This window comes from Podarcis pityusensis (genome assembly GCF_964106645.2).
Source record: "Podarcis pityusensis genome assembly, chromosome: 3".
In the NCBI taxonomy this organism is placed as follows: Eukaryota; Metazoa; Chordata; class Lepidosauria; order Squamata; family Lacertidae; genus Podarcis; species Podarcis pityusensis.
Window position 1 is genome coordinate 41,148,937 of NC_138026.1, and position 132,607 is coordinate 41,281,543.

The 132,607-nt window shown below is 40.9% G+C and overlaps 2 protein-coding genes and 3 long non-coding RNA genes across 11 annotated transcripts in view; 1 reads left to right on the plus strand and 4 right to left on the minus strand.

The window, feature by feature from the left end:
• PRSS35 (serine protease 35) overlaps positions 1 to 36,823 on the plus strand; it is a 155,301-nt gene extending 118,478 nt beyond the window's left edge. For 4 of the 6 annotated variants that reach the window (XM_080998733.1, XM_080998729.1, XM_080998730.1 and 1 more), the window contains one exon: positions 33,917 to 36,823. In XM_080998733.1, the coding sequence (XP_080854859.1) occupies positions 33,933 to 35,177 (1,245 nt within the window). In that variant the 5' untranslated portion in view covers positions 33,917 to 33,932 and the 3' untranslated portion in view covers positions 35,178 to 36,823. Of the gene's footprint in view, positions 1 to 5,037; positions 5,791 to 25,375; positions 25,532 to 33,916 lie in introns of those variants that run through there. The other 2 variants (XM_080998732.1, XR_013984030.1) reach the window with 2 other exon arrangements.
• Positions 21,395 to 25,206, minus strand: LOC308473334. Of its 2 annotated transcripts, XR_013984047.1 has the most exons (3): positions 24,767 to 25,185; positions 23,680 to 24,238; positions 21,395 to 22,530 (listed from the first exon to the last, which is right to left on the minus strand). It is a non-coding gene; the product is annotated as an uncharacterized lncRNA (long non-coding RNA). The 2 variants fall into 2 exon arrangements; XR_013984046.1 differs by having other exon boundaries at positions 21,395 to 24,238; positions 24,767 to 25,206.
• Positions 29,045 to 35,648, minus strand: LOC308473336. Its single transcript, XR_013984049.1, has 3 exons — positions 35,570 to 35,648; positions 29,583 to 29,641; positions 29,045 to 29,495 (listed from the first exon to the last, which is right to left on the minus strand). It is a non-coding gene; the product is annotated as an uncharacterized lncRNA (long non-coding RNA).
• A 13,240-nt stretch (positions 36,824 to 50,063) lies between the features above and the next one.
• SNAP91 (synaptosome associated protein 91) lies at positions 50,064 to 114,450 on the minus strand. The gene is made up of 30 exons (XM_080998485.1): positions 114,383 to 114,450; positions 112,773 to 112,932; positions 96,116 to 96,258; positions 95,248 to 95,323; positions 92,770 to 92,872; positions 90,549 to 90,642; positions 89,790 to 89,901; positions 89,080 to 89,186; positions 88,288 to 88,329; positions 82,995 to 83,090; positions 81,827 to 81,909; positions 78,672 to 78,699; positions 75,462 to 75,571; positions 74,819 to 74,922; positions 70,881 to 70,895; positions 70,527 to 70,709; positions 67,088 to 67,195; positions 66,150 to 66,440; positions 65,857 to 65,937; positions 65,634 to 65,705; positions 64,675 to 64,758; positions 63,509 to 63,592; positions 60,653 to 60,796; positions 58,338 to 58,487; positions 57,169 to 57,199; positions 56,070 to 56,181; positions 54,642 to 54,722; positions 53,300 to 53,404; positions 52,028 to 52,130; positions 50,064 to 51,554 (listed from the first exon to the last, which is right to left on the minus strand). Exons 2-29 carry the CDS (start codon positions 112,900 to 112,902, stop codon positions 52,038 to 52,040), a joined length of 2,862 nt encoding a protein of 953 aa, XP_080854611.1. The 5' UTR covers positions 112,903 to 112,932; positions 114,383 to 114,450; the 3' UTR covers positions 50,064 to 51,554; positions 52,028 to 52,037.
• LOC308473193 lies at positions 76,246 to 78,663 on the minus strand. The gene is made up of 2 exons (XR_013983969.1): positions 77,918 to 78,663; positions 76,246 to 77,703 (listed from the first exon to the last, which is right to left on the minus strand). It is a non-coding gene; the product is annotated as an uncharacterized lncRNA (long non-coding RNA).
• Positions 114,451 to 132,607: the final 18,157 nt, after the last annotated feature.

The window sequence follows — 132,607 nt, forward strand, 5'->3', positions numbered from 1 at the left end:
CATACAGTATTTTGCTTGGGTGCAAGTGGATAAAAATCATCCTACCATACACTTAGGTCTTGCTTCTCATATGGTATCATGTACACTGTGATAAATAATCATAGGATTAATGGTTGTTTATGGTCACTCAGAATTATGACCTGCTTTTGTAAACTCCGAAATTAAGTTTTGCTCCCTTTGCGCTCCAAAACAACATCAGTTAACAAAGATAAGAGTATAGAGATCTTCAACTTCTAATGCCAGTCATGCACATGCAGATACATTTCTTATGAAATTTAATATATTTGTTTACTGCACACCCATAATCTGGATAATCCTTTGATACATAATGTGATGTGTAAACTAGCACATGAAAAGAATACTCAGTAATAACATAAGAACGTAATAATAGCCTGGTGGATCAGGCCAGTGGTTAATTAACACATATTTACAACTGCATCTAGATGGAGAGGTCCAGAGCATTCACATCACAAGAGAGTCCTTTGTTGCCTTCCTGAGAGCAGCCAGCCCAGCTCCACAAGCACATCAATCAATATACTGCCCGTACCTCGTGGTGATGGCTTCCTCAGCCCCGCATGGTGTTTAGCCCACTTCCTGCTTCTTCCCAGAAACCCTTGCCAAAGCGCAACTTCCCCTTCCACTTAAATCACCGTTGGCTGTAGCCCTGGCAATGCCTGAATTTCTCACCATTCAGAGAATTGGCAGGAGCATAACAATACAACTGTTCCATTTTTCCTTTACATGCTTCTTGTCAGTAATTTTGCATGCACTGCTGTTTTATGGTTCAAGGCCTCTATTCTACAGTGACATTTGTTCCCAGAATCTTGCACACTCAGAGATAAGGCACCCACCTCCTTCGCTCCAGTGTATGACCACCTGAAATTCTTAGTGTGGAATATGAACCCTGGGTTGCTCCCCGCCCCCGCCCCCAGAGACAATGTACCGTATTTTTCGTCCTATAGGGCGCACCGGCCCATAGGACGCACCACGTTTTTTTTGGGGGGGGGAATGAATAAAAAAAATTTATTTCCCCCCCAGCCGCGGCTGCAGCCCAAAGCCTTGTGCACACCTGCCCGAAGCACGGGGCGCCCTCCGGAGGGCTCCCCGTGCTTCGGGCTGCAGGCTGCCGCCCCAAGCCTCGCGCGCCCGGCGGGACCTCCTGCCGGGCGTGCAAGGCTTGTGGACACCCTCTGGAGGGCTCCCCGTGCTTTGGGCGGCAGGCTGCTGCCCGCAAGCCTTGTGAGCCTGCGGGAACTCCCGCCGGGCTTGCAAGGCTTGCGGATAGCTTCCTGAAGCCTGGAGAGCTAGAGGCATCGGTGCGCACCGACCCCTCTCACTCTCCAGGCTTCAGCGAAAGCCTGCATTCGCCCCATAGGATGCACACACATTTCCCCTTCATTTTTGGAGGGGGAAAAGTGCGTCCTATGGGGCGAAAAATACGGTAAGGCAAAAGGGGATTTCAACTGGATTACTTCATACTGGACCAGAGGATTACTTTCCAAGAAACTCGCACAAACTAAGTAAATAGGCATAGGATCAAGCTGCAGAAGATATAGGAGTTTAAAAACATCTAACTGTGAAAAGGGTTTAAAAGGACAAGCAGAATTCTTTTTAAAGCTAACAAAAATGAGAGGAAACTAGAAGGGAAAATCCCCACCCTGCTTTCCCTTTAAAACCTTTTTCATAGGGTAGCTCACTGAAAAAAGGACAAGGCCTTCTACTTTTTATCCTTGGTCTATGTTTAACCTGCTCCCACCCTATGTATGTGTTTTAACTGACTTATTTATCTGCATCATTTGAGAGGGATGAAACCATTACTAAACTGAATATGTACCTCTAGTTGTTTTGCTTATGAGGACAGCTTAGGAGCCAAAAATTTGCTATGTTCTGTAGTGGCACCCAATAAATATGTATGTACTTTGCATGGTTTCCTTACCAGACAGAAGACCTTCTCAGTAGTGGTGCCCACCCTGTGAAATGCCCTTCCATCAAGGAGATAAGTAACAACCTTTAGAAGACATCTGAAGTCAGCCCTGTACAGTATAGGGAAGTTTTTAATGTTTAATGTTTTATTATGTTTCAGTATGTGCTGGAAGCCACCCAGAGTGGCTGGGGCAAGCCAGTCAGATGGGCGGGGTACAAATAGTAGTAGTAGTAGTAGCAGTAGCACTATTATTATTCACGGCCTAGGACCCTCGTACCTACGGTATGCCCCACAGAGGACCTTAAAGTCCATAAATAGCAACACCCTAGAGGTCCCGGGCCCTAAGGAAGTTAGCTTAGCCTCAACCAGAGCCAGGGCCTTTTCAACACTGGCTCCGGCCTGGTGGAACTGTCTGTCTCATGAGACCAGGGCCCTGCAGGATCTGATCTCTTTCCGCAGGGCCTGTAAGACAGAGTTGTTCCGCCTGGCCTTTGGCTTGGAGTCAATTTGATTCCCTCCCCCTCTTTCTTTTTTCCTTTCTCCTCCCGTGATGAGGCTGCATTTTAATATATTAATGTTGCATTTTAATCTCGTTTTTAAAGTTGTATTTCAATCAATTTGTTTTTATTATTGGTTGTTAGCTGCCCTTGGCTGGGGAGGGCAGGGTATACCGTAAATAAAATTTATTATTATTATTATTATTATTATTATTATTATTATTATTATTACTACTACTACTACCTATGTCATCTGCAATTTGATGCTATCCATATTTTACCCAGAAGGTACAGAACTCAATTGTAAGTGTGCATAGGCTTGCACCTGTAGAGTCTTAGTAATCCCATGGATTGACCACTCTTTAAAAAACGGAATCTGCAGCTTGATTTGGAGACACTAGCTGGTGATAATCCTTTTCTCAACACTGTGAAAAGCTTCACCCATCAGCTGAGCAATTGAACTGAGCAGATTAGCAGTGTTGCAATATCAAGAAACCTATGATCATTCACAACCTTATCCAAACCTAACAACTTGCACTTGGCTGACACTGTTCCTATTTGAAGTATTTCACAAACATGTAATAATTCCATGGTGGAAAGCAATTTGTAATGTACTGAGTTCTGCACCTCAAGAGGCTACACCCAGGATTACAGATAGAAAAAATTTCAAGTGTTTTGTGCAATGGAGAGGCACAGGCTTGCATCATACACTAAGGTTACCAGATGTCCCCATTTCTACTAATCAGTCCCCATACAAAATCAATTGAAGTTGAAAAGTGTCCCCAGATTCATTGAAAAAAATCTGGTAACCTTACCATAAACTGAAGTTATTTTTGACATTTCCCTATTAGTAGTTCCTACAGCAGATATCCAAACTGCTGAGTTTTAAACAGATGTTTGGCTTGAGAGCTGCTGATCAGGAAGTAGCCTTTGTACACAAAAAGAGTCTTTATTCGTGTGTATAGAGTATTGCTAAGTATTTAAAGGAGTTAGGGCACATGTCCATGACACAAATTGTGTATGCTATTTTATACTGTATCTGTAAATAAGATTTTATTGTACTAGCCAAAGGCCATGACAAAGCTGCTATTTCAATTGCACAATCGTCTCTGGTCAAACTAATGTGGAAGGTGGCATGGGTAAGTGTCACTTTACAGAGCTGCTCCAGACAACCTGTTCAGCATTCAGCATTCAGCATTATTCAGCATTCATCCTAATTTGCTTACACAAAGTTTAGCAGTGGTAGACTAGAACTGTGTCCAGCCTGTCAGTATTTTGCAGGGACAGAAGCAAGTGCATACCAGAACTTGAGGTTTGTGCAATTAAAGTCGATTAAAGGGCTTTATCGCCCTAGCACAACAAATCCACTTTTAAATAAAAGTTGACTTTTTGCAGTTGGGAAAATGACAGAGAGATGAATTGGAAAGTGTGGGATCAGCAAATGACTAACACGAAGACATGTAAGCAACCTGCAAGCAAATGAATGCTCACGGTCATATAACTCCTTTCAAACAAATCAAAATGTATGCTCAATAAAGACTGGATCTAATCTAACTTCTGTATAAATCTGACTGTTCAATAAGTACGTCATTCGAAAGAGTGTGGTCTTTATTTTTATTTTTTTATGGGGCAGTTATTGACAATGAAAATCTTGCATTCCTCCCAGTTTGCTTGTGGGTATCCATGTGCAACCCAGTTCACACTTAATGTTTCTTGATGTAGTTGTGGGAACTCATGAGGCCAATGCCAATGACCGCAGAGAAATGGCAAACTGGCCCCCAAATGGTGAAAAAAGCAACCTCATTATACTATGTGCAAAGACTTCATAACATATCAAGAGCACACAGTATCGCTGGAGTTTAAAAATGTACCACAGGGATTACACCACTGCTGTAATCCACCACCACTGCCACCGCTGTTGAGATACACAACCTTTCATTTTAAACTGTATGCAAATAGAACACCCATGCTGAATGATGTAGGCAAGATAATGAGTGAAGTGGTTGAAATAAATTTCATTTCAAGAGAATTTAAATTTCCATGCATAGCTGAATCAAGAAAACACATCAATGCTAGTTGAGATAATTTCCAACTCTTCTAAGGAGGCCCAGGAGAACATATTAATGGGGTTGTAAAGGAAACAAACCAGAAGTTTGCCAAGATACAGGGTGTGGAGACCTCTAGAGCTGTCCTGTATTTGTACACATGGAAGAAAAAGCACACCTCCATGCAAATCTGTGTGGGAACATACCATCAGTGCACAGGCAACCTTTAGTTATTTTAAACATTTATTTCTCAATCAACATATTTAACTGAGGCATATGTGCAGTACAAGCACCTTTCATAAGGTGTAATTATTTGTGTTAAACAAATGCAATGCAAATAATACTCAAACTTTTTTTCCTAGTTGAGCTATAGTGATGTGTATGTGTTTAATCTCCTGCATGATTCTAGACCTGTGTTGGTGGGACTTGTTATGTGAGAAATCCAGTTGCCAAGTGTGTGTGTGTTTTATGGCACATCATGGCTAAAATACTATAATACTAATAACTTCTGTATTGTATTTATTATCTACTATATATTTTGGAAAGTAGTTTGTCTGCTTCTTCCCTATAGGTTTGGCCACCTCTTGAGAGATCATTGCCAAACTCCGCACGAGGGTTCCTGAGATGGATATCACTAAATTTGACAGCTTGTGTCAATTTGGACAGCTCTGAATATACTGTTGCCCAATTTAGCATGACTGTTCGAACCTGCACTAATTTGAATGCCTCTTGAGATATCATCTCTAAACTCTACATGAGAGTTCCCATGGTGAAGGTGGCAGTCTCGGTGCAGGGGGTGGGGGCGGTATGCGTGTGTGTACACACACAGGCCTAAAACTCACAATTTACACTATCCATTTAAAAATCACAATATTTTTAGGTTTCTTTGAATTTCTGGGCAGCGCTGAGCACTTCCTGTTAGTATAATATATATTATAAAATTGCACATAGTTCAGTGTTTCTAAAGCAGTGGCCCTCCAGATGTTGTTGAACTCCCAATGCCCACCAGCCATTTCTAAACCCAGGCTGGAGAATCCATGACCCTCCTTTGCTGGTTGAGGCTTATTGGAGTTGTAGTCCAGCAACCCTGAGGGTCACAAGTTCCCTGCCCCAATATATCGCAACACTATATTCTTCAGAGGGCTATTTCCAGGCTCACGGTATGGTAACTTTGCATTTGTCCTCAGAGAACAAGACAAATGTTACCGAAATATTTATGGTGCTTATATTTTACAGCGGGAGCTGCCAGATCCCAAGGCACATGGACTTTTTGTGCTCTCAAGTTCTTAAGTAATTGCCAACTAAAATAAAAAATAAAATTTTATGCTGGTCTGTCCCTGTGTTGTCAACAGAAATGAGAAGTGCAGGCCCTCATCCACAAGGAAATCCGGAATGAGTTATGCTTCATTGTGGCAGGTAGGCCTGGCATTCCACAGCAACACCACTAGGCTGCAAGCACCACATCTTGTCAACCCTGGAGATGGCAGCACCACCCCCAACCATAAGAATCCCAGTACATTTTCTCTAAACCCGACCAATGATAAAAAATCACAAATGCACTGGTTTCTCCCCACAGTACAAATGGAGTATACATATAAAAAGGAACTAACCAATTCTCTCTTGTTGGTGAGGAGACAAGACACTCACCAGCCATTTGAGCTGTCTGCCTAGAGGCACTAGCACTAGTCAGTCAAACCTCTCTTCCCTCCCAAAAGGTTCACCTAAAGCTCTCACCAGGAGCAGTTATCTTCCAGTTCCACAACAAACCAGCACAGCTTCCCACCTTGGCTTTCTTGGGCTTCCTCCCAGGATCAGCCTCTTTAAGGAAGGACCACCTGGACCCTTCTCTGTGATTTTTTCAGCACCACAGGCGGAGCTTTTTATCCATAATATTTATTTATATCCATAATGGCATTTATGCTGTCTCTGTTGGAATTATTGCTTTTTAATTTAATTTTAACCAGTACAAACCTTTTTTATATATAAAAAAGCATTGTTTGTTTGTAAGCCATTTGTTCAGTGCTAATATCGTATTCTTTCTCTGTCAGGAGACTGTTGTCCTCTAGATCCTAATGCTCTAAGACAGGAGTCAGCAACCTAAGGCCCATGGGCCGGAAGCAGCCCACGGAGGTCTTTGACTGGCCCATTAGCCGCCCCCGAACTGAGCGGCCTGTTCTCGCACTGCGCTAAACCGGCACAGCACAGCGCAGGGACTTGCTTCCACTGCGCTGAAAATCACATCTGCGCAGATGACAAAAGTCGTGTACGTGCGATGTGGCCCACAGAGGGATCTCCACAGGACCGATCCGGCCCAGGCAAGATAAACCTTGCCGACCCCTGCTCTAAGAAGATGATCATAAGGGAGCACTGCTTTGCAGTATCCATTTCTGCTGCTTGTAACTTTCATTGATGGAGATTCTCCAAAAGAAAAGAAAAGTTTTTTTTTATTTATTCATGTACAGTGGTACCTCAGGTTACAGATGCTTCAGGTTACAGACTCTGCTAACCCAGAAATAGTACCTTGGGTTAAGAACTTTACTTCAGGATGAGAACAGAAATCACGCGGTGGTGGCAGCGGGAGGCCCCATTAGCTAAAGTGGTACCTCAGGTTAAGAACAGTTTCAGGTTAAGAACGGACCTCCAGAATGAATTAAGTTCTTAACCCGAGGTACAACTGTATATGTTTTAGAATATGCTAATATTTTAAACTTTTTACTATCTAGCATTGGACCTCTGCTGAAAGCATGTGACCCGCAAAAATAAAAAATTGTTTGGCTTTGGTAAAACTGGCCCACTGACAACCCTCCAGTTTTAAAGAGATGCTAAAGCAGTACAACGGAATGCTACAAAGTATTGTTAAAAACAACAGCAAAGGGTAAAAATGTAAGTTTCACAGACCCACATAGAACAATGTGTGATTTCTTTAACATTAAAGTTTCAATTAGATTTTACTAGGCACAATAAACTAGGCAAGCAATGTGGCCCACTTTACTGAAAAAAATTATCTAAATGTTTCTGCTTTTAAAAACACATTATATGTTCCCAATGCAAGTGTGAGCTGAAACAGCTTTCAGATCTGCCTCACTTGGATAGCTACAGCACAGCAGCAACAATAAGGAACTTTCTTGGAATATATGCAATTGCAGTATAGCATTATTTAAGCTAACTGTATGTGCAGCAGTTTAAGCAGGTTATGAGAACGGAAAGTCCTTTTGGCTGCAACACATTTCAGAGCTTAGAAGCTTTTTCACAAAAGGCACACTATAAAGGTTTTTGGGGCCAACTTGTCTATAGTTTTCACAATTTGTCTACACAAGTTTCATTATAGTCAATGGCAGCCACACATACAACTACACACTCTTACACAGCATTGGCCGGAATTTGACCTTACTGTTTGTGCTTTTTTTGGCTCTTGCTCTCTAAATTGAGTTGCTACACTTGAAGCTAAACACGTGTTTTTCTCCCTCCCGCCAGCCCACTGGAAGGTGCAAGCAAATGGCACATATTTACTCCAGCCTTCTCTTCTGGGCTATGCTAGGCCCGTAATGTTAGGCAAAATAATCCAGAATGGCTCAGCTGTCCAATAAATCCAAGTGGCTTCTTGAAGCAGCAACGTTTTTAGGGGCTTCTATAAAGCTGCTTCATTTTAAAGCATTTCTACACCACTTTACATTTAAAATTTATAATCTCAAAGCAGTTTACAACCCCACTTAAAACAACAAATAAAGCATTACAAAATATAAAAATAAACCATTACCGATGAAGGCTGCATTAAAACAAAAACAAAATTTAAAGCAGCGTAATTAACAGAAAAACAAAATATCCTTTTAATCATAAAACCATTACAAATACAAAAATACAATCAAACTCTAATAAGCAAAATCCCTGGCAACTACATAAAATAAGTGAAACAGAATACACCCTTAGCAACTAAGATACACCCTTAGCAACTAAATAGATGATCCTCACCCAACCATTTATGACAACACAAATGTCTGGTCTATAAAAATGCATTAAGCACAATTTACAAGCAGATCATTCTCCCACCTCTAACTAGGTGGGAGAATATATACACAGCAGCATAACTGCACCTTCCCTGTGTCTCACCCAGGTAGAGCTGTGCTCTCTGCTGGGTCAGTCTCTCACATAGACTGGCATTAAGCAACTTTGAAACGCACAGAACATGGCAACCCAGTCTCTCACTCTGGGCAGCAAAAAAGCAATTGATCCAAGAGATGTACCCAAGACTCTGTTGCAAAGGATGCTGCAACACATGCATGGGCACACAACGTTTGGAAATAATCACACTCCAGTGTGACAGTGCGTGGGATTCTGGGATGCCCCTCTTGGATGGTGTAATGCAGCTGCTTGAGACGCAAAATATATTGGGCCCAAACTGTAGCCCAACCAGAGCTACATCTCACTTCCAAGCAAGTATACTTTGGATTGCAGCCCTACAGAAACATTTTAAGGATTGTACATTGCATGTCTTCATGCTGGTAGCACTAAAACCAGTGTTTGAAAAATACAACACATCATTATGTGTAATGTTTATCCTGCTTTGAGTCTCGCTTGTTTTATTCTAAACAACACATCACAAATTGCTATGACAAAATGCATTTCTAAATTGTGACATAACTTCTGTTTAGAATAAAGAATAGCTTGCACTCATACAAAACTGGGCATAAATTCTGGGCATAGGAATGCTCCTTTGGAACTGAATTTATAGGATCTGATCCAGTTATTACTTAAACATAAATTCTAGATTGAATTCTCAGTGGTAACTTACCAAGACTACATTTGGCTTCAAATCTTCTGGTATGCTTAAATTGTTCCCATTTACCAGGGACATTTATGTTTTCTGGAGCTGGTCCCTGATATATCATGCCTATTTTATCCTTATTTTTGCTTTTGGGGGATGTCTTGTTAAAATGTTTATTGAAAGTTCTTATTCCCCACTGGGCACATCTCCTCCTTCATGTTTTCCCCATTAACAGCACCATCTTATATATATATATATTTACTCAAGTAGCTCAGTAGTCTTACACCTAGGTGTTATTGCAGCCTACATCTCCTGAGTGGGAAATATTTACATCTTGGCTCTCATGCACTTGGTGTAAATATAGGTGGATTGTGCATTAAGTCACTGTGCAGGCCACAGCCAGATGTTTCACACACTGAAACTGCTGGAATACATTTTGAACCATTGACAATACCGTGGGGCAATTTTTATTTTTCATATCTTCAATAAACCTTGGCTAGAACTCATGGTTAGCAGGGAGAGACCTTAAGCATGAGCTCAGGGCTCAGACAATATGCTGAACCAAACTCTGGCTTAGAATAGTGCAGGAGTAAAAAAGATCAGGGAGGAACAAAGTGCCTGAAAGCTGCCCTTTAGAAGCCCATGTGTTCACTAAGTCCTCCTCTCCTCCCCCTATGTGCCCCCTAAATTTTGCTTCCCCCCCAGTCCTCTGGAGTAGTTTTGGGCATGGTGTACAGCATGCATGTTGGCAGGCAGGCAGGAGTTTCATTGCGCAAGTGGAAGTCATTCTGGCTGCACAAAGATTTAGTTGAAAACTACTACCCAAGGATCAGAATGAAACAGTTGCATTGATTTATCATTGCAAAATTCACTGGCAACAGAGGAAGAGGAGGAAGGGGGATTCATGCAAGCCTGATGCTTCCTTTGAGCCTATGAATGCTCACCCATATAGCATGAGAACGAGGGGCAGCATTGCCTGCAAACCAGGCCAACATCTTACCTAAATTCTAGCAGATACATTTATTCTACTACAGGATTCCAAATAGTTTGTTTTCCCTTGGCAATATTTCCAACACAGCAGTTTTCCAGGAAACACCTGCCAAATGGTTTTATTTCCTAATGATACCATTTTATCAACAGAACTTCCAGTTATGAGGTGTAACATTGTGACTATAAAGACCTATATTGTTCCAGCAATTAATACCAGTCAGTGGTCTAATTACATAGAATTATGCCTTTATATTTCAGCTTTTTAGAAACCTGATCCCCTAGATAGTCTGAATGTTTTGATGTACTCTTGTATTCCAACACCATTAAATATTTCACACATAGTTTTCACTTGTAAAGTTAGAGAAGTTCCAGCTCTTATACTTTTTTTTTTTGGCAGACTTGAACAATTTAGTAAAATGTCTAGATTTTATAAAGGAGCTGCTTGGCTGCCTAACAAAGTAGAAATGCAAAACCCTTCAGCACTAGGCTATGTTTTTGCTTCCATTTAAATCAGTTTTCTCACTGACTTTTAAGAGAGCACATAGGATCCATTTCATTTGGGACAGAGCTAAGAAACATGGTGTAATACATAGGAAAACCGTGAAGAATGTGGCACTTCATAAAAGTATGCAAAATACCCAGATGCCTGTTGAATGTAATCTGTGGGGTAAAAACGTGGCATATGTTTGCCATGGGCATCATCTCCATACTGCATCAATTGCTGGTAGCAATGCCTTGTCCTTCCTTCTCAACAATTGCACCATGCTATTTAACTTAGGGATCTGGGATCTGGCTACCTTAAAATAGAAGGAAAAGGCATATATGAAGTAACTGGAAGCAGAGCTGATCTGCTTTCAGAAAGGAAGCTAAATGAACAGAAATATAAGCCATTTTCAGATGTTCTACTGATACATAAAACCAATTCATGGTTAGGGATAAGTGAGCTAAGCTATCTCCTTATCATTATGGAGGGTGTATTTCTGAATTGGGATGCGGCTTTATTGTCTCTGAACATGCATTTGTGGAGAATCCCCATATTATTTAGAATCTCGGAGGAACCTTGGTCTTCATGCTGAATTTACACACAAATAGATTATGTGAAGAGGGCCACGTAGAAGCTAAATGATTATTAGAGCCAGGGTGCATGTTCCGTTGGACTAATCATCATGATGTGTATTTGCATTTCCATGCACATTTAAAAATGCAAATAGCATCTGCAGGACAGGCAGGTGGAGAACTTTAATCCTTTTACCCTCCTGTGGCACAATGGACCAGTGTGTCTGGCTGTTAACCAGAAGGCTGTTGGTTCGAGCCCACCCAGGGACAGCTGTGACCATAATTCCTGCATTGCAGGTGATTGGACTAGAAAACCCTCGGAGTCATTTCCAACTCTAGAAATCTATGATTCTATCACTTGCTGCAGTCCTATCGAAAGCCAGTCCTTTCAATGCAAAGTTTGTTCCAGCATGTATTTGTGCATTGATTAGAGCTGATTAAAGCTTCACACTTTTAAGTCAAGTATTAAAAGCTACTCAAGTTTAAGTGAGAAATGTACACATGATGATGCAAGTGTAACTTGGACTGACTCTGGCTACACAGCTCATGCTATTACCCAGTTCTTCCTCTTAGAGGAGTGGGAATGATGTCAATGACACAGTCCGGTCTCACTCTTGCGCTCCAAATTCTTTTTAACAGCTTTAATAATGAAGTCACAAAATTACTTCTTCAAGAGACTAGAGACACATCACATATGCAAACATGATGTACTTTTATCAGACACTGAGGAAATTATTTCCAGTACAAACATGTAAGTGCAGCAGTTACTATGTATACAGTCATACCCTGGTTGACAAATGCCTTGCGACTCAAACGTTTTGGCTCCCGAACGCTGCAAACCCAGAAGTGAGTGTTCCGGTTTGTGAACGTTCTTTGGAACCCAAATGTCTGACGTGGTTTCTGTGGCTTCCGATTGGCTGCAGGAGCTTCCTGCAGCCAATCGGAAGCCACGTCTTGGTTTCGGAACGTTTTGGAAGTCAAGCGGACTTCTGGAACGGATTCCATTTGACTTCCAAGGTACGACTGTACTAAATACAACAGATGTCCTGAGCAAACCCTTAGTCATGACATCATGATGCTCTTCTTTCCTCTGAACACTATGTAACTCCCCCTGCTGGTGATGCTGAGGAGCTCTAGAGCTTTTACTTACAGCTTAGGCCTGCAATCAAATTTGGAACATTTCCAGTCCATACACCATAGGCCTTGTCCCTTCTGTAGAGTTCTCTTAGCTGCTGACTGTGCTGGCGGAAGAGGTTGTGCCCTGCAGGTGATGCTATATAAAATCAGCTTCGGCACCACACATGCTCTGCAGCCTCCTTACCCCCTGATGTAGACTGACAGGAACCATCTCCCACAACCTATCCCCATCCTGTGGTAATGTCTCATACTAGCCACCTTAAAGGGACAATAACACAAGCTAGCTGAGTTTCTCTGCAAGAAACATGTTAGAGGCAATTGAGAGCATATCCCCTCTCCTCTTTTGATGTTTTGAGGCCAAATATGTGTTTATTGCATATACATTCTTAAGTGAACAAATTAAAAACCCCGGAAAATCAGAGTTCTAAAACCCATGTCTTCATGGAAGGCTCTCCACTTCAGAGGTTTGCCACCCAACTCATTGAGGGTGCTCAGAATGGCAATGGGGATGCAGCTAACACACTGGTCTCTGCAGCCCCCACTCATGTGGAAATCACCAAAGGCCTGCCTCTTAGTACTCTTTTGCACAGCTCAAGGAAGTAAATTAAGCATTGTGGGGTAAGTCTCCAGTGCATCCATTTCACAACAGGTTGATTAGACAAGCAAACAGCAATGATATAATTCTCACCAGGTGCTCATAGCACCTGATGATGTGCTGATGTGTGTGTGTTTTTTAAGTTACCATGAAATGATATCGCTTATTTCTTTATGGGTACCAAACAATTTAACAGCTTCCTTGTAAAAAGAGCAGCTCTCTTTTTTCCTGGCAGGGGTCTTGTGTCCTTAAGAGCCGGCGTGACAGACAAAAATGCCTTTCCCAGCATGAAGATGCAGCCAGGGGAAAAGTTTCATCAGCTGAATTCTTTTCCCTATCAGGCAGCTGTTAAAGGTTCACAGAGCACTGCCAAAAACAAGCTGTAATCCTATGTTTTGCTGTTATCTGAATCACAAAATCAATGGCTCAATCATTTTATATTTTGAATATATTTACATATTGCAGGGCATCAAGGAAAGTGATTTTTCTGAGGATGCTGAAATGAATATGACAGTTTTGTTTAATATAAAAAAGCAGCAAAGGCTACTGCTAATTTATTTCAGAGTAGAAAGCCATTATTTTCATTACATATGTGAAGCTAACATTACTCTGCTTCTCTTTGTTTTTGTAAGTCCAAGGCTATGTACACACTCCAGTGTGTTCCCACCATTGGTTCGGGAAGCAGTGTGTACACATTGGCCACAATCCATAGCTGTCCTGTATCTATCCCGTTGTTTCTCAGAAAATACTGCCTTTACTGTATTTCCCCCCAAAGCAGCTTCAATCCAAATTGAGAAAAAATATGCCGTACTTCAGGCATGGCCAAACTTGGCCCTCCAGATGTTTTGGGACTACAATTCCCACCATCCCTGACAACTGGTCCTGTTAGCTAGGGATGATGGGAGTTGTAGTCCAAAAACAGCTGGAGGGCCAAGTTTGGCCATGCCTGCCCTACTTGATAAACTGATAACGTGTATATAGCCTAAGTCTGATTTTCAAGACAACTGTATCTAACAAAGCTGCGACTTCTTCTCTAGTTGTCTTGAGCCATTGTGTTACATGTACCAGATTGTTAATTTTGGCAGTGAAGGAGAAGTGCATTCTCTATTCAGAATGACCATAATCCTGCCTCTAGTTTAGCTTCTTATGGCCCATTGATTTCAAGTGTAAACCATGTATAAGCAGAACTTTAAGCAATATCAGCAACGGTGCCCAACACTATTTTGTAGCACACAGTTTTCTTTGCCTGAGCTCCCTATACCAATGCCTTTGCTCAAGAACAATGAGCATTTTCCACAAGACAGAGGATTTTTTTAAAAAAAGTAAAACATGAAATGCTTTTTAAAATTTAAGCCACAGTAAAAAGATCTTCTAATAGATGTGAGAAATAGTTTAAGCACTACAATCTTTAGGGGTGCAATAAATGCTAACAAATAAAAGATAGACATTGTAGTCCTAAATATGCTTTCTCAGAAGTAAGTTCCTCTAAATTTAATAGGCCTTACTCTCCAGTAAGTGTGTCTAGGATTGCCAGCAAAATACATTTGAGAATTTGAAAATTAATTCCCAAAGGACTGATAACATTAGAGTGCAAAATCTGCAATTTAAACTTTTAGATTGAACTCCTAAAACACTTACCTGGGAGTAAATCCAATTGAACTCGAGATTTATTTCTGAGTGGACATGCATAGGTTTGTACTATAACTTAATAAATTAAGGCCAGCAGTTAATATAGTAATAACTGTTACTGTTGTGATGCTACAACCAGCTACAAGATGTTCTCTGTCTTAGAAAGGGTGGGGTTCTAAATGGCCTTGCTAGTTCTGTGACCCCCAAAAAGGTCACTGATAAAAGGATTGCACACAAACATTTATTCCTGTGGCCCCAGAATATTAATGCTGGAAAATTTACTTGTGTTTTATGAGACACAAGATATGTCCAATTTTGTATTAAGGAGGTGAAATGTGATGTGATAATTTTCTGAACATACTTTATTTGTTAGCACAGTTATGACTCAACTCTCCTGGCAAAACAACAGAGGAGGAGCTTTCCCCAATTGCCTGGCTCCACAGTCCAGGCTCTAATGCAAAGACTTGTGAGGGTAGCCTTAGACATATCTGAAATTCTTCACAGGGTAAGAACTGAAGTTTCCACAGTACTGTATTAGGAAATTAGCATTTGTACCTGTGGTAGTCTTTATTCAACACAGACAGGAATCTTAATATGAGCACATCTTTTGGCTTTCCAAAATATCAAAATAACTGCAAGTGCTAATGCCCAGACATGAAACATGTAAAAATTCATCAATGAGCAGTCCACTATCAGGGGTGTTTAGGGCAATGTAATGACAGAATATTATGAAATATGGAAAGGATTTGCTGGGATAATTAATAACTAGGATACAAAGAGAGGGAGGAGGAGGAGGTCAAAGAAAGAAGGCAATGACAGTTGAGGATTTGAAAATAATGAATTTGTTTTTAAATGTTTTTAATTGTTTGTGATGTATTTTTCTTTTTTTGTCACTTTTTTTTTGGAATTTGTATTCATATGATTGGAAGGGGTTTGTTTTTTTCCTTTTCTACTTTGTTAACTATTTTTATTTTGTACTTTCTTCTGCCTTTATTTTATTTTGTAACACTTTGAAAATTTCAATAAATATCTTATAAAATATATATATATATCAGGGGTGTTGTAGATTTTCTCTGACCTCTGCACCACAATAGTAGACTGTTGCTCTGACAGACTCCTGAACAAAGTCTCTGTTAGAATAAATCAGTCTCTGCCTTCTCTCCTACCTAACATATGATTGGTTTTGTGAAAAGTTCCAAGTTGATAACATAGTACCAGCCAGCTGTGGCAGTGGGGGCGTGGATATGCAGACATTTGGACTATCTCAGTTGTTGAACTCTTTTATGGTTTTGTATTTTTATATTTGATCTATATTTTTAATCATTATGTATGGTTTTGAAAATCTTTGGGGGGGGGGGGTAGGGCTAAGCAATTTACAAAAAAACAAGAATAAAACCTGACTTATAATGTGACTTATTTGTGTTGGGCAGCTGTCTTGATTTTGCTGCACTTGTAGCTTTAAAACAATTGTTTTCACTCATAGAAGTATGTTTTCCTCAAACCTGTTAAGCCACTCATTTCATGCTGGTCTAATTCCACTGTCTGTCCTTCCTTGTAGCTTTGCTGAAAAACTACAGTATGAAATTGTTCAGAATGTAGAGTTGGGATATTCTTTTCTTTCTGCACGCTGCACGTGGGAGAGAAAGGAATGTGTGTAAACAGCCTTCTCTTAGGCCCTGGAATTCATTTAATCTATGTCTGTGTCTCCTAATTTAGACCCATAAAGGAATTATGAGGGAAATTCTACATAACAAACCCCACAGGAAACATTAACGTTACACGAGGTGGTCTACCAATGTGATTCTTAAACCTCTGTTGCAGTGTTAAGAGACTGCCCTATCTCAGTTTGCTTTGTTCAAAGATAATCATAGTGAACTCAAGGCAACTGTTTCTCATTTGTTAAGTTAGGTTTTAAGTATTAAAACCACTTTTACTGAAGGGATCCCACTGACTTCAATGGCATTGTTCTGGTGTTAGAAGCACCTCATTTGTGCCTCCCCACTCACAGATATACACTCTTAGGGTTTAACTAGAAACATCGGGTCCAGTTATTGCCTGGGCCTAGCTAGAGTCATCCAGTAGGGTCCTACATGAGGCGTGTTCAGGTGTTTGCATGAACATGCAAATGCTGACGTGTGCAGAGCTTGGGACTTGCACAAAAATCTCATTCCCATCATTCTTGAACTCATTGTGCTCTCCACATCCCCAGTCTCTGAACTTCTCCTCATTGCATGGTGAAGGTCTTCAGGGGGCTTCTACTCTGAAGGGAACACTGATACATATATATAGAAGCCCCCTACAAATCTTCACTGTGCAAAAGAGGGAAGGTTGGGGACTGAAGAAAGGAACAATGGCAAGAATGGAGAAGGCAGAGGATCTTCTGGAGCTGACCAGAGTGAGAACTTCCTGAAAGCCTGGCTAAAGGAAATCAAGTCTACAGCAGTAGTATAGGCTTTACCTTATTTCACATTCATAATTTATAATAAAGAACATATTGTTACATTTATTTTATTTTAAAAGCCTGCCTGCCTGGTTTTGTATCACATCTAAAATACCACTGGTACTAGGCTATAGATTAACATTTTAGCAAACAGGATATATATATGATAGCAGCAGTTAGGTTTTGAATTTATGTACAGTTGTGTAAGGTAGGAATCCTTCCACACACAGCGAATCAGCAGAATTAAATAGAAGATGGACGCCTCACATATTAAGTATAGAAAGTGGGATGTCTCACCACACACAATTAACAGCAACAGTAAATATACTTTTCTTCAGTTGGGTTAGAAATAGTACAAAAAAGGGACAAAGCGTAGCTGCTTAAATGACCAATATGTTATATTCCTTCACTTCAAGATCTACTATGAAATGTATGGGTTGCCTCAAAGGAAAACATGTGGAAAGAAGAATGAGCTACACTTTTCCTGCTATTATCAATCAGCCATATGAGAACACAATGAATTCAGTTTGAAACATGTGTACCATAAAAGGTTCTCATGAAAACATATAAGAATACATAAAAGAAAAGAGAATCCAATACAGTATTTCATTTCTTTAACACAGTGCTAAGCACTCAACTATGCTGTTAGGACGGCCAATATTCAACACCCTTCTACTGCAAAAAAATAAAAAGCTCCAGTGTAAGTTGCATTTGTAATATAGAAGCAGTGAAGTGAAGACTTAAATCAGGTTACTAAATATTTTATCATTATATATATATATATATATATATATATATATATATGGCCAGTATTGGATTCCTATATGTTATCAGATATTTGAGGAGGCTCTCAGAAAGGAGGTACAATCATTTATCTTGTCAAATTTATCTTTATTCTCCACTGAGGTAAACATAGTCTTCCCTCATGCAAGTATTACTTGTTTGCATTAATGCACACATGGAATTCTATATTGGGGCAAATGTGTTTAGAATCAAGATGTGTGTGCAGAATTTCAACTGTGTACCAAGTTTGTTTTTAATATCACAACATGCATCCAATCAAACTGATGCTATTAAACCTAGGATCAAATTGGATTCTTGAGATACTAAACACATAATAGTATGGAGAAGCTGGGTTTGCATTAATTACTGAAAATTATGCTTATTTCAAGTGTTTGTGGGATGTATCCAATGGTTATATGAACAGAAGGTCGCCGGATCTCTCTATTTCTCACATGCACAAAATTCAGGTGATTGTCCTCTCCCACTGCCCAACCATAGACTTGTATGACACACCCCAATGCTCAGGAAGCCCCCATCCTCTGGTGTGTGTCTTCAGGGGGTTCAGGAGGGCCATGGAGGCAAGGGAAAGAGGAAGATCAGTTGTATAAGCTTCTTATCACTCACACAGCCACTGAATACAACCCTAAATATGCAAGTTTAATAATCTGGGTGGTAGGAAAAGGTCATGTTAAATTTTGAAGAATTTGAAATCCTTTAAGGAGGCATAATAGCCACAAGTCTTCCATGGGAACAACTTGCAATACCTGATTTTACATCAGTATGTTCCTTGATACTGTTGCTCTGAAAACTATTGATTGCCTAACACTGGAAAGTTTTTTCAGTTAAAACCTGCTTCATCAGAGTTTGGCAATTGACACTAGATGATAGGTTAACCCAAGAATGTAGGCAAGCTGGGGAGAAAAATGCAGATACTGTACAAGCTTGAAGAGGTTTGGTTTCTATTTATTTCTCATGCAAATCTTAGGGACAAGACACTTCTGCCTTCTTCTGATCACTTTCCGTTTGTGTCATAAACACTGTTCCTTTTTTATCTTTATACTTGATACAGTTTCATAATATTTACTTCGTCTGACACCTTTGACTCTATCTGCAATTTGTAATTTTACCATTGTTTGTTTCATTCTTCGTTCTGACAAAAAAGTCAATTAAAAATTAATATAAAAAGAAAAGAAACTTCTGTTCTGACAGGCTCAGTACAAAAAAAAAAAAATCATCCCCCACTGTCACAATTAAGATAATTCCTCAGTGCTGTCATTAAAGATTCATGGAACATGCCAACAACATTGAAATCCATGCCACAAAGCTTTATTCTGATTGTTTAGAAGAGAAGCATTGCATTTAATACAACTTTTATTGCACAGCCAGAGATAAGAGCACCTGGGTGTTCGGTGTTCTAATTCACACTAAGGCATGAAGCTCACTAGGTCACTTCGGGCCAATCACTGTCTTGTAGCCTAATCTCTACCCCACAGAGTTTTAGAGAGGATCAAATGGGGAGAGGGAGAACCACACTGAGCAACTTTGACAAAAGGTGGAATATAAATGTAATACATACATAAATAAATGCAAGCAAAACATACAAAGAAGAGGATTATGAGGTAAAAAGCAAATAAATATGTGTGAGCTTTATATAAACACCAACAATTGGGAAACACTTGCCTGCAAGCGCTCCAATTGGAGAACAGACTTTACCAAAGGTGTCATGGGCTTTGAAGACACTCGAACTCAGGACACAAGAGAGAAATGTGCTAAGATGAAGGCACACTTGGCAAATCCACACTCCTGCCTGGAAACCAATGTCCCCACTGTAGAAGGACGTGGATCCAGAATTGGCCTCCACAGTCACTTACGGACTTATTGTTAAACCGTGTTTATGGAAGGCAGTCTTACTTGGCTACGAGTGATCGCCAAAGAAGAAAGAACAAGAAGATTAGTATTGTTGCATTAACAATACCTTGATTTAAAAAAAAATATATCACAGGCAGCTTCTGCAACTTAATGTAGCTGCAATCCTACATTAAGCTTCTGAAACTTGATGTAGCTGCAATGATCTCAAATGATCTCTCACAACAATCAACCCAAATATGAAGATAAACCTTGGAGAATCACCTGTGAGCCCCCCACATTTGTTGAGGCAAGTGGGGTACAGAGGACGAATACAAGCATTTTAATTTGTAGCACCCCAGCTTTGGAAGATGCTCCCCAAGGTGTGTCTCCTGGCTCTGAATCTGATGTATTTAAGAACCAGGTAAAATATTTTGTCCTTTGGGCTAAAGAGTGATTTGAAAATACTTAAAGACTGCAATCCTAAATACATAGCTTATTATTAGTCTAGATTCAGCTAATGTGGTGCACTAGCAGAAGCCAGTGCAAGGGCTCCAGGTAGCACAGTGGGGCTTCACCTCATGGCAGGGAAAGTGGGGGATTGTTCAATCTGGCAAGTAGAAATGCTTGCTGATGAAACACTCAGAAGAGTGTGACATCGAATTCGTCCCTAAATAATAATGATGATAATAATAATAATAATAATAATAATAATTGTGCTTATTTATTGCCTAATACAAAACATCTCTAGGTGATTTACATACACAATTAATAACAACCTTTAAGTTTATCAATATTACAACACTGCTCCCAAGGAAATATAACTGAGTATATACCAAACATTTAAAGCTCGTGGAAAAAAGGACGGAAATTCTGTTTGCAAGTTGTCTTAGCATGGGAGCCACTAACCAAACAATTATTAAAAAAAAATAGGAGTATGGTAACTAAAAATTCAAGCCAAATGTCCACATGTTAGTTTAAAACCGAGAGCTATTATATGCTGTGGCTTTCGTATCATGGGTTTTTCTAGCATGAACATTAACATGTGTAGGTCCCAAGCAATAAACAAGAAGAATGTTAGGAGAAAGTTAATAGGTTTTTTTGTTTGTTTGTTTTTTGAGTGAATTGTTTGGTTGTGTTTCTTTAGGTGATCTGAAAAGATAACCAGCTTGTGTAAATGCGCTACAAAGCAAATGTCTGTTTATTAGTGTCAGATCAATTTCAGGGGGCATGTTAAAATAGCACGGGGGTTCATTCACTTTCTAGTGAGATAAAATTACTTTCAAAGGAATTAGGTTTGGATGCTGGAAGGATTCCAGTGGCAATTAGGTATTTATAGCAAGCACTACTGTGTGCTGCGTATTCCTGATGAAACCAGAACACAACAGTGTGCCCCTCTATTTGATAGCATAATGTCAGGTTAGCTACTCCTTGAATAAAAGTGCAATCTTACCTATGCTTAATTGGATGTAAGTTCTATGAAGGCAGACTGTTTTTTTTTAATATAAAAATGACAGATGGAATTACTAGGCACTGGTAGAAGCAAAGGGGACCAAGATACTTCCTATTACATCAGTCACACGGCCACAGAACAGGTAACTTTATAAATTAACTTATTAAAAAGATTGTAAAACATTACATGTAATACAATTATCTATACCTATTGTTGTGATTTTTTTCCCTTTGGTGGGGGGGAGGGGCGCAGGTCAGGGAGTCCCTTCTAATTCCTGGATCCAGCAAGGGTTAAAATCTAAAGCAGTTTGTGGACTTTCCTTTATTGGAGGTTTTTAAGCAAAGGTTGGATGGCCATCTCTCATAGATGCTTCAGTTGAGATTCCTGCATTGCAGGGGGTTGAACTAGATGACGCTGGGGGGGGGGGGGTCCCTTCCAACTTTACAATTCTATGGTTCTATGATTCAATTGTTGGAATAGCCAAGCAAGGTTTTTTTGGTGAGTTAATGGCCCCTATGTATTAGTTGTTAAGGTAACAAAGGAAATGGCTTTGTGTTGGAGAGGAAATGGATGGGCTCCGTCCCTCACCTGGCAGGTAGTGAGAAAGATAGTAGCTGGAGTGATGTGTGAGAGCTGAGCTAGAAGGCGGTAGAAGCGTGAGATTGGGAGACAGGCTTGATTTCTGGGAGAAGCAAGACCTTCTGGGGTGTTAATGCTGTGAGCCCTTCTATCATAGGCTCAAGTGTAAATAAGCCATATATAATAAAGGCACCACAGTCTCTGCTGTCCCTCATTCCAAGGAAACTAGACCCTGGGTAAACTCCTGGAACCCTTGGAATCTTGCACTGCTCAGGGAATGGGGTGGTGTGTGATACTATAACTAAATTGCATGGAGAGGTATGTCGCTGCTCTTCAATAAAGGTGAGACCACTACATACTATCTTCCCATTTACACAGCCAGTTTTATAATGGAAGCTTATGTAAGTCTTATGGCACTCAAAAACAAGCAAGATATATGAGCTTGACTTGGAAGAATGACTCACTATGAACTCTTGTATCATCAGTGAAGAGATGTTAACCAAAAAATGTCAGTAACCCACAACAGAAATAACAAAACATAGCAGATACTTCCAAAACACAACCACTTAGTTTTAACATGTTTTCCTTTCTCTTCCTATTTAGTTTGGAAACTCTTCATTGTGATGGTTTTGTTGTTTGACACTTCTTGTGTTTTATCACATTATATAAAAGACATCGAGGAAATTCTGTCGCTTCGTATTACTGAACTTCAAGTGTATAGAATACCAAATATAATACAGCAAGTAAAAGAGCCTAATTGTCTCTTCTACTGTGCTGGACTCAGCTAACATCTAGCTGTGAGGATAAAGAAAAGCGGAGAACATTTACTGAAGCTGCTGCCTTTACATCATTTGTCTACAGCACGGATGGGGAACCTGTCGCCCTCCAGATGTCATTGAACTACAGTTCCCTTCATCTCTGACCATAGGCTGTGCTGGCTGGAGCTGATGGGTGCTGAAGTCCAAGAACACCCGGAAAGCTACAGTTCCCCATCCCTGGTCTATAGCTTAGCCATCTCTATGTGACTCATTTTTTGTGTCTTTTTAGGTGTATGAGTGACAAAAGAGATACTATTGCAAATGATTTTTTTTTTTTTGCCTATCTACCATATTTTCCCCCTGAATGTCACTTGGAGAGGATTCTGCTTGGCTCACTTAGATGAGTCTGATATCAAGCTAAAACTGATAATACCAATACCAATACTAATAATACTAATACTAATAATAAAAAAATCCTGTAGTAAAACACTGTATTAATACTGAATGTGAAATGCAAGCAAAGCTAAGATAAAGCATAGTGTGGGTATTGAGAATATATTTAGCAGAAGCTAGAGATCAGTCTTGGAATACACAAAGTAAAAACAAGAGGATGGAACTTGCTAATCAAAGGATATGATTTTTAATGAGGCTTAAGCCATGGCTTCTATCCCATTGGATAGCCAATACATGGTGATATGATTCCATTTTCACAATATATTCAAAAAGTGCATTTATGCTTCTTGTGCTGCTTGTGACCTGCATGAATACTGTTAATTTGGGATATAACACAAGAAAGAAATCGATGGTGGTTTGGGCATAATTTTTAGCAATGCAAGCCATTTATTTTTAAGGCTGTGAATATGTGTTCAAACCACTTCAACCATACTCCTAAAATGGCTTAACATAGTTTCATCCCAATTCAATATTCCAGCTTGTCATTAGGGACTTATTTAGCAGATGTGACAAGGCCCTTTGTGGGCTGTGGTTACTGAGGGGAAAACACAGTTCTGTCCTGTAAATGTTACAAGGCTGAGCTTGGCTCTGACATTAAAAACTGTTTACAAGGACCTCGTTCCAAATGAAACCCTGTTGACAGGGGTGTCACTTAGGGAGATGAGGGAGGCCCCCAGTCAGGGCTGGCTCAAGACATTTTGACACCTCAGGCAAATCACAAAATGGCAAAAACCTGCTAGGGAATTAGAGTTTGAGTAAAGATCTATACCAGGAACAAGCTGGGAATCAAGAGCTACATAGGGAACAAAGTGGGGAATCAAATCAACCTTGAAGTGCAAATCGAAGGAGGAGAAAGGGGTCTGCTCTGAATCACACCAGGAGAGTGCAGAGCCCAGGAGACCCCAGAGAGCAGCCCATGCCTTTTCTTCCCTAGGGGTGGGAGGAGACCAGCAGTGTCACCTATAGAGGCAACACTGAAGAGGTTGCTAAGGAGGAGGCAGATCTGGCCTCCAAGGAGCGTGTCACAACCATCACTGCAACTGTGGCAGTAAGCAGCAATGGCCAATGCATTGCTTAGAGGCTGGATCTTCTGCTCCTGTGGATCCTGTCGTCTGAGACGGTTGCCACACCTTGCCTAGTATGTAGGCCAGCCCTGCTCCCTAATACCTTTTGAACAAACTCATTCACATTCCGTGTGCAGAATCTGACCATGCTGGCAATGGACTTGGCAACAGTTCACACTCCATTTTTCACGTAGGGTTGTCCACTCACTTCTTGTCTGCCTTCAGTGCCTTGTGAAGAGCAAAGGTGTGCTTTCAATATATTTCCCTTCATCAAGAAAGGTTAGGACACACATATAAGGATAGGAAACCACTTTTCCCTTTCAGCTTTCAACAGTTCCATTCTATGCAAAACTTCTTTTTAGCAGGTCCCACTGAGTTCTGTTAGGCTTATTCTCAGGTAAGATTGCAGTCTAGATGATTTGCTGATCTTTAAGGTATCCCAGCACCGAGTTCAACCAGAGTCCATCTATCTATTCAGCCACGAAGCTCACTGGGTGACCTTGAGGAATTTCCTGGACATATCTGGAATACTGCATTAGGAAGCAGTGTCTGGGCGAAAATTCCTATAAAATGTTCAGGACAATCCAGATGTATGGCAACCTATGTTGGCAATGTCATTTTTGGCGACTTTAAAATAGCTCAAAAACTTCATTTTGGGGGGCCAAAACCAAAAAAACCTCAACAACTTTGCGGGGGGGGGGACCCTAGTTCAACAACTTTGAAATATAGCAACCAACCTTCCACCCCCTAACCTACCTCAGAGGTTTGTTGTGAGGATAAAATGGAGAGGCGGAGTGGGAGCCACGCACACCACCTTCAGCTCCTTGGAGGAAAGGAGAGATATAATTACAGTAATAAAAATGCCATTTGTTGTTTACGGGCAACAATAATGAAAGTTACTTTTAATATAAGGAAATTATATGACTGATATTTGGATGGTATACTTTTCTTTTCTTTTTTTGAGGCGGGGGGGGGGAGTTGGCAACCACCACCGATCTTGCCCCGCGCGAAACGGCGCCCCCTGTTCCTCGTGACCCTCGAGCAACATCCCCTCCGCCAAGCGGGCCGGGCGCGGCAAGCGCGGGCCACGCCTGTCCTCTTCTGGCCCGCTTCGAGCTGGTATGGGAGGAATGTGCCCCTTTCAGCCTGTTGGTCCCTCAGCAACTGCTGCCCCTTCACGGCTGGCGGTCGCGGCCCGTCCTCCCGCCTCTTTCTCCCGCGCCTCCTCCCTCACGGCCGCCTTTCTTCCCCCTCCTTTGGCGCGTCCCTTCCCCGCCCACCCGGCAGGGAAAGACCCTGGCGGCTCTCTCTCCGCCGCCTGCAGTCAGGAGCCTCGTCCAAAGCTGAGAGGCTGCTGCTGCTGCTGCTGCTGCTGCCTCTTGGGGGCTGAAAGTCCTTTCCAGCTTCCTGGGCGTCTTTGCTTTCTGCTTTGGGCTTCCAGAAGAGGGTCGCTCCAGGTTTGGCTCGCGAAGAGCACCGTCGTGGCAAGAGGTTTGGCGAGCGGGGCAGCAGTCGCGTGAGGTATGGCGATGGCCCGGGCTTCGTTTCAAGGGCGTGTTGCTCTTTGCAGAACCTGAAAGGCGAGGTTAGCGGTTCCTCCTGTGTGGAATCCCCAAAGCGACACCTGGCAGGGAGGGAAGCCTCGCTGAGCCGAAAGGGATTTCTCTTAGGATTAAACGCGTTGGCACTGGCACACCTTCTGGGGTTGCGTTTGTGTGGATGGTCTCTCTGTGTTGATACTAACGATGAATGAGTTCTTGGTTTTGTTGGAGCCAATGGTGAAATGGATATACTACACTTGATCTTAGCTAAAAGGTCGGGAAGCAATATTTAATAAAAGGGGTGGGGTGGGGGAATCCAGATCTTCGGGGAATACCATGAAATTGCACATCAGCAAATGATGCTGCAGCCCCATCCATGCACACTTTCTTCGGTGTGTCATCGAATTCTAGTCAATATGCCTAGGAGCAAACTGTTCATTTAAAAGCTCCCTCCACCCTCCAGCAAATTAATAGGGACGTTTCAAAGACTCATCAGAGTTGCGCTTCATGGCAGTGCTAGCTTGCCCAAATGAGTGGCCGCTCTGAGCTAGACATCAATCCTTTATGTTCAGCGGATGCTGCTGGACAGCATTCTAGGAACGGAGAGCATCGCTCTGTGACTCCTAAGAGGGCGATGGTGAGGAGAGCGAGCAGGAATTTAAAAGTTTGCACTTAGACTGCAGCAGGGGGAAGCCTGGGAGCTGTATATATTGCCTGTGCTCCTAAGTAGGGTTTATGCATATGTAAAGAGAGAGACACTAATTTTTATCAATAGCTACATTTTGCGCAGTTGACAGTCAAAAAGCCTTGATTTAAGCGTCTACTGTGCAACTTTGTCCTTGCAATTTTGCTGCTCTGGAATAGCCAGCTTTTAAATGCAGAACCAGCCGCAGAACTAGCCATGTCTTTCCTTTTTGGAAAACTGACACTAATTTTATCCAGATTGCTGCTTCTAGCACTGACAAGCTGTGTGTTGGAATCACAAAAGTCTCTTGACTAAGGTTACTTATTTGATTTTCAGCCTTGGAAGCCTTGTTTAAATAAATGAAATGAGCTCAGGAGAAAGAGATGGAGAAGCTGAAAGAGGGGGAGAAACCCCTAAAGAGCGGTTACACTTAAATAAAAATGACAAAGGGATTTTGATTAGTCTGTAATAGAGAGTAAATGTGAGGCTGTGTATCCCCTTAGAGCCTTTGGCTGGAATGAGTTGTGGTTTCTGCAAGTTCAAAGAACACTAAGCAGAATGAATTATATGAATTGTTAAAGCCAATTTCCATCTATTTATGTCTTCTTGCAAGGTCATTTTTATAAGCTTCGTGCTTAGGTACCGATACTTGGTTATACAGTATGGTGTTCCAAAAGTTGAAGAAGTCCTCAAAATGGGTCCAGTTGTGCCATGTTTTATATATGTCTCCTATATTTTATTCTATGTAATAGAGCTGATAATAAAGATCTACAAATGAGTAGATAATGTACAAATGAGCATTTGGATCGTAAATAATTCAACAACTACCCAGCTGTATGTTACTTCCCGTGGATGCAGGTGGAAGAATTTAGAAGAGAAAGTTACTTCGTAACCTATGAAGGATGCTCCTTAGAGACTTCATCACAGGTCTTCTTACATTGCAAAGTGTAAGGAGATTAGCGCTGACAGCGCTAACCTTAAGAACGTAATGAAGCCGTCACCAGAAACAGAGAAATAACAGTTTCTTTGCCAACAGCAACTCTTTCTCTTCTTGCAGTGGTTTCAGACTTTTTCAGGGATCTGCTAATGGAAATTCATCTTCCTTTGGGACTCACCTGTCAAGTGCATAACTGAGAGTTTGGTTGCAATTTCCATGCCTGCCCCTTCAGCCTCTGTAGCATATGCTTACACTGGACACTGATGACCCATGCACAAAGTTCCTGTGGCTTTTGAGCCACTGTTTTGGAAACTCACCACTCTTATTATACTTGGAACATAAGTTGTTGAGGAGGGAGGGAAGTAACTGAATTTTCTTGAAGGCTTTTAAGATCCAAGAATTCCCTGCAAATAACCTTGTAAACTATAAAAAGTACACCTTCTGGTACAGACTTCAGTGTTTAATGCTTCCTCTCTAAAACATGCCATGAATTTAGCAGTACTATATGCATAAGCCTGTCAAAAGAGTGGTTGTCTGGTGACAGGTACCATTCTACTGATTCCTTAAAATAACTGTGTGTGCTAAAATGTGTCTTCGTGCATAGGTTACGTATATGTAACCGAGTAGAATTCTGGTGCTTTCAACCCAAAATTTCTTGCCACCTATTTGGTGTGCTTTTGAGGTTGTTTTGCAGTGTAGGCATCAAAGATAATTTGCAGAAAGAATAATTTAGCCTCGCTTGCACATAATGCTAAGCCAAACCAAGAGCAAGCAAGTGCGTACCCAGAAGTTTGCAGCCACTTTGCTCCTCTTCTGGCCTTGTTGCTACCATGCTATACAGAGCTGAGTTGTGTTTGGACAAGCATTATATGTGAACCTGGTTTGTCTCCTTCAACTGCAAGTGGTAATCCAAGAACAAACCTTGATTATAGTCCATACTATCACAGGCCCAAGTTTACACATAACCAAGCCAAACCTTGGCTTAGGTCTGGGTGGCTAGTGCAGTGACCACAGGACTAGAGGAGAAGTGTAGAAACTGTGATTTTCACCAGCATACTTGTTTGGTCTTGCTGAGTCATAGGTCGGCTTCGAATTATGAATACTCTGGACCATTGTAGTCTCAGTACTTTTATGAGAGTGGGCTGTAATATGGAATGTAAATTTTGGTTCATTTAAGGAATTAACTAGGAGGCTGGCTTCTAAGGAAGGATTGGAACACAGTAACTTGGAAACTCAAGTATTAGGTAGGTAAAGGGACCCCTGACCATTAGGTCCAGTCGTGGCCAACTCTGGGGTTGCGGCGCTCATCTCGCTTTATTGGCCGAGGGAGCCGGCATACAGCTTCCGAATCATGTGGCCAGTATGACTAAGCCACTTCTGGCAAACCAGAGCAGTGCATGGAAACACTGTTTACCTTCCCGCCAGAGCGGTACCTATTTATCTACTTGCACTCTGACGAGCTTCCGAACTGCTAGGTTGGCAGGAGCAGGGATTGAGCAACGGGAGCTCACCCTGTCGCGGGGATTCTAACCGCCGACCTTCCGATCGGAAGTCCTAGGCTCTTGTGGTTTAACCCACAGCACCACCCACGTCCCTTCAAGTATTAGGTACCCTAATATAAAAAGAGAATCAGGTATAGTTAGGCTACTGGAGTGGCTATAAAGAACACGACACATTTACGCCATCTTCCAAGGGCAAACCTAGGTAAAGTATTTTGTGTATTGAGCTCTTTTTTGACAAGCAAATTTATATAATATAATAGAGAAATTCCCCAAAGATCTTGGAATAGGGTAGCACCATAGCCAATTACAGTAGGCAGTATATAAATATAAATATTTATTTTTTTAAGATGAAGGGATTTGCACACCCAACCTAAGGGGGGTAGCTGCCATCCTATAACAATATTACAGTATGTTTCTGAAAAAATAAGATGGTACTTTCATTGGGAAAAAAATAGTCTGAAGTCTGCTAAGCATTTTTCAAAAAGATAAAATAAGAAGTGTAGCCCGCTAAAAGAAAGCAACACAGCAAGCTATGTGGAACAAGAAGCTGCCCTGGAGGAGAATACCATATTCCAGTAATAGTATACTTAAATGAAGTACAGTAGGAGTCTAAAAAATAAAAGCTTCAGCCTTCTAGGGAATTCATAAAGTCTATTATTGGATATGTCTAGATTTTTCTGCCCTCTGGTGGCAGCACCACAAGCATACTTGCATGTTTAAAAATATGAAAGGAAAGTTAAAAGGAAGAAAAGCAGTATTTATTTACTTTAGTTCTTAGTCAACTCAGCCTTCAGGAGGGGTCAAAACCAATAAGAATAGGCTGAAAAACAAATATAAGAGACACTGTCAAATTTATAATCTAGTTAAAAATCTTAAATTAAACACTAGCAGCCTGCTCTCAGTTTACCTCTAATGTATTCCCAATCTGCCTTAAGTAGAAGTCTTGTAATGTTTCCAGATGATGAACTGCAAAGGCGACTTTTTAATAATAAACTACTAAATATTTACTAGCATGGAAAACTTTTGATAGCATATCTCTGTCCATTCATGTGGGGCTGATCCAGATGCTTCACTATCAAAATCAAAACGCCCACAATTGGGCAGGAATACATGTGTGGTCCCTTTTAAGTAGCTGTGCATTCCTCCACTGCCAAAAGAGAGGAAAGGCATGACCAAAAAAAGAGCAGGTGCAGATTTGCATAACATATGCTCATGCAAATTGATATGTACAGATTGAAATTTATTTAGAAATAATGCCTGAAAACTAAGTGGAAATATGGGGGAAGACAGTGGGGAAGGCTATGTCCAGATGAGCTCAGTCTGTTGTCGAGGTACCAACTGTTGATGGCCAGCTTCAAGGCCAACAGCCTCTCTTCTTATGGTTCTTTATTTTTAAACCAGGCTTGGGCTGGGCAGCCCTTCATATGATGCCATGAAAAAGAGGACTATCCTCCTGGCAGCCTTCCAAACAGAGGACTGTGTTCGGTGGAATGGGGCGTATAATCACTCTACCTGCAAACCAGAGTCAAGTGAGTGGCAAGGTGAGCTCTGGCCCCATTGCCATGGCAGCACAAAGTCTAGGAGGTTCAGCAAGAAGCTAAAGAACTCTCCAAAAGATTGTGCTTGTTTGATATGGCAAGTCTGGGTGTGAGCCAAAGAAAGACACTGCTCAGGGCTTTGCTTCTGGGAGACAAGGCTGAGCAGGATGATGATGATGAGGAAGATCTGGGTGCTTTTTCCTTCCATTCTTGGGGCCAAAGGAAGAAGAACCCAGGAGGGCCAAAGAGGGAGGCAGAAGCTACAGCTAGAGCAGCTGAGGAACTCTAAGAGTCTCCATTAAATCACATGTACCAAACAGCCAGAAGCTAATTGCAAGTTACCTTTCTGAGTTTGCTGTAAGCAGGGAATATATATTTAACAGACCGCAACGCAATACAAGAAGCTGGTGTGGTCTTGGTGGCAGTGTCAGGGCTGGTTTCAAAGAGTTGCAACACTCAGCCTGTTTTACTATAAAAACCTTCTAAGGGAAAATAAACCATTAACAACCCCAATCAAATAGGATCACCCTCATTAGGAAGAACTTTACTTTTTTTACCTTTAAGTTCCTGCTGCTGCTTCTGGAGTGCAGTTTGTGTGAAGATTAGAGCCTGTGCAGAACAGTGGTTGGAGCATTGACTAGGGACTGGTATATCAGGGTTCAAATCCCCGCTCCTTTCCATGTCATTTCCTGCAGATAATGTGCTTAAGGCAAGGATATAGGCAGGGGTGCTGACTTGGGGCCCAAGTTATGGGTGCCCAATGGCACCTGTGACAACGGCAGTGCTTCTGAGGCCTCGCGGGGTCTCAGAGGTCACATCTGAAGCCTTGCAAGACCTCCAACGCAAGTGGAAGGGCCTCCAACGTGGTCTGGGAAGTCGCTTCAGTGCTCTGATGCAACTTCCAGTAGAAACTGGAAGTTGTGTCGGAGCCCTGTATTGTGAGTGCCCTGGCACCCAGAGCCCCCCTAGACCTGGTGCCTGTGGATAGAGGGATAGAGGCATTTTTCTTTGCCCACAACTTCCTCCTTGCTGACATTGTTGGAAGTGGAGTCTTCAGTAGGGCATGGAGAGAAGGCAGGAAGGGATCTGCTGTTTGTTAAAATGGTCTCCTGCCCTGCCTAATATTTAAACACCACCCACCGGACTGGGAGGAGGGAAGCTGAGTTGCTTCACAATTGACTGCTGTGTCCTTGCTACAAGAGATCTACCTGCAGAAGCCTGTCTTGCCATGTGGATTACCATCAAATAAAGACATGTGTGCACCCCAATTCACATAGCAAGATCCTTAGGCTTGCTGCACTAACAGATATGTTTTGAAGAAGGGATTTTGCCAACTGCTGTAGCTACACAAACCATTTCTGGATTGTATTGCTATTCCAGGAAAATAGTCCAGGTAACTTAAAACCCATAGAATTAAACTATCATCAAACCCACATTTCAATAAAAGCTACTATCTTCCTTATTCTTTCTTTTAGAACTTGGGCCACATCTTTTTCACCTTTTCTTTAGCCTTTAATTCTGAAAAAAATTATTATTTTTAAAAAACCTTTAATGTAGACTTCAGCCCTTTTTGAACTCTGGTATATGTAATAACAACAAAAGAGAGCTCTTTATCCTGATCTGCACTTTAATTAGAATATTGAACCATAGAGTCTAACCAGATGCATGTCCTTAAATGCCTAACTCTTAAAGTATAATTAGAGGTACTGCCATTTCCACACATGTCTGAGGCTTCCATAGTGGTGAATGTATAAAGTGGGAGAGGAAAGCAAGTTCCATTCTCCAAATGGCAGAAGTCACTGCATTTGTTAATAGTGTAATGCATCAAATTCAACCTGTAAAAAGCCATGTTTGTTCCATTTACACAGTTCACTGGCATTCAGCAGGCGTGGGCATAATGTGTAGATTTGCTCCAAGTTATTAAGAATGCTACTTGACTTCAGGATACCTTCGGTTTTCTCCTTCGTTAACTTACTTGGAATGCCTGGGTCAGGCTTGCAAATAATTATTCACCTGATCGCTAGTGATAAGAATGGTACTTAGATGCCCAGTCAGGGAAGTTGTTTTTTAAAAAAACATGCTTTGATTTTTCTTTTACGTCACAAATTACTAGTGCTCCAAGCTCAAATGAAACAGTGAAGATATAAATACCCCATTTAAGTTGACAACTCTAGGCACTACCAATAGTAAATATTAGTATATCCTCTAGGCCCAGTTATCCTTTCATGCCACCAGTTTATGTACTAACCACTGTACTATAGCATACTTTATTACAAAACAACCCATCTTTCATTTATATCTTGAGATGTTCTTAGTCCACCTATGGGAAACACTATTCAGCTCTCTGTAGGCCCACAAAGTGCCAGGGAACCCTGTCCACTTTCCCCTACTGCCCAGATGACTAGCCATTACTGTTCCCATCCTGGTAGGCAATGTGGCAACAACTATTTTAGCTATGTTGGAATTGCTGGGGAATGCACATTAAAGCTTGTGTTCTCCAGCACTGCCAATGCAGCTGGGGAGGGGACAGATTAAAGTGTGGGTGGGTGGGACAGAAGGTTGAAAGAAGATGCTGGTGTCCCATCCCCCCCCCCCCCATTAAGTCCTTCCCCACCGACTGTCAAGCAGCTCCACTTGCCTGTCAAAGTGCTGCATATGGCCCTCAGAGGGGGCAAAAAGGTTGTCCACCTCTGTTCTAGTCCATGAAAATGCCTTGGTATTCATCTATTCATTAAAAATATATATCCTGCCCTTCACCATAAAACAGTTGTGGGATGGGTTACAGCAGATAAAATTAAAAGCAATATTGGCCGGTGCTGCTCAGTTAAAGGCCTAGTGGAAAAGAAATGCTTTTGACCTCACACCTGAAAGTAATTAATGTTGGTGTGATGTAAAAAGGAAGGAAGGAAGGGTCTCCATGAGTGTGTGTCTATAAAGGGAGGAGACAATAGGATTCCACAAGATTCCTAAGCAAAGCAGCCTAGCATAGAAAAAGGAAAGGAAATAAAATGAGGGAAGTTAGGCAAGGAAGGCATGGCATCAAGGAGTCATTGCTTGAAAATCATGCCAGATGGAAGTGAAGGTTATTAACAGGGGTATTTATTCCTGTGAGAAGCAATTCCCATCCCCTTGCCATACAGATCAAGCATGTCATTGATCCCTAGAAGTTAAGATAACTGTGACAGATCTTCCAAGTAATATCTCATCTAGTTTGGCCTTTAGGTAGATAGAAATGCAGTGTGGAGCTGCATAGATGTCCCTAATCTGTCATTTTCAGGCAACATGCAAAGGGTTGTTTTTTGTGTGTGTGGGAGCAGGGCTGGAATTTAAGCTGTGTAGGAACTTAACGATTTATCATAGTTTCAAAGTCAAGTGGTTAAAAGCAGAGTGAACAGAAAGAAAAATATTTTCATGAATCTTCCTGGCTTTTCATAGCCAAATTAATGACAATATTGTTAAATGTTTCTATAATCAAATACAGGACACAATTGCAGAGATCTATAAATAGAGAAAGATAATGATTGTGGTCTGAGTACCTTGTCCTACATATTCAGTTTATTGTCTTTCTAAGAGTGCTGTTGCTATTTTTAAATATATTAACCATGCTTCAAAAATAGTATAATACTTATGTCATCCTTTAAATGGAAACATCTCTGACGCTACAACATTTAAACAAACACTTCTTGTGTTTTGTTTTTAACAGAAAACCAAGAGACATAATGGACCGTGCTCTTCTGTTACTGCTGTTTTCCACTCCTGTCTGGAGCCTCATGAATGGAATAGATGCAGAACAAGATTTCAGCTGGCAGTTAAGAAAAGTACCACAGATAGTGAAAGAAAAAACTTTCCTCCTCGACGCTCCTAAATTTGAAGCAAATGCCAAATTGGAGCTGAGTGGAGTGTGTGGGATTGAATGCCAAAGGACTCTCCCGGTGCCACGCCTGTCAGACTTGAAGGAGCTCCTCTCCTACGAGACTGTCTTTGAGAACGGCACACGGACCCTGACTGAGGTGAATGTCTTGGGAGCGGATCTTGACCCAGTGGCAAACACCACCGCCAAGGTGCGCTCCAGGAGAAAGAGGCAGGTCTACGGCACTGACAGCAGGTTCAGCATTTCCGACACGCGCTTCCTGACCAACTTCCCTTTCAACACCGCTGTAAAGATCTCCACGGGCTGCAGCGGCATCCTAATTTCACCAAAGCATGTCCTCACTGCTGCTCACTGTGTGCACGATGGCACCGATTACATCAAAGGCAGCAAGAAGCTGAGGGTGGGGTTGCTGAGGCTGAAATCCAAAGGGGATGGCAAGAGACGCAGGGGAGCCAAGAGGAGCAAGAGGGAAGTGTCAGAGGTCGAGGACCACCACACTGATGCCAAACAGCTGGAACAAGGTCCCAGCAAGAGAGCTGGCAGGAAACAAAAGGCATCTGGGTTGAATGAGAGGAAATCTGAGCGTAAGCCTTCCTTCCAGTGGACCAGAGTTAAAAGCACACAGATCCCCAAAGGCTGGCTGAGGGGCATAACTGGAGATGTTGCAGTGGATTACGACTACGCAGTCCTGGAGCTCAAGCGTCCTCACAAGAAGAAATACATGGAGCTGGGCATTAGCCCAGCTAGCAAAACAATGCCTGGAAGCATGATCCACTTTTCCGGATACGACGCTGACCGATCTGGCCAACTGGTCTATCGGTTTTGCAGCGTATCTGAGGAATCCAGCGATCTCTTCTACCAGTATTGTGATGCCGAGTCTGGCTCTACTGGATCGGGGATCTACCTTCGCCTTAAAGAGCCCAACAAGAAGAAGTGGAAGCGCAAAATTATTGCCATTTATTCTGGTCACCAGTGGGTGGATGTCAATGGGGAAGAGCAGGATTACAATGTGGCCGTTCGAATTACTCCTGCCAAATATGCCCAGATTTGCCTCTGGATACATGGGAACAATGACAATTGTGCACAGGGCTAATGGCAGCCGATGCAAGATCAGCTCTAGTATCTGACAGTGCTATGAAGTGAAGAACCTGCAAAAATAAATGCTGAACGTACAATGACCTGCATCTGACTTTATTTGAACTTGAAACCAGCATTTTTCTGATATGCTGAAAACATTTACACAGCATTTAGCAGAATTTCTTTTCGACTGAGTTGTTTAAATTGACCGTAGATATGACGTGCACTTAAAGCCCCATATTGTATTACTGTATTTATTGTTTTTAAATTGTGGTAAATTTGAGTCATTCATATTATGGAACAGAAACTAATGGCTCTTTCCGTTTGCTTGCATTTTTAAGGAGAAGCGTCTTCTCTTTTAACTGGTACTATTAAACTATGTGATTGTTTTGTTTTCAACTTATTTACTTGTCTCAGGGTTCTGCTCCAGTATGTTTTCTATTCTTCCTGTTACACAGGTTGCATGTCCATTATTGTACAGTATCTGCAGGAGAATCCAATTGTGAAACACTGGGATAAGACAAGAAACAAAGCTCTCCCATAACCCTTATTACTGTAGACAATACCTCTTCACATTGAAATGCCTCTGTCAAGTTGGCCTAGTTTAGATCATATGCAAAACCCACAAACTCCTTTTCCTTGAATTCTAAAATAGCAAATTGGAACTTAATGAATGTAGCATGTCTTCTGTTTGTGGGGGGAAAGGAACCATATGAGTACAATTTAATGCCTGTAAATTCAGTTTTAGATGATATGCAAAAGTGAGATTGTTAGATGTGTATTTGTTTTAACCTGTCACTATTTTGAACAAATCAGTGCCTTAAAAATATAATCATCAGCATCAAGTGATGTTACTTTTGACAAGAGGCAACAATGACAACTACTAATTCAAGTTTTGAAAACAATGGTTAAAAAGAGCTAAACACACCAAAGATGAATAAGGTTGTCTTAAAAAATGGGATTATAGGCCCAAGAGGCCATATGCACTTGATAGTGAGGGCAGCCCCCATTCACCTTACTAGAGAGTAGGGCAGCTCCCTTTTCTTCAATACAAAACTCTGGCCCATTCATTGAAGTGAATGGGGAAGCCTTTACAACAAGGCCAAAACACATAGTTGAGATGACTATTGAATTGGGACTATCCAACAGACTATCTTTTCCTCAGATGGGTTTGTGGGTTGGGTAGTTGTGTTAATTCTCAGCATCAAGAATTACCAAAAGCAGATAATTGTTTGCTGAGTCATGTTTCACCCTTTTGGAAAATGTAGGTTAAATTCTTATGTAAATACATTAGGTGACTTATTATATAGCAATAAACCAACTGGGTTCATGTTCATTTCTGAACCTCGACTTTTACTAGGAAAGTATTTAACATGAGCTTAAGTATTGCAAATTTACACATTTCAGTAGCTTTAAAAAAATTATATCAGCTGAGCTTCCTGCTTCAAATGTACTAGTGTATGTGAAAGTTCTTTGTGACAAAGCTGGTTGTCAGGATGCTGTTTAATATGTAACATTAAGATGCATACTCCAGGCCCATATAAGCTTGGTTTTTATTAGCATTACAGTAATTCAGTTTTTAACTTGTATTGATCAATTTTTTCCCCCACCAGTGTGGAAGAACAAAGATTTTTTAAAAAAATAAATGACTATTAAAATATATATTGATGGCCAAAATTTTTACAAATCATCTCTATATTGTGTGAATGAGATATTATTAAAACACCATTTGTGTATATAATTATTTGGGGATATTAAATTTGGCATTGACTTGCAAATCCACTTTTTTTAATCATTTCTATTATTGAAATGTGCATTTGAAAGCATCCCAAACAAAATTAAAATCTGTTATCAAAGTTCACAGCGTTTATATGGAAACATTATCATTTTAAATTAATTTCCCCTGCAGTATTAGCCACTCATTCTTAAAGCAGCAGAGCACACAAAGTGGAAGTTTTAGCCTGGCCACCTGGTAAGAAATGGAGTTCCTGACAGTTCTATTATATTCTAGAAACAACCATTAAAATATTTTTTTTGGGGGGTGGATTCATGAGGGTAGCAGGGAGGAATTTACCCCACATTTTATATGTTTTTTAAAAAGCCCCGATTTCTTTTCTTGCAACACACACAAGCTATCCACATTAGTTGGGTTCACATAATGAAAACAGGAGGTCGATGAAAACCGCAGAGCAGGGCAAATTGTTGGTAAGATACAAATAAACCTTTAGGCCCTGGGACAGATGGATGGGACCCTCCTAGACACGACAATTCTTTTGGACTGAGATTGTGTGGTGCATATTGTTGACTGGTCAGAGAATGGGAGATTGACAGAAAAGTATCCAAGACTCTCTAGAAGGATGTGTGCGAAAGGAAACAGTGCAGCCCTGACATTTGGGGCAGTGTGGGGGTTAAAAAATTGCTAGCCATTTCACTTTGTAGTTTCCCTAATGGACCAGTCACCACTGAGCCAGGGATATGAAACACCTGAGCTCCCGGAGAGTTGTTGCTAGTTAGATAATAATGAGCTAAAGTGGATAGTTTGATCTAATGGAAGCTATCTTTCTTTCCCAGGAAAAAACCACACTGAAAGTCCACATAACATTTCTGATTAGCAACTCAATGCCTTCAATAATTAGTTCTGTGCCAAAAGCAAATTGCTGCTGAGGTTATTAGGAATTGATGCATTACTGACTATGGAGCCATGTTTTCGTCCTGGGCCTGTCTACCCTATATTCAGACATCTATTTGAAAGTACAAATCGGTCTCCCACTTTTATCACTGCTTAATTTAAAGACTTATTTCCTGCATAATCTTCTGCAAAAGACAAACTTTCCATTTTAAATATTCAACAATAATAACTTGCTGCAGCACAGCCAACTGTGTATATCAGGATTAAAGGCCAAGTGACGCAAGCTTTCAACATGCAGACAGGCTGAAATCACCGATGCTGCGTGATAATATGTGGCGACGGGGAAGTATTATCTACATCCTGCACTAAGATAAAGTTTTATTTCCCATACAAGTTTCCTACAAATGCTGGATTTAGTTCTGATAAAGTGCAGAAGGGAAAATGTGAGCTTCCAACTAGGTCAACAAAATTCTGCCAACTCGTTTCACCATCATGGATTACTCAAGAGCGGCCCTTCAGATCCCTTTGTCTGGCCCTCAGTACTCTCTCTAGGCCAGGGGTCAGCAAACTTTTTCAGCAGGGAACTGCTCCACTCTCCCTCAGCCTTTGTGGGGGGCCGGAGGGGAGGGAAATGAACAAATTCTTTTGCCCCACAAATAACCCAGAGATGCATTTTAAATAAAAGGACACATTCTACTCATGTAGAAACACACTGATTCCCAGACCGTCTGCGGGCCGGATTTAGAAGGCAATTGGGCCAGATCCAGCCCCTAGGCCTTAGGTTGCCTACCCATGCTCTATGCCATACTCCCTCACCTGCCCTGCTTGAGTGTTTTTCCCTGAGTGGGAGATCTCTGATAGCGTATCTTGCTTGCTTAAAGGATGGAGATCTGCGGTGGTGGTGCATAAATTAGCCTATTACACCAATGTAAAATTCACACACAGGTCCCACTGTCTGCCCTCCCATTATGCCCAAATAACTCATCAATGAAAAGAAGCCTTTCCCTTTTCTGATCTTTCTTATTTGTCAATAGTTAAAAATACTGTATACAGGTTTACACAGTGTTACTGAAGGCAACTGCATTAGTTTACCGTAGATGAGACTGATGCTTAGGGCTTGAAATATATTCTGTTTTGTGTAGTGGTGGAATGGGATATGGACACAGACCGCACAGTCTGAAGCTGCCATTCTCTTACTGGTAGATATGCATTTATCCATAGACAAATTTCATTATTATGGTCTAGAGCCTTAACCAGAACATTAAGACTGTGTTAATTCCCTTGAATTAACTGGCAAGGAATTATATTAATCCAAACATGTAAATATAAAAATGCATGTTTAAATACTGTAGATTCAAATAAGAATCTATTTTGACAGGATTTTGTGTCCATTTTAGGCATATTTTTATTGTACATTTTTAATTTTGCACTGAAAGTTTGGGGTGTGTGTGTGTATAGGAAATATTTTTGATCCAATTATGCAATGACGGGAGGAAGTTCAGATGCTGGATTTCTGCCTGTCATGTAGCTGTTAAATACACAGTGAAAAGAATGGCAGCCCTCTGACACTAACTGACCTTTACCTCGCCTGATCCCTTAGAGCTTGCTGCTTTTAGCAGCAGAAAACTAGAGATTTAATGGAACTATAAGGGCATTGATTAAGCATTTTGTATGGGGAAGTAGCAGTACACAGAGAGTCTACTCTGACCTCATAAATGCTTAAAAGGGGTGGCTTTAAACTGGCTAGTTTATTTTTTCTAGATTTACATAAATCTTGTGAAAACTTCTGTACAGAACACGCTTGCCAAAGGCAGCTCTAGATTACTCACCAAAGCCTACTCCACATCTGGATCTGGTTTCTGAGGAGAGGAGTGATTAAAAAAAGAAAGAAACTTTGGCATAAATAATAAAAGAAACTAAACAGGTTCCAGAACAGGCATTAAATGGCTACCCTTCATTTCTATATACCAATAAAATGCCTCAGACTTCAAACCTTTATACTGCTAGGCCCATTGCGCTGTTACTAAACTGTTACTAAAAACATACAGCAGAAAGGAAGAGAACCTCCAATACGACAATAGTTGCAATTCAGAACACACCATTTATTATGTTGGAACCGTCTTTTGTGGGCATAAGCAGCTCCTTCATAAATTGGAAGGAGAACTCACGAGAAACCATTTGTTTCTACAAACAGAGGCTTGGTTCTCAATGGGAAGCCACATTGTCAGGCCTGCCTCCTGTGCAGTTGGTGCAACAGAGACAGGTAAGGTAGGGTAGTCTGTATCAACAAGAGGTCTCCGAAGCCCTGTTTGGGTATCCTAAATGCCTCGTGCAAAGGTGAAGAGTGAAGACAAGCATGCTAGCTCTACCTTCCTTCTCCCCTTATTGCTGTTCCCTTCACCCTCCACAGATTGGAGGTACAACTTCTGCAGTGGGGAGCTTTTTGTAATTGTGTAGGTTCCTTGTGCAATTTAGACCCCTTGAGTGTCCACGTTCTGAAGCCTAAACAAGTGCAGCAGACTCCCTACTTCAGAACGTATCCCTCCTAGTCATGGAGGGTCATTACGGTGGTGGAGGAAGGCAAGCTAGCACACTTGACTTCTCAAACAGGAATTAACCTCTGCAAAGATCAGACAGGAAGTCACTTCCCAGATGGACGCAGTGACTAGGCCACTTCCCAATTGTTTATTGCTTCTCTTGCTGCAACCTTCAGGTAGGGACATGTCCTGGAGCTATCTTACCCCCAGTGCCAAGCAACTTTGCTTCACTTCCAGCTATGCCTTCTGTATGTGAAGCATGGCAAAGATATGGACTGGCTCGGAACAGCTTACAGATCCCACAAGTCTCTTAAATTTTAACATATTTCTTTCACCCGTTGTGCAATACTGAGATTTAGTCGGCTACCCTGCCCTGAAGGTCTCATACGAAAGAATCTCAGGGTTGTATGTGCAGAGGTGAAATGACTGCACGCCACTGAGGGAACCGTCACATGCCCCCTAAATCCACCTCTGATTGTATGGTTATGGTGACTGTTCCCTAGTTTCATTCTCTGGTTAGTCCAGTCAAATAAATCCCAGTCTTGTTAAAGCATCATTTTTTTGCACAAAAGGGAAGAAAGGATGGAACTTGCAAGCCCACAAGGCTCTCCCTGTCACCAAACCATGGATCGGTAATCTCGGAAAGCATTACATCTGTACCAAGTCAGTGAAAGCAACTCAGATGGCAGCAGATTGAAGTACTCATCCCAAAGTGGAAAAGCCAGCCTTTAATTTTAACATACAAGGTGGAGACAACATTGTAGGCACGTGACAAGTGGCTAAGTCTAAGTGGGCCCTGCGTCTGCCCCTCTAACCACATCAGTTATAGGCTGCTTTGGACTGAAAATGACATGGCTTTCTAACAGCTGGGTGCAGCCATGTACTTTGCTTGTGTCAAGACCACAGTGAACAGCTCTTCTTAGCAGCTGCAAGCTGGCAAGGCGACATCTGCAGAACCCGGGGCCAAATTCATTTTGGAGTCTGCTTTTTGGGCTATATTTGGAGGCTAACTTTTCTGCTAGAGTCTGGAACTATCCATGGACATCCTGAGAGACAATGTAATTTCAAAAAGAATATGTTAAGTGATACAACTGAAGAACACAGGCATAATTCAGAAAGCAAGGATCTGTTGATAGTTTTATAGCAGCGTGATCCTTTTCCTATGATCTGAACCCTATATAGATTCAGAAAGTACTTTCAAGGAATATGCCTCAGTAATTAAGCTTTGTTCATAAACAATGTTATTTACCACCCCCTATTTATTTCTTAAAAGTAGATAGTATGGTTGGTACTCACCTAAAGGGTAAATTTCTGCTGCAGTCGTCGGATATCAAAGTTTCATAACCCACAGCCTCCCAGAATACCAGGGAGATGATAAGACTACACAGTGCCAGGGAAGATGTTCAGAAGCAATTATGTCAACTTCCCATCTCATCTCAATGTCCTACAGTGAGACCAGGCTTAGACAGCATCACTGCTTTCTCTGCTGGAAAATCCCCAGAGCAGGGCCAGTCCAAGACATTTTGACACCTGAAGCAAACCACAAAATGGTGCCTCCATCCCCACCAGGGGAGAAGAGGTGAGTGAAATTTTACATCAGGAACAAGGTGAGGAATAAAGATTGGATCTGCTACCCCTGAGGATCCTGTAGCCTGAGGCTGTTGCTTCACCTTGCCTCATGGGTAGACCAGCCCTGCCCCAGAGCATTAAATAATCCATTAGTCGCCAGATGCACACCATTCAAATGGGCGTGTTATCTTTGTCAAGCAAATTGCCACCACCAATCCAAATTTCACAATGGTGATCTGACTATGACAACAGAAAGCACTACACATGTCCACACCTTCAGACCACACTTAATATCACTTAGGGACAAGGATTACATCAAGAATGTCCGACACACTGAACATGGCATTCCTAATATTTTCAAACTTCAGAATAGTGACCAATATTGCTTGGTTTCATTTGGGAGTAATTATAAATGTAAGCATGTCTCAAAGCCCTCTGAACAGTGCTCCATCAAACACACTTTCAGATACAGTGGTACCTCGCAAGACGAATGCCTCGCAAGACAAAAAACTCGCTAGACGAAAGGGTTTTTTGTTTTTTGAGCTGCTTCGCAAGACGATTTTCCCTATGGGCTTGCTTCGCAAGATGGAAACGTCTTGCAAGTTTGTTTCCTTTTTCTTAACACCGTTAATACAGTTGCGACTTGACTTCAAGGAGCAACTCATAGAACGCGGTGTGGTAGCCTTTTTTGAGGTTTTTAAAGACTTTGGTGATTTTTGAAGCTTTTCCAAAACTTTCCCGACACCGTGCTTCGCAAGACGAAAAAAATCGCAAGACGACAAAACTCACGGAACGAATTAATTTCGTCTTGCGAGGCACCACTGTACCTACATGATTTTAATCAATACAGCTTGCCATGTTCATTTTAACAGGAGTTAGGGCTGGTTTTTATTTTACCTTCAAAGCATGATTGAGTCATTACATCGTCTTTCTATTGTAAACTACCCTGTAGCACACTTTTGACATACATACATACAGAAATATCCACATGGCAACTTCTCACATTGTTTAGTTTATTTTGTTAGAACTTGCATATGACATGGCTTCTACCTACATTGCTGGCCTATGTATTTTGAATCCTCTGGTTTTTACCCTTGTTTGTATAGTTCAGGAGAAGTTAAAGTGGTGCCCTCCAGATGAGGCTGGACTACAACTCCCTTTACCCCTGACCATTGACCTTACTGGCAGTGGCTGATGGGACTTGTAGTCCAACAATGTCTGGAGGGCACAACATTGGTTCTCATTCTACAGAAGAGGAAAAAATAGGTTGTTTTCCTAGAACCTCTCCTACTTGCTCTGGGAGCAAATGGTGTGATTATTTTATTAGGTGCTGTTAGCTACGCAAATAACATTATAACAGCAGCAACAATGTGCCACCACTAAAACACAGAATATGTTAAAAACAACAGTCAAAGGGAAAAGAGGGAAGGAAACTATTTATTCCCATCCAGACAACACGTTCAAACATTGCACAAACATAAGTTTGTGCAATGTTAAGTGTGGTAAAACAAAGAAAAGCAGATTTATGCATATGTAAATTCTTGTTTTGACACCAAATTTCACTGGCAATATAAAGAAACTGAGCTACTCCTCCCTGCCTACCAAATTGTCTTTGAATGTGAACGGTACACGAGACAGAGAGGACTATATTTGATGTCCCCACAGTGAAGCAAACACGCCCCTTCCCAAAAAAAGAATTGACAATTATAAGCTTGTAAGTAATATGTTGGCGAATTTCATGTGTTCTTTAACAGCTTTTAAAAATACCTCAAAACAAACCTAATCCATCTTTTAGCTGTTGGCAAAGTAAAAAAAAAAACTTTTTTAAAAATTGAAAACCATACTAAAATTACAGGGTAGGATAAAAGTAAACCATAATATTAACTTATGAGCAAAAGGCACATGAGGTCCAAAAGATCCTGAGATATATACAAACAGCTAAGTTATATGGACTCTTGCCACAACACTTAAACCAACTGTTTGGTGAAAAATCCAATCTGCTATAAAGGCTGCGTCTTAGATGCCCGAATAATGAAATAGCACAGTAAATCTGGTTTTTGCGTGTCAGGTTCACAAAATCCTGCCTTTTACTTCAGGCCAAAAACCTTGGGTGAAATGGTGCTGGTTTCAGATTCAGATCATATCCACACCACACATTTAAAGTACATGACTTCCCCCAAAGAATCATGGGAACGGTAGTTTGCTAAGCATGCTGCTGTTGTAGCTCTGTGAGCTGTAAACTGCAGTTCCCAGAATTCTTGGGGAGGGAAGTCATGTGAATTAACTGCACTTTAAACATGTGGTGTGGATGTGACCTCAGAGTTATAACACAATAAAATAAGTTCTTGCTGGGATTGTATGCATATGGCCCACCTAAGATAAATTGTGGTAGCACTTGAGGAATAGGAGAAAGGATGATGAGGGACCAAACGTATTCCTTCAAGCAATTTATAAACCAGCCTTCAGTAACAGGAATACCAATCTCTCCACCTAAGCAGCTGTTCAGAGCTACTGTTGTTCAGAGCTACTGCTCAGGGCCACCCTTATCAGTGCTCCCAAGAAGGCAGGAACAGCGAGCTCTGGTTTCCCTGCTTCCTCTTTATGATGAAGCCAATTTCAGGTAATATGTGCGGAAGAGAGGGTGAAAAGAAAAGCCCCATTGAGCAAATGGAAGTCCTTAAGTGACTTTGAAATTACTGAGCATGGCTCAATTTCATTGGGTCTACTTAGCTGATGATCACCTATTAATTGATTATTAGGATGGTGATTTAAATCTGTTTGGCATCTAACACAGGGTAGTCTCTAGGCAACTTACAATCAGCTTCAAATCCTTTTGAAATACCAGCAATTACCCCAGTGAAGAGGAAAGTAAGTTGTTAGTGTTGGCATCAGGCAGGCTTTACTTGGGAGAGCATTTCACAGGGTGGAGCACAACTGAAAATGGCCCTCTTCTTTTTGATGCATATATAGAAATATACTTCTGCACACAACCCCTAGCTGGATCAAGACAATGAAATGTGGCTCATGGATCATCTAGATCATCCAACCTGGTGCCCTTCAGATATTTTTGGACCACAATTTCCGTTATCCCTGACAATTGGCCATACTGCCTTGGGCTGATGGAAGATGAAATCCCAAACATCTGGAGGGCACCAGATGGGGGAAGGCTGAGCTAGGTCTTCGTAGGGTAAGGAGAAAGATGGTACAGTGGTGCCCCGCAAGACGAATGCCTCGCAAGACGGAAAACCCGCTAGACGAAAGGGTTTTCTGTTTTTGAGTTGCTTCGCAGGACAAATTTCCCTATGGGCTTGCTTCGCAAGACGAAAATGTCTTGCGAGTCTTGAGATTTTTTTTCGCTCCCCCCCCTTTTTCTAAGCCGCTAATAGCCTTTTAGCAGCTAATCCGCTAAGCCGATAAGCCTTTAATAGCCGCTAAACCGCTAATAGCGCTAATCCGCTAATAGGGTTGCTTCGCAAGACGAAAAAACCGCTAGACGAAGACACTCGCGGAACAGATTAATTTCGTCTTGCGAGGCACCACTGTAATACCTCCCTATCGCTTTGCTAGACTTAATGCTCTTGCTTGTCAAAGTTCTTGGGATTTCTCTTGCAGAATACCACAAAGTAACATCTTGATTCCAATTTTAGTTTTACGTATCTTTGCAAGATAACCAGATTTCCACCAGTCATCCAAGCATGGGCAGAACTGAGGTTTGAGTTTAGCACACAACAACTAAAACAAAGTCTGCAAACATATAGTCATACCTTGGGTTGAAGTAGCTTCAGGTTAAGCATTTTCGGGTTGCGCTCTGCAGCGACCCAGAAGTAATAGAGCGCATTACTTCCACACTCAAAATGATGTCATGCACATGCGCGGATGCGGCGCATCGCGACCCGCACAGACGCGGGTTGCGTTCGCTTCAGGATGCGAATGGGGCTCCGGAACAGAACCCGTTCGCATTCAGAGGTACCACTGCATTCACATTTACATGTAGGGTTGAGTTATTAGGCTCTGTCTATATGCAACTTCGGTTTCAAGGCAAGTTCCAGACTGCCACCTGCTGGCTCCAGAATTTCTTGTAACTCTAGTATTGTGAAGAAAATCATTGGTAAAACAGAAGCACGGACAGAGTCACAACATACAGATTGCCTCGAGGCTGTCACTGCTTTGTGGCAGGGATTCAAACGCATGCTGGAAATTTAGGTTTGTGCAGTTAAAGTGGGAGGAACGCACTGTTGCCCTGGAGAGAGACAAATCCACTTTCAAACAAAATACCACAGCCTTTTGAAATCAAGAAAGTGACAAGATGAATTACTTACATTAATATGTGCTGGGTGAATAAATAATGAACAAGAAGATATGTAAACACCCCACAAGCAAATCAAAATGTATGCTTAGTATAACTACTCCATAAACACATCAGAATGAATACAGTGGTACCTCGGGTTACAAACACATCGGGTTATAGACTCCGCTAACCTGGAAGTAGTACCCTGGGTCAAGAAATTTACCTCAGGATGAGAACAGAAATCGTGCTCTGGCGGCGTGGCGGCAGCAGGAGGCCCCATTAGCTAATGTAGTACCTCAGGTTAAGAACGGTTTCAGGTTAAGAACGGACTTCCAGAATGAATTAAGTTCGTAACCCGAGGTATTGCTGTACTCAAGAAAAACCAGACTTAGGGCTCATCCACACTAGAGTTTAATGTGGATTTGAAGTTGCTTGTGTCTCTCTTTTTTTCCATGATGTCCACATAACATCCTCCTCACTGAAGTGTTGTCCCACACTTTCTCCCTGTTCAGTTCAGGTTTCCTTACTTGGAGCAATACGCACACATTTTAAAATTATTATTTACTGTTCTTTTAGTTCTGTTCTGTGGTATTATAGTTTATGGTAGGGGCAAAACTAGGTCCAGGGGGAAGCGGAGATTCTGGCTGAACACGGGAAGGTTCTTTCACTGAGAACTGGTGATGGGGTGCTCTCTTGGAGAGTGGTGGAAGGATTTGGGCAGAGGTCTGGGATTCTTTGGCTGTAGTCATGCATGGAAGGACTGGACTGGATGGCACTTGGGGACCCTTCCAATCCTGAAATTCTATGATTCTGTGAAAATCTAATAGATGAAAACTTTGAATTTCAGAAAAAAACATGTTTTGGGGTAGCTTTTTTAAAAAAGGTCATGCATACCGGTGAACATGTTTGTGGGTGGAGGAAATACTAATTTAGGGGAGGTGACAACGCACCATACCACACCACAGAAATATATCCCCTCAAATACCAGCCACTAATGTGAATAGGAAACCATCAAAAAAGATTTGGAAGGCATAAATGGAAAGTGCTTATGTACACAAAGACACACAAACACACACATGGAAAGAGCAGCCTAAGGCCCTCGTGTTGACACACCCCTTTTCCTAACCATTAGCTTTGTGCAAGCAAATCAGGATTAATATTGAACCAGGAACCTGGAGATTCACACCTTAACTGTGTTAGGTATTTTTATTATCCATATACCCAGCAGAGGGCAGCCTTAGATCCAAAAGCCTGTCCTGAGCTCACTGCTTCTCAAACATTTTGAAACAGGACCACTTGTCCACTTAAACGAAACCCCCTTTCAAGTCCTCTGCAGCAGAAAACGCAAGAACAGATCAGCCAGCAAGTTTATATTTTATGTTTCATTTTTAATGTCAATATACGCATAAGCACCCAATTTAAACAGAGTACCATACAGGGAAGGAAAAGACAAGAGGGAGCAAGCCAGTCTTTTAAAGCGGCATCACAACCGCAATGGTTTTCTGTTGACTGGGTGAAAAGCCCAGGAAAAGGGGGGGAGCCCCTCATTACATGACTGAACCAGGAGCACATTGGGAGCCAGACTTTTAGAAACACCACTCCAGCTGCATCTTGAAAACCTATCTCAAGATTAAAGTAGAAGTATGTTAAGAAGGTCCGCTCTCAAAACTTTGCAGTAATTCCCAATAATGCAACCTAAACATGTCCAGACTTGACCAAGGGGATTAAATGTCCAAGAACTCCACAATATCCTTCACCCAACACGTACACAAATAACTTTTCCCTTTGATTTTTACATAGCCCAGCAGTGCAGAATTATTTAGAAAAATTGTGATTAAGGTGTCAATCATAGGTGTCTGTACTTAGAAACCAAGGCTCACCAAAATTAAGGGGATTTGTTCCTGAACAGACCTGTTTAATTTTGAGCATTAAACTAAGTCTTCAAGGCCCAAAATTGTCCCCAAATCACCAGCTTAAAAATACAATTTTCAGACTCACCCAGGGGATAGCCGAACCCACCTCTTCTCCAATAACTCCTCTTACGGTACAGCCTGGACTCTGGGATTCTTAAGCACAGGCCTAGGAATCTCCTTGCTCACTGACTCTCCCATTTCTGTCTATGGCTTGGCTTTATGCAGCAGAAATATCTGCAACACTATGGTGACCAATAGTTACTACAGTCACACAACCTCTCACTTGAATGTGTGAAATAATCTATACCCTATAGAAAATTTCCCACTTGAAAATGAGTTGCTGCCTTAGCTACTTACCTAGAAATTAAATTCTGCCTGAGATGCGCATTACTGGATCATTCGACTGAACAAAATGGCGGCTTCTGATGCTACATTCTCCTCTGCACCAGAGGACTGGAAAGCAGCCGATTTTCAAAAAGGGATCTAGGCAATTACAGGCCTGTTTTGATGAAAAGCATTGTTTAAGGAAAGCTTTGGTGAAAAGTGCTAAGATAAAACGATCAAGCAGCAGCAACATGTTTTTCTGCAAAGTCCCGATCCGTCTCAATAACCTTTAAGAGTGCCAACAAGCATATGGATAAGATCAAACTGGTGGACACTCTTTACCTGGACTTTAAAGTGCTCCACTAAAGATTCCTGAGCGAATTTAAAAGCCACAGGATAAATATAGAAGTCCTCTTATGGATTGCTAACTAGTTAAATAACAGGAATCAGGGAGTAGGAATAAATGCACACTTCTCAAAACAGAAGATAGAATTGGGGTTCAGGATCTGTATTGGGACTACATCTTTTGATGTGTTCATACTTTAAGAGATTAGCAGTGATGCACATGGAGCTAACCCCCACCCCGATTTTATACACAGAGAAGAGGAGGGGGGGGGGAGGTCTGAGCTAGCAGTGAGACTAATCAGGAAAGGTATCTTGGGATTGTGGTGGAGAGTGCAATGGAAGTGTTGACTCAATATGCAGCTGCTATTGGCAAGACATCAAAAACAATCGATCTCATAATGCCTCTATAATATATTGTATGACTGAACAATAGCTATGTATATAGAATTCTGGTCACTATGGGTATGTTCACATTACCACTTACTTCATATCCAGTGCTAGTTTTTGAAGCTACATTCACAGGTCATTCACCACGATCCATATTGATCCTATTGTTTGACAAATAGTACCTCGGGTTAAGAATTTTGCTTCAGGATGAGAACAGAAATCGTGCTCTGGCGGCACGGCGGCAGCAGGAGGCTCCATTACCTAAAGTGGTGCTTCAGGTTAAGAACGGACCTCCGGAATGAATTAAGTACTTAACCCAAGGTACCACTGTATTCTCTGGTACTATTATAGACCAAGGTGCAGGGGTTTTTTTGGGGTGATGGTGGGGGCTTATGGGGCTTTTTTGTGCCAGAACCTTGCGATCCACCAGCTAGAGTGGATTTGGGTCAGACCCAGCCCCTCAAATCCATAGCTGCTCCTTCTCACTCTAAAAACACACCCCATGCATCCATAGATCACACTCTCTCTCACTCATTGCTCATATACCTCCCTTTTTCTTACCTTCTTCTGGTAAGATCCATAGATCACACACACTCTCTCACTCATTGTTCATATACCTCCCTTTTCCTCACTTTCTTACCTTCTTCTGGTTCACTTTCCTGGGAGTAAGCCTCATTGAATACAGCAAGACTGACTTCTGAGCAAAAAGGCATATGGTTGTACTGCCAGTCACAATTGCTTTAGTAGGCTGGAAAATTCTCTAGCAGCTGTCAGATTTAAAATGCCAGCAGACTCAAAGAGCAAGACCTCTCCTGCTCTGAACAAGCATGTCAAACTGTAGTCAGCAGCTATTGTGTCCCTACAAGAAGCACCAAATGGTGAAGTCAGAGGAACAATCAAAGGACACAACTTTTGTGTTTTAATTTACTTTGATCAAGGTGTTTTATTGCATCTCAGAGGGTACACATGCACTGGGTTTTTCTCAAATCAAAATACAAAGAAAACCCACTTTGAAATTCTCTCTCTCTAACTCTCTGCCATTACAGTGTATGTTATCCCCACAATAAGTTCAGATACAACCACTTTTTAAAAATGGTACCATATATTGATTAAATAGTTAATTTGAAAGACTTAGGTGAACATCTTTCCAACCTAATATGCTTTTACAAAGAGCTGCCAAGCCACTTGTAACACTGATCAACAGTGACCTTATTAAGGAGTCAAAAATCTTAAGCCAAGCCATCAGCACAAACAGTATGAGAGAACAAACTAAAACGTTTAAAGGAACACAATTTTTTCTCTGTTTACAGTAAAGGGTGCAGTTTTCCAGTTTAGTGCAACCTCTAATCACAGACAGTACGGAAGATACACAGCGGTGTATGGGAATGGAAAAAACACCACTAGTCCAAGGCTTATACATAGAAGCACCAAACTAACTGATGTACATAAAAGCTAAATAAAAAATAAAATAAAAATTATTCATGATTTGCCAACAGATACACTGAGCGACCTAATTAACCTGACAATCCTTAAAATGTCTGCCCAGCTAGGATTTTTTCCCCCTCTTAGCAACATGGCAAGGAACTTGCCCTTTACTTATTTTCAGTGCATTTAAAATAAGAGCTGATAAATAAGCTGGTTTTAAAATGGGAAACAAAAATCCCTTAAATATTTTAAAATAAATTTGATAAGGTATGTTCAATATTTTTTTTTTGAAAAAAATTCTTTGCAAAGGAACTTGAAAGAAGATGTATTAAATGGGAGCTCTCTTTTATATTACTTTTTAAAATTATCTTTAACATGTACAGTGCCACAAAAATAAAACATATTCCACAACAAATTCAGAATCCTGCATTTGGGGGGGAAACGTTTTCCACACAAAAAGAGTTTGTAGGATTGAGAGTGTTTTTTCTTACTACCTTGGTATCATTACACTATTATTTTGTATAACAGATATACAAGAGAAACTGGACTTCAAAAGGGAAAAAATTTAGAAGGTTTGCCAAAGTTATTTACACGGAGACCTCCAGAAACACAGACACATCGCTCCAAATGGCTCACCACACAACAGCTGCATAATCTGCCCCTATTGGATAGGTTCAGAAAAGCACTAAGAAGGCATCAGAAACATACATCCATTGTTTAAAGTTGTAAAACACATAAATAATAACCCAAGTACACAAACTGAGAAAGAGAGAGAGAGAGAAGAGGGATAACAACTAAGATAGTACACATTCCTAATGTTCACTTTCACAGCTGTGCTACACGTTTTGGAAGTAGGAGAGAAATCTGTAAGCACTGGGTTTGGTAGTGGTGGCTCACTTGGACAACTCCGAGCAACAAAATTCTTGTTTGTAGATTCCAAGCTTGCATCTTCAGTTATCCTGACAGAAAACTACAGCTGTGGAGGTTGAGGGGAAGGGAGGGAGAGAGAGCAAAAGAGAAAAACTAAGCAACAAGCATCTGAATTAGTTTCATGATCTGGCATTACCAAGATACAAACATAATTTTTATTTGTATGCCACCTTTCCATAGTTCAAACCATGCTGAAGGTGGCTTACAACATGAAAAAATACATTTACAACATAACAAAAGTAGTCATAAACAATAAATAAAACATCAAAAAATACACAGCCAAACAGAATAATTTCCACATAAATCATTGTAAGATCTAAAATAAACAATAACTTGGGATGGAAGTAGAGAGACATGGGGGCACCCAAATGTTGGCATTGCACAAGGAACCAGTAATATTTGGAAGCCCACTGCTAAAACCTTCCAAACTTAAGAAAAATTAGTTATTTGACTTCAGTCACCTAAGCAAATGCCAGAAAAGCAAGTTCAAGTAAGTAAATAGGTCCAGCAATGCTATACCTTAAACAGTTCATAAGAAATCCTTGATGTTAAGATCCGCTAATGGGTCCTTTGATGGTGGTTTTTTGGGACTCTGAGTGGCAGGTGTAGGACTTGGAGAGAGCTTAACGGGTTTCCCATCAGTCAAGAAGAGCATGAAACAAACACACAAACAAAAAAGAGAGAGAAGAGAAGAGAAGAGAAGAGAAGAGAAGAGAAGAGAAGAGAAGAGAAGAGTATAAGGACAACGGTAAGATAAATATTAAGATTCACATACGAACAAAATTAAGATGCAATAGATTGAAGATGAAAACCATTCCAATGTTACACCTGTCCCACAGATGTAACTTACTTTAGACACATTTTAAGTTAAGCATATCTAGGGATGGAACACACTGTAGCGGGTATACTTCTGCACTTAAGTTGTGCTTCCTGCAGTCAGTACTGGCAGGTAAGTTTGAAGACAAATGAGGAGATAGTGGTTTATATCGAACAGAAGAAGTTTTCAGTAGTTTACATTTAATCCAGCCATTGGAACAGAGATCCTGCTTTAGTGCTCCCTTGTAATAGAAGTATAATCTAGGAGGGTGGCAGGGCCTTTTCCAACATGACACCTGCTTCATGGAGCTCCCTGACCCAGAACGCTGTTTTGTTTAGAAAGGAACTTTATCTTCTCCAGTTTGATGATGTTGAGTACAAACTAATGCATTTTACTATTTATATATTTTTTACTTGATGATTTATCTACCTAACTTGTATTGAGGATAGCAACTACAATCACAAAAGAAAATGGATGCGATAAACCCATTTTCTTCTGCTAAAGGAAAGTGGCATGCAAGCATTTTGTATTACTGCAGAAATGCAACTGCTCTGCATGGAAGCCAAAATATATTGTAATACAGTCGTACCGTGGGGAGTCTTGGGAGTCGAATGTTCCGGCTCCCGAACGATCAAAACTCGGAAATGAGTGTTCCAGTTTTTGAACTTTTTTTGGAAGCCAAATGTCCGACAAGGCTTCCCATTGACTGCAGGAGCTTCCTGCAGCCAATCAAGAAGCCGAGCTTTGGTTTCCGAATGTTTTAGAAGTTGAACGGACTTCCGGAACGGATTCCATTCGACTTCCAAGGTACGACTGTAATAATTTAAATGTTTAAAATACTCAAAGGAGTTTAAAAGGTAAATTGCTGAAAATACAGGAGAGGGTCACAGGTCAAAAGAGGAGACATAAAAGCTAAGCTGCTCAAAAAATAATAATAAAAAAAGACCTTCAAGAGAGAAATTGTTAGCCCTTACTTGTGCACCAGCTGCTCCAGCTGCTCCAAATGGCGGCCTCATCATAGGCTGTCCGTACATAACTGGCTGCTGTGGCATCATTGGGACACCTGATCCAGGAGGTTGCTGGGAAGTATTAAGAGAACAATGAATGATGCATGCAGTACAAACAAGGCAAGCTTGAGTCTTAGCTGACTGACAACATCTTGGCAAGACAGGTACTGCTAGCCTCCATCCTTTCAGGTATGCACAGTCCAATGAGTGTGCCAGATTTCCACTATACAAAAATCAAATCTCAACAACAACAATGCACACTTCAGGTAGGTTGTATGCCCTATTGCCAGTAGTTGTCAACTTTTTCAGACCTGGGACTCACCTTTAACCCAAGCATGCATTGTGGGACTTATTTTCTTCTTCTTCTTCTTCTTCTTCTTCTTCTTCTTCTTCTTCTTCTTCTACTACTACTACTATCTATCTGTATGGTGGTAGTGCTGCCACCTTAGATCAGGCTGTAATCCATTACTGAGTCCTAACCAACCAGATGAAGACCAACACCCTTTGTAATCTGTTAGCAAACCCCAGCAAACTCCTTATGCAGTGCACTGTGTATTGTGCAGTGACAAGCATAGAAATTGGTGTTCGGTGCATCGATTGGCATCAGATGTATCCTTTTTTAAAGGGAACGTGTTCCTGCTCTTCAAGGTTCAAATGATAAACTTCAGTGTGTGACAAATGTCTGATGAAAACTAAGAAGGCAGGACCAAGGAAATGTTATTATATTATATTAAGATTAAGGATGGGATTAAAAAGGAGGAAAAGGAATTGCTGGACAAACAAATTAAATCGGAATACAAAAGAGGGAGGTATGAGGAGGTCTGGGAAATAAGTAAATGTAAAAGTTGTGATGAAAAGACGGAATTGTTTTTAACTGTTTTTTCTTTTTTCTTTTTGTATCTTGTATGGTGTTTTTTTTTCTTTTTTTTCTAAATTTCTTTTTTATTAAGATGTTTTTTCATGTGAAATTCCAATAAATATCATTTAAAAAAAAAAAAAAGATTCCTGGGGCAGAGCTTCAGAGTTCTGCATAGTTTTCTTGCTCCTTCCAGAAGCATGCAAAATATCCAAGTTAAGCAAGGTTACAAAAACGGTAATGTGGGCTGACTTCTGTTTTTCCTTCTGCTGAATGCTGACTTTTTTTTTTTTAAAAAAGGGCAAAATATACAAGCCTTGGCCATAAGCAACTTAAAAAGGAAGCAAAGGTTAAGTGGCAGGTGGTGGCAATCCTTCCTGTCATTGTGTTTTTTTTTTTTTTTTTATGAAAATGACTGATCAAATGCAACCTCTATTATTAAATGTCACTCACCATCCCAAATCCTGGTGCAGGCTGTGCAGGGGGGGCACCTGATGTAGGAGGGGCAGCACCTGCTGGAGCTCCAGATCCTGTCTAGAAACCAGAATAACAAACACCAGACACTGATTACAGATTATACAGATATGAACGCATGCACACACTCACTTCCAACATTAAGTCACTGTTCAACACTCGTTACAGAAGCCCATCCTGCCATTTCCACATCCTGCCAAAGTTAAATCAACACAGGACAGATTAATTGTATTACAAGCTGTCATCCAGCAATTATCTTCCTCTTCTTTGTTAATTCGCCTTTCACGTAAGTCTCAAGGATTTACAGTTATACAATTAAAAAAAACCTAACATACAGTCATCAATTTAGTTTGTCGAATGTCACAAAGTTCTGGGTTTATTCAGAGCTACCTTTGAAAATATTCAACTTCTCTACGTTATTCACTTGTTTCTCAAGCAGACAGGCTCATAGCCAGATCCGAACACAGTGACTTTGGCCCCAGTTCCCACCTTGTGTGCAACCCCTTTCCACTAAACTGCCACAATCTAGAACTCTGAAACATGCTGGGTCTTGAACTGGCCATACTGTCGCCTTGTGATGACAAGAGGTGCAAAATGTGGCACTAGGATACTGTAGCTAGGCATTTTGATCACACCATGCTTATCTTGTTTTTACTGCACTGGCTGCCAGTTCATTTCCTGGCTCAATTCAAGGTGCTTTATAGCCTTAAATGACTTGGGGGCAGGGGACCACAACAAACGGTTTCTCCCATATGTTCTTCCCCAGATCATCACTGGACACTCTGTTTCAGATCATGCAGCCCTGTGAGTCTAGTCAGGCAGTGGGCAGCAACCAGAGGCAGAGCTTTCTATTGAGTGGTGCCTACCCCACAGAATAAATTGAGATTTGCCAGGCCCTGTCTCTTTACTGTTTTAGAATATTGGCTGAATATTTTCTTGTTTAATTTGAAAGCTTTTATATTTCAGACTGCTGTCCCAAGGTGGTGGATTGTTTCACAACAACCAACAACACTATTAACAACAGTGATTTCAACAAATATTCTAGCTTCCCATGGTTTGTTAGCACTCTGGATTATTCTCTGAAGTAAGGTTGGGTATAGTGAACAAAAGCATTTATACTAAAGGTACAGGAGGCATAAATTGAAAACATGCTTTCATTCAAACACTAAGGAAGTGTTATGCTCCCGGAACAAATGATAAGATAACTACATAATTTAAACAATAGTAGGATGGGATATACATTTCCTAAACTTTCTAACGTTAGTGTAAACAGACTTCAGACAATCCAGCCCGTAATAATGGTTTTCTAGGGTGACAAAGCTCTTGCTTGTGGCAGAGTCTATTGAAACGGCTGATCAATTCATATGCATTTCACTAAAAATAAGAAGTATCAACAACACTACATACCATTGGGCCACTTGGAGGAACGCCAGTTGACCATGTTGCAGGTGCTACTTTGGGTTGCCAATTGGCTCCTCCTGTCAACTTCCTCTCTCCTGCGTTCCACTGAAGATCTCCCCTAAAACAGACAATGATTTTGAATGCTAATCAATCAACCAACCAACCCGCTAAGGGACAGAACTGGAAATAGTGCAATATTTTGGGCTGGAACAAAAGTAATGTTTAGATTTGCACTACTACTGGCTTTTAGATTACAAAATGAAATACAGGTATACCTCATTTTATTGTGCTTCACTTTGCATTTTATTGCAGATATTGCTCCTTAAAAGGAGACGGGTGCAGCTGTAGGCAGCCTGCCACTTCCAGTGGAAGGAAGCCTCCTGCTACCGCTGCCACTTTCTGGCCATGGGAGTGCAGCTGGCATAGTGCTGGAGTCAGGTTTCCCTCCCTCCCCCCCTGCAGCCTTGGGGGCCTGGCTTAATAGACCACAGTGTAATGCAAGCATAACTTTTACCTGCACTGGGAAACAATTTTGTGTGTGTGTGACTCGCTTTATTACAATATTAGCTTTATTGTGGTGGTCTGGAACCAAACCCGCAACACCTCTGAGGTATGCCCGTACAATGTTCCTTAATCTTCAGTATGCAATGGAAAATACAGCAATTCATAAAGCTTTCACTTATGAAACTGTGGAGAGAAGTTCTAGCAGTCCATTCTGTCATAAGAGACCAGGTTTTTACTGACAGGACCATTCTATTTTTGTCATCTTTCCAAAGAATGGATTTAAAAGAATACATAACCAAGAGGAGTGTGAGGGGAGTGCACCGCCCCCAGCAGCACAATCCCAGTAGGGTGCCATTGTGGCTGCCCCCCCCCCGGGCGCCCTGCCCCTGCGGCCGGCGCGCCCCACCCCCAGGACATGCGCCAGCCCTGCTCTCCGCTCCCCAGTGCCAGAGCATGAAGCTCCTCCACTGTTTATAGGGAAGGAGAAGCAGAAGTTTCATTAAAAATGCTACTAATAAATAGAAGCACCACAAATGCAAAGTCAGTCAGTAAAAAGTACAGTATATTCATGTCTGGAATTTTGATTTTACTAGCTACTTACTTCTTTGATGTTGTACCAGAAATTCCAAGATCTGCAAAGATGGAAAGGTAATTTGAAAACAGTTTTGCCCAACTTGCATATAAAGATATCAACATCTATTTCAACAGTTCTTACAATGACCAAAATATGCCTGATCATTTGATACATAGGAACATGGTATAAGACAGCTTTATGAGTTGGAGAATTGGTTCAGTTGCCATCTAGCAGCAGTTCTGAGGAACCAGTGACTCTCTAGATCGAGGTTTGGACCACAATTTCCATCATCCCTGACCACTGGTCCTCCTAGCTTGTAGTACAAATATAGGTGGAGATGCACGTTTGAGAAACTCTCCTCTAGATGGTGTTGGACTCCCAACATTTCCAGTTATCATGACTAGTGGTCAGGAATGATTGGAAAGGGGATTCAACATTTGGAAGGCCACAGGTTCTCCATTCTTGACAATGAAACCACTGACTAATGAATGCAATTTTGAGCTCATTGAATCATTAAGGGTCAACAGACTTAAGCAGCATTTATTCAGCTATAAAAAAGTGACTGAAATGAAAATAACGCACAATATATCAAAAAGGTTTCTCACACTATTCAAGGACAGATGCAACACTGAGATGCAATTTCATAATCCTATCTGTTCTGGGCATCTTCATGCAAACACATGGCCTTTATTACTGTCATCTGAGTGTTAATCTCTGAAGCATAAGGTAAAGCCAGAAATCAATGCTTATTTTAGGTAGCATTTACTGGCCATCCATGTAACCACAAATTTAATTTTCTACTTCTCACTTTAAACGCTACTCTTAGGAATGTGAGTAATTTTATTTGAACTATTATTCTTCCATTTACTATCTAATTTTTTAAAAAATGTCTTCAAGTGATTTGCTTAACTTGTAGAATTGAGCCAACTCAGCAATATAAAAAGTGTTGTATATGCTTCAGTGTCACAAGTTCAGGACAAGAACAGGAATTTCCTGTCACACAGAAAAGGAAAACCTCATCACTTTGTCTTCCTATAGGGGAAGAAACACATCCTTCTGCAATAACTATTGAAGAGATACACAACAGAGGCACACTGAGTGTAAATCATGTCCAAATGATTAGTACGATACACCATGGGTCACCAAAAAAAACAAAGCGAAACCCACTTCCAAGCACTGAAGTTTCCCAAACTTACTCCCTACTAAGTTTGCGAGAGAGGAATCAAGATCACTTCCAATGCCTTTGGTTGCAGCTGAAGTAGAAGAGGCGGCTATTCCTGAAGCAGAGAGCGGTTGACCAGATGGCACCATAGTTGGCATAAGGAGGTCACCTAAGCCATCAAACACTGTAGATTAAAAAAGAGCAGTAGTTTAGGGCACCAATCTTTTGTAAAGCATGGCCTGGGTTAACATGGGTCGAGGCAACTGACATCCAAAATGGTCAAACCATGAACTTCGTAACACATACAATCACTACAGATCTTAGTACCACCATCACATAGATTTAATGTTAATGTAATGCCAATGGAAGGCATGCATGCAAGCTATCTGGCTAACACACTGAATCTTACTCTAACCCTGTATATAATTTATTCTAATGAATAATCTGAAGAGATCCAAATAATGACTAGTATTTTACCTTGGAAACCTCTTAAGATGTAGAATACCCTGCATTTCAACACTGCTTAGCTTCCAATACCATTACCATGAATTCAGATGGAAAGAGAAATGAAGTTATGGGTTGTTGTTTTTTTTAAAAAAAATCAAGACAAGACCACATATTATTATACTACAAGAATCTTCTATGGGGTCTTTGTTACATTCTGAAATGTCAAACAGGGCGTCTGTCTGGACACTGTTTCCCCCCAGGATAGTCCTTGGGAGAGGTTAGGAGTAGGTCTCAGGCTTGCACACTCCATCCCTTCATTTTTCCCTGTGGTGGGAAGAACAACTGAACTAGACAGTAGGCCTCTATTTGTGTATGAATTCAAGGTATCACAGTCCACTTGCCAATCAGCTTTCTAAGACCAGAAAAGAAAGCATGGAGTTAGGTTAACTACTGAAATGAATTGTGATTGCTGCAGAATTGCAGATGTGGAAGGAATTGCCATCAGATAGTCTTTTCATAAACTACATTCAATAACTATGATATCCCTAAGTTTAATTCTCTGTAGCCAACTTTTTAATCTTTCTCCCTTCAAAAACATCTAAACTACCCCACATTTAGTTTTTACATATGGCGAAGAGAAAATTAGGGACACCATATGGCAATGGTTTTATTGCTTCTGGCAGGCAAACATGGGAAGTTTCAGAATATCTCCTTGAAATTTCTCTATAGCAAGTATTTTTGACCTCCAATTTCTATCTCAGCATACTTTATGGCAAACATCTGGCCAATTCTCCTTGGGATTGTCTAGGTAGTTCTTGTAACAGTACACATTAAGTGTGTCAGGAAGAATGGATAGTTGTGGGTGCAAAGAAAATTGGAAAACATAAAACCTGCTCAACATTAAACAAGGGTAAGAAAGCCAGAGAAGATAACTTGTAGTAAGAATTCCTGGGACAGAAGTATCAATAAGCCTATTGTGACGTCCATTGGAAAACTAACTGCACAGTAAGTTTTCCAAACCACAAAAGTATTTCATTTCTGACATCTACAAGCTAGGATAGTGGGTTATATTTTTTCCTTTAAAAGTTTTGCTTTAGAAGGTATCAGAAAGAATATAATATTGCCATGGATTGGCCTAACTTTTCCAGCTCAAATATCACATTTGGAAAAATATACCACAACCCAGAGGATCTCATCCCATCATACCTAATTAGGTAGCAATTTCTAAGCCAGACCAACATTACATGGTGAGTACACCTATTCACATCAGATGTGCATGCCAATGTTAGTAAGCCGACTTGCACTATGCTCCGACAAGCGATCAAATAAAGCAAAGCAATACTAAAATATTTTGTTTTTATTTATTCTGTCGCAGAACTCACCCAAATTGCAAATTTGTAGCAAGGCCCCAGCATGAAAGTATAGAATGAAAGAGATACAAACAGAAAACGACAGAGCAGTGATGAAAGGTTAAGCTTTATGTCAAGGGAAGAACACCCTGGAAGTCCATTATATCTAACATTTTTGTGCCATGCACGCTTGGAAAAGGCTCAGCAAAAATAGCAAGACCACACATCCATATACTGAATAAACAGTACAAAGTGTCTGCAGTTTCAGGAGTTTCCTTTAAACAAACATGCACATGCAAAGAGAGGACTTTGGTTTGATCTGTGTTTAAACCCTACGAAAGACAACTGTGTGACAGGAACTTTGCTTCAATTTACACTGCGCTAAATGTTTACCCATTTCAAAGGAGCACAAGGCAGGAAATTTTTAAGCCTCCAAAGAAATCCTTCTGAATGCCCTTTTGCACATCAGGTAGAGTTGTAACAGCATCTCATCTCATAAATGAAATAAGCATTTTGTTCTGGAAATTCACAAAAACAAAACACCCCAACTCACCTGAGGGATCAAAGGAAGTGCCGCCAGGAGAAGGTGAGGGTGATGCTCCAAAAGCAGCTTCAAAATTGGGCTGTAGTATATTAGCCTGAGCTGGAGTAACAGGGGAAGGTGAAGGAGAAGGAGCAATAAAAGAACCCCCAAAACCTGCGGAAAAATGAAAGAGGGAGAAATGAGAAAGTAATCAGATAACTACTAAAAGCTGGCCAGCACACACAGATCTGAATACTCTTAAGGCGCAAAGCAAATTTTTGGATACATGGTACTATTTCTTGCTTTACATAGCAGAACAACTGGGGACTGTTGCACATCCATCCTCTCAGAACACTTTATGGTAGGACTTAATACTAAAAAACCCCCTCTTGTCCTGATCAAACTATTAGGGATCAAAGTGGCTTGCTGTATCATTTCCTTCCCTTCAGTACTTAATTGCTGCAAGATCAATTTAGAGCTGAGATAAGGTTTGATGTAAGAGCTTGCACACTTACTGCCAACAACTCAAAAGTTACTTTTGACCATTTGCTGTGATTCTACATTAGAGGGAAAAAGAAACTCTAATAATTATATAATCACTTGCGAAATATATAGACCAGCTTTATTCATTGTTTGGAGCCTGCAAGTGTCCCAAGCTAGGAATAATACAGTGAAGGACATATGATCTCATCAGACACATTATGGTACACATGGCTATCCTGCTCTTTTGACATATTTGTGTACTGTACTATCAAGGTACATTTTCTGAATCAGAGAGCACTCCAATATTTTGCTACTCCTTTTACTGCCCTTCTAGTGCATTAGTTCTGAGAAATTTGTAAACATCGTCATCTGCGTAGCAGCCATGAGTTAGTTAGCAATTATCTAAGCTGGAGTATTTGCGCACACATTTCAATTATAAACCCCATTTTCACTCATTGCATTAACTTGAGCAAAATAAACAATTGGCAGTAGGCAAGAGAAGAGGGCTGAAGCAGTAATGTGCTTCCTTTGGGCTGCAAGGCAAAATAATACAGCTAAGAAGGCTTAAGTCAGTCTTATTACTAAGGGTCTGATAAAGCCATAAAAGCCTTCAAGAACTAGAAGCCAAAGCAGGGGTGGAAAACCACCTTCAACCCAAGGGCTGCATTATCCTCTGGGCAGCCTTCCAGGGGAGACCTGCTAGTGGTGGACAGAGCAATGGATGCAAATTTTAGCTTTGTACAGTAGGCTAGTTTCTATACACATTAAACACACCCCTCTCTATCCTTCAACCGGGGAAGCAAGAGGTGCTATCAGAGTTCAAGGGCACTATCTGGCTGTGCAAAAGCCCTCAAGGAGAATGTCTATCGGGTCCATTGAGGGGTGTAACTTAAGGAGAATTCTGAGGGGCAGCTAGAGAGGCCTGAAGGGACACATTCAGACCCAGGGCCTGGATTTCTCTACACTTCCAACTTTTTATATCTGCCGCTGCATGAATCAAGAACTAAATGTTTGGCGCCTCCGCTTTCATGCTTTAAAAGCTCTGCCTTTACTTATGTTATTGCTGAAGCCTAATCAAAGTCACAAAAAAGCAAGCACAATTGCATCTATGGTGTAAACGTGCTACTTACTAATGGCGTTGCTACTAATAATGAGTAACAGAGAGCATTGCTACTGAGCAGCCCGTGAAATGGATGCATTGTGGGAAAGGACTTTCTACAATACGTTTTAGAGGTCCAGGTGGAACTGCCTCCACAAGAAAAGGATGCCTCTATACTATAAACATGAAAGGTTGGCTTTGATGAAATATTGTTCTTGTCAGGAAGGCACCCTTGGAATAGCATTTCTTGTGTTCTCTTTAGAGGTGTGCAAATGCAGACAATTCTGTTCTGGACATGCATCTTAGGCAAATAACTATGTCCCCTAATTTTGTGTGCCTCAAATCAGCCAAACCTCTCTCAGGTCAGGGCTTTTTGTTGTTGTTTAATGTTCTTTGTTTCATTCAAATACATTTTATCCCGTTTTTACTTCAAGGAATTTGGGGCAACATCAAATATCCTGTAAGCACATGTACCACGTTTGATCTGAACAACTGGGTGACACAGACTGTGATGCGTGAGTGGAGGTGGTGCCATGATCAGAGAGTGGGAATTTTAACCAAAAGATCTCCCTGGTCTTAGTCTAATGCTAACTATGGCACCATGCGGACTCTTAGGATATTAATCTCTAGTTCGTTTAATTAAACGTTTCATAGAATAAATTTAGGCTAACGAAAAGTGTCAAAATGATGTCTCTGCAAATACTTTGCTTTCCACTGCCATCAGTAGAACAGAAAAATATCTTCTTCATCCTGACTGGCTAAACAGAACTAGCAGCAACACAATTCTATTGGCTTAGAACAGTGGTGAGAAATCTCTGGCCTGTAGATTGAAAGTGGCTTACTAGGCCTCCATATCAGGTTTCTCACATCACATTACTTCTTACTTCCCTGTGAAATTCTACTGAGTTACAGCTAAGCTTTTAGCACTGAAAAAAATGACTTCCTCTTTTCTCTGCGTTCCAAGAAAGGCAAGCTAAGATGTTTCTACGTGTGTGTGTGTGTGAGAGAGAGAGAGAGAGAGAGAGAACATGACAGACAGAGGTGGTGTGTGTTTTGACTCCACCCACTTGAGCAGGTGGTCCTCAACCACTTCCCTTACCCTGAAGGAATTTAGCACTGCAGAGGCCTAATGTTCCCCACCCCTGGCTCAGAGTCATGTTTTCTAATGCACCAAATGGAGTGAAGCTTGCTGCTTCTGTAAGCGATCACCCAATATCTGTGCTCAAGTAAAGAAATATTTAAAAATATGTTTAAAAAAACTACCACCATGATGTTAAGAATGGCACATAATTGTTTTTCATTACCAGCCAATAGGTCGGCGGAAGCAGAGGAGCTAGAAGCAGCTTGGGTTGCAGGCTGGGGTTCAGGAGCACTACTTCCAAAAGCATCTATAGGTATTTCCATGAGACAGCAATAAAAGGCAAGAGGGTTTAAACAATGAGTAGGTTAATGTACAAGTTTGGGGCAAAGCACACAACCCTGGACTACCAAAACAAGACAAGTGCCATTTTTCATGGCTGTAGAAAAACCACCACCAAGGATATTAGTAAGTTTTGATCACAGCTCTTCCAGAAGAAAGCAAAAGAAAGCTATCCTATACCACCCTACTGAATTACCAGTTTGCATTCGCTGATCTGAAGCAAATCACTTAGGTACAGTCTAGCTGAAGGAAGGAGAAACCTGTGGCATTCCAGATGTTGCTGGACTCCAGCTCCCATCAGCCCCAGCCAACATTGCTAGTAGTCAGGGATGATGGGAGTCTGGTCCAGTAACAGCTGGAGGGCCATAGGTTCACCATTTCTGTCTAAATGGAAGCTCAGCTTTCTGCAAAAAAAAACTCTCCCTCCCTGCCATCATTGGCAAAGTGATGGAAAGCTTGATTGTACAGAAAATAAACACATGTATGCAAATATTTTAGAGGGAAATATTTTCCAGGCATTGAATGGAAAAAGCATAATTAAGGTACAGTCAAATTCAGATTCTCAAATTTGTAAAATATGATAAGCTTCCACAATTTTGCCCTTTTGTATCAAATTCCACAGAAGTGGATCAACTGACATATCTCTCCCATTTGAAAACACATCAACAAAAGTTTCTCAGCTCCATTCCTTACTAGTTACTTAAAGATATTAGGCAGCTGGAAATAGAAACCACACAAGCCAGATAAAAGCATCACTGCAAAGCACTCTATACACACTGTAGGTGAAGAATGTAATAATTCAAGTTATTTAAGCAAGAAAGCAATTCCATGCATGAAATGTTGCTGAAATCAGGAGAGATGATGGAATAAATAAAAAGGGCTAATGGTTTATTTTATAGCAAACAGTTTAAATGCATATTCAGTAACAACATAAAAACTGTAACAAACAAAACTGTTAAGGAACTTTAATTTCTAGTGAAGAAAAATGAAATGGAACTGAACTGAAATGAAATGTGAAGTTCTCTAATGGTGAGAAGGAACAATACCCACCACCAAACAGGTCAATCACACCTGAAGACTCCACTTTAGCTGGGGAGGCAGTGGGCAGGGACGATGGTGCTGCAAATGCGTCCACTGCAGTAAGCATGATATATTTAGTATAAGCAAATCAGGAGTGATGAGATCCAACTACCTTGGATCCATGAAAACACAGTAAATAAACATTGACCTCTGAGATATCAGCACACGTGTTCCCTTTACATTTCTCATGCAGTATCCAAAATTTAGTTCTTTCCACTCTAGTACTTTAAATAAACATTTTGCAAGCAGTGCAACTATTTTAACACCACACACACATACACAGTTCCTTGACCATTTCTATTTATCTTCTATACATACAAACTTTATCATACATTATTTTTCCTTGATACCCATAAGGATTTTAAATATATTTTATCACTCCGCTGACATCTTGTGATAATGTCTCATCTATGAAATCAACTCACTGACCCAAAAAGTACTTTTTATCATAGGGAGAATTTTGCATATACAAGTCCTTCCCCCAAAATTCCCTGTATCTACCAAGTCATGCTACCACTACTACTTATCCTAATCATTGTTGTGACACATCTGCAGTATGATCTTAAGCATGCCCACTAAATCAGGAGTTCTATTGAGTTCCAGGTCTCTATGGAGTCTGCTTAGCACTGCCACTTCTTTGTTCTCCAGACTTCCTTGCAACCTTTATTGTCCTTGCCACACATAGCAGGTGGTAAGATTCAAACCCAGTGGGACTTCCTGGAAATAATTTTCCAAGTACTCTGGGAAATGTTGTTGCACAAGTTGCTTCAAACTTTGACAAAAATGCATACAGAGGAGAGATCAGCTTTGTATCGATGAAGAAAGTAACCACTGACTCTTCAGCAGCTCAAACTGAGTTGTATTGAAACAAATTTGGGAAGGGAAGGGTTGTGGTAAGTCACGTGAGAGAAAGCAACAAGCACACTCACCAGATAAGAGATCACCAGTTAGAGAACTCTCAGGCACAGGAGAAGCTCCAGTTGGTGGAGAAGAAAAAGCATCTTGCAGAAGACAAAGAAAAACCAAGTAGAAAACAAATGAAGATTGGAAACAGAGAGAGATGCTTCACACAAAATACTGGTCAAAATAGAAAAGCAATTAAGAGAAGGAGGAGTTTGGGTTTTTAAGGGAAAGGATAGTACTATTCTTTACCTGTACCAAACAGGTCTATGCTAGGAGTAGCGTCTGGCTTAGGTGCTGCAGAGGCATCAGCGGGTGCAGACTCAAACAAATCTAAGATCAAGAACACACATGTCTTTAACTCATTTCTGGGAGACAAGACTTGGCAGTTTTTGAACCTCCAACATGGATTTTTTTTTTGTTTCTTTCCAATTGTCACAAACAGTATACGTGCAAAAGATTGTTTGCATATGCTGTACATCCAGGATCAATTCCCCCAGAAACATTCTTTTTTAATTAACAAAAAAGAGTTAAAAACAAATTACCACCAAAGATATCTAGAGCAGGAGTAGGAGCGGAGGAGGAAGTGGTGGTGGTGGTAGTGGTAGTAGCAGACGTGGTAGCAGTAGTGGTAGTGGCAGTGGCCGTAGTAGTAGCAGTAGTAGCAGGGGTTGGAGGGGCCACGGCAGCAGCTGGAGTAGGAGTAGTTGCGGGAACTGAAGCGGCTGCACTAGTTGTAGGGGTAACTACAGGAACGCTGGTCTCGGTGGGCTTCATAGCAAAGAGGTCCAGCTCTGGAGCAGCCTCTGCACTGCCTTCAGATGGGGCAAAGGGGTCTTGTAAAAGGAAAGGGCACAATATATACATGGGATCAGTAGGGAGGGAGATGGGGAGAAACCACACAGAGTGTGGATTAAAACCACACACACACAGAGAGAAAAATATATAATATATTATGCATACACACAAAACACAAAAGATCATTAGCTAAGCCTCCACCATCTTTACCATGGAGTAAATAAACACAGCTTTCCCCACCCCACCCCTAAAAAATAAGGTTGTTTTTTTTAAGCTTCTAAAGTTATAGTAACTCTGTTATAACGTTATGGTAGCGACCACAGGAAGAAACCCACTGACTGACCTTTAACGTTCGGCATTGTTAGGATGTTTCAGTTAAAAAGGGGGTGGGGGGAACTTCACTGGAAAAGAAAAAAATTAACCACATTTTCTCTACACATGCTCTGGGGTCTACAGATTTGGGGGGGGGGGGCTGCTTGATAGATTAGAACTACCTCCCAAGCTGTTGGAGAAAAGATTAAAGGAAGTCATAGGGTGGTGGGGGAGAGAGAGAGAGAAAGAGAGAAAGAGAGAGAGAGAGAGAGAGAGAGAGAGAGAGAGAGAGAGAGAACATACTGCCATGTAGTTTATTTCAACAGTACGACAAACACGACAATGACGGACTAGCTAATGAGATGGAACCCACCATTTCCTGAGCATGCATCAAGAGCTGCTGCTACAGGGGTTGGGGTAGCTGGTGCTGCTGCCCCTTCAGCTGCTGCAGGGGCTTCACCAGGAGAAGCTGCAAAGGCATCTTGAATGCAGTTTTAGGAACAGAAATTAAAGAAGGATTAAAAGAAGAAGAAAATATAGCAAAAAAAAAAAAAAAAAAGAACCAGGTTAAAAATGGCATAGAAAAGATTCCCTTATACAAACTGGAAAGGCAAGGGTGTTGGCGGGGAGGGCCCCACCTGAGTTTTTTGGGTTGTTTTTTGTTGCAGGTAGTTTTGTTTGCTCAATCAACTTGTAGTAGGTGAGGATACAGAGACAGCCTGAGGGTCACAGGCAAGATATGCAGGATAGCGAATCGCGACCATATATTCATTGTATAAGGGTTCTGAATAGCATGCTCATGTAACAACCAAAATAAGGTTTTTTTAAAATAATGGACCAAAATAATGGACTGTATACAATTAGGATAAAAAATTGTAATTAAGACATTAACGTTGTCCTATTCTGTCAAGCTCTCTCATACGTATCTGAACAATAATTCTAAATCTGGGGCATTTCTTAAGATTTAGGAACCAAACTGTGCCAGGAGGCTTCAACTATTTGTACAATAAACTGCAACAATTCCTGATTTTATGGCAATAGGAATGCAATAGTGATGTTCACTTGCTCTAAATAGCTCTTGCAATGTGACTTGAATTACACTGATATTCCAACGTATACAGCCTACGCCCTAAGGAGATGAATTACTAGAAAAATAATAATCATAATCTTACACCGAGCATATAGCATCTTCTTAGAATTATAGAATTACAGTTTTTGGTTATACTGTCCTAAGCAGTTTGACACCCTTTTCTTACATACTATCATCCATACACCATGGGTATCTAATAATGCCTTTGTGCAATAATGGAAATTACTCTAAAAATTTCTACAGTCATAATCCAGCAGTAGTGTGGGATTTTCTAACCTAGACTGTTTTCCATTATCAGGATTAATCTAATACAGTCGTACCTTGGAAGTCGAATGGAATCCGTTCCGGAAGCCAGTTTGACTTCCAAAACGTTTGAAAACTAAATCACGGTTTCTGATTGGCTGCAGGAAGCTTCTGCAGCCAACTGGAAACAACGCCAGACATTCAGGTTCCAAAAGAATGTTTGCAAACTGGAATAATCACTTCCGGGTTTGCGGCGTTCGGGAGCCAAAATCTCCAAGTTCCAGGGCGTTCGGGATTCAAGATACGTCTGTATGGGGAACTTAGTAGCTGTATGCAGGCAGGTACACTAATGCATTCTATAAGTCACAGGAGTGGGTGTGCCAATTGGCTCTGCCCACATGCTGACTAGCCCAAGTCCCTGGCACCTGCACATAAATGTGTCTGCAAGAAAGGAGACTCCATGCACATAACTGTATGTGTGAAGGCTTCTGTCTATATGATCTGGATCATTTGATGATTGCAACAAAGCAACTGACAGCGGTACCATTTCCTCCCCAACTGCCAATTCCACAGTGGCAGAAAGAGAGGAGATGTGCCATCTGGATAGCCTTTGTAAGCAACGCCACTGCTGCCGCTATGCAGAATGCAGAGGACAAGTCCCATTTCAAATTGTTTTCAATTTAATTTAAAGTCTTGATGCAAACCAAGCATCAAAGACTTCCATTGCCCATCTGGTTTTGGATTTGATACTTCCTAAGTATAATGGTGAAGAAGAAGGCAGCTGCTTCCCACCTTCCCCTTCATGGTACTATCACCCACTGTAGACTGCTCTATGGCAATACAAGAATCCCGCCTAATCCATCATCTGTGAATGGATGGGTAGGCAAAGTGACTAGGGTAGAAGAGGAGGAACTGAAGAAACCATGGCTGTGGGGACATTAAAGAGAGGAGGGTTATGAATTGCAAAGTAGCATTCCTAAATCTGAATACTGTACCATGCAACCCCTAAAAAGGAAGGAAATGTTTTAAGTTACAATTTGTCCAAACACAAAAGCTTTACATGCAGTTAACTTAGGCATGGCATTTTCATGTTAAAAATATACATCTCCACACACACAAAAAGTTACTGATGCCAGCTATTCTAAAAAGCTCACGTTGACATGCATCTGAACTGCAACAGAACCAAGCTAAAGCTGATTTCACACTACTGAAGAGCAAAAGAAGAAGAGAAGAGCAACAGGAAATGGAATCTGCCAAGTTCTCATTGCCCTGAAGTTGTGTAGTCTCCATTTAACACATTACAGCAAACTGTATGGCAGTTGTCCAATAATTAACCGAGAACATTTCAATTTTCAAAAGTTCTGATTTGACAAAGTAATTAAGAAGCTTTATATTAAAGCCACATCAAAATATTGATGAAAATGGCACACAATTTCCTAGCTGCTGTATGGATCATGTTTTGCTCACCTGAGCAACCTCCTAATCAGCCATTTGTTCTTTTTGCACAATGCTTTGTGTGTGTTTGTGTGTGTGTACTTCTTCTGAAAAGCTTGCTTTAAAAAAACAAAAAACCTTCGACTGTTCACCTCTACATAGTTCTATCTTTATTTATCGTTCCATCCTTATCCTTATTGTGATATCGATATATCACAATATTTGGCTGGTGATATATCTCAATGTTGAAAACCAGATATCGCCTAGCCCTACTCTGAAATATAGATTAGCAGAATAGCAAAACAAGGTAAGAGAATGGCTGAGCCTCACTCCATCAGCCTTTGGGATGTTGCACGAGAGGAATAAACCAATGATACCTCTTCCTGCTGTGCAAGCATTTTAGCATGAAACTTATCCTGTGTCAAGAATAGGATACAATCCGTAGGATTTACAGTACTAGTAGCAGCAGCAGCTGCTGCTGTGTCAACAGTGGGTCTGTGGTAGAGTCCCAAACATGGAAAGCTTGTGCAATCTCCACAATAAGCTTAATAGTAACTAGTTTCAGTGTTATCACTTCCCCTTCTCTCCCCAAGCATTATTCACAGCAGCTACATGCTGCCTACCAATGGAGCTTTCCTCCCATAGCAGTAGCAGCTTCAGAGGTGGGGTGATTTTTGTCAGGACCACAGCATGGAGAAAAGGGTTGAATCCCACTCCTCTGTGGCCTGGTCTTCCTACCTCCCATGGCTATTTGCAGAGAGAGCAATATAAGCAACTTAATATTGTGTGTTTGTCATCCCTTGGCCCACTTCAAGTTTCCACTGTGATCACTCCCAAAAGGAACCTTGCCTTTGGAAAACTTAACATGCAAATTGGGCTATCCTGAAGCTTCCAAGTATAAGTATTACATTTTGTCAGTTCTGCAGCGAGTCTATGAAAATCAGTGGGTTTCAACAATGTTTTCTCATCCTCTTTTTTTTTTTTAGAGAGAGAGAGAGGGAGAGAGGGAGGGAGAGGGAGGAAAAACCTCAGTGACGAAACTAACCTCCAAAGAGATCCACTTCAGCAGAAGTAGGAGCAGCGGCAGCTGTAGATGTAGCAGAAGCAGGTGCTATTTCAGTAGTAGTAGTAGCAGCAGCAGCAGCTGCAGCAGCTGGAGTGGGTTCTGTTGCAAACGGATCTGAAATCTGCGGCTCAGAACTAACACCGGAAAGCCCAGCCAGACCGTCTACAAGTCCATATATGAAGATCAAACGGAAATAGTGAGCAGAAGAGAGAGAAAGAGAGAAGGGGAAAACAAACTAACACTACATTGCAAAAAAGAGTGAAATGGCAGGACTAGGCTAATTGTGTATTAACAATTTGGAGGAACTGGGGTTAGAAATCATGCATTACTCACCCTCTCCCAAGAGGTCTGCAGGATTGTCCATTAGAAGATAGCAATGTAAAGAAATAAGAGTTAATAATAACTGCCAGGGCCAACATGCATGCTATCCAGAAGTCATTCTCTGCCAGCGTGGGGCTATTTCAAATCAACAGGACGCTGCTCTAACTCCAGACATGCCACAGGTACCTTGCATATGGTTTTATAGGATGCAGTCTGCTTTCTTTTTTCCAAAGCTCCTAAAAACAAAGACTTAAGTGGCCGAGACTTCTCTGAAACCATTTCTACCACAGCTTCATCCAACCACATTTCATCTTTAAAAATAATCTGGACTCATCTGATGCATCATCCCCCATGTACCATTTCATTTTTCAACACCCTTGGGAAGATGAATACCACTTCACCCAACTACAGTACATTCGAAGAGTCCATCATGAAAAGACACAAAAGTGTTACTATCCAACAGGCAGCGAAGGTTGATGGGTGCAAGTACTGATCAAGCCAAGTGCAACATATATAAAAAAATTATTGAAAGAGTACAGTTCAGGCCTGTCCCGTCCCTGCTCTGCCCCTCCCCCCAAAGAAAGCATCTCTTCCTGACTTGCAAACCCAGGCTTTTAAGTCATCATCTTTTAGATACCAGAGTTAGCTTTGAAAGACTCAAATTGGAAATGACCCTTCCCGTCTAAATGGACAAAAGCAGACAGCTAGGTTTATTGTTCTTGGCTATAGCTCATGGTTAATGAGCAAAGAGTTAAAGAACAAGCCCTGGATTTTTAGAACTTGCTCAGTCAAACTCTGACTCAGTAAGCCATGTCATAGAAATGACGCAAATGTAAGAAAAAGTAGGCAATACAGATGTTTCCTCGTGCCACTAACTATTCCGCAGTCTGAGTAAGCAGTGATGCACTAGGAAATGTGGTACTCTCTGGTTTTTTGTTGGATTCCAGCTCCTATCAACCCCAGCCAGCAAACAGAAGAAAACATGCTGCTGACCAAACATGTCTCTTCTCTCTGCATCAGAGGCACAGAGAAGAAAGCTTAACAAGAGGTCACAACAATAGGTGCTCCACTGTAAGACAGACTGCAGTCTAGGTGTGTATTATCTGCCATGTGCATCACTGAAACTCTGCTTTCCAATTCCACACAAGAAAAAACAACCTTGAACCCTTGGTGACCACAATGTATATCTGCTGGGCTGCACTGGGCATACCAAGCCATAAAGTGTGCAGCCTTGACTTTGGGTGTAGATTAAACTGGGGAGAAGTTGTTTCACTTTAAATTTTCCTCTTAGGCAGCATGCCTACTGCCTCTCTTTCTTCAACAACTCCCCCAGGGCCCCTATAAGAGGCTCTCTCAACCTTTTGGAGCAGATTTTGGGGGCACAGGGGAGATGAAGAGGTGAACAGTGCAAGGCAATGCTCCACCGTGAAGTGGACCTTCCCTTACACAAGTGGATGGACGCGATAATCTGCTAGCCAGTTTATCACCATGACAAGAATGCCAGCTTTTAATTTATAGGTATCACTAGAAACCACTTTCACGTTTCAGACCTAAAATTCCAGTTAGAAGCAACGACGACAACAAAAAAGAGCTTTGTAGCACCTTAAAAGACTGATTTGTTATGCTACCAGCTTTCATGGACTGAAGTCCACTTCATCAGCTAAATGAGATTGATTAGATTTCTGCTCTATACTGATAAATGGTGCCTTCCATCTGGACAACAACTTCCAGAGAGAGACCAGGTTTAGTCTGAAGCAGACCCTAATCTACAAAAGCTTATGCTATAATTAATTGTTAAGCATTTTAAAAAGCTGCTACAAGACTCTTGGTAGTTTTTGCTGCAAGTAGACGAACATGGCTGCTGTTCTGGAAGTCGTTAAGAAGCAGCATGAGCATAGCTCAAATAAACACAATTTATATTTCATTCACACAGTTGAACAAGACACTCCCTGCCCAGCAATAAATTGGCTGTATTATAAATCTACACTCCTTTAAGGTGATACCTAAGTTCTGCATCTCCTGCCTGTTTTGGGTGCTCATATAGCCCAAGGTTTAATATTCTCAGTAGGTGTAAGAAGGTTTTCTGAGTTCTGGCAGCCTCCACTGTGGTTCCAGAGTACTGCATATTTAATGACAATTTAAGGCATTCGGGGTTTAAATGTCACATTCCTTCTACAGAAGGAGAGAATTAAAGCTCAACATAGCTAGGGATATAGTGCTCTTGTTATAGGGCAAGTCACACGTAAAATGAGAACACATTTCGGGATCCGCGTTTTATTACACTAATGGCTATGCAGAGATCAGCAGAAATAGAGACCCACCTTGGATTCAACCACACTCATTCGCTGTACATTTGCCAAAATGAAAGCTTTCAAAACATGGTTTTCTTTGTGAAACAGGATTCACTATGGAATAATGAAAACTTTGAACAGATAGGCTGAATCCAGACCTCCTAGTCTGAGCTTTCTCAAAGTTCCTTGTTAAAATGAAAACAAAATCAAGTGGTTTTTTTGGGGGGTTTTTTTTTTTTTTTGGCAGATTTTCAATATCCCATAGACCTTACCATGCAAATGCTGCTGCTATAGTGTTCTTTAAAAAGAAAAGAAAAAAGCTACAGAAAACAGTAGTGAATGCTTCTCTCAAATGGTGACACTATCCATATACATTTCCAAAGGACCTATTGGTTCTAAAAAATGGTTCGAGATACAGTGAGAACATCTAGCACTATTTCAGGATTTCTTTTATAAGCAATGATCCATGTAGAAGGATGACCGCATGCCCTTACCAGGGGTATCATGTGCAGGTGCAGACCTAATGGATTCAATGCCAAGTGATGTCATAAGACACCCACTGGGATGAGAAACCTCTTCCTACACCTGTTACCCAGTGGTGGCAAAAGTCTTTTACCTATCAATACCCCGCCCAATTGGCCACTACTAATATTTCTATGTGCCACGTGATCCACCTGGGACAGGTCAAACACAGAAGCTTTGGGAGCTACATCCCTCTCCCCCAACACTCTGACATGCAATATCAAACTAGAAACCTGAAGTAGTAGCAAGTGGCTGGTGTTCATCCAAGGGGTTGGAAAATTAATGTGGCCTTCTGCCCACTCTTAAAATAGTAAGGTTTGGTTTGTTAAACGCCACCACACACAACATATAGCCCTTGTGCTGGCTAGTTCCAAGAAGGATTCTTGTCACTTATTAAGGGAGGAGGGGAGTGAGTCAAGGCCCTTCTCCAGATACTCCAAAATCTTTCCTAGTAATCAGTGGCTCAGCATTTCCCCCCCAGAATAACAGTTCTGACAGGTTTCCAGTGCTGCACACCATGAAAGCAGAACTGATCCATGTCATGCTAGACCATGGTTTAACATGGTATCCAGGAGCTGCAACAAGTCTTAGGCTTGTGTGCTCTCCCATCCTGCGTATGCAAGACAATGACATTGGCAACATTTACTTCCTTTAAAGCTGGCTTGTTGTTGCCCGAAAATCCAATATTATGGTTTACACCAGCCTTCCCCAAGCTAGTGCCCTCCAGATGTTGTTGGACTACAAATCCCATCACTCCTGGCCTATGACCACACTGATTGGGGGAACCAGGTTAGGAAACGTTGCTTTACACTATGGTCATTTTAAGAAAACCAGTTTCACAACCAATGCTCTGAAGCAATTGACCAGAAAATAATGAGTTAGTGGTGCATTGTGATCCCAGGTTCCCATGCTATGACAATCCAACACTGAAGGAAACTGAAGGAAATGCTTCTCCTTCTAGCTGTGTGAGAAGAAGTGGGGCGGGGTGTGTGTGCAATGCTCCTTACAGCTTATGCACAGTTTTGTAAACCATGGTTTAGTGTGATGTAGGAACACAGCCAGAGTGCAGTCAATGCTCAGGGCTCAAGGATTATTCTAAAAGGAGTTTTCAGAGGTCTGTGATCAGAAAGTTTTTACCTCCCCATGAAGTTGCTCCAGCAGGAGCTGCTGAAGCTGCTTGCGCAGTAGTAGATGTAACGTCTGGCAGAAGGTCTAGAAGATCACTGGAGGGTTTGGAAGCACTGTTGCAGAAATAAGACAGAAAAGAATTTTAGGATGAAAGCTGTATGTGTAGTTTTGAAATGGTGTACTAGTCTTGTGAAGACTTCGCTATCCCTCTGTCCTGATCAGTGCCTTGTGGAACTAGAAGCAAGACATTGGAAGATAGCACTGCATGTGTGTGTGTGTGTGTGTGTGTGTGTGTGTGTGTGTGTCAGACGCATGCATTAAGAGTTGTGCACACTCATACTTTGGGTACTATGAAATAGCTTGCCCACAATGAGCTTAAGATGGTCTTTCCAACAGTGTGAAAGAAATAGAGAACTTATAAAATACAGGCAATGACCAATCTATGTGCATCCAATTGGCTCATGACCATGCATGCGCACATCTCTGCAACCCGGAGGTTGGTGGAAGAGGGGCCAGAACAGGAAAGAGCACTGCACTGACATGTTGGTCGTTGCCTGTATATATCGAAAAAGACAACTTTACCCATATCATCACTCTTTTAAAAATAAAAATAAATAAATGAGTATGTATTTTTATTTGTTGCTTAACTAACCTGACTGGAGCTGCTGTAGATGATGTTGCAAAGAGATCAACTGGAGGAGATGTATCAATACTTTTTGCCGGGGTGGAATTGGGAGACGTAACAGTTGTGGCTGGAGAAGACTGGACAAGAAAAACTCATAAGTACACAACATGCACTTAATATTTCAGCAGCTGCTATCTTAAAAGCATCTTTAGTATTTTAATGTAAAAAAATAGGTCAACAGTGTAGTCCTGTGCATGTCTGCTCAGAAGTAAACCCAATGAAGTTCAATGGGGCTTACTACTAGGTAAGCGTGAATAGGCTTGCAGCTTAACGTGATTAAATCCCCTCCCAATAAAGAGGTCCATCTCAAACTTTCACTTCCTCTATCATTAGCCCATAAAGAGGAATCATAAGCATGTGTTAAAAAGACAAGTGCCAAATTCAGTAGATACAGAAGTTACTTTATTAACAGCGAGTTAAAAGGCCTTTGAATTTTAGGTCTTTAGTTCACAGTGGCTCAATATTATCTGGGGATCAGTGGCTAAGCAAGATCTCAGATTTCACTGCCATGACAGAAGCTGGAAGCCTGCCAACATCCATCTAGGAATGGATCAGCGTATCTTCAAGGCAACGGTGTTCCTCTGCTGCTGAAGGCCACGGGTAAAATCTTTCCCCCCACCCCCTTCCATGTACTCAAGTGTTGTTGTTTTTTCTAAGAGACTTTGTATATCTTCAGTCTAGGAGGAACTTAAGATATGGCCCCCAGACACTAGGCACCCTATTTGATGGCTTAGATTTTTTTAAAAAAACAAAAAAAACCAACAACAATAGCTTCAACAGAGGCAGAGGAAACTAAACTCCCACTTCAATCCTTGCAGGAAAACGCCATTATTTTCCAGGTTCACATTTAGAATGTGACAACTGCATTCATCTGATATGAAACTGTGCCCTTATCAAATAGTTCTGCAGACAAAACTGTTATAAGTATAAAAAACAACTTGACAATTCTGAGACTTGGAATAGTTTGTTCTTTGTGTTCAGGTGTATGGTTTCAGAGAATAGGGCTTTTGACACCAGAATTTAGAAAGAAACATAAAGGCAGGATTTGCATGATGTATGAAATAGAACCTAATCTATAACTGTTCCAGTTGCAACATTTCTAGGTAAGATAAATGACTGTGCTGTAAATTGGTAATAAAACCTACTCAGAAGGGAGAGGCAGGTCTAGACTTAATCTTGAGATCCAACCTGAACCTGGTGCAAGATTGTCATAGCCTTCTGGAACAGGGATCTCAGCTATTCACAGTAAACCATAATTAATACTTTACTGTGCACAAACCAATCACACCCTTTCCACTCCTTTCCACTAGTGCTGAGTAGAAATAAATCATGATACAACTTAACAGCAGAGGTTGTAGTTTGTTTTGCTCAGATATGTCACAATAAGTAAACGAAGAACAAACGGTGGACACAAACTGTTTTCTGGGGAGCAAAATAGACACAATCCATGGATAAAATGCAAAAGCAAAAGCAAAGGAACACAATGTTTCTTCCCGGTGCTAGCAAAGCAGAACTAAGTGGGCACAATTAGTTAGCTTATGAATGATAAAATTATTAAGTATAGTTTACTGCAATGTCCTCATTGCACCCAATCTGTGGTTTAAATGGGAAGCTGTCCTAGAAATCCAACATATTCACATTTACATTTTAGAAGAGGAAACTTTCTATAAATGAATGGATTAGTAAAAAGGGAGTGTCAGGGGAGTTGAATCTCAGCAGTATTCTTGCAATTTTTTAAACGCCATGATATGAAAAGGCCCAACAAACGCAAATAAGTTCAAGAGGACGTCAGTGCAGAGCAACAAGCAAAACCAAGGAAGTTATCAAAGGCAAGAAACCTTCCCTTAAATAATGATCATCTGTCCAAAAGAGAACACAAAGAGTACGAAGTCTAAAACAAACATACAGAGAAAGCATATCTTGCCAGAAGTATTAAGACAAAATAATAAAAATGGCTTTAAACAGAAGGAGGTAAGTAACCAGGGATGTAGATGACAATGGTATGAAAGTTCTACTAGAAAAGGATAGGGAGATTGAAGAGAAGCTGAATGAATTGTTTGCACTGGTCTTCAGTGTACCAGTTGTTGGGGGGTTTATAGCTATTCCTGAACTGTTTCTCTCAGGTGCGGATTCTCAAAAACAGAGTGAAACAGGTGACAAGAGGATGAAGTTTTAGGGCTAACTGACAAATTTAAAAATACAGTGGTACCTCGGGTTACATACGCTTCAGGTTACAGACTCTGCTAACCCAGAAATAGTGCTTCAGGTTAATAACTTTGCTTCAGGATGAGAACAGAAATCGTGCAGCAGCAGGAGGCCCCATTAGCTAAAGTGGTGCTTCAGGTTAAGAACGGTTTCGGGTTAAGTACGGACCTCCGGAACAAATTAAGTACTTAACCCAAGGTACCACTGTAACATGTTACCAGGTCTGGCAAACAATGGAAGGTTCTTTAAAGACTCAGATGCGAAGCTGCTGAACTGCCCAACAACAACAAAAATGTACAAACTGTCACTAAAATGAGCTTTCTAATACCAGAGGATGCTATAATAGCCATTCTAATTCCAGTTTTAAATAAGGGATGAGGAACATAAAAAGGTACAGGGTCATTAACTGGGTAGATTGGTAGCAAGAATTATTAGCATGCCTTACAAAAGGGGTAGCCAACCCGATTTCCTTCAGATGTCACTGGGCCCACTCAGTTCTTATCATCCCTGGACATTGCCCATGCTGGCTGGGGCTGATAAGAGCCCAACAACATTTATTTATAAAAATATTTATACACTGCTATATTGTTGTGTTTGATTTTATTGTTTTAGTTCTCTAGAAGCCACCTCAAGTATATATATTTGAGACAGAAAGGTAGAATATAAATTATAGTAAATAAATACAAAACACCAATTTTGCAAATACCTATAAAAGCACCTGATTTTCCTTTACCACATGATCCAAATAAATGTGTAAATAGAGTCACTACTTAAGTTTGTGGGAAAGAGAGAAGATGCAGCTATAGACGTCTGGGTTTGATTACTCATTCATGTAAAATCCTCCTGCACACAGAATTAGCACATCAATCAAGATACAGTTGGGCTTCTAACAAATCTTTTACATTTACATTTCTTAAACACTTGTGTTAAGAGAGTAACTCTATCTAGCTATTATAACATTAAAATGTTTACCTTGCCCAAGGGTGAAGGAGCGCCAGAGCTAGAAGAATTAATGTAAGAAAATTTTTGAATGCAATACACTAGGAATATCTTTAGCAGACTTGAAGGCTGGAGTATAATGCCACAGTCTATAGCAAAGAACAATAATACCTTCTACTCTAAAAGCTTAGGAATTAAATGAAAATTCAGGTCTGTAAAACTTTAGTTGAAGATTGGTTAATACTCTCCCTGAATATCAAATGCAGTCAATGAAATGTACAAAGAGATGCCATGACTCAGTGGTTAAGCACATTTCCTCTGCATATAGAAAGTCCCAGTTTCCTTCAGTTAAAGAATCACATCTGCATACTTTTAAAGCACACAGCTTTCTCCCAAAGAATCTTGGGAACTGTAGTTTAACCCTCACAGTGTTAAATTCCCAGCAATCCATAACAAACTACAGTGCCCAGAGTCCTTTGAGGGGGTGGAAATGTGTTTTGAATGTGCTTTAAACATACAGCATGTATGGAGCCTCAGATAGCAGCGACAAAACCTCTACCTGACCCTTTATGGGGCCACTAGGTGTCAAAGGAAACAATTATGGGCAACATGGGCTATTGATCTGCCTCTGTAAATAAGGCGGCAGCTTCTTATGTTTCACTACTACTTAGGAAATACAGTGGTACCTCGGGTTACATACGCTTCAGGTTACAGACTCCGCTAACCCAGAAATAATGCTTCAGGTTAAGAACTTTGCATCAGGATAGGAACAGAAATCGTGATCCGGCAGCGTGGCGGCAGCAGGAGGCCCCATTAGCTAAAGTGGTGCTTCAGGTTAAGAACGGACCCCCGGAACGAATTAAGTACTTAACCCGAGGTAGCACTGTATATATTTTAAAAAACCTTTTTAGTATAACTGAGGTTGCTTGTTTGCATATTACTCTATGCAGCTACATTGCTAAAGCAGACACAAAAATGTAATAGGAGTTGTTTTGATCATTAACGTGGGATATGTCAGACACCTTCATGGGATTTCCTGCAAAATTTCTATCGATTGTTCACCTGAGCAAATTCTCCAAATTAATCTAAGCAGCATTTATCAGAAACTCATTAAAAACCAGAACCATCAGCCCAGTGAAGACTTTAGCTGAATGGTATAAAAGGTAAAGGTACCCCCTGACCGTTAGGTCCAGTTCTGGGTCAGGTGGCCAGCATGACTAAGCTGCTTCTGGCAAACCAGAGCAGCACACGTAAACACCGTTTACCTTCCCGTCAGAGTGGTACCTATTTATCTACTTGCACTTTGACGTGCTTTCGAACTGCTAGGTGGGCAGGAGCTGGGACTGAGCAACGGGAGCTCACCCTGTCACAGGGATTCGAACCACCGACCTTCTGATCGGCAAGTCCTAGGCTCTGTGGTTTAGACCACAGTGCCATCCGCGTCCCAGCTGAATGGTATATGCCTAGTTAAATCAAATTTGCATTAGCTAAATTCAATGTAATTGACATTGATATTTTGAATCAAAAGGTAACTTAAAATTTAACAAAAGTTACCCACTCTGTTAAAAAAGAAATACAGTATTTCATACTTTTTCATTTCCAGTAAGAACACATAAGAATCAACATTTTGTAAAATAATGTGTATTCCTAATTCAGTCTGCCCATCTCATTTTATAAAATGTGTGTTCCTAATTCAGTCTGCCCTTCTCAACTAAAACTGAACCCACACCAGTCTACAAGACTTTGAATTGAAATACATAATTTACTATCCTTTTAGTTCAGAAATGCATTTTTAATTATGAAAATCAAAGTGTTTCTTTCCGTTTCAAAGTGTAATTCATAGGCATTTCATTTTTGAACACAGTTCTAGGTCTGTATCACAGAATTAAAGTTAAGCAAGGCCTATAGCTTCACTAAGAGATGCTAGAAGAGATACATGCTGTATAATATATACATGCATAACATTAGTGTGTATATTTACTTACCCCTCACTAAGTTGCAAAACAGCCATGTACATAAACAAAACAAAAGGGAGGCACATGTAAAGAAACATTTGTTAATTACAGCTTAATTAACAGCTTGATAAACAAATAGCCTAGATATGTGTTTGGTCAAGACACTAGGAAACTGTTACTGAACATGCATGGTATACATACAGCTGAGAAATATTAATATGCTTAGTAATTGTTATTTATTTATTACATTTATATCCCATCTTTCCTCTAAGAAGCTCAAGGTGGCAGACATGGCTCTCGCCCTCCCCCTTCCCCATTTTATCCTAACAAGTCTTGTGAGGCACAGCAAGCTTCACAGTTGAGCAGGGACTTGAAGCTTGGTATCCATGATCCTCGTCCAACACATGTAATGCCTGTGGCAAACATGCATCCTGACCCTAAGCATGTACATTCAGAAGCCCTACTGAATTCAACTGGACTTACTCCAAAATTTGCGTAGGGTTGTAATCTAAATCAAGTAACTATAATCTTTAACTGGATTGCATTATGCTTGCATGATGAAATTCAGAACGTCCTGCTTCACAAGAAACACTGTGCAATACGACAGATCAGGAGTACATACTGGAGACCCGTGTTTTCAATTTAGGACATGGATAGCATACTTTTTGGGTGGCTGCTAAGAGGAAGGTGCCAAAAAACGGAGAATAATTTCCATTACATTTGTGTAGCTTACAATTTATGCTGGGAACCGCCCTGGGATCTATGGATGAAGGGTGGTATACAAATTTAATACATAATAATAATTCTTTAGACAAAAGGGTATTTGTGTGTATCTATATATCTTCCTATATAAATTAAAAGGTAAGGTAGTCACATGAATTGCAGAGTGAGAACAGAACAACAGGCCATCCGGGACGAGTGAGTAGTGTGGATAGCCCAGGTGAGTTACAGTGGAAGAGACAAAACAAGCCAGGGCTGCTCATCAGCAACTGCCCTGCTCTGCTGCCACAGTTTTATGTTGGAGCTATCCTAACATCCTATAACCCCAAATCTAAATAAAGCAAGCATGGGCAGGTCTTATGCTCTGTTTGCTAGGCTGGGGTGCTCTCTTATGAGGAAGAACTAGGTGCTGGTTTTGGTGCAGTCTGAATATAAGAAGGGTATTTAGGTACAGATAACCAAGCTGATAGGATGAGAGTTGCAGTGTAACAACTTCACATACAGCTCTATCACCTTTCTGCATACCTGTTTCCAGGTTTCTTTCCTTCCAAACTGTTTAGATGTTGTTCAAGAGTCTCCATAAGACTACTGGGAGCCTAAGATAGATAAGGAAAACATGTTACTCATTTAAAACTAAAGAGTAAGAGCAGCAGCTTGGGAAGTCCAACATGAACTCCATCTCTTCTCGGAACTAGTCATAACCAGTTACATGCATTTACATGCCATCATCTTAATTCCAAAACACAGCTTTGAGAAAGGAACACCACTTCCATGCTGCTATTGAAACTATTATTCTTTGGTTAGAGTACATTGAATATTGTTTTTATTATTAGTCAGAAAACGAAAGTATGAGTCATCGTGCATTAGAAATTAACAACAGCACAGGCATTCACAGGTCAAAGTTGCCAATAAATCTAAAATAGATACTTGCATGCATAACTAGAGTTTCTGCATTCAACCTAATTAGCTTAACCAAATTTTCCCCAGTCCTCCACACAAGTAGAACTGTAACATAGGTCAGAACTACATATTACAAAATGGACAGAAAGTGCAGCTGCTCCCTGTCTTTAATCTCTTGTTTCTGTAACATTAATATAATGCATGAAATGCTGTCATCATGCCACAGCTCTCCCAACATTGACCAGTGATATGAGAGAGGGATTCACAGTGCAATAACACACATTAGGCTGTATTATCAAGAGATGGCAGGCATTTTGTCTCTGCTATAAATACTGTGTTTATGCTGCAGGTCCAAATATTTCCCAGAAGTAGTACATGATTATTTTTTCCAGACCAGAAACCAGGCTGCTGCTGCTTCTTCTTCTTTTTTTTTTTTTTAAAAGGCTGGGAATATAGTATTTTACATTCTAAAGTGAAGTTTAAAAAATGAGATAAAAGTTTGACACAAGTATTAGTTCTGCAGTTACAGAATAATGCAATTTGATCGATTGATTGATTTCCCCCCTTTGATCCCTTCAATATTATTTTTTAAGAGAGAGTTCCCAACATGCGCTTGCTGTTGTTACAATGAGAAAGGAAAGGTAAGTACAGTAAGAATGACTAACAGTGTCCTTAGCTCCTCCAGGATAAAAATAGTGCCTAGATAAGCAGATTTCCACAAAGTCACTGATGAAAGAAGAAAACTTCAGAGGTACAGAAGTGGATGCAAGCCATATTTTATCAAGATTACCGGTTCATCAATTGTATAGTCTTTAAATGGGGACTTTTCATTATCACCACTGTTTTTCAGATCACATAGAACTCTGGTCAGCAACACCTAAGGGTTTTTTTTACATACATAAAATAGATTTACACAGAAATTAAGCAGGTTACCCGGAACAATGTGCAAAAACTTGCTGTTTGGACTATATTAGCAATGCATAGAGCCCTAAATCCTTTGAGATTAACAGTCTTAACCCTAAACAGAGGCTTCTACAATATAACAGATGGACTGTTTCACAGGGCAGTGCTTTAGTTTATAAGCAGTTGCCCAAACCTCAAAATTCAACTTCAAATGTTGCTAAAAGAGAAAGCATTAGATATATATGTTAACAAATTTAGCATCTTACTTGCTTCTAATCTGTAATACCACATTTACTTGAATGTAATACGCACTTTTTTTGGCCAAATTACGTTGTGAAAATTAGGGTGCACATTATACCATATTTTTCCAAGTATAAGGAAAAGGCTAGGTTTTTTTCCTAAAAAATAATGTCAAAAATTAGGGGGCGTCTTATACTCTGGACCATCTCCCCCCATTTTCTTAAATCCAAGTCCCTAAAAATAGGGGGTGTCTTATGCATGGGGCGTCTTATAGACAGAAAAATACAGTATTTGATGGTGCATTAGATTCGATTGCAAGCCTGAAAAACACTGCTGGCACAGCAAATACTTTTTTGGTTTCAAGGTTTTGAAAACTGAAGTGTGCATTAGATTCACATAAATACGGTGTGTGAAGCAGTGCTATTGGTTCTGGCTTTCCTGGGTTGTAGATTTTTTTTTTTTTTTTTAAGGAACAAAGGGCAAGAGTGAGGATGATACAGCTGGCTTAGGAACACTAACAGCCCAGGCTAATTCTAGAAAAACAACAACCATGTAACTCTCTTCTGCTGTTAGCAAAGGACATATCCATAAGATTCTTATTATAATATGTGAAATTAATGGGGTTTACACTAAAGGTGCAGATCTCATCTCTTAGTGCACTAATGACAGCCTTCTCTAAAATGGTTTTTAGAATATAAACTCCACTTAGAATGCATTGTAGTAATAACACTCCATGTCCGGCATAGTACTAATGATACCAAGTACTTATCTCAAAGTACTTGATAGCAAGAACAAATCCTCCTCTTAGCGATAGAGTTAATTAGTATTTCTAGCCACCACCATAAACTGCGAATGTAGTTAATGGAGCAAGGAACATCTTTAGGATGTTGAGTACACAGCCACGAAATGTGTTCCACATCTCACTAAATACAACGAATTAATATGCAGTCACCCAGAAGGCGGCATGATTTAAATCGAGTCTCCTGATTCATCTATTTTCCAAACAAGCCTGCAAATTGACTGGTTGCTATAAACAATTAAAGTATGTCAATTTGCAATTGCACTAGGCCTTTATACTACCTAGGAACATATTCCAAAACTTTATAATCTCCCTGACAATGCAGTATGGGCAAGCAGCTAAGAAAGAAGGGTGAAACCAGATTTTATGAATAGGCATAATGTTAATTGCCTTTGGAGTTCCCAATTATGGATGTTTTTTGTTTATTGAAACCAAGGAAAAGTAACCATGGCCAACAACCTTGTTTAAACATGGTTTGTTTGGTCACATCATTGCACAAACTCACCAAGCTACAGAAGTACAAGGCAAGACCAGCTAGAAAACAAAACAAGTTCTGGAGGAACAAACTGTTGCTTGTTTGCTTATCTGTGATATGACAACTCATGGTTGACTGAATAAACTATGGCTAAAGCAAGCCTTGGCTTATAATTATCTGAAAAACAGCAAATGTTTTCAGACAGAAGTGATTTTAAGAGACTGTCATTATAGCCTTTGTATTATGTAGTGTCACCCTTTTAAAGGGGCCCCTTAAAACTTTTATATGGTTTTTCAATTTAAAAATATTAATATACATAAAGAAACAAGGTCATTTTAAGTGGTGAAAATAAAGTTTCAAGAACTGGATCAATAAAATCAGTTGACTGTCAAAAGACTAAGCAAGGTGTCAACACAATCCTCTATACGGAAGACATTTCAGAGACTGGGCAGATGTTCTCTTGCATTCCAACATACTGAACTTCACACACTGGGTGAGGGGAATAATGAACAGGACCTCAGCTTCTGAACAGAATGCCAGAGTAGGTTCAGAGCACCAAAGAATGTGGCCTGTAAGGTTTCTGGAGCCAGACCATTTCAGCTTCAAAAGGTTAAGACCAGCTTTTGAATTTGAGCCCAGAGACAAACTGGTAGCTTGTGCAGCTCAATCACTGATGGTGATGACTAAAAAATAATAATAGATTCTTATCCACTGTTTTTCATGTTGGAAATCCCATCCACTCTCTTTAATTTGGCTCTGTTTCAATTTTACTCTCATCGGCTTCTCCACTTGCACTCCTCTGCCATAGCCCAGCACTACTCAAGGAGAGATAATGTCAAGACAAGAAAATGCAAGCTGGGTGGCCATACTTCGTAAAAATGCTGCCTAAAATGACAAACAAAACATCACTGCCTTGCTAACTTTTCACCCCAAATGTACAGCAGGAATCTGAGCAAAACCATTGAAGATTAACCCTTTGAATACTTGTGAGAACCATGTAACTTACCGATAATGTAACTATCAATAATAACTCACAAAGAGCAGCTGAATACAATTTCCCTATATCCAGGCTCAGTTAGCTACTGACTAGAACTGAAAGTTGTGCTGTCCCTATCTTGACTAGCATAGAGGCACCAACTTATACTAACCCCCACAATAATTCTCATTGGACTTTCACATATGACTAGCCCATTTGCATATTTTCTGTTTTATGAAAGCACACATCACCTGGGCATGTGTAGGGAGAAAACACCACAGAGGAAAAATTAAATCAGGGAAGTAGGTTCAGGGGTTAGTCCTCATCTGCAGGTGCAGTATTGTAAACAACAACAACAACATCAATCTATAAATTAAACAATGCTAAGCAAGAGACCTTTGGTATGAAGGAAGACAGTCTCAAGGTACTCCTTCTTCTGAGCTATATTTAAAGTTCCCCCCACCCCCAGATATTAAAATAGCTTTTCTGTGAAAAAACACAAGCTTCAGCAGAAGAAAAAGCATATATATTTTTTACTCTTTTTATCTCTTACTCTGCCATATCATACACCTGTTTCAATGAGGCTGGGGATTAGCCAGCATATTGCTTTTCTTCAGAGGACACACACTGGTGTGTGCAGTAAAATATTTGAATTGATCATGCTCCAAAGCTCTCTTATTAGTAAATCCTCAAAAAGTAAACAAGAATGGAAAACCAACAGCATTCCGGCACCCCTAACTGAACTGTCATGAGTTTTCATAAGGCAATCTTCCAAAGGGCTGCAAAAGCCTACAGAAACACAGGAATGCTTATTGAACAACAAAAGAGAGTCCACCACCTTCCGAAGGAGTCCGTTCCACTGTCAAACAGCTCTTACTGTCAGAAAGTTCTTCCTTATGTAGTTGGAATCTCATTTCTTGTAACTTGAAGCCATTGGTTTGGATCCTAGCCTCCGGAGAAGGAGAAAACAAGCTAGCTCCATCTTCCACATCCTGTCACACTACACTTTATTTGAAGATGACTATCATATCTCCTCTCAGTCTCCTCTTATCCAGGCTAAACATATCCAATTCCCTCAACTGCTCCTCCTAAGGCTTGCTTTCCAGACCCTTGATCATCTTGGTTGCCCTCCTCAACACACATTCCAGCTTGTCCATACCCTTCCTAAATCGTGGTGCCCAGAACTGGACACAGTACTCCAGGTGTGGTCTGACAAATACTAGAATACCGTGGTTCCATTGATCAGGACATTATCCTTCTATTAAGGATAGCAGCCTAGAATAGCATTAGCTTTTTTCGCTGCTGCATCACACTGTTGACTCATGTTAAACCTGTGGCCTACAAGACCCCTAGATCCTTTTCTCACATGTACTACTGGCAAGCTGGTTCTTCCTGCCTAAATGTAGAGCCTTACATTTGTCCCTTTTGAAATTCATTTTGCTAGTTTGGACCAGCTTTCCAATCTGTTATGGTCATATTGAATCCCAGTTCTGCCTTCTGTGGCATTAGCTACCCCTCCCAGTTTGGTGTCATCCAAGTTGTTTATAAAGATATTGAACAACAACAGATCCAGGACAGAACCCTGAAGCACCCCACTTGTCACTTTTTTCCAGGATGATGAGGAACCATTCGTGAGCACTCTTTGGGTTCGATGAGTCAACCAGCTATGAATCTAGCCCACATTTTACCAGCTTCTCCACAAGAATGTCATGGAGGACTTTGTCAAAAGCCTTACTGAAATTAAGACATACTACGTCCATGGCATTCCCTTGATACACCAAGCTTGTAACGATCAAAAAATGAAATGAGATTCATCTGGCATGACTTATTTTTGAGAAATCCATGCTGGGTCTTTGTAATCACAGCACCCTGTTCTAACAGACCGACTGTTTAATTATCTGGGAGGTCAACTAACAGAGGTCATGCTGCTGTGCAGTTGAAGGTAAAGCAATCTCATTTATATGCAAGAGTCTTAATGATTAATCTCAAGGATAGGGATGCCACAATAATGTTTTTAAGTGTTCGATCCCTTGATTACATTTCTGTGTAACGACTTAGCAGCATACTTCCTAGGCCTTTAAAATGTGGTCCACATGTATTCTTACATAAATGTTTACAGCAATTCTGTAAGGGAAGCCAATGTTACTCCACATTACAGATGGGAGCTGAGAGATAGGCTTTCCTGTGGTCATCCAGGGAACAGAGATTTAACTCGAATTCTTGACCAGTACACTAGCTCTCTGGCTTCTGGTAATTTATCACCTTATCTTTAGTCGTATTATGGCAGCCCTAAACTTGTCTCTTGACTAGAGACAAAAGGTAACCCAGTGAAAATGATGTCATGGACTAGGTCAAAGCATGGATTCAGTACTTAAGAATTTCCTCTCCCAGATGCATTACTCACACTCTCAGCTTCTGGGATCAATCTGCACCTCTGGAAGGGAGAAGAAATATGCAGTCTTTTCATTGCTTATCTCTTAATTAAATGTAGCCTTAAAAATGAAGTCCTCTTCTGGGAACAAAAAGCGGATTGACATCTGTCAAAATAGTTGCTGTTTTCAGGAGGCATATGCTGATGTTTAAAATATGAGTAACGCCATTAGGTTGCATGCTAAATGAACAGAAGTCATTTTTGCTATTGTTAAACCAACCACCAAGCTAAATATAATTTAGGAACTTACTTGTGTAAGATCAGGAATGTCTCCTTTATCGATTCCAATTTGCTGTGGATAATGAAAAAATAGTAATTCAGAAATGTTCTTTTGTTTATGCTTAACAAGTCCAGAAATACTAAATAGCTCAATTTGACTACTGCATCTGAACTGTGATTTTAACTCACTTTGAAGCTCCATTTGTAATATCCACATCCAGGTGCTTTAAAATTAATGCATATTTGTAGAAATATTCAATACATTTATTGCCCTAAAGAACTGCAACTCTGGATGGAGAACTTCTCTCAAACACAGATGGATGCAGCAAAACGTTTGTGCACAGAGCTGGTCCCAGGCTGTGTCCTTCTGACCCGCTACACGCATAAAAATGAATGCCTGAAATTGAAGAACTCATATCTATTTAAAGATGGGTTTTCCCTAACTTGGAATATAAAAATTGCTGTTCTGTCAGAAAGATAATGATGCAGCAGCTATTCCCACCAGCAGGCTGCTGGTCTACTACTATCATCTTAACTGGTATAACATGAATATACTGTAGAAGGCCAAAGCAGAGACTAATGTTATTTTATTTGCATTTTGGTGACATCCTGAACAGCTAACACTTTCCACAAAATTCAATAAATGTCAAAGAAATTTTACACAATGTAGTTTATTTATGGACATGGCGTTTGATCTAAACACATACAAAGAGAGTATCTGAACGACAACTCAGTTTGCTATCAAGTAGATAATTGTGGGGGAAATCACATGCCTAGATAGCAACCATAACAACCAACATGCCACAGTGGAAGATTCACTTACCTCTGCAACTTTGAGGAATTCTGATACTCTTGTCATTCTAGTCAGAAACCGCTTGTAAATCTCAAGAGCATCTTTGCACTGTCCCTTCTTCATTTCAAAGAATTTCTCTGGAATAAATGACATATTCATTTTTAATCCACAAAACTTTTACATTATTCATACCAAGTCTTCATCTGCAGATTATTGCACAAGCAGAAAAGCACTTCTGCATATGCTCAGCAGCCCTGCTCAATTCCTTGGCTTTCCCTGTCCTGCTGCAGACTTTCCATGCCCAATCTCTCACTGTTCCTGAACTCCATGCGGCGCTGGCTGCAGAAGGCTGCACTATGAGACCAGCAGCCATGACTAACTGCTGCTTTGGATCCAAGTTTGCTGAAGCTATGAGAGGGGCAATGAGAGAAACACTTGGGGTTTCCAAGTGAAAATATGTGTTGATAAACCATATTTCTTAAAGACACTAGCCTCTGCTGTGCCTTGATCTTCCCAAAGGAAACAATGCTGGGTATGTGCCTGGAACCCCTGGAATCTTGCAACGCTTTTGGAATTTGGGGTGGCATGGAACAATATAGAAAAGAACACAGCTGAATGTGAGAGAATCATGCGCTTGGAAAATAAGATGGCTTCTTCCTCTCTTAAAAAGATTAAGCTGCAGAACTACTATTCTCCTGGAGCAATGTAACGTTAAAAACATGCTACATCAAGTTACTTACCTAATAAGTTAATAACTCCATCATTGTAACAAGCGAAAAGCTTGATGAGATCTTTGAACAGAAGCATAAATGCAGCATTTATAACACCATTTGTCAGCTCATTTGGATGAACCTACATAAAAATTAGAACCCATGGTTGTTAATTGTGATTTGAAATGTTGGAGCTATGTCATATCTTAGAACAAAGTTAAATACTATTGAATATGTACATTGTTCAGGCGCACGCAGGACTGAAGTCTGTTTCATGCATATAAACAGAATATACAAATTATGTCTGAAAATCCAGACAAATCTGAAGCAAATTTAAAGTACCAAGGTTCATCTCATTTCAAGGGAACAACAGGAGCTGGAGAAAAACTTCATTTCTGGCTCTCAGAAATATCCAAATTCTATCTCTCTCAACTGTTGGAAAATACAATGATGCAAAAGGGAAAATGCACCGACAAACAATCCTCAGCATGATCTTGCACAACTGTGAACAATGAACACTTTGTGTGTATGTACGTGTATGTGCTGCTAGCGATTGGAAGACCAAGTTTTGTTATGGACCTTCAGTTAAATGCAAAAATGTTATTCAGTACGGTTCAATTCACAATTTTCTGCCACATTCTTTCTGCACCTTGGAGAAGCTTGCCAAAAGAAATAAGAATTTAGTACAAGTTCATAAGGTTTGAAGTTATATTATGTTTCTACAGTGACCTAAAGTGGGAAGTGTTTTCCTTTTATCATAAAAGAATTTAGAAAACTGTAAATACATACATCAAATTCAAGAAGTGCATCTATTTGTCCTTGTAATATTGGCATACTCTTCAGTAATTTTTCTGGAACCATTGTCCTCATTACACCCTCCGCCCTGGAAGAAAAAAAAATCAAGCTACAACCCAAAAAATCTCATAGGCGTTATTTGGTAACTAATAACAAAATTAAAGCTTTACAGCAGGGTTTCCAAAACTTGGGTCTCCAGCTGTTTTTGGACTACAACTCCCATCATCCCTAGCTAGCAGGACCAGTGGTCAGGGATGAAGGGAATGTAGTCAAAAAAACAGCTGGAGATCCAAGCTTGGGGTTTCCCTGCTTTAGAGTGAAGACTGAGATTCAAATTAAAGTGGATAGTATTTCATTCTAGGAAAAGGTTTAATTAGGAGGCACCTTATTATAGAATGACAGAAACATGTAGTGCTGAAAAAAGATGGCAGGGTAGGAAAAATGATCCTGATTTTGGTCATCAAACCCTGCTTCTATAGACAAATAGTAGCTCCAATATTTCTCTGATAGTACTTGCTTTTCCACAAAGCACACTCCAATGTCTCAACTACTTACCTGAAGTACTGAAGATTCATTAAGGTCAAACCTTTACATCACTGATTAAATCAAGCATGTACTGTGTTTTACACTGTAATTTCACTCTGTGGAGAATAATGCACTATTTTTAAATATTCTATTAATCCACAGATAATGGGAAAAGATGCAGTACAGCGGAACATCCAACCATGTACAGATGTTCTTGTTTCAGATTAAAGACACCCATGGTGTTGTTGTTTTTTTAAAAAAATTGCTTATATTTTCTCTCTATTGCATTAAACATTTATTTGAAGATACATTCTTTATGTGCCATAAAAGGATTCTGCACTTCCAGATATAATGGGGAAGGGAAAAGCAAAGTGCCTGTAGGGTTCACACGAATTATGTGAGCCCTGTAAGGTTGCCCCATAATGAATTCTGGAATATTTTAAGCCATATAGTATTGGTCCCTTTTCTACTTTCAACAGGCATCACATTCTGATTAACTCCTTGAATTATCTTTGGGGACTCAGGCTAGAGCAAGGGGATCATTACAGGATAATAAGGATAATACAGGATAATAATAAAAACACACTGCCTGGTAGCTTTGCAACAACCAATACAAACTTGGACTAAGGGCCATACGTAACATGTATGGCTGCTGCTGAAAGGAGCAAACTCACATTTCTACCTCCTCTCTACAGTATTAATATACCAGCAGGACACATAATGAGACTAGAGATGAGACAAGGTCACTAAAGGCATAGAAGCAGGGAAACATTTCCCAGTGTAGACAATTTGGGCCATATTCAGTGATGTGCCTCCATTGGTGCAACAGACTTCTATGCATGCAACAGAGCTTCCTCTTCCTCTCCTATTCCCTACAGCCTCATGCATGCCTTCAAAATTAGCTTTCGACGACACCCTAGAGCAGATTTCGAGAGCAGCAAAGGAAACAAATGCTCCATTGTGCTAGCAGAGCTACATGTATAGAGCACTAGATACAAACCTTCATTTTTAGCCCAGTTTATTCTACAAGGTTAAAATACAGAATGTTCCATATAAAGGAAGCCCCAACTATACTAGGACAACCACAAAATTTCTTCTCATGTTCAATTGCATTTGGAAATCAAATAAACCCACAACAGTATTCATTTATGCAATTTATGCAGCAGCTTTCCCATTTTCAAATACTTTTACCAGTAATATGTGTATGGTTTATAAATAGATACGAAACAGATTGTGATCCAGCAGAGGCATCCACTTATGTTAAGATAATGGGAAGTGATCTTCTTACATTCCTCCTTTCCCCTTGACTTATTCTGGAGATTCCTCCAACCCTCCAGGAAATATTTTCTGGGGGCTGAAGTGGGAAGGAGGAACAAGAGAAAATCAGTTCCTCTTTTCTTAAGCCAGTGGATATCCCTGCAATATATAAAGCAACCACTGTAGAACAGAAGCACTAGATTTCACCTGCTGATCAGAAGTAGAAATAGTCTCTCCCCCTCCGCCCCAGATCCTACAGCAGGTTTGCAAAAACTAAAAAAACCTACTTGCATACCAGAACACTCACTATATACATTCTAGTGCTATAATTTCATTATTAAATCACTTTCGGCAATAGTAGCAGTTAAAGCAACATATATTGCAACCAACAATACTTGTAGGAACCATCAGTATTTATATTAGATAAGCTTACCCTTTCTTCACTCTTGCAAAATCAAATGCCATTTGCCGGTAGGAAAATGCTTTTTCATTCAAGTATCTACTGTAGCGCCTGATAAACGTGGACATGTCATATCCTAGCAAGGAAGAAAATATGTCATGATTTTTTAAAAATCCTTTTAATCTTTTACTAATGGATTGAGAGAGGTTGCAAATGCTATATCTTTAACTCAATGATTTATTTTATTAAACGATGACACCCTGATGGATTTCAGTGACATTCTGCAAAATAATTCATCTCAAACCTACGTAAGAGAATCCCTACATGTACCTGCCTAGCTATATATGTAGGTGCCAAGAGTTATATGACAAGCAAAGTACAGTAAGCCTGCAATTTACACACATTTAACTTCTGCACATTCAGCTTTACTTGTGTGGCAAAAAATATATTAAAAAATTAAGAAGGGGGCAGAGTTCTGGGAACAATGATTTTGGCAATCCCACCTGCCATTGAACTCAATGGGCTTTGACTATCAACGATTTTTGCTTTAGGCATGATCCCTGGAACGTAACCCCCATGCAAGTTGTGGGCTTACTGTAATCTACACTGATATATGTGTTTTGTTCTTCTGGGTGACTGGAAATAACTGAAAAATGGTGTTCAAACTGACCTTTGGATAAATATAATCTGATATATTGATAAGCCATGGTGGCCAACAGCATACCTTGCTTATTCATTAATTTTACTGCTCCACTCATCTTGCCATCTTCCAATACCATGTTACCCTGTTCTGCTATCATTTTGAAGCTACAGGTAGTTTTGATAAACAGATTGTAATGCGCTTTAAAATAAGCTCTTCATAACAAATATTCACAGGCACCCTGGTCTAGAAAACAGTTAAGATGCAAATACATTGAGCCTATTGGATCCCAAATGCAACCAAATCAAATAACAGAATTTAAGAGGCTGTGCTGGAAAAATCCGAAGTAAAAAATGTTCTATCCAGATCTACTTTGCAGTTTGATAGTATAAAGAAATATCTTTCTGCTTTAATGTGTTCTACAAACTGATCTAGAAAAGGGGCAAACTAAACATGCTGAGGCATTTGGAGACTAAGCTCCAAGCAAGGCTGAACATATATTGGGGCCAAAATACCTCTTTAAACTTTATACTTCAATCTGAATCCCCGCTGCTACATGGAAAGCTGGTACCTCCTTAACATCTAGACATTTCAGGAATGTTTCAGCCTTGAATCTCATTAATATTCTCCATCTATATTTCACATATAAAAGATGGGCATGCCCAGTGTCTAATTAGTCTTGTTTGACAGCTCCCAGAATTGTTATTCTTAGGACTTAAGGATTTACTGAAGAATCATTCCAGTAAAAATCATGACTGCCCTTTTGTATCAAGCACCCTAGGCTCCCCAAAAATGCTAAAACAAAACCTCTACCACTCTCATGTGATCGCTGCCATTATCATATAGCACATCTGAAAGCTTCCGTTATGTGCAAGCAGAAGTCATTAGTGGAAAGCAGATTTGCCTGCTATTTATCCTTTATATGCTGTAGCACCATCAGTGTACATGCTGCCTTACAGATGCGGCATAGACATGTCCCTGTCCTCACAAACTGCAACAGACATGGGGAGACACAACAAAAAGATATGGACAGACAAAGAAAAGGATGCAGGCAAATCAAATTGCACAACTTGGCTGCATTTGTACCCTATCCCCCAAAAGTATTAAAATTCATATACTACCACAAGCCTAAATAAAAGGATTAAGAGAAAAGCAATAGTTTAAGTTTCATGTTTACCCAGAATTCCACTGTAAAGCCATCAAGACAATAACTTGCCAAATTTGAGCTTTGGGTGTGAAAAGCTGTAAGTCTCAGTTCTTCTTGTGGTAGAGAAGCCGGGGGGGGGGGGATGAAGGGGGTGGAGAGATGTTGCTTTGATAATGTAACCTTCCTATTCTGGATGAGAACTTCATCCTGGACGGAGGACAGATAGCAACCACCAGTGGCTACTCCTTCTGCTGTTCTGAGATTTTAATTTTTGCCTACATACAGTACAACTGTGTGCTCTTAGGAATGGATTTTTGGCTTAAGATGATGCAAGGAATCAGAAAGAAGTTATTATAAAGCAGCGGATAATATTAGGAGCTTAGTGCTTAAGTGTATGGTTCCAGGCTTTCAAGTACGCAATCCCCATACAAGGTTTCTTGTGACACCTTTGGGGAAAGAACAGAGCACTGAAATTACACGAGTTTAAATAAGTCCTTCCATTGTAACATGTTCTCTTCATTTTCTTTCCTTTTTTATTCTTGCCTTATCCCTCCTCCAAATAGCACACGTTTCCTTTTCCTTTCTGCTATATTAAAAACAGTTCCTATAAAGAAAACAAGGCACTTGTCCTCTGCCAATATATTTCACAGGGGGGGAAGGGACGCATTTCTGCCTAAATGATTGCACATATACCAGGCAAACATTATCAGCAAAGGGTTCTTACCATGTGATCCACTTTTGTCCAAAAAATTGCTGAGATTGAATAGTGTGTTTCTAGATGCCAAATACTGAATAAACCTCTAGGAGGAAGGGAGGAAAGGATAATATTAGTTGTATACGTCCTTCAACATTATCCTCTCACTATTTCATGACAAACCCACAAGCATGTTTCCTTCTAGGTGAAAACCCATGATAATCATATTATAATAAATGCCATGCCTTACACATCTCTTGCCAATTTGAATAATTCTGCCTGGAGTGGATACAGATGGCCCAGTGCACAAAACTAAAGTCTGCACTGCTTTCTTCCACACTAAAAAGACTTAATCAGACCATCCAGGGTTTTTGTGTGTGCTTAACAATGCAGATATAAGAACATATTCTAAAATGTCACTACTCATATAAATAAGATTCCAATATGCATATGGTCAATTGTGCAATTTAACCCTAAACACAGCAAGGCATCACATTTTTCACATGGCCAGAACAGTGCAAAGATTTTGGCTGGTGTTATGGAAACCCCTGAACCTAGAACTAAAATGGGTCTTTCTGGGCAAAATTGGTACAGGCATGAGTATTGCCCTTTTCTTTATAAGTATCTGTCTCAGCATTTATTCCTATAATATTTTTACTGTAGTGAATTTTGGAATAAAGCTTTTAATCCCAGCAACTGAGTCAAGAATCCAAGATCCAAGTGGGAGCCAGGATGTTACCAGAAACCCTGCTTCTCTGGCACTATGCAGGGCTCCTTTGGAAGGACAGGGAAGCCCCTTTAAGTGGGAGTTCATGCAACTATTTGTTTTGGCCTCCTTGGAAGTCCTCTCCCAAAAGCTTGAGTGAAGGATAGCTTTAAGAAAATTTTGTGCACTTACCTCATTGCCATGAACCATTAGATGATGCGTTGCAACTAAGGCTTTGAACACAACCACCCAACTACTGTTTGTTGCTCTCTCAAAGAGTGTATCAGCCATTTGAGGAATATTGACATTTGTCTCATTTGTGGCTTGGATAAGATCTATTTTGGGAAAGGGAGAATGATAACTGTAAATACAGAAACTTTCAGTTTTGTTATTGTTAAAGACCATGCCATTGCAGTTTAGCGATGTAACAGTCACTCAATTTCACTACTATACTTGGACTTTATTTAGAGCAACCTCCTAAATAACTGTTTGCCTTTCACACATGATTGTCACAAGGGGATGTGCAAACATACCATAAAACAGCTAAAAATATTTTCTAAAACAGTAGATGGGTTTAAAAACAAATACAAAATAAAATGTAAGGCAAAGCCCTTTTAATCCAGCTAGGAAAGCTTGTCAAAACAAAAATATATTTATTACCCAAGATCAATCACTACAGAAACAATTAAGATAGGAAACCAACTTTCCTCTGGACTGCCTACTTCTACTAGCCAGAGACTATAAATGGGAGTGGTTCTTTACAAGCATGATCTGTGCCTGAAAGAGGAATAACCCTGTCCACAATTCAAATCATGTTGAAGTATAATAACTGAAGCTTAAAAGACGTAAATTGCCTTCTAGGCACTTCAAAAGGCTCCCTCCTTTTCCTTCTATTTGCTGTGGATCTTTCCTTTTATTTGCCATTTCAGGGTTCTGAAATCTGTGTTTGCCAGAGATGTGTTCCTTAACCATTCCCCCTAGTATCCCTTCCACCAGTCACTTCCACTCACTTGTCCAGCAAGTCTCTCCTCATTCCTAATTTGTGAGAAGGACAAGATCCAATATCCCTTCCTTTGCCATTGCCTCCATTGACCTGCTTTTGAAAGATGAGTCTCAGCTGACTTACCTGTGGTATGAAGTCAGTGGACATAAAGCACAATTATTTACAGTTATCCCCCCCCTTCACTTACAACTAACTTCCCTCCTTGCACTACATTACTATGAAGGTGAATAAGATGGGAATTCATCCCAGAATTAAGCATTTATATTTCTAGCTCCGCAAGTTTGGGAAAGAAGAGGGAAAAAGTGACATGATTTTGAAGCTAGACTAAAATTAAAATGAAGTCAAAATCCTTCCATTTGCTACATTTCAGGCAGCTTTACCCATGCACTGGGCACTGTATCATTTGCCAAATTTAGCATCCAATGCATAAATAGTTTCACTATTATTAGCCAAATAAACCAATGGGCACAAAGCCAGTCTATCTATCACGGTCCGATTGCTATTTGCTGCAGCTATACCTGCAGAATATACCCCAGAAAACACAACAATTGTATTATCATGATCATTTATTAGTCACTTTTCTTTACAAAACATAACCTAAGGCGATCCAGACCAACTCCTCCCACATACTGATCTAGAAATGCCAAACAGAAATGCCAAGGGAAAGGATTACCCCCATGACAGTCTCTCCAAGTTATTAAGGGCAGTGAAATTTGTTCTGCTAATGTTGCAACAGTCCCTATCCCTACCTTGACCAAAGGGATTCATGTTTTGACTCAGGAAACTTAACAGCGTAATAGCCAAGAGGCACTGGCAGATGCACAGGAACTGCAGCTCAGATAGAGATACACCATGGTTCTGTCCTCACAACACATTGCTTGTCTAGCTTTTCATTGACAGATCCCAAAACAGGATTCAGTCATTAATTAAACTTCCAGAGAAGGTTGCTGAGCTACTTTTGAGCAATCTTGCATTCAAAAGGTCTCCATGCCCAGTTTGAGAAATGCTGCAGCAATTATTTATTTAAGTCTCAACTTCTGGGACTAACATGACATCTTTTTTTTCAGCTACAGAAGTAGGCATAGATATGTAAGCAAGAGAATGGAGAGGGGGCAGGCTGAAAGGATGTTGGTGAAAGGAATTCAGCTCCATATTTGAACAAGGCACATGAATGTAAATTGTCACTGTACTCTTCATTTATACTTCTTCCCTAGCAGAGCAAACGAGAAGCAGCATGGGAATTTTCAAGCCTCTAGCAGCAGCCAGCACATCAAATGCTGAAGCATAGCTTTGTGTCACCTCAGCTGACCTCGACAAAGTGCCACTCACTAGTCTGTTTCTTTCTTATGCTTTTTCTGTATTTTGCTTTGTGGTGGTAAGCTTAAGTGTACTTCTCCATTTCTACCAGTGCTCAGAGATTAGGGGTCACAGTCCTTGTTGCTGTTGTTGTTTCTAGTCTAACCTACTTTGCATCCCTCTGGCTTAGTGACGGAAGTTTCTTCTCGGGCACACCTACTCCCAAAAAAGCTTAACTTGTTTTCAGCCTCCCAGAGACAGACATACACAAATTAAGACACAAATTAGAATTTCTTTAATTTGGCACTAGTCCAAAACAGAAATACTCAAAGCAGCTTACAACAACCCAATGAAAACAAAACAATAATATTGCTCAAGGAATACAAACAAGTTCACAACTGTGACCCTTCAAATGTAAGGGTGCAAAGGTGTAGCAATATACCGTAATGGAAGCATTACAGACATCCCTCTAATTCAGAGAGGATTGGCTAGTACCTTCTTTATGGTCATTCTGGGACCTTTTCCTTCTCCCATGCCAAAGGGGGGGGGATAAATGATCTTACCGTTTTGAACCACTATTTGTGCTAGTTATTTTTTAATCACCTTGGTTTAGTCATCTCTCTAATTTTTAAGCTGGCAGTTTATTTTCTGATATTTCTGTTTTATTATTTATTTTAATTGTATTTTATCATTTCATTTGTGTGTGATGCCCAAAGCAAATGTTATTTGGCAACCCTTATATAAATATAGTAAATTTTAAAATTAAGTAGATGAGCCAACAGGGGTGTGATTGTTCACTAGGCTACTTGTAAAAGAAAAGGAAGTTGCCACACAGCAGATTTAAATGATATGGAAGTATACTGATATCCTAATCGCAAGAACTAGGTGAGTAACATGTTATTGTGAAATAGGAATTAAAACAAACAACTAAATATGCACCTTCATTACCATAATTTTATTCTAGTGACATTTGCTAACATCTGGAGCTAAAGGAAGGTGCCTCACATCTTTTCCCCCATACCAATACAGTGGTACCTCGGGTTACAAACACCTCGGGTTAAAAACACTTCGGGTTACAGACTCTGCTAACCCGAAAGTAGTACCTCGGGTTACAAACTTTGCCCCAGGATGAGAACAGAAATTGCGCGCTGGCGGCACAGCAGCAGCAGGAGGCCCCATTAGCTAAAGTGGTACCTCAGGTTAAGAACAGTTTCAGGTTAAGAATGGACCTCTGGAACGAATTAAGTTCATAACCAGAGGTCTCTTAATTACACAGTCTCAAATGGCAATTTTAGGTCTTTAAAAAAGGACATTCTGTTTCACTGCATTTTCTTGGCTAACAGTGATGAAATATTGTTCTGCTCTAAATCTGCTCTAAATGTGATCTCGTTACCATCATTACCAAGGGTCTGCTGCATAATTAGTAGGGAACATTTAGGAAAGTAAGGGCTCTAATTGTTGCACTCATAGCTTAAAAACAGCTCCTGCAGTCATTAGAGGCACGCTGTCTTATTAAGTCAGCCACAGGAGCTGTCCACTGTATTAAGTTCTGAATTTAAAGAACAACTAGCTCACCAGCTATCCGAAGACAATACTCACACACGGCTTATGTCAACAAATGTCTGGTCCATTCTCACAATCTAATTCTATGTGAACGTCTTTAAAGCCAGAAGAAAACAGCAGAACTTCAGCTGCTATAGGAGTAGCTATGAAAGAACAGCAATAGTAAATGTGTGGCAGGCATACATGTACGGAAGGATGTGAGAAGAGGGACCACAAAGGTCAGACCCCTAATTGCAGGAACATAAATGCTGTTTGCTATTCACAAACACCAGAATGCTACTTTAAACACTTGTATTGAACACCTCACAGAATTTAAGATAAAACACAATTTAAGTGAATATTCTTGTAAAAGAAAATTATAATTGCCTTTTGAAGGAATAATATTCTGGTTTTCCTGCCTAATTTGCTTTAGGTATTCATGCTGCTTAAATATTCATTTAAACATTGTAAATTTACACAGGTAAATTTATGGAAATAGTGTCATACATTTACTCTAATATATTTTTGACAAACAGTGCTTCTATTTTTAGCGTTGGCATTTGTTTCCATTCTATTTTTGTTTAGGCTAGTTAGCAGCACATTGCCTATGTAGATCTAAGTAGGTAAACTATCAGACCTAGAATGAAATGTTATTTTCACCTGAAAATTTGTGCATCCTTTAATAAGCACTGTAAAACACTTGAAGCAAAAACCAGGCAGGGGCTACACTGATGAGTTATGCTTGAAGAAATGCAAAATGCAAAATGCCTCAAGGTCCAAAACAGTTAAGTCACCTGCAGCTAGTTACTGATTGGCTGTCAGGTCTCTGAACAGAGTCATGTCTTGCTAATATTTCACTTATAGTTTTCAAAGTAATAACTGTGCCCCATTTTCTACAAGTCCACAAGGTCTATGTAAAATACTCTTCTGCCAGTAGCAGAAGAGTCTACCTTTTTCAGAGTGAGAATTGGTGTGCTGGTTAAACTAATGCACCATGAGCCACATAGGTTTCAGTTTAAGTATCACTGAGTTATGAAAAGCAGTTTATACATTACGCAGAATCAAGTGGCAAAACTTCTTTATGACTGTCCCAACTTCAGACTGCAAGTTGGGAGGGACAGAAGAGATTCTCTACTACCTGCTAACGCCATGGAAAAAACTCCCTCTTGCAGAAATGGGACGTTAAAGGGATTCAGCACAGCTTTCTTGCTGGAATACTAATTATCTGACATGCAGAGAGATAAATATGCTAACATGCAACCTCAGCCCTACTAAAAAAGTACAATTCAGGAAAAGCTTAAACACTTGGTTCTGCTCCTTATACAAACTGACTCTTATTAGCTGACCTTTGTCACAGAAAATCTCTTCTGTCTGTAATATGTAGATGACAATACCAGCCTATCTTGCGGGTTAATGTAAAAAGAGATTGAGAACTTATGCAAAGTACTTCTGGTACTTTCTGTTTTTACTTCACATTTACAAAAGTAGCAGCATTATTTGGTTGGAGCAGTCATTTGACAAAAGCAAGAACTAAATTTGGACTAAATTTGATGGGACAGGGTTTCTTCTTTTCAATATGTAAAGTAGCTAGACCAGGAAGCCTACACAGCAGATTAGCTATTATGACAATTATTTAACATATTATGACACCAGCAACTACCTGGCAGCCCATTTATTCTCTCTAAAATTATACTGGCAGTATTCCAACATTTTATACTGTAAGTAACAGCAAAGGCCTTACAATGATCAAGACCTCTACTCCCCGGGCAGCCTAGTTTCTGCAGACCCCTTGTGGCCATCCCCGGCAGGAAAGATTTGTAAGAGATGGTGAAAAGGTGACATACACAATATACATCTTTAATGATTTGTATGAAGCACCTTTTTCAAAGAGCATCAGGACTGTGATGCTTGCAAACAAGATCTAAAGTCAGAGAGCTCATAAGGACTCATTCAAGGAGCAGCAGTCTACCATCAGGTCCCCATGCTGCCCACTTATCATTCTGTCTTGTCCCTAGGTCCTGCCACTGAATCCAGAAGATGGTGGTAGTGGTGGGACATGGTTTGAACTTCAAGAATGCAAAAGTAGTACAACACGTTGCACTGCACCGGTTGTTCTCTCAGCCTTGCCTCACTTTGAGCCCGACTTAACAGTTCAGATACATATCCGAACCACACTAGTAGTTGTCAAGAGTTCAGCTATATGCAAGAACAGAGCACAGCATGCACTGCTCTCATTGCCAATGCATGGGCTAGACTCACTAACAAGCTCATCTTTTCTGAACCTCCTTTTGATAACCTGTTTTTAACTGGCCTTTTAATAACTGTGAATGTTGCTGCCTTTGTCAGTTTTGATTGTTTTGAGATAGGATTTGTTTTTGTTTTTATAATAGTGTGAGGCACCTTGGTGAGCTATGCTTGCCCAAACTAATGTTCCAGATAAAATAATGAGGCAAGTGGCTAACTGCAAAATCTGACTAGTTGGTGTTGCTAATGATGCTGCTACTAATGATGCTACTCCACCCATTCTAGGTCTCCATGAAATAAAAATTAATCCACTTGATGATTGAATTACATATTATAAACACCCTAGAAGAGTTCAGAAATACAAGTTGTTGCTATCTATAGACAACCAAAGAACAGGAGAAGAGAAGTATTAAGCACTAGAAGCATACAGTTCCCCCTGCTTGTTGGAGGAAATTGGAAGATTACACTACTGCAGTGTAAGCACTATTTAAGACAATCTAGGCTTTTGTATGCCTGGACACAGAACAATGACTTTGGAATCAAAGTTTACTTAATCCCAAGGTCAACCAAATTAAAGTCTTATCAACAGATATGTCCTTCCAAATCTTCAGAGTCTAAGCCATTTAGGGCTCCAAAGGCCACAACTAACACCATGCATTGCAGGAGTTCAGCAATGAAGGCTTCAAACCATATGTACCAACTCACATGTAAACACTTTCCCAATGTAGAACTTATTACCACAGTGTACTCTTAACATTGCCAGGTTACATGATCACTGCCTGATCTAAGACAAGATCCTTAGAGACCAACTAAGTTTGTTATTGGTATGAGCTTTTGTGTGCATGCACACTTCTTCAGTTACACTGAAACAGAAGTCACCAGACCCTTATATATAGTGAGAGGGTGGGGAGGGGTATTACTCAGAAGGGTGGTGGGACTGGACAAACAGGCCAAACCCTATGCCAAAGGATAAATGGACATAAATCTGACATCAGGAATCACAAGACCAAACCAGTAGGAGAACACTTCAGTCTTCCAGGACATTCTATACAAGATGTCAAAGTAGCTGTCATATTACAAAAGAATTTCAGAAATAGACTGGAAAGAGAAGCTGCTCAACTGCAACTTATTACCAAACTTAAAACCATGGAGAGAACTGGTCTGAATAGAGACATTGGATTCTTATCTCATTATACTTGATTTAGCCATCTCACCCCTTGCTTTTTCTTGCAAGACCAATAGCAGTCTTTAACAGTCATCAACAGGTTTAGCACACCTAAGCCAACCACCCATTCCCACCACCCTTCTGAGTAATACTCCTCCCCACCCTCTCACTATATTTAAAGGTATGGTGACTTCTGTTTCAGTGTATCTGAAGAAGTGTGCATGCACACAAAAGCTCATACCAATAACAAACCTAGTTGGTGTCTAAGGTGCTACTGGAAGGAATTTTTTTATTTTGTTTCTTAAAGAATGCACTTGAGTTCTTCATACAAAACAGACAAGGGCCTTCTCTTAGTCTTGAAAAATTTTCAAGAAAACAGATGTTTAAAGACTGTACCAAGTTGAGATGTCACCCATTTCTGCCCCTACTTTCCTAAAATTGGGGAAATGCAACTGGACCCAGCTGCTCCATGCATGCTTCCACATTTGTACACAGAAAGAAAGAACTTTCAAGTATTATTAGCAGGTATACACTCACAGTTATCCATTAAAATATAACCATTGAGATTATGGCCTCTAAAGCAACTCTTCAAATTCTAAAAATGACAACTTGATTACTGGCATTTTAGTTGTTGTTTTGTTTTGTTTTTAAAAAAAGGCTTCCCAGAAATTTTCTACTTAGGTTTTCTTCCTAGATGTCATACCTCATTTATGAGGGAGAGCCAAGTTTCCATTACAGCCTAAAGTGTCATGACTGAAACATGCCTTGAACCCCAAACAGAAGGTACTTATATTGTCAAATTATCGCTTTCAGTGGCACTCTCTCTCAATAATGCATGCAAAGAAGCTGCCCCTTCCATGCTAAACCAACATGAGAGCTACAAAAAGGCAGTATTGGTTGGTGCATGCTATTATTTAGTGCCTAATGCTTACATCAGCCAGGCTCCCTCGTCAGTAACCACTTGTTTAGCAAAGCTTCTCCTAAACCTCCTTATGCTGACCTTTCCTGCCAACTGCATTATTTCATGTATCAATCCTATGCCCTGCTTTTGGCTGGCAACCTGGAGACTCCCTCTTCAGTTAGGATGGCTTCTCACACTACATTAAATACACTTGGCACCAAGTGTACTTATTACTTTTAAGCCAATTTTTGGTCCCTTCTAGAAACCCATCATCTATGCACTGCAGCCACCCGCAGTGGAACCAATGTGAAAGGTAGTCTTGTGGGACAAAAATGTGAAACACTCATAATTAAGGATGGAAGGAACAGAGAACTACCAAAGGAGATCAAGTGTTTTACAGGTGCCTCTGGATGAACACTGTGCTCCTGCATGCCACACAACACACAGGACCCCTTGCTTTTCAGGATCCTTATCTACGGAGGGCTAGTTGCCCGGTTTCAGAGAATGGCAGGTTCTACCATTCTACAATTGCCATGTTTTATAGGAATGAATATTAACCATTTATTCATGTGCAAGGAAGTTAATCACTGACCTAGCTCCTGCTGGCAATGCCCATTCCATCTATTGAAGCGGTAGATAATATGGGCATCTCTCTCTCCCCAATTTGCACACCAGAACTGTATCCTAGATTGCAGCTTGTTTACTTTCTTTCCAACTGAATTAAATTGCTGCATGTATCTCGGTTTAAGAGCCTTGTGTACGCATTTCATCCTTGCACTACCCCTTCCCAGCGTGCCACAGTTAACCAATGTTTCCTGTTATGTATGAATTGGGAAAATATGCTTCTCAAGACTGAAACAAGTCAGTATCTTAAACATCAACTTTAGATGATTTGATATCCTGAATTATTCTGGTTTTCCAATTCAGACCCAACAGGAAATTAAGGCCATGCATCTCACTGTTTAGTAAGCTGAGACATACTCCAAAACAGGCCAACAAGTGCTTTCTAGAACTGCACAGCCCAAGCCTTGAGTCTACTTCTTGGTCACTCTTTCCTGTGACAAAGAATGAACCCAAGAACTGGGTTTCATTTATGGGACAAATGATACCTCCTCAAATAATGGTTTGTACCTCTCGCCTCTAAAATTCTGACCTATATCAAATTAAACCTCTAAGGACCATCAATTAAATTACCTTTTGCAAATTTACTCAATTTGTATAATTTATGGAGAGTTGCAAAATTCAGATTGGCTGCAAACATAATTTAAAGCTTGTTCCCAGGACTACCAGAAAGTTCTTCATAGATGGTGAATTTCAGCTACAATCCTAAGCACACTACCTAGGAAACAAGTCCTATGGAGAATAGTGGAACTTACTTCAGGGTAAACATGCTTAGGATTGCAATTAGCTTCACAATCCGCTTAGAACATTAAAGTCCAGACCCGAGTCTAGAAAGCTTGTTTCTGTGCACATGTGGAGCTTTTTCTCACTATAATCTTTTAAAAGCATCTCTCATACTGCTTCTAAAGATTTTATGAATTAGAAGTTTGAGAGTGTGAGAAGCTGCATGCACACACATATATGTTTTTCATTTGTATCTGGATGCAGACCAATGAATACATTGTAGAATTTGGGGGGCACTCCCAGACCATGTCATTTCTGAAATTACATGCACTACTGAAATCATGTTGACTAAACTGCTCCTTAATGTTTAAAATGCTCCTCAAACTGCAGTTAACATCCAACTTCCTCCTCCTCCTCCTCTTTCCTACTTGCAGACAGCATACAGAGAAAGAATGCAGGTGATCATTCTCAAAGTGCTATCTGAATCACTGATATTATCTACTCATACTGCTTCAGTGGCCATCTCAATAATTTAGCCCTGACCAAATATCTTACTAAGCAATTTGAATTCAGCATCTTAAAAAACAAAAACAAACCAACAAAAAAAACTCCACACATTATTATTGATCACTCTGCCACCACCATTTGTAAATCCAGGGGCAACAAGCTTATGACTTCTTCTGAAGATAAGCAATCATTATCATGAAGATGACATGGTAAGCAACAAACAAGAAAACTGCTAAATCCTTCCTGCTGCACTCCTCTCCAAGCAACAGCAGGAGCAACAAACCACAAACCTTGACTTACCATGATATCTGAACCAGTGCCCAAGGTTTGTTTCTCCCAAACAAGTCACAACCAGGAAGCCAGTAAGAAACCTTCACTCCAGATTGTGGTTTATTTGGAGAAAAACAAATCATGAGCACCAGTTTAGTCATCACAGCAAGCCAAGGCTCATAGTTTGTTGATTCCACTTGCAATAGGGAAAGAGAACAGTGGGAATTATTCAAAATAGAAATTCAACAGGGGTACATACTGTGGCTCTGTTTCCACACCAGGGTAAAAATGTGCGTCGCGTCTTGGATCCACACTGCTAAAGAGTTTTCTATTTTGAGATATCTTAATGATGATCTGAACATATCATCCTTCAGACATCTAGGTTCTATTACTACTTACACATAGGCACCCCACTGCCTCTTGCCTTCCACTGTTCTTCACTGTTATGATGCCCGCTTGGGCACCTTCTCAACTCAGTGCCCAGTGCCAGCAAACTGGCCACGCTCCCCTAAATCCATCTCTATCTGCCTTAGAGGGTAGTTTGGAAACTTCAGCTGGTGCAGATTCAGCACCCAGATTGTTTACCAATGCAAGATGATCTGAACATATCACACCCATTCCAGCATAACCACAGTGGCTTCTAATTATTTTGTGCTCTCGATTAAAGGCACTGGCTTTGACCTATAAAGCCTTATGTGGCTCAGGCCCCCAATATTTTCCCCACACGAACCAGCATGGACGCTGCATTCATCATGTGCTCCCTCTGAGGGAGCTGTGGACAGTTTTGACAGGCCTTCTCAGTGGCAGATCCCCACTTATGGAATGCTCTCCCTAGGGAGGCATGCCAGGCATCATCATTACCTATCTTTAGGCGCCAGGCAAAAACATTCCTTTTCCAGCAGGCCTTTTAATTACCTGTGGTCTCCTTAAGTGGGGGTGTCCTCATCCTCCCTTTTTGTATAAATATGAGTACATTTTTAGCTTTTGCTCTGATTTTGCTTTATGTTGCTCTTAAACTATCTGCTATATTTTTGTAAGTTGCCTTCAGTTACTTTTGGTTAAGAGCGGTGGACTCATAATCTGGTGAACCGGGTTCGTGTCTCCGCTCCTCCACATGCAGCTGCTGGGTGACCTTGGGCTAGTCACACTTCTTTGAAATCTCTCAGCCTCACTCACCTCACAGAGTGTTTGTTGTGGGGGAGGAAAGGAAAGAAGAATGTTAGCCGCTTTGAGACTCCTTAGGGTAGTGATAAAGCGGGATATCAAATCCAAACTCTTCTTTTTGAAAAAAATAAAAGGGGGGTCTACCTAGTTGAATTAATCATGCTCATCCCCACAGTAAACCATTCATAAAATGCTAGCCTAACAGCCTATTTGCTTTGCTCTCATTTCTTTCCTCTACAAGGGAAGTGCTTATCTCTGGAGAGTTACTGTGGAAGTCCCAGTAGTGTGCCTTCTGCCACATGTACATTCATTCTATTATTTACTTGCCTTCTCCAGCACAACAGCCAGCAACCATTAAAATTCAACTTCTGAAGGACTGTTTTCTGAGAAACATGTTCCAAACCATGGAATGCAAAAACAAAAACTAGGGCACACATAAAAAAGTTGTAGAGGGTCACAAATTACTATATGCACATTTAGGACCATGCTTGTGTTTACTTAAAAAGGGGAGGGGAGGAATGCAAGTCTCAGATTTCCCATCACCACTCTAAGTTTAAACATGTCTGTCCCTTTCCCCAGTGGCATTGGTGCTTTTCTGAACTATCACATTCAGCCACTTTTAATAGCCCTAAGTCATATAGCATCTTTCCCCATATTTCTAATGTGGAAAGATGCTATATGATTTAGGACTATTAAAAAGACAGGTACCTTTAAAAAAAGAAAAAAACTTCCCCTAGGTTGCAAAGCAGGTCTCTTGAGATGCTTCACTATCCATACTATAGCAGGACAGATGTTGCTCAAGCATCTAGAAATGGAAGACACCACATTCCACTTATCAGAGAATCTGGGTTTACTTTCCCTTTGAAGTCAGGGCATTGACAATACCCTGAACCTCCCAACTCTGTCCCATATTCTGCTGCTCGTAAAGGCAGAACCAGGTAAGCCTCTTCAAGGTACGCATTTTAAGTCACATTTGCTCCTAGAGGCATCATACTTTTTCCTTCCCCACCTTTTTAATTAATACCACATTATTACACTTTGTAGCCAAGGCCATTATACATCAAACAACCTGGTATATCAAGAAAAAAAGGAAACAAGGGAAAGAGAAAAGCAAATAAAAATGGCCTTTGAAGGCAAAAATGAGCAGGATAGCAAAAGAAAAAAGAAAAAAAAGAGGAGGGGACAGTGACTAGATTACAAGGAAAAATAAGATCATTTTACATTTTTGGAATCACAATGTAGACACATCATTCTCTTGTGAGGCATTCTGGGGTCTCAAGAGGCATCGACTGTGGCCCCATAAGCTCAGCAATGTGGTGGCTAGCCAAGATTTCTTAGCCCCTGTCCTATTTCACTATACTGTACTGTTCCCTGCTCCTTGCCACTGTTCACACCTGAACCCCCAATGGTGCTGCCACCTTACTGTTATTAGAAAAGCAGAGGCTACCTTTGTAGTTTCTCCCAATTTTGACTCCTGTGCCTTAAAGAGCAGTGTGCAAGCTCCAAGATCCCTAACACCAATATTATTCTCCAAATGCCTCTCCCCAGTCTTTCTCCTTTTTGCTATTACAAAACAGAGGAGTTTGTTCAAGAGCATACATAAATTTCCCCATAACTTGATTACAATTCCGCCTTGTGCTTCTTACTTACAAAGTTAATCTCATTTCTCCAGAAGTATATTGCTCCCCACCCCAAAAACCGCATGGCCAACATCTACAGCAGTAACTGATTACATGAATCTTCAGTACATACATCTTAATTTATTTAATGCAGATGAAGTGGGAATATGTATCCCTGGGCCAACAGCATTGCCACTCACCCATCTCAGTATTTCTAAGGCTACAAATCTAGGCATAATTATTCACATTTTTCACTGAATTCAGTAAAATTTCTTTCCAATTAAAAATCACAGCGAACATGTGTGGATGGTTGGGTGGGAGAAGCTTATTATCTTCACATATTAGGCCAAGAAGATTAGGGATGGAAACTTAACTTCACATGTCACCATGTTTGCATGTTTATATGTTAAAAAGGTCACGACAATAAGGCTAGATGGAGTTGCTTAAAAGATTACATTATCCTGCCTTTTGGATTCCTAATATAATGTAGTTACCGTGAAATGTGGTCTGATAGTCAGACAATAGCCAGGAAAGGTTAAGTCCCAATGCATCAATCACTGCCTATAAGGTTGTCAGCTGGCAATTTCAATTACCTCTGTCTCTAAACAGATCTGCAGGTGCAAAAAAAGAGGATGTGGTCACTATTTCTACTATGCCCCTGCTTTTTAGGTCCAATATTTGAAGTTTTTAAACAATGTCAGGCTAATCATTAAACTATGCAGCTTTTCTATACAAAGTGATTACATCAAGGGAGCTAAACAAAACCCAGTTGGATGCCAAAGAGTAACAGTGCAATCCTATTCTGCTAAGTGAGGATAGGATTGCTACTGCATATTCCGCTGCACCCAGAGAAGGTGATGCTATTCCAGTGTAGTGAATTTACACCAGCATGACCCTATGCTGCACAGAGAAAGTCTGGCTGGAGTCAGGGGCATGGTGAGAAGTGTTGTACTATTCTAGGAAAATGCATAATTTAGTCTCACTTCTAGAGATTTCATAATGCTATCAGCTCCACAAGAAAACACACTTCAAGTCAATGGAGACCCAGAAATAGGCATGCAAACCCCTATTTCCCTCACCCATCCCATATTAGAGAACAGAATGTGGCACAGGGAACAGCTGTAGCTCAGGAGCCAAGCGCATGCCTTACATGCAGGAGATGCCAGGTTTAAACCCTGCCATCTCCAGGTAAGTCTATCTCAAAACTTGGAGAGTCACTGGCAGCCAGAGTGGACAGTATGGATTTAGAGCCCAAATGTGGGTCTCTAGCTGTTTTTGGACTACAATTCCCATCATCCCTGACCACTGGTCCTTCTAGCTAGGGATGATGGGAGCTGTAGTCCAAAAAACTGCTGTAGACCCAAGTTTGGGAAACACTGCTCTAAATGCATACTGTCCACTCTGGCTGCCAGTGACTGCAAGTTTGGGAAACGCCGATTTAGAGAAACCAATGGTCCTGACTTGGCATAAGGCATCTTCCTATGTATCAGAAGTTCACTCCACAATAACTTAGAGCAGGGCTTTCAATGTGGCTGCCCCCTGTTCTGTCAAACAGCATTCCTGTCAATATGCAACAGACACCCACTATCTGCACTTTCCAGAAAAAAGTCATTTTTTGTTCTGACAAGCTTTCCCAGCTGGATGAAGGGGTCTCTGCTTTGTATTGTTTTTAATTTCATCTTCTGCCAGTTTCTATGCTGTTTTAGCCATTCTTATCATATTTTCTACATAGCCTTGTGACATTTGTGGAAGACAGATAATCATAATAACAAAATTATTATTATTATTATAATTAATAAATAATAATAATAATAATAATAATAATAATAATAATATAATAATAATAATAATAATAATAATAATAATAATAATATACTTATATGAGCCCTAGCAAATGAATACCAATCACATAACAAGCATGGCACAAGTTTTATGTTGTTCTGCCCAAAGAATCAAAATACACACAGGTCCCACTATCCAAACACTTGCTATTGAAACATTCACATGTTATTGAAACATTCACATGAGGAATTAGTACCCAAACCTCATTATACACACCACAGATTCAGATATCCAAACAGCCAGACTTATGTGTAGTACTGTAAACAAATAAGCAGCCTTATGTTTTGCTGGTTTGCAGCAGGTGTTTCACCAGAAACCATGGTGGGAAGTGGGAGAAATCAGACAAATCTTTTTTCAGAGGGTTGTCCTGGGTTTCCCAGTTTTGTTTTTGTTTTTTGTTTTGTTTGTCATTTTGGGGTCAGAATTCCATGGTCGGAATGCATGATAAAATTCCCCCATAGGAATCAATGGAAATCATCTTCTCATTAAAAGAACGCTCACCTAACAAACGATTCTTGGAGAATTCATTGTGTTCAGATAGTGAGACCTGCTTGGATACAAATGTACATCTGGAAGACTTTGTGTACAGTGCTCTCTTTCTATCACAGCTCATTACTTAAAGGAAGGGCCTGCACAGACAGCTATGCAAAATCAACAATAAAGAAGGAAGTGAAGAGTCATAACACTTATCCATCTCAGCAACAGAATATTTTGCCCTGAGAAGCTTGTGCTCTACAGATCCTACCTCCTTCAGCCCTATAGAGTGTGGCAAGTGTGAATGGAAGGGGACACATTTAACCATGACATTGTCCCTCTTAAAAGAGTTATCTGCAGTCTGCCACCAGCTGCCAAGGCATCTGAACTCCTGACCCTGTACTAGAACTTGCGGCTGCAGGTGTGTGTGCTTGCTTGTCCTCCTAACCCAGCCTTCATTAACCTGGTGCCCCCCAAATGTCTTGGACCACAGCTCCCATCAGTCCCAGCCAGCAGTTACAGAATGCACCTGTGCAATGTGCACAAGAAGATGTAACAGGGCCCTGTGATGTCATCATGGTATCCCTTCCATTCACATTTATTGTTGGTGCCTTCTCTGTGCGGGTTCTATGGCAGTACTGATGAGCAACTTCATTACGGATGATGGGAGGAGTTCCTAGAGATGTTGTGTGCAGGTTGATGTCTGTGGACCTTCTCATTTCTACTGGTGTTGTTTAGGTTTCTATTTTGCTGTGTTGAGTACAGAAGATCAGAACTACTCTGTCCTTTGCTGCTCGCAGTATTTAGGATTACAAACTGTAATATGAGGGCCATAAAGTAGGATTAGATGGCCCAACCATGGTCTAGCCATTTTGACTACCACTCCCTGCAATATAGAATGAAGGCCAAATGAATGCAAAATGAAGATCTAACACAATTAAGGATGGCTGCACAAAATAACACAACTAAGAGCACTACAGCGATTTCATTTGGGATGAGTGGTGCATGTGACATACTTTAAAATTTTCATCTTTCCTACCCTTCATTAACGATACACAATGGAACTATTACAATGAACAAGAATCATTCAGTTTTGCCAAGATCAAACCAACCTCTCTGTAGAGATAATCTCCACATTACAGCAACTCAAGTCAACATCCACCCTCATCTAAACTCATTCGCCCAAAGCATGGCCAGAATACTTTTGCAGTTTCCAAATAGTCACAGGCCTTCCATTCTCTCTCTGATACATGCACCTGTCCTAAAACCTGAAGGTCAAAATGAAGCAAAATAAGGGGACTAAGTCATTTCTGAGGTGTTATATTGCTACAATAAAAAGTTCATTTTTTAAGCACTTCATTTAATTCTTATGGCAGAAGAAACTGATTACCCAGAGGGCAATGGACCCCAGGAGCACAGAACCACACAAGATTCCCTAGCCCTCCACACATGAACCACTTATATAAAAAGATGCTTACAGTCCAGGTGTTTTTTCTTGGGCCCCATTACTTCATGTGTGGTTGCTTTGCAGACGGCTCTAGCTACAGCTGATCCTGTAACGCTGTACTGAGCAGCTGCGATGCGATCTGTCAGCGTCTGACCCGACATCTTCGGCTAATTCTAGGACTGCTACCACTTCTACAAGGGGAGGGGGGAAGAAAAACAACTGAGGGGAGGATAATCTTTTTAAAAAGGATATATATATATATATATATATATATGCACAATTATTTAACTAGCAAAAGCTGATTTCTAAATCCTGGCTCATTCCAGGTTCCCTCCTTTCTCCCACGCCACCTCCTCTGTTGTGTAAGTGTTTGCATTGCAACTATATCCGAGAGATTCTGGGGGCATTGTAGACGAAACAGAAATATGCCCACATAATAATGCTGTATATGAATTCCGAGGGTTAGTGTGTGTGTGTGGGGGGGTGTTCTTTCCCTTGCCTGCCTCCCTTGAGTATGATGGCGGTTCCTGCAAACCACTATGTATCTCATCTCTCTTGTTTATGGGGGGTGGGGAATAAATGAAGCTTTCTCCCTCCCCTCTCCGCAACCTCTCAGAAGATCCCCCAGCCCTGGCCTTCCTGACAGAGCCCCAAGAGGGCCCAGGGACTGAATTATCGAGCCAGTCTCCAACACGGCCCTGTCACCACCGCTCCCTCCTGCTGCTGGCGGGGCTTCTTACTGCAGCAACGGGATTCTCTCGCCTTCCTCCCTGCGTTTCTACCTCTCTCTCTCTCTCTCTCTCTTTGGTGGGAGATTATCATATCATTGCGCCATGTTATGCCCTCTCGGTGCCTTTCCCCCAGCCAGCTCTGTCTTGAAGACAACCGCAGGCCGCCGGTTCCCAACCTCAAACCACCCCACCCTGGCGATCTCTCACACCCCGCAGCCCCCCGCTTCCCCTCCTCTTCCCCCTACCCTCTCCAAGCCGCTTGTCTCCTTCTCCTCGCCCTCTGCAATGCAACCCTCCCCTTTTTCGGGGGGGGGGGGAGGAACGACAGCAGAGGCGGCGGCGGCGTTTGGCTAGTAGTCTTGCATATCTGCATCTCTCCCTCCCTCCCTCCCGTCCCCCCACCTCGCCTCGGGGATTACCAAGCAGCGCCTAGCCAGGCCTGCTCTCCCCGTCCCCTCCCCGGAGAATGTGGAAGTGCCCGAGGCGGCGGCGGCAGCAGCAGCAGCAGCAGCAAACCTGTCAGTGCGTCCGCGTCCTTCTGGCGACTGCCGCGCCTCTGCTCTGCCCCTCGCGGTGCTGCTGGCGCTGCCTCCTGCTCGCGAGGAGGCCACGGTCTCTCCTCCTCCGCTTGTCCCCCCCCCTCCACCCAACACGCTAACCTCTCTCGCCCCCGCCCGCTCGCAGCTGCGCCGAGCCCCCCTCCGTCCGCACCGGGGGCCCCCTTTGCTCCAGAGCGCGGGAAAGGCGCGCCCTGGGCGCACACGCCGCGCCCTCAGGTGCAGGGAGAGCAGGGATGCGCTAAGGCCGGAGCGGGTGCCGGGGGAGCTCTCCACGCCCGCCGCCGCCGCCGCCACCGCCGCTATTTCTAGCCTAATCCCCGGTTGCCTAATCCCCGGTTGCGGCCACAAACCTTCCCTGTGGTGCCACTGCTAGGATGCATGTATGCGTGCAATACGCAACCCCCGACGCGCGCCCCCCCCCCCTCTCTCTCCCTCTCTCTCGTGTGTGTGTGTGTGTGTGTGTGTGTCTGTGTGTGTGTCTGCGCGCGCGCACACACCTCGCTCCCTCCTTGCCTTTTCTTGCCGGCTCTTCTTGCTCGTTCCTCACGGGGCCTCGCAGGTTTGTGGCTTCTTCGGAGTCAGGTGACTCGGAGCAGACGAAGCGGACAGCCCTCTAGGGGGCCGTAAGAACCGGATAAGGCCTCCCCCCCCCAACACCCCCCGCGCTCTTAAAAGGGACACCCCTCGCGGGCCGCGCGGTGGGAATCTCCCCGCCTTGGAAAAAACCGCGCGCCCAGTCGTGGGAAGGGCAGCTGCTGACTGTTGAGAAACCGGGGTGGCGGCGCCCCTCTTCCTTCCCCACCACCAGCCCAATAGTTTTACTATATACTGTACGTACATCGGTGTTATTCAGCATACCTGTATTTTTGTTTGGGGGTACCTTTCACTTCAAATATGTGAAAATATAGCAAGATCTCTCCCCTTTGGACTGTATTATTTCTAATTAAGTTAGCATATTATCAAACCATTTTGTAAAGAGCCAAAGGAACACAAGTGAACAGCAAAGAACCTGCACAAGCAACGCTGACACCAAACGCTACATATAGTAAGTAAAATAGAAACATGCCACCCAACCCCAACCCCACCCATCTTCCCCCCTCCACCTCTTTCCCCCTTTTCTTCCTAATGTCTCAACAAATGAAACTGATTTGTAAAAAAAGTTACATGGAGGAAATACAAGAGAGACATTGCACACACTTTTGTAAATCAAGAAAATCTTTAATAAAATAAAAATAAAGAGCTAATATCTGATTTGCCTGACTCTACCAGGCTCCTTCACATTTCATCTTCTTTGTTGCCATTACAGATAAACATTATTAGCTGTGTAACCAGATGGATGAACAATTAACATAAAGCTGCAGTCCTAAGTGTGCTGCTTGCTATAGGACTCATTGAGCTCCATGGGAATCGCTTCAGACTGGGTAAAGGTGCTTAGAATGGCGCTGCAGGTATGTTCATAAATAGTTCTCATATGAAACAGCTTCAAATTATAACTTCCAGTGCAACTATAAATGCTTTCTAGCCACTTAAGTTGTACTTCAAATTGTATTATAATAATGACAGAGTTCCTCATTATTTTCAAATGTCTTTGCTTTTGTAATCACCTGCAATTGTAGTTAAACTCAGAAAATTGCTGTATTTTAAGAACTCAGAAACTGAAATTGCACTATCATGATGCTACATTTCATCTTTCCCCGTAATGACAAATTGAGCAGCAATAAGAGCTCGTAAGTCATGAGTGAAGCGGTGCTGCGGAAGGGAGGCATGTTGGAAAGATGTGGATGCATCTCATTAGTCATGTTATTAAATAGACCTGAGTCAGTCTGGTACCAGTTGCAGTGGTTTATTTTTGCTTACTTTATCCTGGATAGGCCCCCTAATGTTGTCTGAAAATCCCAAAACAATTTTGCTCTTGAATAGTCACTTTGAATTTAATCCAGAGATGGTATCCTTCAGCTCTAGAGTTCTTGGTTTCAGGATGTACAGCTTGCTTATAAGATAACAGTAAATGTTGAATTATTTTACAGTTGCAGTGGCCTCTTAATTTTACAAACTAGCAAAATACCAGTCCTTATAATGAGCAGGAGCTGAGGTGTGAGGTGAAGTCATATTGCAAGGAGAAATCCTATTCCGCTGAGAAGTGCAAAGCTAGAACATGAGGCTGTTCTTCTAGTGCTGGGATGGAAAAGGCAGGTTTTCCCACCACCAGCAGCTGATTAGGTCTGGTTTATTAAATTTCTACATTACTCCACACTATAAAAAGTCTTGAAGCCATTTGCACCTAGGAGTAAGAACACAATTAATAGAAATACATATGAATTGTTCTGGGGCAGGAAGTAGGCTGTGTGCGAAACTCTTCTAACTCCTGGATCCAGCAAGTGTTAAGGCAGGCTAGCTTCCTGTGTTGAGGTGATAGCTTTGGTGATGGGCCATTAAAGGCAGGGAAAGGGAAGGGGGCTTTGTGAGAGATGGGCAAATGGTGGTGTTCCTTCTTCAACTCATATATGGTTAGAAGGACAAAGCCTGAGTTAGGAGTTGGAAGTTGCAGTAATGTGGGCCAGAAGAGAAATGGCAAGCTGGAGAGAGTGTCAGAACAATGTTTGATTTCTGTTTGACTCCAAAGCTGTGGCTATGGGAGAAACAAGACCATATATAAATAAACCATATATCATAAAGCCACCACAGTCTCTATTGTGGCTCATTTCCAAAATGAAGCACAAAGTGCCTGGAACCCCTGGAATCTCACACCACTTAGAGCAGGCATGGCCAAACTTGCTCCTCCAGCTGTTTTGGGACTACAACTTCCATCATCCCTAGCTAATAGGACCAGTGGCCACGGATGATGGGAATTGTAGTCCCAAAACAGCTGGAGGGCCAAGTTTGGCCATGCCTGACTTAGAGAGTGAGGTAGCATGTAACAGTATATTAAAAATACAGTAAGAAACAGAACATCCTACCAGTTAAGTCCTTGAGTGCCACACTTGGAACCGTACACCATTGATTTGTAAAAAGGCATTGATCTCTTTCCTAATGATTTAGCATGCATTTTGTAATTTGCAATATGTATGCATTTATATGTCTTTATTATGTATATTTCTAACATGTCCTTCAGTGATCTGTGATGCCATTAGGGCAGCTAACAGATCTAAATTGCCGAGAGCATTGCAATATACAAATTATAACATCAAATAACATTTTAAAATAATCATAACAATACTGTAGGAAATATATAGTGTTTGGGAAAGGACTGTTATTATGATGGCTATTTTATTATTAGGCTGTTTGTCAGTATGCTTTTATTATGTTTTTATCATTGATGTTTTGTGATTTGTTTTTAATGTTGTACACTGCCTGGAGATCTTCTGATACATAAAGTGTATGTGCATGTGTGTGTGTAATAAATATCATCATCATCATATAGTTGCCCACATTGCATTAATCCCCTACAAAGGCCAAAACATATACGTCTTCAGGGGCTTCAGAATGTGAATGTTGGCAACAGCTGTAATGGTGCAGCCCCAAATAAGACCCTGTATAAGTAATCTGCAGGTCATATTCTGCCACAGTTGTTAGAATGATCATTAACATACTGTGAAATCACAGCAGCTCAATCAATGACTGGAAAGGACATGAAGAATGCCACAAACAGTTGTATACAAATAATTCTTTGCATTGTGGTCTTGGAAGTCTGGCTATTATCTGAGTGGGGCTTTTTATGGTTGATACTCTTGTCATAGCTGTCAACTTTTCCCTTTTCTTGCGAGGAATCCTATTCGGAATAAGGGAATTTCCCTTTAAAAAAGGGAAACATTGACAGCTATGACCCTTGTGTATGATAAAACTGCAATCATTTCTGCATGGGGAATCCTGTAGCTAATAAGGATAGTTTATAAACAGAATTACATTGTTTTTTAAATTGTTTTCAGCTATGTTAACTGAATAAAAGGAAGATTTCTAAATAGACCTTTAATATATTTGACTTTGAAAATCGGAGTGGGGAACACATCTTTCCCACTCAAGAGCCATTTTGAAAAACCACATACATTGTCTTCACAGGTCTATGTCATCAAGCATATACTATTGTCTAAGATGCCCCACTTCAAATGCCTCATTACAATCAATTCTGTACAAGCCAGTATTTAGACTTAAAATGTAGTTATGACCTGAACGTGTGTTTTGAACTTCATTCTGATATCTCAATGTGCACCTGAGTTATTGCATTATAAGCAAACAAGTGTTGCAACCAAATGGAATGCCAAATGAATGAGTTAAACCAAATGCCTCACTCTGCTTGGCCAGTAATGGGAGGTGTTTTTAACAGATTGATGTAACCAAATTTTAAGACAACCCATTATTTGCAGCGTAAAAGACAGAAGGAGTATGTCCTTTTTTTGTCTTTTGTAATATTTTAGCACTGAGATTACCAGACTTCTTTCTGCTCCTTCCTTTCCTGGTTCCAATCCCCAATGGGGCAGCCCATTTCCCCTTCATGGTCTGTATCTTCCCCCCTTCCTCTTCCTTTATCCCCTCCTTGTTCCTTCTCCTTTGCTCCTGTCCCCTTTTCCTTCTGCTTTCTACTAGGATGGAGAGCAAACACTTCCTGGAAACCTAGTATGGTCCTATTTGCTCCTGATTCCACCAGTGTAGTTGCCTTGCCAGCAGCCCAGTGTAAAGCCGACATAGCTCCAGTATAGATTGTACCCTCAGCTGCAAATAACTGTAAATGTTAATAATTTATGGGGGCATCACCTGAATAGCAGCCAACACAGATGAGGCATATGTGTTGTAAAATTCAAGCTCAGTGACCAGTTGTGTAATGTTGGTTCACTGTCATGCTATTTTGAGATTCCTTTGTCACCATCCTATTCATTTATGGGATAACCAACCTTTCAATTATTATGAGTTGCCAGTTAGCTCCTGTCTCAGGTATGGAGCACCTGCTTGCTTCAGTTGGCAGGATTTGTTGTTGACTGGGAGGGAGCGGGTGTTTCAGGGGAATGAATTGCGGTAACATCTGACAGAATATGTTTCTGCAGTAGAGCTCTATTAAATCAGCAAGTTCAGCATCTGGGAACCAGAGCGGGGACCTCTTCTTATCATTTTTCATCTTATCTTATCCAAAATTACACAAGATGGATTCTGTTTAATTTTGTCAGGAACAGAGAGTCTGTTTAATTTTTACCCAGAATGACTGGGCATTTCCTAAGCATATGGGACAAATGTGTTGCTAGAAACTGAATCTGTGGAGATCTGTGGAATCTCCATTAAACTGGTACATCCTTCAATTACATCTTTCCTTTAAAATCACACTATTATGATGATGGTTATTGTTGCTATATTTATTATTCATTTTCTGTTAAGCTAATCAGAAAGTTTGTTTGTGTGATTCCAAGTGTTTATGCATTGTGGGGGTATCAAAATGCTACAGCCCACTCTGCTGTTTCTCTATCTCCACCAGTTTAAATGCAGATATACTCATGAATGAAGACCGTTCAGTGAGTAAAACCATTTGCAAAGTACAAATGCTGTAAAAACAGCTATAGCTTGGACTAGTTCCTTCACCAGTTGGATGAAGTGACAGGCAAAGCCATAATTGCAATGTTCTACTAAACCCCAGCTGTCAGTTTAAAAAGCCGTCCTACTCATCTGACACATATTTACGCAACCTGACTTTGATGCTAGAACAAAGGTGATACAGTGATTCAATTAATAACAAGCGAGAAAATCTTTTTAGTCGTGTAATTTACATTCTATCTGGGTTTCTCTCCCCCCCCCCCCCACTATATGCCTTGAAGACCTTGCAACAGTTGGCTCTTGGAAAGCAAGAATGATCCAAATACTGTTTTATTCCAAAGTCACATGTGTGTGGCGGTGCCTGAGTCAACACATTCCGGCTGAATGTTCAGACAGAATCCCCCAGGAAAAGCTTTCTATTTAACTGGTTATCAGTAAGGATTTACATTCTCCCCTTGCAATAAAAAATACAGGTGGTGAGTACCACAAGGATTGCAACCAAATTTGAGAAGAGGGAAATATCAGCATTCGTTCTCAATAAACACAGTTATTTTTTAAATCGTGGCAACTGACCCATCCCCACCAAAAGCAGCCCAATAAGGACTGAACATGCTTGGTTAGCATGGAATGTAGAGTGATAATAAGAAAGGGATAAAATGGCCTACATACTTGGAGAAAATGGCTGGTTTGAACCCTGAGCTAGAGGCCAGGAGAGAACATACACTGCAAAAAATCTGTTGCTGGAAAGCTTCGAGAACAGATTCTGAAAGTGAATGCCACTAGGAAATGCCGCTAGGGGAAATGGCTGTGTCCTAAAAAAAAAATTAAAAGGAAAAGAGCTTGTATGTCCCCTGTGTAACAAACCTTTAATAAAAAGGGTCTAATAATTAACTGGGAAATCGCTACAACTCAAATACTGATTAGGAAACAGTTCAAAGCTCGTGTGTTCCTTAACATCACTGACTTGTTTCTTTAATGGATTTGTAAGTTTCTCTTTCACGGATGCATCTTGCTTGAAAAAAGGGATTCTAAGCTGGGGTAAATGGGCACCATTTTACTTAAGTCAATAAGTACTATTTGCCATTGGCTGGGCATTTGGCTTTGTGAAGTATTTGCTGGGGGGGGGGGGAGACACAGAGAGAGATAGATGCAGAAACTTAAAGTTACCAGAAGCATTTTCTCTCCAAGCTGGTAGCACACACTTAATCCTTATGGTATGGGGAAGAGGCATAGTACAAGCATCTCCCCACTTATACAGAGGTTACATTCCCGGGGTTACCGCACATTTACGTGAAATTGCATATAGTAACACCATCTAAAAGGCCTGTAAACACCTTATAAACCTCATGGGGTTGCAGTTGCAAAGGCTCCTAGGATTGCCAGCTGTTTTCCTGCTGTTTTCCCCTCATTTTCGCAGTTTTCCTGCTGTTTCGAGGCCCTTTTTGCACTTTATTTATAGTTTAAATCAGTTTATTTAATTACTACCCTGCGCTGTGTGTGAGTTAAATGCGTGTAAGTGGGGAGACGCCTGTACAGTAACAGAGCAATGTAAAAGTTCCTGGCATCTCCAGGTAGGGCTGAAATCCTGGAGATGGAGGGTAGCGCTTGGGTTTGCATTGTTTGTAAACAGTGCTGAGCTAGCATTAAGCCAATGGTTTGACTCAGTAGCGCAGTGGCAAATTCAAAAGTGCAGAGCCCCTTTTTGATACCCTGTGCTTGCTATCTAGGTTAGCAGGAGCTGGGACAGTGCAATGGGAGCTCACCCCGTTGCAGGGATTTGAACCACCAACCTTCTGATCGGCAAGCTCAAGAGGTTCAGTGGTTTAGACCACCCACATCCCTGCTTCCTATATAAAAAGGTAAAGGTAAAGTCGTGACCGACTCTGAGGTTGCGGCGCTCATCTCGCTTTATTGGCCGAGGGAGCTGGTGTACAGCTTCTGGGTCATGTGGCCAGCATGACTAAGCCGCTTCTGGCAAACCAGAGCAGTTCACAGAAACACTGTTTACCTTCCCACCAGAGCGGTACCTATTTATCTACTTGCACTTTGACATGCTTTTGAACTGCTAGGTTGGCTAGCTGCAATTAACTCCTCTTTCAGGACTAAGGGGCAAAGTTGTGCATGTGTGCATGTTTGTGTTCACATGTGCTGAAGTACACCTGCAGGGCTGAGGCCTCATAGTAGGCATGGGGAATCTGCCTCATCCAGCATGGCTAAGGATCGTGGATTACTTGAGTTGTAGTCCAACACCAGGAGGGCAACAAACTCCCCATACCTGACTTGCAGAAGGCCGTAGCTCAGTGGTAGAGCATCAGTCTTGCATGCAGAAGGTCCCAGGTACAATCCCCAGCATCTCCAGTTGGACTGGGAGAAAACGCTGCCTTGAAGAATCACTGCCAGTCAGTGTAGACAGTACTGAGCTACAAAGAGCATTGGTCTGCCTCGGTGTAAGGCAGATTCCTATTTTCCTGTGCTTTATAACCTTTGAAGAAGGGGCTGTATGGCTCTTTTCCCAGCAGTGAAGAACATTACGGCACAACAAAAGGATCTGTAGTGAAGGATTTGGTATATCATGCTAACTATGATTTCTGAAGTCAGAACTGCTCACCCATATTGAAGCACATCTGTGTGGCTTGTTCTAATTATAACACACTTGTGACAAATATCTCTCTAGCCCAGTACTCAAATCATTGCTGGATGCATAAGTCAGCTGATGTATAAGTCATCTTACTCTTTCCCCCTAAATTTCAGAGGGGAATAAGAGAGGAAATTGCCATACAGGATGGCATCATTCGTTATCTTTAAAAGAAATGCATTCAGGACTTGAGAGCCACAGTGTGAGTGCTGCAGAAAAAGGACATCATTGGCAGAAACAAACAGGAATAATAAACCGGATGATTCTAGACTTCATTTATGACTGCATCTTTGTCAGAGAGCCAAATGAAATGATAGACTCTTTCGCTTCAGTACAGTTGACTACTGCTTTAAATTCAGATACTGGCATACTAGCAAAGCTGAATTTCGATGCTTTGCCAGCAGAGCAGCTTCTGGCTGTGGACTACTTTTGTTTAATAGAGTCACATTTAAATGTTGCATGTCTGCAAATGTGCCTCTCTTTTTTGACAGAGAAAAAATCCATTTGCACAAAAAGAAGCATCTTCACCCAAAGTGGCATCTTCCAGAGACAGGGTGCTTGAATTAATCTGTACAAAAGAAAGCCCATTTCTAAGATGGAAGGAACTCATGCAATTGTTTTGTATGTGGAATAGAAATACAGTAAGCACTCTTGTCATTTGTGAAGGTTGCACACATATGCAAAACTGGGAAGGCCATGGCATCTGCTCTGCATGCAGAAGCTCCCAGGTTCAATCCCTGGTGTCTCTGTGTAGAACTGGGAGAGATCCCTGCCCCAACAGGCTTCCCACCTGCCCCAAACCCTGGAGAGCTGATGCCAGTCAAGGTAGATTATAGCAAGGCAGATGGATGTGTTCCAGGGTGGGGAATCTTTGGCTCTCCAGATGTTGCTGGACTACAACTCCCCTCAGTCTATTAGCGACGCTGGCTGGGGCCAAAGTTTCCTCATCCCTCAGCTAGTGGTCTGGCTCAGTGTGGGGCAGCTTCCTATGTTCCTATATAGGTCTCTGCGGTGGCAGGGTTAGCTGGGAGAAGCTCTACATGCGAGAGCTCCATGCTTAGTCATGCTGGCCACATGACCCGGAAGCTGTACGCAGGCTCCCTCGGCCAGTAAAGCGAGATGAGCACTGCAACCCCGGAGTCAGCCACGACTGGACCTAATGGTCAGGGGTCCCTTTACCTTTACCTCATTGCTCAGGTGGTGGTGAGTATTCAAAATGGGGCCACGTAAAACAATAGGGAACTATTCCCATGCTTTATAGAACTCCAAGATGTGCAGGACTCCAAGGTGTGAAGATGGAACTCTACCTCACCACCAAAAAAAGCCCAGCCAATTGAAGATTTAGCATGCTCAGCAGCTACACAATGTGGAATGAGAGTTGGAAAAGAAGAATGGAACACTAGAAAGGGAAGAGGAGTAGAATGGAATGTTCCAACAGGAGGGAATGACCAAGTAGACCCTGAATAGGTAGAAGTGCAACATTTTATTGTAGGTTCCACATATAATAAGTGTCATCTGCCTTATGGGGTTGTTCTACAGGTTACTGAGGTGATGCATCTATTTATCTATTTATTTATCACATTTATATCCCACCTTTCTTCCAGGCAGACCAAGGGGGCACATATGGTTCCCTACCTACCTATTTAATCCTCATAACAACCCTGTGAGGTAGGTCACCCTGGATCTTTATATAAAGTACTTTGAATAATCTAAGATACTAAAAAATGGCAATTGTTTTTGTTGTGGTGGCTCCCCACTTGTGGAATGCTCTCCCCAAGGAAGCTCGCCTGGCGCCTTCGTTGCATATCTTTAGGCGCCAAGCAAAAACATCCCTCTTCTCCCAGGCCTTTGGTTAATTCAACAATCTATGGCCGTTTAAACTGTGTGTGGGAAGGTATTGTTTGTTACTATGGTATGTAATTTGGTGTTTTTATATTGTAAACCACCCTGTGATTCTTGGATGAAGGGCTGTTTAGAAATTAAATGTGGCTAATTGAGTTGTAGATGATGGGATTTCTTATCATATTTCTTCCCTTTTAAATACTCTGGACAAGTTAATCTTGGGATTTTTATTGACAGCCAAGACATTCTTCTCACATATCTATATCTATATCTATATCTATATCTATATCTATATCTATATCTATATCTATATCTATATCTATATCTATCTATTGTTGTTGTTTAGTTGTTTAGTCGTGTCCGACTCTTCATGACCCCATGGACCAGAGCACGCCAGGCACTCCTGTCTTCCACTGCCTCCCACAGTTATATCTATATCTATATCTATATCTATATCTATATCTCCATATCTATCTATATCTATATCTATATCTATATCATCTATATCTATATCTATATCTATATCTATATCTATATCTATATCTATATCTATATCTATATCTATATCTCTATCTCTATCTCTATCTCTATCTCTATATCTATATCTATATCTATATCTATATATCTATATCTATATCATCTATCTATATATCTTTGTCTATCTAGCTGTCTATTGGTGTATATATCAACTGTGACAGCATGGGGGTGCCTAAGTTCTCCTCAGTGCAATCCTATGCATGTATAGGATTAGCAGGTAGCACAGTGTTCAGTGCAATGTACTCACAGGTAAATGTGCATAGGATCACAGCCTAAAATCCACAGTTCTTCAAAATGTCAGCCCTGCAAAAAAATGTATTAGGCTGCATTCCAACACAGAAGGGGTTGGGAACCCTTTTCACCCCAAGGGTCATATTCTAGAAACCAGATGCAGGGCCAGAAGCAAAATTGTGTAGAGCAACAAATGTTAATTTATTCACATATTCCTCTCTATTCTCCATCCAGACAATCAAGAAACATTATCAGAGTTCAAGGGCCCTTTTTAGCCTGGTTATGGGTTGTAATCGTAATCCAGTGCTAGGCTACTCAAAGTAGACACACTGGAATTCATGGACATGACTAACTTCAGTCTGTAAATTTCAGCGGGTCTACTCTGAGTAGAATGTAGGTAGATAACAACCCTAACGTTTTGATACAGTTTGGCACATGATTTCTAAAAGTCACAATGGCTGCATATAATTTACAGCAAAGGGATACTGTTTTGTTATCAGTTGTTATCTATAGATGGCGCCAAATATCCATTAGAGAAATTACATCCTTTTTTATAATGGTGCTGAAAATATCAAATGGAGTGTGTAGTACGCATTAAGTCCACTGCATTACCGTTCAGATCTAAGGTGCAGTTATATGTATCAGAAATACCACAGTTACCATAAATCTTCTGAAGCCGTATTCCCCTTTGCAGCATGTTGTTTGTTCTACATTATCTACTTAATGTCTCCTTATATACTATTACACTATATAATGTATTTGTGCTGGCATCTTCCCAAATACAAAGTGTTGCTTGCTGTTATTCCCCCCCCCCACCCAGAACAACTGCTGAGAGGCCAACTAGACTACAAGGTATTTTCTCCCTCTAGTTTCCTCTATGTTCCTTTGAGCTCACCTCCCCCAACCTCGTGGCCTCCTGATGTTTTTGAACAACTACTTCCCTCTTCCCTGACCACCAGTGGTCATACTGGCTGGGACTGGTGGGAGCTGGGGGGGGCACCTGGAGGGCACCAGAGCAGAGAAGACTGCTTCTGGGCTACTCACTTCCCCAGCCCCTTTTCCTAGGCTGTCCTCCACCCCACCCCACCTTCGCTTTCTCTAACCATCTCAGTACCCTGCCTCTCTACCTCCTAAACCTTGCTGTCCCCTCTTGGGATCTGAGGCCCTCAGTTTGTGGCAGCCAGAGGCCTACCTGCCTCCTTTTCTCCACTGTGACATTGGTTTAACTCGGCCAATCTGCAATCCGTAGGGGAGAGCTTGCCAGCCTGTGGCCACATTTGCGTACAGGAAAAACTGTTGCAGGCACCACACATGCGCCTCAACCAAGCACATGCCACAACATATTCTATTGGGCATATCTAATTTCGTGAGGGGGAGAATGCATCCTTGAACTCTGATCATGACTCTTGCTTGCCTGGATGCAAGATAGAGAGGGGTGTATGAGTACCTGTAGCAACTAGCCTAAGAAACATAGGTAAAAATTATATTTGTGGCTCTTCTACTTTTGACTCTGGCCCCATCCACCATTGACATGTGGCCCTCAGAAGTTTGCCCAGAAGGAAATGCAGCCCTCAGGAATCAGGATGGTTTCCCAACCCCTTTGTAGAGCTTTCTGCAGTGGTTGTTCTCCCTAGTCCCCATCCCCCCAAAAAAAGAACTGCTCATGCTCAAAATGATATCAGAAATAGCAATATTTTCTTTTTTAAAAACCCACTGGAGAATGAGATATATTTTTGTTTCTCCAGTTAAGCACCCGTGTTCCCTACATGTATGTTTGGTAAAGGAGAGGGGGTTGTGGCTTTTTGTTCCCCTCAGAAAATGCCAATGAGTCCCGCCATTAACCTACACACAGTTGGATGGCGCTGCCATGCATTTGCTGTGTCTCGTATTCAGTCTGTCTTCCAGTTTCCCCACAGAGCCATAGCTATTATTCATTACGGTTGTAATGCCAGTCAAACTGAGCCTATATATTCCTGCTCCTTCCTCTGGAGAGACATAGCAGCATTTATCTCATCATCAAGGCTTTTGGAAGCCTTGCTTTTGGAAACTCACTAGACAATAGTCATTAATTTGCAGCCCTTATCTAAAACAATTTAACTGGATTTATTGGGATGGATTATTTAAATATCAGAAAAGATCTAAATGGCTGAGTCAATGACAGTTGGGCAGTGCCACTGATATATTTTCCTGGAATAAATTGTCCATTGATGCTTAGGATGGCTGTGCGTATCAGATATCAGAAGCCATTTGATTCTCGTATCATTCAGCGCTCTGGTGGTTTTGTTTGACCTGCAGCTGCACCTTTTTTCAGTTAATCCTTTTCATGTCACATTGATACATTTGCCTCCTAATTGCCAAAAGAAGCAGAAAGGGTGAGGTGGAGTTGCAAACTGGTATTTGACAAACTTTCCATATAATTAATATTACATCCATTGTGCCCTCCTTTTATATATCATTTCTAATACTCAGATTATTTAGTCATAAAAAGCAGCAAGAAACATAGGCCACATTCACACCATACAATGGACTACAATACCATTTTAAACAGTCGTTGTTGTTGTTGTTGTTTAGTCGTGTCTGACTCTTCATGACCCCATGGACCAGAGCACGCCAGGCACTCCTGTCTTCCACTGCCTCCCGCAGTTTGGTCAAACTCATGCTGGTAGCTTCGAGAACACTATCCAACCATCTCATCCTTTGTCGTCCCCTTCTCCTTGTGCCCTCCATCTTTCCCAACATCAGGGTCTTTTCCAGTGAGTCTTCTCTTCTCTTCTCATGAGGTGGCCAAAGTATTGGAGCCTCAGCTTCAGGATCTGTCCTTCCAGTGAGCACTCAGGGCTGATTTCCTTAAGAATTGAAAAGTTTGATCTTCTTGCTGTCCATGAGACTCTCATGGAGTCTCCTCCAGCACCATAATTCAAAAGCATCAGTTCTTCGGCGATCAGCCTTCTTTATGGTCCAGCTCTCATCTTTTCTTACCTTTTCTTATTGTTTATTCTACATCAGTCTACATCAGCTGTGTTGTTCTCGTTACCTTGAGGACTTTTCTATTTTTACCTAAGGATTGTGTTATACAGGAACTTACAAGAAGAAAAAAATACAGTTTACAGTTATTATTATTCAGCCTGGTGCGCTTTGTGTATTGTGATTACTGTATTTGCATAGTAAGGTATTGAATTTGTTTTGACATACTACAGCTCCCATCAGCCTTGACCTCTGGCCATGCTGACTAGGGCTGATGGAGAATGGCGCCCAGCATCTGGGCAGCACTACATTGGCTCCCCCTGACGTAAGTCTCACTTAATTCCAAATTTTGCTGGAGTACAATCTACAATCTACAAATTCTTGGTTAATGTGCATCTAGCTAGCCTGCATCTACCCAGCTCCACACTGAGATGACCGTGGTCCTGCTTGGACTCCGATTGAGCTGCCTAGGCACTCCTTGTGCATCTCAATCTGAAACAGGATATTGTGCTTGCACCCAGCAGAATCTGGCAACGTCCCAGGAGGTTTCCTATGGTTTGCATTCTGAAAACATAAGCTCTGCACATGGAAGGTTGCCACTACACACAGAGCCAGATTCAGGTCAATGTACATACTATGTAGAGTCTATCCATAAACTATAGTGACTCCCTCTTTGGCTGTATGAATAATTTTAGTTGCAGAATAGCATTTAAAGGGCTAAACTTTTCCTGCCTGGCAGCAGTCAGGTTGCATGGTTAAAGGCAGAGGCCACTTTGACACCTTCCCCCAATATTCTGGTTGTATATGGTTGTATTGTGTGGGCTTAGGCGTCTTTTCAACAACCCTGCTGACCCCTGTCTTGAGCACTGCAGGCCAAAGGATTCCTTTTTTGTGTCCTATACTGAGCACACTGAAGTAATTCTCCCTGGAGGTTACCAGTGCAAGGATGAAAGTGGCCAGGCCATTGCGGTCCAGAAATGGCTGTTGCTTGTTTTACCAGTATTATGATCGTACTGTAATGCATTCACGCCAATTCTTTGAGTGGTGAGAGATTTCAGGAGTTCAGTGTCTAGACTGGGTTGTATTCAGTGCAAGTCCTACTCAGAGCAGACCCATCACAATGACTAATTTAGTTCCTTTCATTTCAGTGGGTCTACTGTGCTAAGATACTGGATACAACCCTCTAGTTTTGGTTTCCACTGAATGAGCTCACTGGAGGGTTGTTGGTATTTTGTAATATTGGCTTAAACACGCTAAGAAATATCCCCAAAGCTCAGTGCTTCCTCAACTCCCGCTGCGTTCTAGAGATCCCTAGTCTGTCTTGCTGTCAGTCTGAACTCTGTCTTCATTTTCTTCACACAAACACCTGGACCACAATATTCCTTAGAAGAGAGAAAGACATGCCCCCTTCCCTAACAGTCTCTGGCTATTGTTAAAGGCCCCCAATATCCCTAACTAAAGGAGGATGCATGTCTGGATAATATACAAGGACCTACTTGAAAATAAAACCCCAAGGTGGTTGTCACCGATGGAAGCGAAGGCTCAGAAAAAGCTCAATATGGAGGCCAAATGGCCGAAATATTGGGAAATTTTGGAACAAGAGGGAGACAGATTGAAATTGCAGAGTTTTGAAAAACTAAAAAATAAAGTGCGAGATTGGCTTCATTATTATCAGATAATGGAGGCATATAATTTGGACAAGAAAATTGGCTTCCAGGTGGAAAAATCAAAATTGGAAACAGAACTGTTAGAACCCAAAACCAAGATTTTGTCAAAGATGTATAACTTGCTGTTGAAATGGAATACGCAGGATGAAACGGTGAAATCTGCTATGATTAAATGGGCACAAGATGTTGGACATAACATAATGATGGCTGACTGGGAACAGTTATGGACCACAGGTATGAAGTTTACGGCATGTAATGCCTTAAGAGAGAATATTATGAAAATGATATACAGGTGGTACATGACACCAGTCAAGCTTGCAAAAATCTATCATTTGCCCGATAATAAATGTTGGAAATGTAAAGAAACTGAAGGTACATTCTTTCACCTTTGGTGGACGTGCCCAAGGATTAAGGCTTTCTGGGAGATGATCTATAATGAAATGAAAAAGGTATTTAAATATACCTTCCTGAAGAAACCAGAGGCCTTTCTCCTGGGCATAGTCGGCCAATTGGTGCCGAAGAAGAACAGAACTTTCTTTATGTATGCTACAACAGCAGCAAGAATTCTTATTACAAAGTACTGGAAGACACAAGATTTACCCACTCTGGAAGAATGGCAGATGAAGGTGATGGACTATATGGAACTGGCGGAAATGACTGGCAGAATCCGAGACCAGGGAGAAGAGTTGGTGGAAGAAGATTGGAAAAAATTTAAAGACTATCTACAGAAATACTGCAAAATTAATGAATGTTAGAATGATGTTGGATTGAAGTTAAATGGTTTCTAGCAGCAATGTTATAAAGGAATATGTAAAAGTGGATTGTTAACAGGTGATAATCTAAAGTTACAATATATTAAGATAAAAGATTAGGATAGAATCAAAGAGGGAAAGGATTTGCTGAATTAACTAATTTGAACTGGAATACAAAAAAGGGAGGTGTGAGGAGGTCGGGGAAACAAGCAAAGGAAAGTTAAGATATGGAAAGACTAATCTGTTTTTTTAACTGTTTTTATTTTGTATTTTCATTTTCTATTTTTTTTCTCTTTTTCTTCCTTTTTTCACTTATTTTTGTATTATGTTGAAACTTTAATAAATATCTTATAAAAAAACAAAAACAAAAGGAGGATGCTTGGCCATTTGCCAGAATGATAAAGATATTGTCTACTGGTCTTTCTGGTTCTATTAACCACCCCAGCCCCAATATTACAGTCAAGAATCACAAGGCTATTCGAGATCCCAAGAGGACATCTGGTCCAACCCTAACCCCATAACAATGCATACAGTCTCAGTTGCCCAGTTGTTAGAAGATGATGTAATCAGATTGATTAAATGATGGTGCTACATTAATAAAATCTGCACTTGGGTCCTAAAGTACCTGACACTGTCCTTTTAATTAAATTAACATAATTTAAATGTTGTAATCCTGCAGGACGTGGGGTTAGCCCATTTTCAGCGTAAGAAAGCAGTCATGTATAATCTCTCTCTCCCATTAAGGAACCCAGCAGTCTTGAAGACATTATATAATACTAGTGGGAAAAACTAAACATGAACCCAGTGTGTATAATTAATAGCACAATATCCCCAGTACTGAGGATTTTTTTTTTTAGAGGCCTTAATTAAATGGTGACCTACCCTGGATAGAAGTGTTGATTTAAGAGTTCAGGAGGCTTTATGTACAATCTGGTTGAAAACTAGATTGTTGATATGAAAGAACAGGAAGAGACTATGAGTCTGTAGTTAAAGCTTGAGAACCTACACACACAGTTCTAGATTAAGGTTACCAGATTTTTTTCAGTGAATCCAGGGACACTTTTCAACTTCAATGGATTTTGTATGGGGACTGATTTGTAAATCCGGGGACTGTCCCCGGGAAACGGGGACATCTGGTAACCTTATTCTAGATAGTATGTTAGTAAATGAAGTGGAGGCTATTTGTGTAGCTTCACTCTTTTGGAGATCCAAACAACTTGGTGTTCCATTACTTTGCCAGAGAATCAAAGATGTGTCAACTCAGAAAACATAGGTCCATCTAATTCAGCATTGTCTACACTGACTAGCAGCTGCTCTCCAGGGTTTCAGGATACACGTCTCTCCAAGCCCTACCTAGAGATGCCAAGGATTGAACCAGGGACTTTTAGCATGCAAATAGATGCCCTGCAACTGAGCCACAGCCCTTAGTCCTTTATATGTCACTGTATAGCTGCCATTGAAGGGCTCCTCTGTTCTTAAAGGGGTAAAGGGGACCCCTGACCATTAGGTCCAGTCATGACCGACTCTGGGGTTGCGGCGCTCATCTCGCTTTACTGGCCAAGGAAGCCGGCGTACAGCTTCCGGGTCATGTGGCCAGCATGACTAAGCCGCTTCTGGCGAACCAGAGCAGCGCACGGAAACACCGTTTACCTTCCCACCGGAGCCGTACCTATTTATCTACTTGCACTTTTATGTGCTTTCGAACTGCTAGGTTGGCAGGAGCAGGGACCGAACAACGGGAGCTCACCCCGTCACGGGGATTTGAACCGCTGACCTTTTGATCGACAAGTCCTAGGCTCTGTGGTTTAACCCACAGCGCCACCCACGTCCCTCTGTTCTTAGTTGGATGCTAACCAGAATCCCTCCCTTGACAGTAACAATTACAGATTTTCTAGGCATTCACTGATTAAATGGGAAAATATTACCACAATGCTGTCATTTGGCTATCAGAATCAACTTGTTGCGAAGCATCAGGAAAATTATTCAACTAGGAAATATAGGTATTATTATTTGTTTATTTCTTCCTTATTATGCATCATTGTTCTCTTGCACAATTAAATATGGATAGGAAAGATCCATTGTGTTTTGTATGAGCTTAATGTATAAACCTAACAATCTGTAAGTGTTATTCCTTTCACCAGAGTACTGTGAGGGGAAATCTTGAATGGGATAATGTATAATGTAATTAAATTGTCATAGGCAAGTAGGGAAGACATTAAGACTATTGAGATTTCTGCTCAAGTTTCTAGAAAGCTGAGCATTTTAACAATGCCTGTGAAACATATATATTCAGCATGTAGCTCAATTTGGGCTCGTTGCAATTGCTCTTGGTGAGCTCATGAGAACCAAAGAAGGCTACTTATTTTTGCTCAGCATTCAAAGTGAATATAAAGTAAATCATGCGAAATAATTATATTGGGATGGGAAATATAA

Bases quoted from the DNA above. Each gene is read 5' to 3' on its own strand.
- SNAP91 (XM_080998485.1), bottom strand. From the start codon at position 112,902: ATGTCGGGTCAGACGCTGACAGATCGCATCGCAGCTGCTCAGTACAGC. The intron at 92,873-95,247 runs GTAAGAACCCTT...CTTCCTTGCTAG, and splicing joins GGACAAAAGTGGATCACATG to GATATGACATGTCCACGTTT. The intron at 67,196-70,526 runs GTTAGTTTCGTC...ACTGCATTCAAG, and splicing joins TGAAGTGGATCTCTTTGGAG to ATGCCTTTGCAGCTTCTCCT.